General features: G+C 38.6%; 7 protein-coding genes and 1 long non-coding RNA gene across 16 annotated transcripts; 2 read left to right on the top strand and 6 right to left on the bottom strand.

The window, feature by feature from the left end:
• The first annotated feature begins 7,268 nt into the window (after positions 1-7,268).
• snx13 (sorting nexin 13) lies at positions 7,269-32,067 on the top strand. Of its 2 annotated transcripts, none has more exons than XM_023345007.1 (25): positions 7,269-7,378; positions 19,261-19,373; positions 19,480-19,582; positions 19,736-19,825; positions 21,306-21,427; positions 21,510-21,628; positions 21,991-22,095; positions 22,222-22,310; positions 22,501-22,584; positions 22,677-22,815; positions 22,933-23,021; positions 24,612-24,711; positions 25,071-25,264; positions 25,403-25,507; positions 25,592-25,762; positions 26,638-26,707; positions 27,249-27,391; positions 27,487-27,594; positions 28,056-28,166; positions 28,289-28,450; positions 28,909-28,980; positions 29,078-29,223; positions 29,316-29,384; positions 29,463-29,575; positions 29,745-32,067. In XM_023345007.1, the coding sequence occupies exons 4-25, from the start codon at positions 19,748-19,750 to the stop codon at positions 29,978-29,980; spliced, it is 2,625 nt and encodes an 874-aa protein (XP_023200775.1). In that variant the 5' UTR covers positions 7,269-7,378; positions 19,261-19,373; positions 19,480-19,582; positions 19,736-19,747; the 3' UTR covers positions 29,981-32,067. The 2 variants fall into 2 exon arrangements, with proteins under 2 accessions (XP_023200775.1, XP_023200776.1); XM_023345008.1 differs by lacking the exon at positions 7,269-7,378 and adding an exon at positions 8,926-9,090.
• Positions 32,068-33,196: 1,129 nt separating this feature from the next.
• On the bottom strand, positions 33,197-37,988 carry LOC111610529. 4 transcript variants are annotated; one of them, XR_002753690.1, is made up of 5 exons: positions 37,952-37,988; positions 37,221-37,349; positions 36,543-36,680; positions 36,296-36,413; positions 33,197-35,891 (listed from the first exon to the last, which is right to left on the bottom strand). It is a non-coding gene; the product is annotated as an uncharacterized LOC111610529 (long non-coding RNA). The 4 variants fall into 4 exon arrangements; XR_002753692.1 differs by lacking the exon at positions 37,952-37,988 and having other exon boundaries at positions 33,197-35,715; positions 35,839-35,891; positions 37,221-37,941; XR_002753689.1 differs by lacking the exon at positions 37,952-37,988 and having other exon boundaries at positions 37,221-37,941.
• Positions 37,989-38,374: 386 nt separating this feature from the next.
• dmac1 (distal membrane arm assembly complex 1) lies at positions 38,375-39,440 on the bottom strand. Its single transcript, XM_005817296.3, has 2 exons — positions 39,038-39,440; positions 38,375-38,957 (listed from the first exon to the last, which is right to left on the bottom strand). Exons 1-2 carry the CDS (start codon positions 39,231-39,233, stop codon positions 38,890-38,892), a joined length of 264 nt encoding a protein of 87 aa, XP_005817353.1. The 5' UTR covers positions 39,234-39,440; the 3' UTR covers positions 38,375-38,889.
• A 979-nt stretch (positions 39,441-40,419) lies between these two features.
• On the top strand, positions 40,420-49,148 carry btd (biotinidase). Its single transcript, XM_023345078.1, has 6 exons — positions 40,420-40,660; positions 41,258-41,407; positions 41,531-41,679; positions 41,771-41,948; positions 42,025-42,576; positions 48,770-49,148. The coding sequence occupies exons 1-6, from the start codon at positions 40,463-40,465 to the stop codon at positions 49,040-49,042; spliced, it is 1,500 nt and encodes a 499-aa protein (XP_023200846.1). The 5' UTR covers positions 40,420-40,462; the 3' UTR covers positions 49,043-49,148.
• LOC102230647 (serine/threonine-protein phosphatase 6 regulatory ankyrin repeat subunit A-like) lies at positions 49,109-71,242 on the bottom strand. 4 transcript variants are annotated; one of them, XM_023345075.1, is made up of 29 exons: positions 71,024-71,242; positions 62,680-62,763; positions 61,983-62,061; positions 60,546-60,616; positions 59,873-60,073; positions 59,043-59,130; positions 58,812-58,954; positions 58,074-58,181; positions 57,891-57,995; positions 56,759-56,837; positions 56,530-56,644; positions 56,343-56,425; positions 56,195-56,258; positions 55,974-56,042; positions 55,392-55,532; positions 55,181-55,292; positions 55,071-55,097; positions 54,910-54,984; positions 54,590-54,791; positions 54,394-54,481; positions 54,143-54,260; positions 53,085-53,298; positions 52,911-52,998; positions 52,741-52,824; positions 52,512-52,660; positions 51,836-51,918; positions 51,164-51,246; positions 51,001-51,092; positions 49,109-50,924 (listed from the first exon to the last, which is right to left on the bottom strand). In XM_023345075.1, exons 1-29 carry the CDS (start codon positions 71,048-71,050, stop codon positions 50,626-50,628), a joined length of 3,171 nt encoding a protein of 1,056 aa, XP_023200843.1. In that variant the 5' UTR covers positions 71,051-71,242; the 3' UTR covers positions 49,109-50,625. The 4 variants fall into 4 exon arrangements, with proteins under 4 accessions (XP_023200843.1, XP_023200841.1, XP_023200842.1 ...); XM_023345073.1 differs by lacking the exon at positions 71,024-71,242 and adding an exon at positions 65,145-68,900; XM_023345074.1 differs by having other exon boundaries at positions 56,195-56,425.
• Positions 71,243-72,963: 1,721 nt separating this feature from the next.
• Positions 72,964-81,063, bottom strand: LOC111610535 (zinc finger protein 267-like). 2 transcript variants are annotated; one of them, XM_023345076.1, is made up of 7 exons: positions 78,356-81,063; positions 76,532-76,696; positions 76,146-76,298; positions 75,668-75,793; positions 75,503-75,535; positions 74,610-74,756; positions 72,964-74,531 (listed from the first exon to the last, which is right to left on the bottom strand). In XM_023345076.1, the coding sequence occupies exons 1-7, from the start codon at positions 78,543-78,545 to the stop codon at positions 73,828-73,830; spliced, it is 1,518 nt and encodes a 505-aa protein (XP_023200844.1). In that variant the 5' UTR covers positions 78,546-81,063; the 3' UTR covers positions 72,964-73,827. The 2 variants fall into 2 exon arrangements, with proteins under 2 accessions (XP_023200844.1, XP_023200845.1); XM_023345077.1 differs by having other exon boundaries at positions 75,668-75,757.
• A 93-nt stretch (positions 81,064-81,156) lies between these two features.
• On the bottom strand, positions 81,157-89,031 carry LOC102217769 (granulins-like). Its single transcript, XM_023345079.1, has 9 exons — positions 88,786-89,031; positions 88,285-88,458; positions 87,756-87,887; positions 87,447-87,543; positions 82,667-82,816; positions 82,251-82,553; positions 81,923-82,096; positions 81,585-81,728; positions 81,157-81,353 (listed from the first exon to the last, which is right to left on the bottom strand). The coding sequence occupies exons 1-9, from the start codon at positions 88,842-88,844 to the stop codon at positions 81,273-81,275; spliced, it is 1,314 nt and encodes a 437-aa protein (XP_023200847.1). The 5' UTR covers positions 88,845-89,031; the 3' UTR covers positions 81,157-81,272.
• Positions 89,032-90,806: 1,775 nt separating this feature from the next.
• Positions 90,807-96,110, bottom strand: fam133b (family with sequence similarity 133 member B). Its single transcript, XM_014470122.2, has 11 exons — positions 95,980-96,110; positions 94,848-94,945; positions 93,521-93,599; positions 93,200-93,301; positions 93,082-93,114; positions 92,835-92,903; positions 92,225-92,323; positions 92,091-92,129; positions 91,917-92,006; positions 91,592-91,654; positions 90,807-91,450 (listed from the first exon to the last, which is right to left on the bottom strand). The coding sequence occupies exons 1-11, from the start codon at positions 96,001-96,003 to the stop codon at positions 91,355-91,357; spliced, it is 792 nt and encodes a 263-aa protein (XP_014325608.1). The 5' UTR covers positions 96,004-96,110; the 3' UTR covers positions 90,807-91,354.
• Between the last annotated feature and the right edge of the window lie 5,695 nt (positions 96,111-101,805).

Raw genomic sequence — 101,805 nt, 5'->3', positions numbered from 1 at the left:
TAGCTTTTCCAAAATGCTCTTTGTGTCTTTTACGTACCTTGCGCCGCTCTTGAAAAGTTTGTGCAAGCACACATAACAGGGGGAAAACCATAGCGAGACAAAGAGAACGATGTCGGGACTGTAAGAAAACAAAGTCTTGCTGATGCGGTGGTAATTGCCAGGCAGCATTTTTCTAGCCAGTTGTGCTCTGAATCAGTGTGTGGGTGTTTTCTTTCTTTCTTTTTTTCTTGGTTTTCTTTTTGACTTTGCAAAAGGTTTAATATTAGAACATGATATGTGCTGCTCTGGCTGGTGTTTTTCTGTCTGCGTGGCTCTCTAAAGGTGTTGGTTGTGTGATTTTATAGGGCCGGTGTTTGGTGTCATTTGAACCTTTCGTGTGTTTTTTCAGCTCTTGTAAAACTGGCCTAAATGCCCCATAATTCTCCTCTCCCTCTGGGTGCCTGGTTAAGATTAGTGCCAACTTCCCAAGTTTCTCATACAAACATGCACACACACTTGCACACATGTAAACAGTGATTTGAGCCGTTGTCTTGGCATTCTTACAGCAAATGTAAAGTAGAACTACCTTGTAAAAAAAAAAAAAAAAAAAAAAAAGGCAAAAGGTCCTGGGACCAAAAGAACATATTGTAAAAAAAAAAAAAAAAAAAAAAGATGCGTGGTAGAAACAGGAAACTCTTTCAAAACCAAAGTTCAGACTGAGCCTGGATTATGAACTTTTGTTGATAACAGAGTAAATGGTCCTTTTGGTCTTTGGTTCCAAGCACACATCATTCATTTTGCGTAATAAAAAGAAACTCGACTCCTTACAATATTTATACATCCATGCAAAAGTATCTAGAACTTTTTGACAATTTGACACTTTACAACAGAAAACCTTTTCTTTTTCATTGGTTTTAAGGTTAGAGAAAATTAGAATATTGGCAAATATTGATATACTGTAGACATAGAAAATTGAGTGGAAGAAAAAAAACAATTTATTTGGAAATAAATAGCTTTGAGTCTGCAGGAAGACTATAGAAGCACAGAATCCACATTGCATAAAGACCAGTATGATGTGTCCACAGTCAGTGATGATTTGGGGTGTCATGTTATCTGCTAGTCCTTGTCCACTGTATTTTCTGAAGTCCACATACAACACAGCCATCTACCAGGAACATTTGCTTCCTTCAATCTTTGATGATCTGAGCAGATGAGACATACATGTTGCAATCCTGTTATTATTTAACAGGAAAGTTTATTCTTCCTCTGTGGGCCCATAAACCTACTCTATGCCACTAAAGCTACAGGAGCACCCCTAGCGGCTGGACATGGAATAGCGCAGAAAACCTGACATAAAACTATAGGATTCATTAAGCAGGAAAAATAATGTTAGGGTGCCTATTTTCTCTCTTTGTACATTTTCGGTGTTTTAATTTGCTTCTAACTTAACTTGTTTTCCACTCTTCTAGATTTTGTTGATAGGCTTCATGGACATACTGATTTCATTTTCCAGCAGGACTTGGCACTTCTCCACACTGCTGAATGTACCAAAAAGCTGCTTGATGCAGTGATGCCAAGGAAGGCCCAACAAAGTATTAAGTATAGAAATATATAGTCAAATTTTCTGAAGCACTGAATTATGGGTTTTGTCTGTAAGCTATGATACTTAAAATTACAAAACATAAAGGCTTGGGAATGTGTGCGCTAATGGATGAATGTAGTATGGCAGTGGTTCCCAAAGTGTGGGGTGCACCCCCTAGGGGGGGCACAGTGCCATTGCAGGGGAGCCGCAGAAGCGGTATGGATGAATGAAAAAAAAAAATCAGTTACACAAAAATGTTTCACTATAAAGATGGTTTGTAGTTTGTTTTGTTGCAACCTGAAGTGTGAAATTAACTTCAGTGGAGTTTGAAAACAAAATATGTTTATGTCTGGTTTAACCGTAGGTGTGCCCAGTTGCTTTTTTTTTTTCTTTTTTGGGGGGGATTTTATTGTAATAGGGGGCCCAAAAAATCTTTGGGAACCATTGTGATATGGGGTCCTCAGGACTTGGTAAAGTACTATACAAGTACAGAGTATTTACAATGCTTTTCCAGCTAGTATTTAAACCTTCAAATGTTTATAAGGCTTTTTTTTATTTATTTAAAGTTCACACATGCATTCCGACTTCTTCAGAACCCAGATTGTATGTCTGCAAGTGTTTGTTTCTTTCTAAACAGCCTCCAGGAGTGATGGCATAGTAAAAAAGGCAGGCGCCAGGATTACATCAAGCCAAGAGAGTGTGCAGTGTGTGTTCTTGTTATAAAGGGGGAGAAAGAGAGAGAGAGAGAGAGACAGAGAGAGAGAGAGAGAGAGAGAGAGAGAGAGAGAGAGAGAGAGAGAAAACATGCATCCAAGAGAGTTATAAATAGTGGATCATCTGGAGTACATTAGAGGTACAGTTTTTTAAGTGAACAGGTCCGCTACCTGCAGCCACAGAAACCTCAGAACAGACACCACAGAGCCCCAAGCTGGACACACACACATGCACACGCTCACCCCCACACACACTCCCACCCCCACACACACGCAGACACAAAGCAATGTTCAAGAAATAAAGCATTACAAATCAAAGCAAAGCACAAAACATATGTGGACTAAAATCAGAGGAGGGAAGCTTTACTCAACATCAAAACTTCAGAACTTCATGGTTCACTTTGAAAAGATGGGAAAGCATAATGACTGAGCCAGATTCTTCCTGAACCCACATACATGATCCACACCTGCACAAATTAATGCATGAACCCCCTTTCTTTCCTCAGAAAAGTAGAAGTGCATAAATTATGTCATTCAACTTTTATGACACAGAGAACGCATGAAAGGATCCTTTAAAAGTCTCTGGCATTATTATTTTCATCTATAATGCCCCTCATGTATAGTTATTTAGTTGTTTATTTACTGTCAATACATGTTTTCAGAAATCTTTACATCCAGCTCTGTTCATTTCCCCCCCCCAACATCCTGCTTTTCTTACCTACCATAACCTTTGCACAAATCCAAGGTCCCTAAAATCATGAATTGCGGCAGGAAGTGGACCCTCTCCTCCTCCCCCCTTGTAGCAGATTACACTCACACACAGTGAAACCTGAGCTACAGGAAGTGGGCCTGCGCTGCATCATGTCAGGAGACACAAATTATTCACTGTTTCATTTTTCTCTTCCAATACATTTTCCTCCTCCCTTGTCCTTTTTCCTTCATTTATTGTTTGGATTTCAAGCCCTTAAGAGAGGAATGATTGGGAGAGATAGAATGCTTCTCTACCTGCGTTATCTCAAAAAATGAGCTGCATTTAAGCTTTAAGAAAATGAAATGAAACGAGCAGTCGCTGTGGTTGAACAGGCCCCCAAATTCCGGCAAATATTCGCTCCCAGAAGACCTGAGGTATTCCTGCTCTCAGTATCCGTGCAACACATCCATGGAATTTCCCAAACGGACATAAAGCAGGTTTATTTGAGGTATTTTTGCCATATCTCTGAATGGTTGAGTCATTTTAATGAACAGATAATGATGTAATGGGTTCCGAGAAAAGAGTTGCTTTGAGTTAGAGTTAGACAAAAAATAGGACAGAACTATTAAATTTTATTTTTATTTTTTTTGCAACAAAGTCCTGTTTATGGATGCATGCGCTGTTTGCAAAGGAGGAATGCAATAAACGACAAGATTTTTGGTTTGTGATGCGTCCATGAAATTTGCAGCTCTGTTTCTTAATATAAATTGTGACTTCTGTTAATAAAACAAATATATGAGATCAACCCCTTCAGTTATTTGGACAGTGATTTCCTCAAATGTAGATTAGTGATAGCAACATCTCCTGATACAGCTCAGTAGAGCAAAGCAGTGAACAGAGTACAATCTTACAGGTGAAGCTTCCATGTGAACTTCAGACATTTTCAAGACAAAATCCCATTTGCCCACTAAATTACATCTTTTTTTTTTACCTTTGCGTCTGAATCCTATAATACAAGTTGGGATTTATGTATGAGACCTTAGTGCACCCCTGTGATGCAATTTTTCAAGTCTTGTATCTGTGCTCGTGTTTTTTTGGTGATGTAACTGCAGATGGTATCCAAAAGCTTCGGTCTGCCAGACAGTGTTTATTGGGTGATTCAGGATACATCTTCCGTGCCCAAGCAAAATTCCTGATCAAATTCCCAACTAAATGTTGGACTTGCTAAACAACAAATCCCATAAAGATCTACTTTAAAAAGATTTTAACAAAGCCAAGTTGCTTGGGAGTAAAATACAAAGGGAATACTCAAGAACTAAGCACATTTATTAGCTGTTGTTGAAAATAAGGTGCACCATTCTAGTTCAGAGGATAAAAAATGTTGTAACTACATATCCAGACTCTAAATGGGAATATGTTTTTTTTAATGTGAAACTGTACAACTCACCTGTAAATGAAGTTAAAAAAAAAAGTATTGTTTTTCCAGTAAGTGTTGTTCTCTTGTGTCTAGTTCATGTACAATTTTGGTTTTTATCTCTTTGAAACACGCATATAACATTCCCAGATCGCTAGATTGAAGATTGATAATTAGAACACAGCTTCCAAAACATACTTAAGTAGTTTCCACTTCACTTTACTCTAAAGACATTATGCTCAATGTTAAACATAGTGGTGACAGCATCATACAGAGAAAGGAAAGTTTATTATTTCTATGGTATATTTCAGAACAAGTTACGGCAAGTAAAAATTTCACTATATAGTGTCAGAACAACAACTTGTTTGGACTCTAATTGCACCCTTTCATTTAGATTTTCTAAATTAAAACCTATTGCTCAGTTTCTACATTTGGAAAGATTCCTGCACGACATGTTCCCTCCCTCTTGGAAGCAACACCCTCAGGCCCTTCCAAGTACTTTCCAGCAATGCAACCACAATAAATCTGGTTTACAAATATCATTTCTTTGAGCTATTCATCAACCTCTGTATATGAAACACAACCTACTAGAAAAAAAAATAGGATGTACTGTTTAGCCATTTATTTACTGAACCCATTTACGCAGTATGTAGTTTCAGCTTTGTGCTTGTGTGGCAGGCACTGACAAAAGGCTGCATTGGAAATAAGAACTGATTCGTAAAAGATTACAAATTTATGTTTTTACAAATATTTAAATCCACAGTTCTTTGTGCTTACAGATAGTTTGATCCAGAATCTCTCACATGCACCATAAAAAAAAAAATTGTATGACTTTATATTTTCCACAGCTGGAGATTATGTGTCAGAAAGTGTCCTCACTTTCAATCCAGCCAGGAATGAGTGACTGTGAGGATTCAGCCCAGGTCAAATGGGTGAGGCGCTGTGTTAAACAAGGTTTGAAAGAGTAGTGACCAAGCACACTTTTTCCCTGGGGCAAGTGGTCAGAGGAAAACTAGGGGCTCTCGCACACAAGCACACTCTCATCCTCATGCACACATTCTCAAAATACACAATAGATTTCTGAAAAAAAAAAAAAAAAACATCTTCCTTGATCACACCCGTGGGCTACTTGGCTCCCTCGCCCAACCTAGTGACCCTTGTAACTGTGGTGATTAAATATTAGGAGCCCTCATCTGCAAACATTTAGCCAGTGCCACCCCTAATCTGCCTTGTGTCACCATCATGTCACAGAAGACTCAACAGGAACACACGCAACTGGGCATTCGTATGGTGCTAACTAATGTACAAATATAAAGACATAAGAAATTTTGCATGATAGAAAATGTCAATCAGAACCTGACACGTGAGGCACGTCTTTTAAATAAAAAGGCTTCTGCGAATTTCCATCTGTGTGCTAATATCAGCTTGTTGTAATGATAGATTGTCAGATGTACACACTTTGATATTTGGTTAAATATTCTGCAGCACTTCAGATCTAACGGAAAGCCCACTTGGCGTTGTGCTGCTGCAAAAATGCACTATGCTAAGTTCTCGGTATTGTTTTTTTTGTTAAGGAGTTGTCACTCCTTTTAGGTGTCCAACCCCAACCCCAAAATCTTTGGAGCTATATCATCCATTTCCTTGGTCATTAAATTAACCATTGGCCGTCACCTTCCACCTCCTGACCTCTGAACTATGACACACCGGTTCTCTTCCTCCAGGCCCAACTGTTGCCTCAGGTCACTTATAGTCTCCTAAAGCAGAGCAACAGATGATGTCACTTATTGAAAATATTCACATCTCCTAAAATTAAAAATGGACTTAAACATGTTGAGCTGTTCACATCTACTGGCAAATGTGGTGCTTGATGGTGAGTTCTGCACAAGAAAATGCATTTAGGCAGGTCAAATAGAAACCAGTGAATTCTTGCATGGAACATTGTTACATCTCAACTCAGTGCTGCACAACTGCTCCTCACTCAACTGCTGCATATTAAAATAGTTTAAAGTTTAGGAAAACAAAACAACCTTTTGGATTTTTGTTCAGAGAGGTTCTTCTGTCATCTAGAACAACAAAGAGACGTTCAGAAATAGAAAATACACTGAATTAACTACTTTTTAATCTGCAGGTTGAGTAAGGAACTGGCAAGGTAAAAGTAGTTTGACTTGCTCATCAGTGGATCAAATAAGTACATTTTCTGCATTTACAACTGTGTATGCAAGTAGTTCAAAGTCTAAACTTACATTTTTAATAAAACAAATCACTTTTTTAAAATACAGTTTGCTTTATTACGTTGAGTTTTGTGGTTGGAGTTTAGGAAAATACTGTTGCTGTTAAAAAAAAGACTGTTGCTGCATTGAAATATGTGCCGACTATGTGCTGTTTGTGGACACTGTCCCCGAGTGGTTAAAATACAGCACTGCACCTTTGGAGGGATGGGTTTCACTAGGACTTGTTTTCAGAACTGCCACAAAAACTAATTATTGAAAACTTTTGAAAATGTTTAGGAGTGTTAAATATTGAGCTGATGTATTTTTCTTTTCGTTTTTATTGATGCTGTTTCAAAAGCAAGTCTGACATAATGCATCTATAAGCTCTCAGACAGATTAATCAGAGAGTTTCTTTTCTTTTCTTTGTTCCAGCATTCTGAAAAGTCCAAATACTTGATCTAGATTTACAGAAACAAAAGCCACAACCAGCTCATCACATGCCTTTCCCCTCATAAATCATAAAACGTGGGAGTAAAGTCTACTCTTTATATCTTGGTTGTGTGTCTTATGTGAATGAGAGTTTGATTCTGTTAGGATAAAGTGAAGTAATGCAAGATCCAAGAAATATGAGAGATGAGCGACTCTTTCATTTGTGTGAATCTGGACATTAAACGAATGGACAGCTTTTTGTGTGCACTGCGCTCTATTGTCCATGCAGGAGGCAGAGGGCTTATATTTCTTCTGTTGCTGCAGTGTGGCTTGGCTCAGACTCTGTCAGCTATAAAACAGGTACAAATGCCAAAAACAACATTATTTATCTCTGTTGCAGCTATCAATATTTTTCAAAGGTCCTTTTCTTCACCTCTTTATGTCAAGTTTCTGTTCATTCTTGTATGAGAGGCAGTTTAAAGTGTAGCTCAGCTTCAAGAAGGCCCTCCAGGTCAATAGATTATGTATTAAGATCAGGTTTGTGTTGCATTCCCTGGTGAACCAAATAATCCAACTGGAAAGTTTTAGTTTGTTCTGTCAGAAGAAATATAGGAGATCTAAAGTTTTCTGTCAGTTTTGCTAAATTGTACATAAGGAGAAAAATTAGTTTTGTTTTCAGGGTTTAGTTGAATCTAAAATACTTAGGTAAAGTGGCTGAAAAACAAATCCAGAACCTCACTTCTATATCACCGTGCTGACATATGATGTTTGATGCTATGTTTGATTTTAGGTGGGATCTGCAGATCTTGTCTTTGTTGTTTTATTTCTAGAGCTAGTCCATAATCTGATGGATTTTTTGGTGCAAAAATACAAATCTATAAAAATAGGTCTTAATAGTGGCTTTCCTGTTTTAGAAATGTATCTATGTAAATAAGTAATAACCTGGGGTGTTTTTTGTGTGGCTACTTTGGGGAAAAAAAACCAAAACATTAAAAACTGCAATTGGCTAAAGTTCCAGTGAGTCCAAAACCAAATTCTGCTCAGTTTGTAAGACCATTGCCAGCTCTGAAAGCCGTCTGGTTTATAGTATTTATTATCAATTAACCTAAAGTTCCACCATAATAATTTTTAAACAAACACAAAACAATATTTTTTTCAGAATGCATAAATTATAGTTTATGAGTAATGAGAAAATCATACTTTGGGAAGTTGGCCTCATTGGATTAACGAGCCCTTCTCTATGTATTTTAAGAAAAAAGACACAACCAAACAAAAAAACCAACATAAAAACACTTATGACAATAACTTTTTACACCTAAGTCTGGGTCAAAAGTTGTTTATTTTAAAAGGTGCATTTTTGAAGTGATACAAGACAACATTTATATTATATTTACATTTCATTGTAAAATGGGGGCAGTAACAATAGGTATTTACTTTGTTCATCTTTTAATAAAAAATATACCAGTTTGAGAATTACTAGATGGTGAAATTACTTCAACATACACTATTGCAATAATGTTTTCTTCTTGTTATATGAACATTGTATACATAAACAAATTATGATGCACTAAAATTAGAGCAAAACAAATTCCTACACAAAGTAGGTGCATGTAAGCAAATATATAAGCCATAAAAAGATATCTGCGTATGAGTCAGAGGGCCGAGTGCAAATCTTAGTACAAATCCCTTAGATTGTTTCAGTTATTGTTTGACTCTATGCGTACAGAACTTGCCAAACAGTATATAGATTTGAATTATTCCTACAATGAAACAATGTATTTCTGTTATCAAGTCTAACTTCATAAGTAGTGTTGTTTTCTATTTAGGTCAGTCATGATTAGCGATGCTTTCTGCGTCATCGTCTTCTAGCCAATGGCGCAGCGACGTCCTGAGACGACGCTCCAAAGACGTAAACCTTGCCAACATGGCGACGCTCCGAAGAGAGTACAGAGGTTTGGAGTAACGACCGCTTTCTAGCTGCGAAAAATAACCTCAACGCCGGCTAATACGATGTGGTGGGGTTAGCCGGAGCCACGACGCGCACAGCTTTTTTTAAGAACATGTTTGCAGAGGTAAGCTGGCGCCGGTGAAACTAGGGCGTGTGTCGTTACGGTAGTTTGTTTTTAAGCGGTGTATATGGCTGGTTAGCTCGGAGCGGCTAGCGCCTCGGCGTCAGTCCCCCCGCAGGTAAACACAGAGCCCGGACAGACATAGAGAGGACGGCACGCTGGGCTTCCAGAGAGGCTGTCAGCTATAAGTGGTTGTCAACCACGGATTACACAAATAACACTGCGATAATACAAAAGGCTTAAGATTTCCGTCCTGTCAAAACTGCGCTGGAATTAGATGGACACAGGCATTGTCGGTAATATGCGTTTAGATTATGTTTAAGGTCCTTCTTCAGCAAATTTCTACGTTTCTACAGCTGACACAGGTGAGCTAGGCGTTAGCAGTGTTGCAGTTCTTGGGAAGCTGATAAGAAAGTCAGTTTGTTGCTGAACAAACTATAATACATATGTAGTCGGGAAATTATTGTTGTTCGTTTATCTTGGGGGGGGGGGGGGGGGGGGATGCTTGCATCATTGGAATCCATTAAAATGTATTTATTAGTCAAAAACAAATGGCCTAAAACAGAGAATGTCTTGAAATGTTTCAAGTGACTTGAGTGAGTTGTTGTTCAGTAAGTGTCGAGATTTTCTGCCTGACGTGTAATTACATGTGTTTTGCTGCAATTCTCACATGATCCGCACACGTTCTTTATCAGGGAGATACCAGGAAAAACAACACTCAGGTTATGGCATGTGCAGATATTCAAACCAATTCAGTCCTTTCTGTATCTGTATGAATAAGTTAGGTGTTAAACTTTTATCTCCAAGGCTTAGATGTTGCAGACATAGTTTTGTCAGTGGCTTTTTACAGCTGGCTAAACCTCATTAAGCCGTCTTAATCAAAAGCTTGCTCGACATTGAGGCCAGTTTGCTGTCACATCAGGCCTACTTTTCAAATGGCAGGCCTGCTTTTCTCCTAATTTAAGGTTGGGTAGCCTGCTAGACAAGCTGGACACTTCCAAGGAGGAAAAGGCCTGATCAGACCTGTTTTTATGTATTCACAAGAGTGGCTGTGCCATGCAGAAGCTAAATGTGGGTGATGTGTTTAGGCAAGGGTGAGATTTTCACGGTATAAGCGTAACAAGTAAATATTCAGACATTTAGATTAAAATGTGTAACATAATCAAATTTTTTTAGTTGCTTTTTTTTCTTGTTTGTTGTAGCTTGCCAAATAAACTTTTTAAAAGCACAATAAGACATAGTAAGTTTAATGTCAGTAATATGCGTTTTGGTTTCCCGTCCATCCAGAAATTTTTTGCAACTGAAAATCTGTTTCAGATAATCCAAATTGTCTCTCTTATATGTCAGTGAAAAAACAGTAGGCTTCTTTCAGCCAGCTGACCGGCAGCAACAAGTGGTAGAGAAATAGCTCTTTGCTCTACATTTACTTTATGTGGCCTGTCATTAGATAGACTTTAAACTACAGCAGCAAGATGATGGAAACTTTTTACAATTTTGAGACATTAACTTTTAAAACCTTAATGCCTCTTACCATATGCCAAAATAAAACTTGTCACTTGGCAAGGACAAGTCAGATAAGTGCTTACAATTTGTGTCATTATGCAATTATTTTTATCTAACACATAAAAGCTATAATTTCCCAACAGCTGCTGTAACTAATTCATTATTGCAGTTATAATAAAATTATTTGTAACATTTATTTGAACAAAGCAAAAATGTAGAATTAACAACCACTACTTTTTGTAATAATTTGCAAATAAATGTTCTTGCTGTGGAGACTGCCATCGATTTTTGAAAAACATCACGGGGACCAGATAGAACAAAATGGACATGAAATATAGTTCAGAAAATATCTCGCTTTCTGTCTGTAATGCATTTACAAGTACTGGTTTAAAAAAAACTTTCTTTCTATATAAGGAAAGAAAATGTGCATTTCTCTTATTTAATATACATTAAATAATTTAATGTACATACACACTCATAAAAGTGTACAGGCCACTTTTATGAGGTATATACAATTAATTTGTAATTGTTGATGTTTTTCAGCTCAAGTTAAGAAAAGATTGTGGATTAAGTATGGGGAATCTACCAGTTTTTATCGCTGAAATAAAAGCTTAACTGAAAATGTGTAGCTTAGACTGACACTAAAGCTTTGATGTAGACCTTAATAAGCTGTCACAGCTGACTCATTGACAGCTTCCACCTAAACCACTAAAACCACATAACTTATAACATTTAAAGCGTTGTGAAACTTTATCAAAAATCCTAACAAAATCTTTTGCATTAGTGTACTGATGGTCTGAAAGTTCTCATTTTGAGGCCCCGCGGCAAACAATGGGGTCACATAATTTATCTAAGACGTGTGTTGGTGCTACAGTGTTGTGTTTGAAGAGTTTAATGATGCTGTGAGCTTTATGAGTTTGTCTCTCCTCTGTGGTCTCTTAAAGACCCCAAACTGCCTGCTGAGGCACATAATAATAATAAAAAAACATAAATAACACCATCTTCTCTATATTTCTTTATTTACACTATACCTTGGCCTAACATATTATTCCCTTACAGAAGTGCGTAACCGGTATATCTATCATTCTTGTCTTTAGAATCTCTTCCCTCATGCAGAAAGCTGTGCCGTGGGCTTTCTTTTGGTCCAGACAGTTGTCGGTCTGTAACTGATGTTGTTCATTACATTGATTTATTGAGCTGCAGAACAAGAACCTGCTCCAACTAGTTTATGTGTTTTTATTTATTTAGTACATTTTCTTTCAGCTGCCTCCTGCTACTGATTGTCAACCAGATAAATGTTTGAATTCTTTTATGGCCATCCTTGCAGGTTGCTCATTTAGTTTTTAAAACCAAGTTCAGTGATATGTTTCAATGGCTAATGCGAATTGTTATTTTTTTTTACCTTCAAAAGAACCCATGCTTTTTAATTTTAAGTTAGAGCTGGATAGGAATATCTATTTGTTGTACTAGTTGTTAGCATGTCACATTCTTGGACTGTATTCAATCATTTCACTTTCAAAGTCGCACACATCTGTCTACCTGGATACATTTTTGGAGTAAAGCCAGTCTGAGTCCTGCTTTTCCTGAGGTTCTGTCATTTCTATTCTTATTCAGCGACTTAGTTGTGAAACATTTGAGGATCTGAAGATACATCTTTTGATGCACCTTCTGTTCGAGTGTGTGAGAACATTGTCTGCAATTGAGTGCTGAAGTTTATCCGTAGGTCTACCTCTGTTATAGCTTCTTAAAGCTGATTACAACTTCAACTGTTCTTGAAAGTCTTCTACTGCTTTTAGGAGTGTGGTGATTATTCTAGAAACCTGTTTGTGATTTAAGACACGAATGTTGGACATGAAACACTAGCTCCTTCAGTCTCTGCTTTGACTTATCGCAAAGGTGTTGTATTGGGTTGAGGTCAGGACTTTGTGCAAAGTTAGAAGCATTAAGTTGCCCTGAATGTTTTGCTATGGTGACATATTGAATTCCTTTTTCTGCACCTAGTAGGGTGAGTCCAACTCCTTAAAAACCGACCTACACCATAATCCTCTCTGCATCAAACTTTGTTCATGACATAATAGTCAGTTAAGTGCCAAATCTCGACTCATCCAATTGATTACCAGACATGCTTAATTACCCCAGTGCAGACAACTCCACCTCACTAGTGCACTGGCAACATGCTTTCCACCACTGAATCCTACACTTCAGTGATGTAAGGCTTGAATGGAGACCCATACTTGGCCATTGATGCCCATTTTATGAAGCTCTGATTGGAGCATCATGGGATGCAATGTCAAACTGGTTATTAAAAACATTGCTCTATTCACATCCAGTTAGGTAGAATCCATATCGAAATTCAGTTCATATAATTCAAATACAATTGGACCATATCATCATATTCAAATGGAAACCATAAAAATACCTTTGAGGATAAAAACCTGGCACCAGTTGCCTGAAGAGAAGCAATTCTGTGGGAGATGAAAGTGACATTCAGTGATGAATCACAGATCTACTTTTGGCGAGGAGATGAGATGAGTTAGGGACTTTTTTTGGCGCAGGATGAATAATGCACGTAAAAAAACTGGTTAAAGGAAACATTTCCAAACACACTGATGGAGATGGGTGTTTCTTCTCCAGTAATAGCAGTCGTTGCATCAGTTGCATTTGCGTGAGTGTTGAAATAATTTTAAAAGAATAGTATGTAATTATAAAAAAATAAGTACATTTTCAGGGGTCAAATCGATTTTGCCAAAGATTAGAGTTTGTTCTACAGAAAAGATGCTTCACCTAAATGACAAGACCAGTAAACAGTCTGGACATCGACCTGTTTAAAGATTTGTGGTGGAAATTGAATAGACACTACTAGTCTATGGCAATATTCTGTGTTGCGTAGCAGATATGTCAACAGCTACATGGGAGAATTGGAACCTGACTGACAAAGATTATTGTTAAATGTTTGGAAAATTCAAGGTATTGTTAAAAAACATCTTTAAGAGAAAACGAGTACTGATATTATGTCATTCATTTATTAGTTCTATACTTTTTCCTTTATTTTATTTTAAAAATACGTCACATTTTTCCAGTGTATTATATAATGAGCTGTTAAAGAACAATGTTAAGCATGTCTAGAGTTTCATATATTTTGCCTGATGCTATACTGTTTTTTGTTTTTTTTTCTGGTCACTTTCAGATGATGAAATACCCTGCTGGAGATTATTAGCTGGCCTGTACAGAAAAAAAGACTTTTAAAGCTGAAGAATTCAGTTAGATTTTATCAAAGCTGTTGCAAGTAAAAGTATTACAGCCCCACAGTTTAGTCATAAATGTGTTGTTCCTTTGCAATATGAGGAAATCATCTACTGTTCATGTTCAACTAAGTTTTTTACGTTGCAGATTGACAAGACATTTACAGCTAAATGGAACATTTTCAAAAAGAGTTAAACATTTAAAAAGTTATCAGAATATTTGTAAAACAATTTTCAGTTTTCGTGTCAGCAGGATCGTAAAACTGTCTTGTTTTCTTTAAGAAATGCACCATCATTGGTGATTTTTTTTTTCTTTTGAGACTATGAAGTGTTGTGAGGGTTGTTTTTGGGTCACACCAACATAAGTGTGACAGTCACCCTGTCACACTTCTTCCTCTTGAGCACTACCTGAAGCTTTTCCACAGGCAGAGTTTGGTGACCTAAGACAACCTTTAACCCAGTCACTGGTCAGAGTTACAGCTATTTGTAGACTCACACGAGTCGCATAAATAGAAATCCGCCATAAAATAGACAGTCTTTTACGTGTATCTATTTATGTACAAATATAAATGGATGGGTTTGAATTTACACCGCATGAATTACAAAGTAGTCCTGAGATAGTAATTAGAGCATTGGAATTCCAATAATTAGTTAATTTAAATTGTTAAATTACCACATGGTATTCATTTGCAAATGGCTGTTTTGCTTTATTCTTTTAAATTTGTAGTTATAGAAAATGACAATATTCATGACATTATTATATAAGTTAATGTAATTTTGATTTAATGATATAATGAGAATTTTTTGCAGTTATTATGAGAAACTTTGTTCATACTGCATATCTACTGCATATCTCCAATGAAATATTCTGTCGCTTTTGTGTGTGTGTGTTTTTAAACATGGGTTGCGTTAGGATTTGGCCTGATGTTGTGTTTTGTGTGTGTGTGTGTGTGTCCTGATGGGCCCTGGGTGTTAATCTCCGGAACAGGTGCTTCATGTTTAAAACCTTGTGTAAGCTTTAATGACTCAGGAGTGTCAGCTACCGTCTCTGCCGTCAGAGTCCAGCCTCCTCGCTCAGTCTCGTCTCTCAACACTTCTGACGTTTCAGTGTTGATCAAAGCCACGGAGCTGATTTCTATTTGATTTTATAATTTTAAAAAAAAGTGCAGAGGAAAACATGGCCAACATGTACTCAGTGTCAAGTCAATCATTTTAAATAGCACCTTTAGTTGCAATTTTAACAGAAAGTATTTTGGGGGTTGTCTCTATCACTTTTGTACATTTATGCCTCTTCTTTATTTTTTCTAAATAATTCAAGCACAGTCAGATATGATGGAGAGCATTTGTAATTATCAATTATCAAGCTGTGCCACAGAAATTGTATCAGTTATGTCGGGAATTTGACTGGGCCATTACAACACACGAATCTGCTTTGATTTCACACATTCTGTTATTATTTTTGTAAAACAATGCTCACATCCATATACAGAAGGAGGAAAACAGATGCTACTTTGTTGGAGAAACCCCCCAAAAATCTGGCAAACATCACCATATTTGGTCTAAGCATTTCTTTGGAATGTTGTTCACCGATAATTTGCTAGCGCTAGCTGGCTTCCTCGTGCTCTGAAAACCTTATTATTAAGGTTTTGTTAGCTTCCCACAACGCTGTGGTTCTATCTGCAAAGAATCAGTCGTCAGCTTTGCTGTTTCAGGTTAATGTGGCCAACAGTTGATTTAAAGGTCTTTTTAGGAAAAGGAACAGCAGATAATTGTGCTTTACTTTTTTGAATAACATTTTTCTGTATTATTTGAAGCAGACTCTTTGAATTTGGCTTCTGATTGGCTGTTCAGAAAAATCCATATGATCATGTATTTAAATAAGAGAAGAGTGCCACACTGACCTCCCTCCAAGATGACCTATATTACAACTGCAGTATTTCCTTTTTGTAGGTGCTCATTGACATTGTTGGAGGACAAAACCTACCTTGTCATATCAGTGTGATATATGGATTGGTTGTGGATTGTTTTCTTTATCAGCATCCCCAAAAATTGTGTCAGTCTGTGTTCATTCTTGTCAAGTTTGTTGAAAATATGCCAAAATGTTGGGCTGCTGATGGTTGTTGGAACATTATAAAGTCGTGTGAATATACGAACTAGTCAGCATCTGTCACATCTGATGACAAAGCAGCATCTTTCTGCTTCCTGCATCAATTCCGGTTTTTGCTCAAACATTCTAATACTTGAAGGTTAAAACAATCGGTCCTGTTATCTGTAGTATAAACATTATGTAGAAACAAGCACAGAATGTAGTTGACACAGGAACAAACAGTGGCGTATCGCTGAGCTGTTAACTGCCCTGGCTGTTATCCAGACATTTTGTTCACAACCGTTTCATTTAGTCTAATTATAATAAATGACGTTGAACAATAATCATTCTCAGTGGATTCCTGTTAGATTTGTAGTGATAAAGGACAGAGTTGAAGAGCTTGCTTTTAGTACCACTTCCTGTTGGCTTATGTGTCGGTTTAAAAAAAATGTCAGATTAAGATACTGAACTTTGAAAATATAGATCAGTACAGAAAGTGCTGCTAAAAATCTACTAAACGTTCATCTCACATAATACTCTGTTACAACATACCATTGTACGCTGCTCAGTCCTCTCCACCTTCTCTTTGTTGTGGCCCATACGTGTACTGCTGCACCTCCTCATGTGTTCATACGGCAGTAATAGATTTCTCTCAGTGGCTCCCGGTCTGACTTGGAGAAAATCAATGCTGTGCTTCTCCTCTTAAAGCTTTATGGCAGAAAGCCCTTTGGGTGGAAGTGTTTACAGCTGGGTTTTTTTCCCACTTTGCCTCTACCCCTGTTGGTGATCATAAGCACTTGTTTATCTATTTCCGTGTCCTTCTCAAATGTTTGTTCACTTGTTCTTAAACTAATATTCTAGCTAGCATCAAAATATTTTTCTTTGCTACAAAATAACGCAAGATATTGAAAAGAGGTTCATAGTATTTAGATGAGGCCTTTGAATGTAGAGATGTGACTTTTTTGCCCAAATAAATTGCACACATAGACATATTTGACTCTAATTTTATGGCTATTGCCTATTCAATCACTTTGACCAATGGATCCATAAAGAACAATTATGTAAAAGTGAAGTCTGAGTCAATGGTTGCTTTTGGTTTCATAGACTACTGGAGCCCTTAATGCTACATATCTCATGTCTGAAAGGCCTTTTGTTTTATAAAGGGACTTGGCATCCAGCTGAAATGTGGATTTCAGGCTTGCTTAACCTCCTTGACCACTCCCAGAAGGGAAGTATTATTGTGGATGTGCTGCTTGGACAAGAGAGAGATATTTTTATTTTATTCTTGTAGTTTTCCCTTTCCATTGAGGTTCATCTTACAAGTTCATTTGGTTTTTTTCTAAATGGCGCCAACAGTGTGGCTAACAATGTGGGGTAGCTTGCTCATGTCTTCATTTCAGGACCCTGCGCTCTGTTTAAGATGATCAAAGTTTGTTGCAAGTTATAAATGCTTCAAATAGCATTGCATTGCGTTACTTGAGACATAATTGTAATGTCTTTGGTCAGTCTTATTTCTCTTCCCAGCTTTGTTCTCTGTGACTTTATGACTTGTGATGCAGCCAGTAGTCTTAACGAGTTTAAACACAAAGTTTTGACTCATCTCATTTTTATTCCAGTCTTTTTGTACAAAACAAAACAAAATATATGTCCAGAATTGTTGAATTTCCAGTAAAATATCTTGACATCTTGACAAATATCTTGACTTGGGTGCTGTGATGGTGCTGGGGCAAAGCACGATCCACGTATTGAGTCCTTAGTCCTCGTGGCAGTGACAGGTTTGATTCCGGGCCTGGCAACATTTACTGATGTCTTCCCCCTCTCTGATTTTCCTGTTTCCTGTCAAACTACTTTCAAATAAAGGCCACCTTAGCCAACAAAACCTCTAATAAAAAAAAACAAATATCTTGACATCCAGCAGCACTCTCTTCTGTTAATTTATGTTGTGAAATTTATTATATGCCTAGTAAATACATTCCAATCCAGATCACCCTGTTTCTAAAGAAGGTAGTATTCCTTCAGGACGGAGATATTTTCAGCCATAGTGCATAGCAGCAATTTATCTGGCCCGTGGTTCTAAATGTGACACAGTTGGCAGCTTATATTATGTGTGTCATTCGACGAGCCATAGCTGACTTCCAGAACAATGGGGTCAGTGGCCTGAGGAAGCTGCGTGTACTCCTGTAGGGTCCATCAGCCTAGCTTCTTATCTAGAAAATGTAGGTCAGGTTAAGATCATCGCCACTGATCGTCATGTCGGGCAGTGACTCTGTGTGGCTTCACACTCAGACAGAGAGAGAAAGTCTTTGCAGGTTAAAATTTTGCAGGTATTTTACTTTCCGGCGAGTCAACGCCAGTCCAAGCAAGTGTCTGTCCTTTAGGTCACAGGATAAAGGATATATAACAATATCCTGTGATCACGTGTCTCCCAAGGTTAACTTAAAAAAAAAAAAAGCAGCTATGTTTACTGGTGTCAAAGTTTTGTTTCATGTGCTAGGTACTCCAACAATCCCAAGGAGTGATATCCTTGAGCAAGTGGAAAAGATATTGGTTAAAAACCAGAACTTTGTTTCCTGGAATGACAATAACAGGAAAACCATTGGAAGTCACACACCTAATCACATGTTGTTGTTGTTGTTGTTTTGTTTTTTTGTCTGCTGCTCCCTAACAGTACAAACAATACAAATTCTCATACACAGTAAATAGAAATATAAACTTTTTATCACCTTTTTCTTGATAAGTTTAAATATTTGTTGAAGTATTCAGAAAGTGTCTGCAGCTCACTTTGATCCCAATCAAACAAGAGAGGACTTGTCTGCTCGAAAACCGTCTCGTTTTAATAAACAGAACAAGGTCAGCAATCATATCATCCAGGAGATAGATTGAAATATCTTGACATCACATGTTTTGAGATTTTCCGCTAAATTAGAAAAGGTGCAAATCAATTCTAAATATTACATAGCATTTGTGTGAAACAAATGCTATGCCTAAGAAAGTATGCATGAATGAGTCATCAGTTATTGAAGGAAATTGAGTAAAAGTCACATTTTCCTTCCACAGAAAAAACAACTTAAGCAATTATGTTGGGTCATGTGATTGTTAAAGATATAACTTCAAAACTCTTCCTCTATAAGCACAATACTTCAAAACAATGTTTGGTGTCAGTCAATTCCTTCAGCGAGTCATGATTGGTTTGAATGTTCACTCTTTTATATGAAGCTGTGAAGACTGGATTAAACAGGGGTCTCCAGAATGTGATTGGAAACAGCCTGATTTGGTTTCTTGCCTATTTAAGCACAAGCAAGTGGAACGTATTAATATTTTTTGTTCCTTTCTGTCTTCTAGGCCAGTCTGTCCGTCTGGGGATGGGGGGGTCTTGGAGTTGTGCTGTTCTTTGTAACCTTTGGACCTTTTGCCATATTCTACCTGGCCTTCTATATCTTTTGCTTCATTGGAGGGTGAGTTACGTGACCTGAATTCTGCTTTTAAACTTGGCAGAAAGTCTCCCTAACATGTTTTTCTTTGTTTTTGTTTTTCTTGCCTCTGTTGATTTCTGTTTTTCAGTGGCTTTGCAGTCACTTTGCTTTATGGAAAGATAAACTCAGAGAAACACCTGGAAAAATGCGAACACTCTTATTTGCCACCCACACAAATTGGTATACCCAAGGTAAGAACATACCATAAACACACCCGCATTCATATTTTAACCTCTCCTGAACAAACACATCAATCACTCATTAATCAAATTGTTTTGCTGATAAGGCAGGCTGGCCACTTACTTCCTCTCACCTCTCTCGTTTTGGCTTGCTGACTCTTTCAGACACTGGATGACATGAAACTGGAGGTAAGGCCAATAAAGATTGACAGGAGACTGACTGGATCCAGTTTCATTGATGAGCCACTACAACAGGTGTGTTGTATTCTTTCTTTGTAATTCCAGCACCACATCCTGTTAATTTGGCACCTGTGTTTGTTTTGTTTCCTCTTTATACTTTTTCGCGATAACGGTAATGAAACCCGTAACTGTGAGAGCGACAATAGACTGAGGAGTCATACGGACGGATGATAAACGCCACAGGGCGTTGTTGGGGAAAGCTTTCACACCCGTTGTTTAAATCAAATCTGAACTTGTTTAAAGGCCTTGGGAGAAGGGGCGTGGCCATCAAACAATTGTTACGTATTGTTATTTGTCTTTCAGTAATATTTAAGCTAGTATTCTGAAGCCCTGAGGTCAACACTTGGTCAACCATTGTCTCGTCTTGATGAGCAAAGTGAGCAGTTTGTTTGAATTACCTAAGCAGGAAATGTTGCCTATCTAACTTCAAAATAAGAGTCTCAAACACGCATAAGAGGATTTCAGGATGAAATCACACTGCTTCTTATTTGTGACATAACAATCTCTTACACTTTACCAGACGAAGTCTAATTAAAGTATATGTGTAAAACTAATGATAAGAACAACAAACTAAAGTAGTTGAATTCATAACTCATAGTGATGCAGCTGCAGCCTGACGAGATAGCTTACATTAGATGAGCATTCATTTGATTTTGGGGACAAAAAGGTTTACATGAATATGCAAACTTTGCAGAAAGATCCAAAGTTGGGATTTAACTCAGGATGTTCTTGCTTTTTTTTTTAATCATTGTTAGCATCTTATTCAGTATATTAGGAAAAGAGCTGATCCTATTAAAACATGATGAAAAGGGGAAGTGGAGCATTCAGTTTTGTTTCACGAAAGCAATTAGTAACATGTGCCTCCAGCAAAAAGTAGTGACTGTTGCACTGCTGACGCATTTTCAGTCTGCTGGTGATTACCTTTGTAAATATAGCAGTGCAGATGGGAAAACTGAACTAAGCAGTTTCTTTTTGGTCATTTTCTCACTTCTTTTCGTTTTTGTATACTGTCGTGTGGTTGTAATACTTGGATTTTGGAAACAAAATTACAGCATGTTGTCCTCAGTCTGTCTCTGACAAGTGCAGACACAGCAGTTAGTGATGGTCAGATGACAATGACTGGACTATCAATGTATCGCTGGGCCCTCCTCCTCCTCGCCCCTGGGAATGCATGCCTGGCAATTTCAGCTGCATGTGAACCTTGAGTTAAATGCAGCCAACTGCATGCATGTAAATGCAGTTATCTATTTTGTGTCACTTTTTTTTTATAAAGCGCACTTTCTGTGAGAAATCCTGCCCTCTCTGTGCTTCAAAGAGTTGTTAAGTTGGCCATAATTACCAAGTTGTCTAGTCAATCTGCTTAATACCTTTTTAGTTTATGTAAGAGTCTTCTAAAGATAGCATAAACAGAATTAGTATATAAATGAATGGTATTGGTATCTGTGTGCACCTCTTGAATCCTCCATTTTTTATTTATTTTTTGTTTGTTTTGTAGGTGATCCAGTTTGCGCTGAGAGACTATATCCAGTACTGGTATTACACTCTGAGTGAAGACGAGTCCTTTTTGCTGGAGATCAGACAAACTCTACAGAATGCCCTCATCCAGTTCTCCACGCGGTATATGGCGCACGTTTGCTGTCTTTCTTAAGGCTGTATTTAAAAATGGTATTTAACATACCTGTGTGTTTTGTATCTGAAGGTCCAAAGAGGTGGACTGGCAGCCTTACTTCACCACCCGCCTGGTGGACGACTTCGCCACCCATTTACGTGTCTTTAGAAAAGCCCAGGATCGCCTCGCCGACAGAGAGGACAAGCAGAGTACGGACACACGATCATACCGACTTCCTGTTTTACTCATTTACTGTGTCTACAGTGGCCTGCCAAATGTATTCACACCCTTTTAACCTTTCCCTTTTTCAAAACTTTATACATAATTGGGAAGTAGAAAGAAAATGGGCTTTTATTTCTCAATAAATACAAATCTGAAAAGTGTTTCTTCTATTTGATGCAAGTGATCGTCAGTTTTTAAGTGAAGCTACAGATTCTCGATTTGATTTTGTTATGGACTTTGACTAGATCATTCTAATGCACCAATGCAATACATATGCAAGGCACTGTTAATATAAGAAGAATCCAAGAGGCGAATTTAGTGGTTAGTAATAAGAGGAACCTCTTCACAGGAGACATAACGGATGAGCTGGTTGACTCATTTTTTGAGGCTGAAGTGGAGATGGAAAGAAAAATTTGTAGAGACGTAGTTTGCACATCCCACCGCGATGAAGAAGGTAAGCGAACTTAAGCCAAACTCTCTCTGAAGGAGTTTTGTCACTGATTATGAATAAATTTCAGGGTTTAATGGCTTTATTTAACATTTTGTGTGTGTGTGTGTGTGTGTGTGTGTACGTTTTCAGGTTTTCTTCGAGACTTGTGTGAGTTGCTTCTGTATTTGTTACTACCTCCTGGAGATTTCCACAACAAAAGCATGAGATACTTCCTGAGGGTGAGTTTACACGTGGATGTTATCTAGTCTTAAATGCAAATTGAAGAGAAGAAAGGCAAAATTGTAGTCACAGATCGAATCAGCAACTTGTGCTGGTCATGCTGAATAAGGTGTGATTCTACAATGTCTGTGCGGTGGCATTTTTGTAGTGTAATTTCCTGATTATTCAAGAAAATCCTCTCTTATTTAGGAGGTGCTAGCATACGGAGTGCTGCTTCCTCTGATCAATCAACTGAGTGACCCGGACTATATTAACCAGTTTGTCATCTGGATGGTGAGCACACAAACCAAGACACAATCTGAAAACCAGTTTAATTTAGTGCTTCAATCGGAATAAATCCCTTGATGTAACATTTCTGCTTCTAGATTCGGGACTCAAGCTGCAACTATGAAGCCTTCATGAACATCTTGAAGTTGACAGACAAGCCGGCCGAGCTGGAAGCTGTTAAAGACAAGGTGCTGGAGGAGCTGCTGTATCTCCGCTCACTGGACACAGCTGGAGATGGTGGGTTCTCAAGAGACTCCTGATTAACTCGTCACACCAATTAAACGAACAAATGAATAAAAATAATGTTGGCTAAGTTACATCGGTTGCTTGGTTCTTCTGTTTCTTCCTCTTTAGACATCAATGTGATCAAAAACCAGATTAACAGTCTTCTGTTTGTGAAGAAGGTGTGTGAGACCAGGATCCAGAGACTACAGTCCGGAAAGGTGGGAGACTGCACCACAGATTCATCTACATCCAGTACTTTGCAAAAATGTTCACACCCCTTAAATATTTGTGCATATTTTCACATTACAACTGCAAACATCAGTGGAAAGTATGTAATTCTGAAGTGGGAGAAAAATTAACATCCATTAGTCATGCTTTCAACAAATCTGGCTGTGATAGAAGTCAGAAGATGTCAGAATTTGCAGCTTGCCACAAGCTTTGCCTGGAACACAGCAAACCTGTAGTAGAAGCTGCTTCAATCAAAGTAGACCAAAGTTGAACTTTTTACTCAAAACTACCACTACACTTCATCCTAAAGTTAGGGACGGGAATTTATTGTATTGTTTACCATTTATCGTGATAAATTTCTTGTCATGAAAAGAATTTTTATTTATGGTTGTCACCATAAATTCCAAGTAATGTTTGTATTTTCGGAGTTGTCAGTTTTACCATTTTCTCCACTGTGTGTTCAATGAAAACATCAATAAATATAAATACATTTCGTAATATGAGTATATGCAGCTAATGTGTGCAGGTTAGTGGTGCAAGTCACACTTATTCATTTGACTGGTGTCTCAATGAGGATATTACAAATGGGAATGTTTTTCAAGAGTAGTACCGTATTTTTCGGAATATAAACCGCTACTTTTTTCCCACACTTTGAACCATGCGGCTTGTGGTCCGGTGCAGCTTTTCTGTGGATTTCTGTGGATTTTCTTTAACTTAGCAGGAAGTGAATTGTTTAAGTCAAAATTAGGAATCACAAAAGAAAGCGCTAGTTTTCATTTAGAACAAGCGCATGCTAGCAGCAGGCACGACGGAGAAATGTTTTCAAACTCATACCCCCTCATCATGGAAACAACAGGAAGAAGTTCATATGATGCAGCTTTTAAGTTGAAGGCTATCGATCTGGTAGTACAGATCGATAGCCGCTGCACGTAAGCTCGGCACGAACGAATCCATGGTTCGGCGTTGGAGAGGCCGAATTAACGCCGTCCTTAATAGCAGATTTATTAAGGACCCAGCCCTCTGTGGAAAACTGAGAGTGGCGGAGATATCAGCAGTTTATAGCCCGGTGCAGTTTATATATGTACTTTTCCAGTTTTTAAAAAAAAAACTTTGTGGGTGCAGCTTATAGTGAGGTGCTCTCTATAGTCCGGAAAATACGGTATTTATGTTTGCGAGGCTACACAACAGAAATAGTTCTTATTGTCACCTTTATCGTTATCACAATAACAACAAAAATATTGTGATAAAACTTTAAGTCCAAGTCGCCCAGCCCTAACCTGAACACATACTATACCCAGAGTGAAACATGGGGAGGCAGGTTCATGGTATAGTGATGTTTTTCTTCAGCTAAATACAAGTCAATCTGCTGAAAAAGAAGCATTTTTATTCTACTTCATAGTAACACACTACTTTGTGTCTATCAAATTAAGTTTCAGTTAAAATTCATTAAGGTTTGTGGTTGTAATGTGACAATGTGAATAACTTAAGAGTATGAAGTAACGTTTTGCTGTTGTATTTTGGTCTCTATGTACTGTAGTGTGCGTCATCAGTTTTGCTCATCCTGTCTCTCTCTCATGTAGGAGGTCGATGCCTTGAAGCTGGCAGCCAGTTTTGGCAAGCTGTGCGTTATCCCACTGGATCACATCCTCGTCCACAACATAGCGCTGCAGTTCTTCATGGGTAACTGCATCACTCGGTCGCTAATGTTCACTGTGGTTAATCCAGAACACTTCTGATAATCATCCTTATAATCCTTGATTTATCCCAGTTTTTAATGTCGTAAGTCCAGCCTGCTCCCTCCTGACCTCACCACAGACGTTAAGAGCTTACACCGCTTACAGATCAGATTACGATCACATGTCCATGTGTGCAGGGAGTCGAGCCAAGTCTCATTAGATCTCGTTTGGAGCAGAGCCACAGACCAAAACACGGCAGCTTAAATGTGTTGCTGTGGTACTCATGTTCAGGCACTATTGTAATTGAAGATCAATCGCAGAACCGCGCCATTCAGACAAAGCTATACCCGTCCTTTCACGCAGACTTCATGCAGGCAGCGGGGGCTCAGGCGGAGCTGTTCTTTTGGCTCACTGTGGAGGGATACAGGGTGACGGCTCAGCAGCAGCTGGAGGTGATGCAGAGCTGGCAGAAAGATGGCAAGAAGCAGCCGGGGGCCACCAAGGGCCTGCTGAAGGCGGCTGCACTGGGGGTCTATGAGCAGTACCTTTCTGACAAGGTAGGAAGTACATGCATATTTCATGCATGTTTTCGCCACGTCAAGCATTTTCTATTGGCTTCATCTAAAAAAATAGAAAGAGGAACACATTTTGAACTCATTGTTCTGATTTTAATAAAACATAATCTGCTCCAACAGGCGTCTCCCAGGGTACAGGTGGACAAGGAGTTGGTAACAAATCTGGGAGAGAAGCTGCAGAAAGAAGACCCCACGCCTGAAATATTTGATGAAGTTCAGAGAAAAGTACTGAAGTGTTGCATCTTATTTCCACAGGCTGGCTTTTACAACCGTCTTCCACCTGCTAACATTTTGTCGACCACGCCACAGGTCTATGAATTGATGCTACGTGATGAGCGCTTCTACCCGTCCTTCAAGCAGAGTCCCCTGTACGTCCGCATGCTGGCAGAGCTGGACATGCTGAAAGAGCCAAGTTACAGAGGATCTGATGATGGTGATGGAGAGTCCTTCAACGGCTCGCCTACAGGAAGCCTAAACCTGGTAAGTAGCATGATTCCCCTTCTGTTTGGGTTTCATTTTAATTGGTAATGTTAGAGGTTAAATAAATTTTGAATTAGATAGTCCAAAAAGGAAAAAAATTAAGGAAAAATATTTGACTCTGTGCTTTTGTTTTACCCATGTGATTTTTCAGTTATGCATTCATAATCGAGATACATCAATAAGGCTGTAATTATTATCAAAACATAAATATCAATATCCTTTTCAATGGAAGATCCTGTGACAAACAAAGTGAACTGATCTGACAGCTGAGAAGGGAAATCACACTTTTATTGTACAGGTTGTCCACATTTAGTCTTAAATTTATGTATCTAAAATTAAGGGATTAAAATGTCTTCAATTAACTTAATGCAATTTGGCCTTTAATATGTTAATCACAGGTCTTAAATTTTGTCTTGACAGGAGTATTTAATCTCATATTCTATGTAATATGTTTTGCGGCACTTTTCTGTTAGGCTAAAGTTTGAGTCACACTCCGATATCTTCATTGCGTTTTTGTCTGAGACTCTAGACAGTTGAAGTAACTCAATGCTAACATACTCTTGGTAGCTAGCCAGCTTTTTTGCATCTATCCTGGGTAAGTGCAACTAGCACATTTTTGATTTAGGCTTTAAATTTAATTCATAATGGTCGTTGGAAGTCTTAAATTTGAGTTGATGAAACTTGCAGGAAACTCTATTGTATGCATCATCGCCCATTAAAAAGAGTGACAACCAAATCCAGATGTTTAATTTATTTAAGAATCACTCAATAGATGTGCTCTATTTTATTGCTGTAGTTGATAGAGATGAACATGGAGTTTTGTTTTTGTTGGTTTGTTGCTCTGGTAGTTTATAATGCCATGTGTATAATTTCAGTCACTGGATGACCTCAGCAACTCCTGCCATGATGAATTCCTGCAGCTACATGCCTTCATATCTGACACGGGTATGTCCGCTAACTTCTCATAATGCAGCTTTGTTGTTCTTGGAGTTGATGTTACTTTGTAGCAGTTTTGGAAATATGCATTTTCGACGATTGAGGAATAAAACTTGCGTGTGGATGTTTTCAGATGCATCTTATCTTTCATGCAGAATGATGTGTGACTGTCCAGTTGAATCCTCTAAGCTCCTTCTAGCTTCTCCCTGCATTTTCTCTAAACATTTCACCTCCAAGTTCTGTTCTTCTCCATGTTTATCTCACTTTATGCTGTGCCAGTATTCTTTATTTCTCTCATTCCATTACCTTCAATGGTTTTTTTTTTGTTCTTCCCCTTTTTCCTTCCTTCTCTCTCCATTACTTTTTCTCCACACATTTTTCTCTTCTTTCTTTCGCCTGCTTTCCTCTCCCACTTTTTACACCTTTTTTTTGCCCACTACTTTCTCTTCCTTTCATCAACCCTGCCTTCATCTTCCAACTCCTCTTATTTGGGATGTTTTCCCGGACGGAGTAGCTGATTCTTTTCTTCCTGGCTTCTGGGGTGCCGCAGGGGTTTGCAACGATCATGGTAAGACCTACGCACTTTACGCCATCACCGTGATAAGACGCAACCCAGACGGCAGCGAGGACTCCTGGAAGACATACCGCCGCTACTCAGACTTCCATGACTTCCATATGAGAATAACAGAGCAGGTGATTAAAATGGATCGCTGCAGTGTTTCAAATGTTCAACTGCAACCTTTAAACTTTTTTTTTTCTTTACACAAATGTGGTGAATGGTGTTTTAGTTTGAGAACCTGACGTCGATCCTCAAGCTTCCAGGAAAGAAAACCTTCAACAATATGGACAGAGACTTCTTGGAGAAGAGAAAAAAAGACCTCAATGCTTACCTTCAGGTAATTATTAGGGGTCCTGTGCTGTTTGGAAAAGTCTGGAAATAGAGGATAGTATTTTCCAGATGTGTCTAAGTATGAAAAAGAAAATAAGAGAATGAAAAAGTGTTTCTTATTCCTAATTTTAATTTTTTGTCCATAGTATTTCCTTTCCTTTTTTGTTCAATGCCTCAGTATCTTTCTTCTGTTCTACACCTGTCCTTTCCTTCCCTCTATCCTTCCCTCCTTGTATCCTATTTCTCTCATACGTCAATTTGTTCCTCATGTTCTTCCCTCCATTTTTTTCTTCTTGTGACCTCCCTTCCTTCCATATCTACTTCCTACTCATCCAACCAAATTTAGAAAAATTTGACACTTTTATTTTAAAAATATATAGGAACTCTGAATTGCGGACTATGTCAGTACTCTTTAGTTTCTATTTATATTGTTGTGTGTAAAGGGGTGTTTCTGTGTGTGTGTTTCAGTTGCTGCTAAACGCAGAGATTGTGAAGGCCTGTCCAACTTTGATTCCCTACGTCTATGACTTCCTAGAAAACAAGGCCTACAGCAAGGGCAAAGGAGAGTTTGCACGAAAGGTCTCTAGAATTTTTCACATGAAAATGATTTCTTCTGTGTTATTTAATCTCAAAAACATTGTGCATTGTCTGGCTCTCTAACACTAAATGTAAGGGTTGTGTTTTTGGTGATTCGTCTTCAGATAGACACATTTGTGAATCCTTTGCGGAGCTCCATGAGGAACATGTCCAATGCAGTGAAATCCCTGCCAGACAGCCTGGCTGAGGGAATGAATAAAGTCTCTGACAACATGGGCCGCATGTCAGAAAGACTTGGTCAGGACATCAAACAGAACATATTTAAGGTCAGTAAGATGCTTATTAAGTAAAATATATCATCTGTTCTTATTTTTTAAGTTTCCAAAGGTGTTAAATTTGTTTTAAAAAAAGGAAGGAATATAAGCAAAAGGGAGTGATTTGTTTTCTAAGACAGTAGTTAACAGACCTGTGGTGAGCCTAGTTTGCCTGTATTTTACCACTAGTGACAAAAACTATCCTTCAAAACTGGCAACTTTTGGGTATGTTTTGACTCCTGCTCCTGTTCTGACCAGTATTGTTACTGTGAAGTGTGCTTATTTTCTCTCCAAAAGTCTATTGCTAGAATGACTCCATGTTACTCGTACCTAACTGCCTTATCTGTAATCTAGCTGTAAAAAACATTATTTTGAGGACAACACCACTGAAACTCTGTAATTCCGTCCACTGTTGGTTTTCTCACAATGTCACTTAGTTTTCTAACCTTAGCCTTTTTTTCTTTTTAAAGGTGCCTCCACTTCTTCCAAAATCCGACATCGACCCAGAACACTGTCGAGTCTCTGCTCAGCTGGACGACAATGTGAGTCTACAGCTGCTCCGTTTCTATTTGACCCTGGGGTTTTTTTTTTTTTAAAGATTTCAGTTAAAACAGTAAGAGCTTTCCCCCGCCTGTCCAGGTGGACGATAACATCCCTCTGCGAGTCATGCTGCTCCTAATGGACGAGGTGTTTGATCTCAAAGAGAAAAACCAGTGGCTGCGCAGGAACATTAAGAACCTGCTGCAGCAGCTCATCAGAGCCACTTACGGCGACACGATCAACAGGTCAGAGATTCGCCCAACCTTCAAAGAAATGATAAGACATAATCAACTCCCTAAAGAGTCCAGTTGTAACACCTTTTCTTTTGTTTGTGAAGGAAAATTGTGGATCATGTCGACTATATGACCTCTCCAGAACAGGTGGCGGAATATGTGAAAAAGTTCAGGTAGCCATTTTATTCCTGATTTGTCCGATTTTCTTTAAGAGGAATTTTGGGTAACTGAGTGTTTCCCTTCCTGCTCAGGGATTCCTACTGGCCTAATGGGATTCTAGCCGAGACCCCACCGCGCCGGGACAAGTGCATCCGCATGAGGACGCGAGTCGCTGCCAAGACCAGCCTGCTTGGCATCATGCCAGGTGAACACTACAAATCAATTTTCACACTCTTCTGATTTCCTCTTCATATATAGTACCTTGTAAAAAAATATATATATATATTAACACCCTAGTGTCAAGCCTCTACCGTCTACCTTTGGGTCTCAGCCCACCGCTGACGACCACAGCGTATCTCTCTTTTTGCCCTCAGACGAGCTGAAGCACATCATCGGAGCGGACACCACCAGGAAGGGCATCCTCCGCGTCTTCGACATGTTTCAGTACCAGCCCATGAACCGGCGCCTAGTCTACGTGTTCCTGGAGGGCTTCCTGGAGACCATGTTCCCCCAGTACAAATTCCCCGAGCTGTTCGTCAAGCTGCACTCCCGTTCGCCGCGCATTCAAAGATACAGCCAGAAACTCCAGTGCTCCTCGCTGAAGAGGTGACAGGAAAGCACGGGCGGCGTCGGGACACGGGCCGGCGACAGACGCGCAGAGACTCCAGAGCCGGAAGTGGGGGTGTGTGTGCATGAGTGAGTGAGTGTGTGGTGAGGAAGGGAGGTGTTACGCGTGTGATCGCTACCCTTCACCTGCCCTCACACACTCCTATCGTGGGGGGAAAACACTCCTGATCGTTTCCGCTGACACGGAAACCGATGAATGAGCAGCTCTGAAAGACACGTTCTAACACAAATTATATCATTTGCACCAAGAGGCTGAACATGACAGTCTTCTCTTTTAGTTTCTATATCTTTTTCTTGGTTTTTGGGTTTTTGTTGTTTTTTTTTGGACTTTTTACTTTTGTTAAGCTTTACGTTAGCCAGCCAATGCTGCTTTCTTGTGGTTTAGACGAGCAGATTATAAAATACTGCGATGTTTTTAGACTACAGGACTTAATAGTGCAGACCCACACCTTGCCTTACTTTCCCGCTTCAGTCCTCTTATGTTGTGGAGCCACAGAGCTGTAATCATGCATACCACCACGCAGTCGACACATGAGCTGCAGAAGCACATATTCTTGTTTTCACTCCAACCAAGCAAATGTCAGAAGCACTGGGTTAAACGGGCACAGTCCTGCAAATGTGAGCGAACAAGAAAGAGTCGGAACGTTTTGCTCGCTTTTTTTTTTTCCCTGCCATTAGTTTTCCTTCTCTCCACGGATGGGCCACATCCCCTTTAATGCAACTGTCATAGCCTGTGACAACCAAAGCTCATGCTGTTTGTTTGCGTGTGTGTGCTCGCTTCTTACTGCTGATCATGCAAAGAAAGAAACCTTTAACAAGCTAAAAGGTGAGGGAAATGTATGTTCCGGTCGGCGTAGGTTTCTGCGTAAGTGTGTGTGTGTTGAGCTGAGAGACGCACCCGTCTTCAGTCAGAAACTGTGCCAGTGTGAGCGAGTGAACCAGCCTTAAATCCATAAATATATATATATATACACACACAGTGTATACTGACCAAGAGATGCACGGCAGAGGGAGCTCTCCATCACGTGATCGGACTTTATGAGAAAATCAAAAGGAGAGACGGAGATATTATCACTTTTATTCTGAGAGAAAAAAAAAAAAATCTTTTGATTTGGTGCAATATATTTTTGTGTAATGCATGTGCATTTTGATTCACGGTGTACTGAAAATGGTCATTCGTAATCTTTTTATTAGGAGAAATCATCAAGACGTCGTCTTAACCCCGACAACTTAACATTCCGTTGTTGTAAAATGTTTATTTTACAGACTTGTTTTATAAGTCTGAGGTTTTTGTTTTGTTTTTTAAGTGTGCAGAATATGTCCACATATCCCATGCTCGCTATCACAGAGTATCTGCCGTGGGTGTCGATAAAGTTAGTAATCGGTGATCGATCAGCTCCTGCACTACAGCTAGTTCAGAGGTGGTCTCGAACTGCTTCTTTTTAACCTCCTAAATGGTGTTTCATGCGTACAAGACTGTCATGCTGAGCGCAGAGATCTTCTGACCCGACTGCCTCCACTGCCTGTTTTGTGTGAAGCCCCTCCCGCCAACCCGCTAAAATCAGGTCCAGCAAAATCACATAAGAGACTGTGGCCAATAGAATCATTGCTAATTAGCACTCACTGTAGCAACTGTGGAAGACCGGGCAAGCCCCGGTGGACTCTGATTGGCTGGAGCAAGAAGGATGTGAGGCGTCTCTTCAAGGGAGGGGGATGTCACCTTTAGCTTTCTGCTCAACTCTCCATGCAGGAAGTGGTTTTTTTTGTTGTTTTTTTTTTTTTAACCCACAGCATATATGAATCTATGATACAGAAAATGAGTGCATATCTGTGTACATTATGTGTTAATAGTGTGCCTAAATGTACTGTCAACTCTATTTTCATATTTTTCTTTATCCAAGAAGAAAAGAAAAAATCCATCGGAACGTCATGATCATTTTACGTGACTCAAAAGCGCTTTGGGATTTTAGGGAGTGTTTTGGCATCGTACTCAAAAACTTCTCCTGGTGAGCGCTTGTGCTCAGATCAGTATAACACTAATAAAAGGTAACTCAGACTAAAGGAGCCATATTTCCTTTTGTCTTCAGTGTGTTTACTTTCATTTGTAAAATGCTGCAGACGCTGTGCATCGGGTGTGTCGCTTAGTTCTTTATGAAACATAAGAAATCCCTTGAATTAAAAGTAGTGCTTTATGGGGTATCTGAACATTTAATTAACAGATCATCTGGGGAAAAAAGCATTGAATCTTATCACCAATGCTTTATTTGAAGTAGTTTGAGCAGTTAAATGCCCACCCTCAGGAGAGACTCAGATTCCCTGCATTATACTGTAAGGAGCATGCCTTCAGATTTCAATAATAAATACATTAATAGCTGATTTAGTCTTATTTTGCTGTCCAGTTGGTGGCGCAATAAGAACAAACGGCAAACGTTCTCCCAACAGATTAGCTTTTTCTTCCCATATTAGGAACATGTTGATGTTAAATGTCCTCTTCTCAAATGAATCAGTATCTACTAATCAGTGATGCCACAATGCACAACATGTTTGGGGGTCAAAAAGTACCACATGTCATTGAAAAAACATTATACAATCAGTGAAGATTGGGAGTGGGTGTATTATGATGCGGGGCAAGTAATTGAAGGAAGGACTAATGCAGAATCGCAAGCATTTTTAAATGTTTATCCAGTGTGGAAGAAATTAGCAATCCACATGATTAGTTTTTCCATACTGAAGATGTTTTAGAGAGTTCACCACCAACAGAGGCTTTCATATCAAGCTTTAAATACATTTTAATAAGCCTTTAAAAGCACTTGTTCTCTTACATTTCATTTCGTTAGACAATTTATGGACAGCTATGGTTTGATTTCTTTGCATGGACTGAATGGATTTTTACCAACATATGGAAGTAAATATGTGCCATCAGAATTTGAATAAAAAATGCCTCTGAAATTTGAATGTTGAATATTAGTGCTTACTTTTTCAGTGTTAAAATAAATTCAGAATATATTTTTAACCTAAAAAAAAATTCAGTGTCATTATTTGTACATGATTGCAATTTTCATTTATTAAAAAGATTCACATTCCTATTTCAAAGTGATCAAATTTTCAATAAACATATTTTTCACAGTTTAAATTTTCAGTGTTAAAAAATTCAGCATATAAAAACTTTCAACTTTTCAAAATTCGAATGCAATATTTTCAGTGTCCTCCAATTCAACTTGCTCAAATTCGCTGTCTCAAATTCAGCGTCTAAAAATTCGCTGTAAAAATGGCGAGGTTACTTCAGGTCACAGACATTAGCAATGGATGTCAGATTCCAGGACCCAGCTAATCACGTGACGCAACCGTCATATTGAAGAAATACCAGCGTCACCGAGGCTGGCGACCATGGAGGCGACCGCAAACCCAACGGTGAGTTTAATGCTTTCATATTTATGTAGTATATTTTATTTTGCATATGAAGTTTGATACATTACCTTAAATCTTGATTTAAAACACGGGTTGGGCCGTTGTTAATCTTACACCATGTAGTGCTAGCATATTACTTCTCGCTACCTACTAGCCCCCCCAGCCCCTCCCCGCTGCCCCACACCCAATTTACCCCGTTTTATTTCTAGAAGAAATACCACTTGCGCCAAGTCTAGAATCTTGAAAGAGAACTGATGGGTGGCGACTTTCTGGGTTGTTTGATGTTGTCTTAGGTGAGACGGAGACAGGCAGTCTTAGTAAAGTGTAATTTTTCAGGAGATGCTACTGCTAATGTACTAAGCTAATATGGCTGCCTTGTATGCTTCAAGGAGGGGCTGTGAACACTTCCGACATTAATTATAACCACAACCGCATTCTGTTCAGCTACTGTATTGTTCAGATGACTTCATTTATGAATTAATTAAGAAATTTATTGTCAGTATAACATCATCCAAAATACTGCTTTTCTTATCTGACAAGTGTTGATATACAATATTAATTTACATTCTTTTTACTTTGTGGTATAAAACCTCGTTCTGTTACCTAGCAACACTATAAACAACTCCCTTTGTTTTTTCAATTGATTTTACCTGATTTTCAAGAAAAATATATGCTTGTAAGTACATTTGTTAACTTATTTTAGATTAAATATCATAATTTAATTTATATTACTGTGATTTCTCAATACTGACCTACTGATTTGAAAGTACTTTTTTAATTTACTGACAATTTTTTTGACATGTTTTTTTGTTTTTTCTCTTTTCAAGGAACTTTTGCTGGATCATATTTTTGATAGACTCCGTGATCATTTGGAGTATGTTCTTGAACGTATGCCCCTGGATCTGGATCTCCTGGACTTTATCTGCACTCAAGAACTAGTTTTTTCAAATCCAGAATCAGTTAGGATCACCACCACAGCTAGAGGATCGGACTGACGTTTCCTTCTGTGCAGTCCCGTTCTGTTTAGGATCCTGCTCAGAGTGTGCATGCTATTATTGGTTTCAACCACAGTGCAAAGCAGCATCCGTATCTCCGTGTTTTAGGCTAAACATGAAGGGAAACTCGACCAAGTCCTGTTAGCCACTGTACTAGCCTAGCATAATACCGCCACTTCCTGGACATAAAAATATCATGTTTATACAAGATGCATATCATGTTTTAACAGGATAACTATCACGTTTCAATAAGATACGTATGACGTTATAACGTGATAGCGCTTGATTTTTTCCCCCTGGATTATAGCAATAAGCTTCCGTACCAGTTTCAAAATTCACCATTTATGAAATGTAAAGCAAAATGCTGATCATGTTACCACAAAGGTGAATTTTAGTGTCTTTATGGTAGACATGTTTAAGAACTAAAATGTTCTAAATTTGTAATTTGATTGTTTTTTCTTTACTCAAAAGGAACCTAGTAGGTACATTTGTACATTGTTCTAGGACTTTAAATTTCTTGCATTACAAGAATCAGAAAAAAGTTTTGTTTGTCTTATGTAATTTATTTTCTAATACTTCAAGCATATATGAACTCATCTAAGTACATTCAATAAAATTTTGCATAAAAAACAATTTCAGTTTCATATTTAAAACTGCATGTACAAACAGTACTGACTCAGAGAAATGAAATACCTACTCTGAACATTGTCACTCTAGTTCCTCTAGTTTTGAATGTGACAAAACTAGAGGAACTAGAGTAACACGGTACTCTAATGAGTAATACATATGATTACTATGTATCATATGTATTACATAGTAATCATTCATTCATATGAATACATTCAATGTATTCATATGAATGAATACATTCATATGTATCGAATTCATATTCAATACATATGAATATGAATTCAATACATTCATATGTATTGAATCACATGTTCAATACATATGATTATATGTAATCATCTGACAAAATCAGAAAATTGAATTGATTCTACATTTCAACAAAACTTTCATTTTAACAAAGCTGCTTCACAAACAAAGAACTGCTACAGCTTAAATGTAGAGTTTTTTTTTTTTAATAGGTCGATCATTCAAAGCAAGCCAAAGCCAGTTTGCGTAGAGCAAATACATGCTAACAACTCATCACTGAAAGATTTGTAACTCCTGTAGTGACAAGGAATTCTTAGCGTTTCGTAGCAAGTGGCAGCTGTTGGGTATTTTCCATGAACAATCTCCACAGACAGACTTGACGGCAGATTTTCCTATCCGGTCCAGAATTTGATCATGTCTTTCAGTTCAGGTGGTGTGGCTTTGGAAGAGAACAAAGCCACAATCACATTTTCAATTCTAATTTATCATACATCCGCAACATATGGATAACTTAGTATGTTTGTAAGACTAAAGTAACTGGAAATATTCAAGACAGTTTTACTTTTTATTAAAATCCACATCAGTTCTGGAACCACATGTTGAGATAGAGCTAGACTGCACAGAGAGAACACACAAACATGCATGCAATTCAACTGTTTGAATTTTGAGCTAAGATTAAAACTGAATTGTGAGGTACCACTGCAAGCAACTAAGAAAAGAATTCTCCTACAGCAGGGGTGTCAAACTCCAGGCCTCGAGGGTCGCAGTCCTGCAGTTTTTAGATGTGCCACAGGTACAAAACACTGGAATGAAATGGCTGAATAACCTCCTCCTTGTGTAGATCAGTTTTCCAGAGCCTTAATGACCTAATTATTCTGTTCAGGTGTAGTGCAGCAGAGGCACATCTAAAAGTTGCAGGACTGCAGCCCTCGAGGACTGGAGTTTGTGACCCCTGTCCTACAGGGATGTTTCATTGAAAAGTTATCTGAAAATCTCCAATCAGACACTGGTAACATTACCATTTGCAATTAACTGTTTCAGATATCCTGAAATGTGGCATCTGGTTTCCTTTGAGCAGTCGTCATCTTCATCACTTCAGTCATCTGTTTCTGGCCAAGTGATATGCTGAAGTACCACCTAAGTTTAGTAGAAAAAACTAATTGCGTTGTGTTTAACAGAAGTTTGCAAAGAAAATGTTTTATATAAAAGGCATTTCATTAAAACAATAACAGATGCAACACCATAATTCCAGTTATTTAAATATACCTCTGGACACAGGGAGGCTTCCTCCCTTGGAAAAAGCAGCGGTACAGCAACAGGCCGCCGAGTTTCCAGTGACCATATTGGGGTTTCTTTCAAGCCTCGTCTAAGCTGCTTTATTTGTCTTGCGACGCGTCCAAGAACCTATTTTATAAAATGGTAATAGTTTATTTCTAAACAACTCATTTCATTACAGTCATTGTGCTGCTCTGGTAATCGAAACTAATAACAGGGATCAAAGCAGTATACAGTAAAACACAATGTGTATAAAAAAATGTAATTCATGTGACACTGAAGATATGACAATCTTTACAATTAACAACTAATGTAAAAAGATTAATCTTTAAAAGTGAATCACTTGAGTTTTGCAAGACCTCAGAGAAAGTATGAGACTGTTCCTCAGGATAGGAGCGTAAGCTTAAAAAGCTGTCATTTGTCTGTGAGGCAATCTAAAGAAATTGAAATAAAACAATTTGTTTGAAAGATTCTACCTCTTACCTTTGATTGTTTATAGAAAACACTTAAGATAAATTGGTGCCAGACTATTTCAAAAATGTTAAAACAATGGTAAACCTGCACAATTCTTTATCCTTCTGTGTATCAAAATTGGATTTTAAATAAAATGTCATTTAAAACATAAGTTAAAGAAAAAAATACATGCAGTAGAAATGAATGCTGACTCACTGCATGAAGTAACAGCTTCTCAAAAAGCCACTTCCTATTGTTCTCTGTGGGGCAAAGAAGGTCCCATGAATATGCCAAGCTCTGTACTCTTTCCATTTGAGTATCAGAGAGCCTGGATTCTCCTTCGAGCTGCAAAAGACATCACAAATGACTCAGAGGGGAAAAAAGCAAGAAAGAAAATAATGTAAATTAATATTGTATATCAAGAGAAGCAGTGTTTTGGATGATGTTATACTGACAATAAATTTCTTAATTAATTCATAAATGAAGTCATCTGAACAATACAGTAGCTGAACAGAATGCGGTTGTGGTTATAATTAATGTCGGAAGTGTTCACAGCCCCTCCTTGAAGCATACAAGGCAGCCATATTAGCTTAGTACGTTAGCGGTAGCATCTCCTGAAAAATTACACTTTACTAAGACTGCCTGTCTCCGTCTCACCTAAGACAACATCAAACAACCCAGAAAGTCGCCACCCATCAGTTCTCTTTCAAGATTCTAGACTTGGCGCAAGTGGTATTTCTTCTAGAAATAAAACGGGGTAAATTGGGTGTGGGGCAGCGGGGAGGGGCTGGGGGGGCTAGTAGGTAGCGAGAAGTAATATGCTAGCACTACATGGTGTAAGATTAACAACGGCCCAACCCGTGTTTTAAATCAAGATTTAAGGTAATGTATCAAACTTCATGCGCAAAATAAAATATAATACATAAATATGAAAGCATTAAACTCACCGTTGGATTTGCGGTCGCCTCCATGGTCGCCAGCCTCGGTGACGCTGGTATTTCTTCAATATGACGGTTGCGTCACGTGATTAGCTGGGAGCTGGAATCTGACATCCATTGCTAATGTCTGTGACCTGAAGTAACCTCGCCACTTTTACAGCGAATTTTTAGACGCTGAATTTGAGACAGCGAATTTGAGCAAGTTGAATTGGAGGACACTGAAAATATTGCATTCGAATTTTGAAAAGTTGAAATTTTTTATATGCTGAATTTTTTAACACTGAAAATTTAAACTGTGAAAAATATGTTTATTGAAAATTTGATCACTTTGAAATAGGAATGTGAATCTTTTTAATAAATGAAAATTGCAATCATGTACAAATAATGACACAGAATTTTTTTTAGGTTAAAAATATATTTTGAATTTATTTTAACACTGAAAACGTAAGCACTAATATACAACATTCAAATTTCAGAGGCATTTTTTATTCAAATTCTGATGGCACATATTTACTTCCATACCAACATCTATTGCGAATCCTGTCAATATTGCCTTTGGAAATACAGCTGTTTAGAGAATATTTTACGTCTAATGCTGTATTTATGTCAGTTTTAGTACAGTAAACTCTGCATTTACTTCTTGTATCACCAACTGAGATTCAAAACAGCATTATCTCGATAGAGGACAAGACCAATCATTGTTCTGGCAGTATCTTGTCTTGCTCTATTTGTTGTCGAGGTGACTACACAACTATCATCACAGCTGTATGTCGAATGCAAAGCTCCCATACAGTGACTATTTACATAGCCAAATATATATATATAAATCAATGATGGAAGACAGTCCAGTCAGCAATCTGCTTCAAGTGTCTCTCTGCTGTTGCTCGGGACCAGGCCCTTCATGACCACATGTGAGTTTTGTCCCGTTAAAATGTGCAGCTCGTCAGTCACGTGGTCTTCCTATGCGACTTTCCAACCGGGTCGGTGATGATGACTGCCCCCCAAGCAGCCAGACCTGTCAGGGCGACAGTAGAACATTTGAGGCTTTCAGATTGTATCGGGTAAAAACAACGCGGAAGCGATGCTAAGACTTACTTGCAGCGAATGTGAGCTGTGCCACCGTCCCCATGGAGGTAGGAGCTCCCTGCTTCATTACCCTCCTAGCTGCGTTGAACACATACGCCGCAGACAGAATCAGACCCCCTCCTGAGATGGCCCTGCAGCCCCAGCAGTCCTTAAAAGCCTGGAGGGACTTCGACGGAGCGGCGGTGGCCTCGGGAGCATTTGACATTGTAAATGCAGGGCAGCTTGTTCGCTAACGCTGACGGCTAAAAGCGATTAGAACCAAAACTGAAGCATCTGAATTAAGTTCGGCTTCTAGTTCCGGTTCAATTAGAACGCCACAATTAAGTATTCAATTTGTTAAGTTTGCAGGAAGCCTTCTCAGCATGGAAAGGTCGAGTCGGTCAATTGTTTCCGGGATAATAAGAGGTTGTGTTTTGCTTCCGCTCTAGTTATTTTCAAAATAAAAGCATTATTTAACTACCCGTGTAGATGTTTTTATGTAGAAAAGGGCTGCGTTAATCCAAAACTGTTGGGGAAACCCCCCCGCTATTTTGAGCTTAATTAAAAGATAAGGTCTCAGCAAAAGGATTTGGATTACTTTTCTTAAAGATGCTTAATTAAAAAAAAAAAAAAAAAAAAAAATATATATATATATATATATATATATATATATATATATATGTGTGTATCAAATTATTCAGCAATTATTCAGCATTTTCCTCTATTTACGCCGTTGTTTAGTTTGTATTAATAAACACCTGAGTGAAGTTGCCCCCCCACCTTCTTCATTCAGACAAAATTGGTGTCAAGCGTTTGTGCTATGTTTGTGCAGCAAAAATTGTTTGTGCTGCTTTGGCTTTGAAGATATTAATGAAAGGTTAAAGGTCAAAGATCAACCAGCCCCCCTACTTTTGTGAAATCAGACAAAATTGGTGTCAAACGTTTTGCACAAACCAGCACAAACGTATTCGAGTAAATTGACACCCATTTCGTCTGATTTGAGGAAGGTGGAGGGGCTGGTTGACCTTTGATGACCTCTAGAAACATTTCTTTATATCTTTAAAATGACAGAAGCACAAACGAAAATTTTTGCTGCACAAACCAGAAAGTAAGCTTGAAACTTTTGTAAAACATGAATTTATTTTATACATTTCTTAAAGTTCAACCGAAGACGATTTCGTTTTGTTTGTTTTCAAAAGAACATTTTAACGCCAAATTTGAGAGTTTAAATCACTTTTAGATAACTTTTATTTTAAAGTGACTTAAAAATAAAAAGAAACATGAAAACATAAAGCAAAATCTTTGTCAAGGTAAAAAAAAAAAACACAAAAATTGACATTCAGAATAAGCCAAGCTCTCTTTAGCAAACAAAAGTAATGTTGACTCAGCTGTGCTGACTTTGGACTACTGAACCCGAAGAAGCGCACGACGTTCATTTCTCTAGAACAAGGGAAAATGCTGGTTGTCGTTCTGCTCCTCTTTTGTCTCGGTGAGACTGAGTCCGCTGGGGACTCGTACGTGGCTGCTGTGTACGAGCACAGAGTCATCCTGAACCCGAACCCTAGGGTCCCCGTGACCCGTCGCGAAGCCCTGATCCACATGCAGAAGAACCTGGACATCTACGAAGAGCAGGCTGCTAAAGCTGCACAGCAGGTAGGCTGCTGGACTGGGAAGGCTGAAGTAGATGCCCATGATTATAGCTGTTGAATAAAGTCAACTGCTTGAAGAAAAAGAAAAATGGCATCATCAATGTTATTATCAATCATTGGCAAAATCATTCGTGTTGACCACTTCAACTTTTTATCACCTTCCGTTCAGACATTTCAATTTATTTTACTGAGATTTATGCGATAGAGACCAACACAAAGTAGTAAAAACAAAAGTATAAAGTGGAAGAATATCAAACTAAAAATATATATATCAGCAAATTAATATCTGAAAACCGTGTTATTTAATTTCATTATAAACTGTTCAATGAAGTCATCAGAGGAATAACATTTTGGAGAAATTTCAAGCTGATTTAGATTCTAAAACATTATGCCAGGCTTTGGATATCTATCTCACATCGGAAGAAAGGAAAGAAGGAAGTAGCGAAAGAAAGAGAAGATCAGTGTTCAGACTGAATTCCATCAATATTTAGGTGAAAGAAGGAGAGTTGATGCAATCCACTTCCTTTACTGGATCCATTTTTTAAAGGGATAAACTCATTGTTCTTTAGTTCACAGGTTGTTTCTTTCTCTGCTCTCTCAGGGAGTCCAGATACTTGTGTTTCCAGAAGATGGTATTCACGGTTTTAACTTCACCCGTTCATCCATTTCCGGATACTTGGAAACCATTCCTGACCCTCAGGAGGAGAGCTGGAACCCCTGCACCGAGCCTGACAAATACAACAACACTGAGGTTAAAAGATAGATATTTGTCTGACTCTTTTATAATTTTGACACTTTTGTGGTTACGTTTTTACACCAATAACTTTACTTGGACCAAAGGGGCATTTGTATCAAGTTTATGAGTTTCTTCTAGGTTCTCCAGCGACTGAGCTGCATGGCCCGTGGCAACAACCTCTACCTGGTGGCAAACATGCCTGATCTGCAACCCTGTCCCTTGAAGACAGCCCCGTCCACATGCCCCCCTGATGGACACTGGCAGTTCAACACCAATGTGGCTTTCAAGTACTGGGCAAACCTTGAATACAAAAATGATCAAGTACACAAATGCATTGTGGAAGTTAATGCAAACCTATCATTATTCCCTTCCACACAGTTCTGATGGTCTGCTGGTGGCACGGTACCATAAATATAACCTCTTTTTTGAAGAATCCTTTGACACGCCTCCAAAGCTTGAACTCATCACATTTGATACACCCTTTGCTGGAAAGTTTGGTCTCATCATCTGCTTTGACATCCTGTTCCACGATCCTACAGTAGCCCTGGTGAAAATGGTAGGAAACGTCATCCACACAGACCTGTCCAACTGAGCCAACTCTCTCTTTACTTGGCCTTTTGTTTCTTTTCCAGGGTGTGCGTCAGCTGATTTTCCCCACAGCGTGGATGAATGAGCTCCCCCTTTTGGACTCGATCCAATTTCACAGGGCCCTCAGTCTTGGGGCCAATGTTACGGTTCTGTCTTCAAACCTTCGTAAAGACCAGCTCAGAATGACAGGGAGTGGTATCTACACCCCATTTTCTGCTACCTTCCACCACGCCGTGAAGGGAGACCCAGAGGAGGGCCGACTGCTTGTGGCCACAGTCCCAGTCTTGGGTCCAGTTGGGATGAATGTGAATGAATCAATGTCACCTGTGCCTGCAGAGTCTGATTACTGCCACACAGATCGCTGTGCTGATTCCCCTTCACCTGCTTCCTCTGACCCCACCTTCATAGGAACCATGATGCATGACCCATTTAAATTTGTCCTCATAAAGGAGGCAGAAGGCAATCTCACAGTGTGTGATGGTAAATTCTGCTGCCACCTTCAGTACAAGTGGACGGCACACGACGAAAGGAAGGAACTGTATGCATTGGGAGCATTTGCAGGAACGCACACCGTTGATGGACGATACGCCTTGCAGGTAGGCATTAGAATATCACCACAATCTTGCATGTATAGCGTAGAATCACAACACAGACACCCACACACGCCCCCACACACACACTACTCACAAAAAGTCTGGGATATTTGACTTGTGGTGAAATAAGTAGAAATCTTATTAACTTTATGCTTTAACATTATATTATTTAAGCAAAAGCAAGGAATGGTGATTTCCTCATCTCAACTTATTCAATAAAATTTCTGCATCTGGGTATGTATGTCACAGCAAAAATGTTTGTCAGTAAGTTGGTGGCCATAATTTCTTAATGTGATGTACCAAGAGTTTAGTAGCATTCATCAACCAGTTCCAAAGGGCACTATTCACAAAGGTCGTCCGTGTGATGTGCCCAATGGACATACACCTGTCTGCCTTTCTGTGATTCTTCCAGTATCTCTGTTACAACTTGCTGATTACACTCGGTGACACTCTCATCTCAGTGCCCACTTATATCTGAGAGCATTCTGTTTGAAGCCTTGCATTGGCAAGGTACCGGTACTCTTGATCCGTTTTCCGGTGCCGTCTTGGTCTCATGATGTCTTAATGTGAATAGCATGATGGAGAAAACTGGTTAAACACAAATTCAGATAGAACCAGGAAAGTTATTGCTCGATTTGTGGATCTGTTGTAAATTTTGTTGTGACTGATCATTTTGAAGATTATATGGAAGTAAATTTGTGCCATCAGAATTTGAATAAAAATTGCCTCTGAAATTTGAATATTGTATATTAGTGCTTACTTTTTCAGTGTTAAAATAAATTCAAAATATATTTTTAACCTAAAAAAATTTCAGTGTCATTATTTGTACATGAAAAAAAAATTCAGTGTCATTATTTGTACATGGTTGCAATTTTCATTTATTAAAAAAATTCACATTCCTATTTCAAAGTGATCAAATTTTCAATATACATATTTTTCACAGTTTAAATTTTCAGTGTTAAAAAATTCAGCATATAAAAAAATTCAACTTTTCAAAATTCGAATGCAATATTTTCAGTGTCCTCCAATTCAACTTGCTCAAATTCGCTGTCTCAAATTCAACGTCTAAAAATTCGCTGTAAAAATGGCGAGGTTACTTCAGGTCACAGACATTACCAATGGATGTCAGATTCCAGGACCCAGCTAATCACGTGACGCAACCGTCATATTGAAGAAATACCAGCGTCACCGAGGCTGGCGACCATGGAGGCGACCGCAAACCCAACGGTGAGTTTAATGCTTTCATATTTCTGTATTATATTTTAATTTGCGCATGAAGTTTGATACATTATCTTAAATCTTGATTTAAAACACGGTTTGGGCCGTTGTTAATCTTACACCATGTAGTGCTGGCAGATTACTTCTAGCTACCTACTAGCCCCCCCAGCACCTCCCCGCTGCCCCTCACCCAATTTACCCCGTTTTATTTCAAAAAGAAATACCACTTGCGCCAAGTCTAGAATCTTGAAAGAGAACTGATGGGTGGCGACTTTCTGGGTTGTTTGATGTTGTCTTAGGTGAGACTGAGACAGGCAGTCTTAGTAAAGTGTAATTTTTCAGGAGATGCTACCGCTAATGTACTAAGCTAATATGGCTGCCTTGTGTGCTTCAAGGAGGGGCTGTGAACACTACCGACATTAATTATAACCACAACCCCATTCTGTTCAGCTACTGTATTGTTCAGGTGACTTCATTTATGAATTAATTAAGAAATTTATTGTCATTACAACATCATCCAAAATACTGCTTCTCTTATCTGACAAGTGTTGATATACAATATTAATTTACATTCTTTTTACTTTGCGGTATAAAACCTCGTTCTGTTACCTAGCAACACTATAAACAACTCCCTTTGTTTTTTCAATTGATCTTAACTCATTTTCAAGAAAAATATATGCTTGTAAGTACATCTGTTAACTTATTTTAGATTAAATATCATAATTTAATTTATATTACTGTGATTTCTCAATACTGACCTTCTGATTTCAAAAAACTTTTTTATTTTACTGACAATTTTTTTGACATGTTTTTTTTTTCTCTCTTTTCAAGGAACTTTTGCTGGATCACATTTTTGATAGACTCCGTGATCGTTTGGAGCATGTTCTTGAACGTATGCCCCTGGATCTGGATTTCCTGGACTTTATCTGCACTCAAGAACTAGTTTTTTTAAATGCCATGTCTTGTCAGATAGATGTTCCTTCAAATATTTTGGATGCGTCGGCTCATTTGCACAGACTAATTAATTTAGAAAAACAAAGTGAAGAACAACAAACAACTGTTGTGCATATTGAGCAAGGACCAGCTGGGCGACAACGGATGGTCATATCCTCAGACTACCTTTGCAGTCTTTTAGAACTCCATCTCCCTGTCTCATGCATCGCCAAACTCTTGGGTATATCTAGATGGACTGTATATCGACGGATGGCAGAATCTGGTCTTTCAGTGAGGGCATTATACACCACCATGTCAGATGATGACTTAGACCAATGTGTGAGAGACATTAAATCCAGGCAGCCTCACTCTGGGTACTGAATGGTAAAGGCCCTTCTGCAAGCCAGAGGACTGAGGAGCTACAATCGAAAGCCAACTTCAGCTTCGATCCAGAATCAGTTAGGATCGCCACCACAGCTAGAGGATCGGACTGACGTTTCCTTCTGTGCAGTCCTGTTCTGTTTAGGATCCTGCTCAGAGTGTGCCTGCTATTATTGGTTTCAACCACAGTGCAAAGCAGCATCCATATCTCCGTGTTTTAGACTAAACATGAAGGGAAACTTGACCAAGTCCTGTTAGCCACTGTACTAGCCTAGCATAATACCGCCACTTCCTGGACATAAAATGATCACGTTTGTACAAGATGTGCATCATGTTTTAACAAGATAACTCACGTTTTAATAAGATACGTATGACATTATAACGTGATAGCGCTAGATTTTTTCCCCCTGGATTATAGCAATAAGCTTCCGTACCAGTTTCAAAATTCACCATTTATGAAATGTAAAGCAAAATGCTGATCATGTTACCACAAAGGTGAATTTTAGTGTCTATATGGTAGACATGTTTAAGAACTAAAATGTTCTAAATTTGTAATTTGATTGTTTTTTCTTTACTCAAAAGGAACCTAGTAGGTACATTTGTACATTGTTGTAGGACTTTAAATTTCTTGCATTATAAGAATCAGAAAAAAGTTTTGTTTGTCTTATGTAATTTATTTTCTAATACTTCAAGCATATATGAACTCATCTAAGTACAGTACATTCAATAAAATTTTGCATAAAAAAACAATTTCAGTTTCATATTTAAAACTGCCTGTACAAACAGTACTGACTCAGAGAAATGAAATACCTACTCTGAACATTGTGTCATTCTAGTTCCTCTAGTTTTGAATGTGACAAAACTAGAGGAACTAGAGTAACACGTTACTCTAATGAGTAATATATATGATTACTATGTATCATATGTATTACATACATTCATATGTATTGAATTCATAATCAATACATATCAATAAGTTCATATGAATACGTTCATATGAATTCAATACATATGAATGTATTGAATTTATATTCAATGAATATGAATTCAATACATTCATTCATATGTATTGAATCACATGTTCAATACATTTGATATGTAATCATCTGACAAAATCAGAAAATTGAATTGATTCTACATTTCAACAAAACTTTCATTTGAACAAAGCTGCTTCACAAACAAAGAACTGCTACAGCTTAAATGTAGATTATTTTGTTTTACAGGTCGATCATTCAAAGCAAGCCAAAGCCAGTTTGCATAGAGGAAATGCATGCTAAAAACTCATCACTGAAAGATTTGTAACTCCTCTAGTGACAAGGAATTCTTAGCGTTTCGTAGCATGTGGCAGCTGTTGGGTAGTTTCCATGAACAATCTCCACAGACAGACTTGACGGCAGATTTTCCCATCCGGTCCAGAATTTCATCATGTCTTTCAGTTCAGGTGGTGTGGCTTTGGAAGAGAACAAAGCCACAATCACATTTTCAATTCTAATTTACCATACATCCGCAACATATGGATAACTTAGTATGTTTGTAAGACTAAAGTAACTGGAAATATTGAAGACAGTTTTACTTTTTATTAAAATCCACATCAGTTCTGGAACCACATGTTGAGATAGAGCTAGACTACACAGAGAGAACACACAAACATGCATGCAATTCAACTGTTTGAATTTACTGAATTGTGAGGTATCACAGCCCCTCCTTGAAGCACACAAGGCAGCCATATTAGCTTAGTACATTAGCGGTAGCATCTCCTGAAAAATTACACTTTACTAAGACTGCCTGTCTCAGTCTCACCTAAGACAACATCAAACAACCCAGAAAGTCGCCACCCATCAGTTCTCTTTCAAGATTCTAGACTTGGCGCAAGTGGTATTTCTTTTTGAAATAAAACGGGGTAAATTGGGTGAGGGGCAGCGGGGAGGTGCTGGGGGGGCTAGTAGGTAGCTAGAAGTAATCTGCCAGCACTACATGGTGTAAGATTAACAACGGCCCAAACCGTGTTTTAAATCAAGATTTAAGATAATGTATCAAACTTCATGCGCAAATTAAAATATAATACAGAAATATGAAAGCATTAAACTCACCGTTGGGTTTGCGGTCGCCTCCATGGTCGCCAGCCTCGGTGACGCTGGTATTTCTTCAATATGACGGTTGCGTCACGTGATTAGCTGGGTCCTGGAATCTGACATCCATTGGTAATGTCTGTGACCTGAAGTAACCTCGCCATTTTTACAGCGAATTTTTAGACGTTGAATTTGAGACAGCGAATTTGAGCAAGTTGAATTGGAGGACACTGAAAATATTGCATTCGAATTTTGAAAAGTTGAATTTTTTTATATGCTGAATTTTTTAACACTGAAAATTTAAACTGTGAAAAATATGTATATTGAAAATTTGATCACTTTGAAATAGGAATGTGAATTTTTTTAATAAATGAAAATTGCAACCATGTACAAATAATGACACTGAATTTTTTTTTCATGTACAAATAATGACACTGAAATTTTTTTAGGTTAAAAATATATTTTGAATTTATTTTAACACTGAAAAAGTAAGCACTAATATACAATATTCAAATTTCAGAGGCAATTTTTATTCAAATTCTGATGGCACAAATTTACTTCCATAAGATTATGTCTTATGGCTAATGAAAACCCAATTTTCATCTTCCTGAACATTTGAATATGGTCAGTATGAAATTATTTTTAATGCAGAAGCACAGGCCTACTGTTCATGTATATTGCACAGTATATACCCAGTACTTAGTCATGGCTCTGTCGGCATGGAGTCCATCTCCACATGGCTCTGCCGAGGTGTTATGGAAGCACAGGTTGCTTTGATGATGCTTTAGTTTGTCTACGTTTCTTGCTGATTCTCATCTTCATAATACTCCATAGATTCTCTGTGGGGTTTAGGGTCACGTGAGCTTGCTGGGCAATCAAGCACAATCATACCATGGTTATTAAAGTAGATATTGGTAATTTAGGCGGTGTGGACAGGTGCAAAGTCCTGCTGGAAAATTACACCAGAATCTAGAGAGAGAAGTGACTTTGAACTTGATAAAGAACAGTGGATCGGCACCATCAGATGGCATGGCTCTTCAAATTGTTATTACTGTAAAAATTGATATTAGACCTCAGGCAACACAGATCTTGTTCCTTTTGGACATTGATATTCAAATGGAATGTTAAATTTACTTTACTTTTCAACTGAAGACTTTGTACCACAGAATAACAATCCAGTATTTATTCTTATTAGTACAGGTAAGACATTTAACGTTGACTCTAGTTTAGGTGTGGCTTAACACAAGAACTGTGTTAACATAATCCTCCCAAAGGCCACACTTATCCTTGTTGTTTGACCACCTTCTCAACCACAGTTTTCCTTCCACTCAACATTCTATTGATACTCTTGGATTCAACAATCTGTCCACCTCCTCATGGAAGTTTTGGGTAACTGAAACTGAGTGGCTGTGAATCAAAATTGTGGGTTTAATTTCACTGTTGAAAACAATAATCAAGATTAACAAATCTATACTTTGGAAATATGCCACTCTGCGTAAAATTAACCCATCAAATACGAGTTACACTTATCGAGTTAAATTGCTAAATAAACAATTTCACTGAAGTCCAGCTGCATTTACCTCTCTTCCATACAGGTATGTGCAGTAGTCCGCTGTGCAGGACTGGAGGCCAGCTCATGTGGGCAGAAAGTGGAGGAGGCGGAGTCTAAGATGGACTTCCTGTTGGAGGCAACTTTCCAGACAGATTACGTGTACCCTTCAGTTCTGGTGAGCCGCATGGCGCTGGAGCAACCTGATAAGCTGGAGAAAGCAACAGGTGGGAGATTGGCCATGAAACACTCCAACCTGAGCGGAGGCCTGATCACTGCCTGTCTGTACGGACGAATGTACCAGCTGGATAACGAATGATCTGCTGTGGAATACCAGAGAGATACGTCTATTGAGTTCTGATTGAGATTATGGATGACAGACGTCTTGTGATGTACAAACTAAATAAAACAAATCTTTTTATTCATCTGTTACTTAATTCATTTTACAAACAATACACCGAACAGCATCCAACCTGTCTGAACTTTGCATATTTCTCAAAAGGCAATATTTAGTCATGTCTTTATATCTCTCTCACACACACACACCCCAACATGCATCCACACACTGTCTCCAGTACAGAATACAAACATGAAGCAGTTACATCATTGCAGGATTCAAGGGTTCGTTCAGCTCGTCGGTCAACAGACGTTCTGAATCGTGTGTACAGTAACGAGGTCTGACATCCACCTGGTGTCAGAATCAGCTCAAAGATTTAGTCTAGACTTAAAAATAAATATGAAAAAAAAAAAATAAATCAATACCAATGTCATCCTCCTGGGAAAGGTGGCTGCCCAACGCAGCATTATTAATGTTCATGAGTAACGGTCGTTAGTGTCTACCATGATACCTCAAAGAACCAAGTTAAAAAAAAACAAACAAACTGAAGTACAGTCAGCTGGTCCCATAAGGTTCTCCCTCCGTTCCCTCTGAGCTTCACTTGATGCTCATTTGGAGGAACAACCTTTCGAAAGGGTTAAAAATCCACATACAGTACAGGCTTAACTCATTAAAAAAGGAAATACTGGTGTTAAGTTTTAAAAGATACTGGTCATCTTACTGACCATACAGTGCTTTCATAGAAGTGTAGTGTTTATGCTCCAGCCCCGCATTGGTATGCACCTCAGGGAACAAAAGTACAGAGCCTTGCAAAAGTATTCATACCACTTGAGCTTTTTCACATTTTGTCATCTTACAGCGACAGACTTCTAAGCAATGCAAATGACGATTTTATGCAATTTAGCGACAAAAGGTAGTGAATAATTATAAAGTAGAAGGAAGCGCAGCAAGCATTTGACGTCAGCTACATTTATAGAAACATAGTGGAGAGGTTGAACACAAGGTTAGGTTATAAACGGTTACTCCAGTTTCTACAGGGAGGTGAACTCCACAGTTGAGATCAATATTTAACATGTTGGCAAAACATTATAGAAAACAAAGCTGTGGAAAGCCTCAATGGACTGGATGTGGGGTTTAGCACATAGCAGGAAAATGGCCCTAAACACAGTCAGAGCTGCCATTTAATGTTTTAGATCAAAGTGGATTTATTTTGAAGTTTAGATTCAAGTCAAACTGAAACTCTGTAGCAAGACTTCTAAGAATGATCTTCACAGACGCTCTCCATCCAATCTGATAGAGGTTGCATTATTTCACATAAAATCCCAATAAAATAAACTGAAGTTTGTTGCTGTAACGTGACAAGGTCTGAAAAACATCAATGGATAGGAATGCAATTGCAAGGCACTATTTGTGGTTTGTATAAAAGGCTATTTTTAAAATTATTTAAAGGAAGCTTACCCCCAAAATCACCTGCTCTACTTCCCCCATCTTTCAGTCAGTTATCTTTTAAGGCTCCTGAGTGGTTGGCTAGCCTGCCAGGATCGTGAGGCCGTCTCCAAAAGTCCTCAGTAGGTCTCAGAGTCCGAGTCATTCAGTTCGTCGTCCGCAGAAACAGAGGACAGCGGCCTCTCTGGCCTGCAGTATGAGGCGTGGTCGGGTCTCAGAGACGGCGGAGTATCGAACGCAACTCCTTTGGAGATGTGGTTTGAGGTCGGGTGGTGGTTGATCACCGTCTGGGTGAGAGACAAAGCGGGAATGGCGGCGATCGTCACCATGGGGGAGGTGGGCATCATCGAGTTGAGGATGAGGGCCAAGCAGTCGGCTACGTCGCGATTCGGAGCGCAGGCCAAAGCTGGAGTGTAACCTGGGAACATAGCGGGAGAAAGAATATTTAACACATCGCTGTTGTAGTTGGTGAACTCACTGAGATGGATGCTGACCGTTCTCATCCACCGCCAAAACGCTGGCTCCTTTTCCCAGCAGCTCCTGGACCACCACCGTTAGCCCCATCCTGGCTGCTACGTGCAGCGGCCTGTAAGAAGAAGACGGTTCAAATGTGTCCAGTTGGAGCTCAGCCGGGTTCAGCTTTTGCAAACTACATACGTCTGGAGAGCAGCATTGGTGCAGTTGATCAAGTTCCTGTCGCTGATTTTCTCGAGGATCAACAATGCACTAGTTTCATGACCCTGAGAAGAACAGAAAACAACAAAGCGCTTGTCAAAACTGATCACATCTGCAAAACAACCGAAAAGTCTCTACTGGAGTCAGATACAGCTCCCTCTTTAAGATTTAGCACGGAACCTGACTGAGTTTAGCATCTTTAAGTCAACACAGATGTGCAGCTGCAGTAACGCATGCAATCCTTCAAAAATATGCAGCGCAAACTACAAGCAGCTGTTCATGTTCTTTCTCTTGTTGTTCAGTAGCTCTACCTTTGTGTGCAGGAAAAATAAATAAATCACCACCACTAGATGGAAGCCTGAAACTGGTCCAAATAGAGGCTTTCAATCATCCTCTAACTAAATAAAATGTGTCAAGAGTTGCAAAAATCTTCATTCGCTTTTAAATAAGAAAGTACTGCATCAAATGCGTTTTGTTTGTTTTCTGGTTGAATTAAAGATCCATTTTCAGGTGTTAAAACAACAACAAAAAAAGAATCATACATGTTCCTCAATGGAATTTGTTATATTCATGGAAAGCAAGAAAAATTAAAGTCTGCATTTTGCAGGCTAGCCATAAAAACAAGAAAATGACTTTAAAGGCAAAGGCTCTTACTTTGCTACAAGCAAGATGCAGAGCAGTGTTCCTGTCTACATCCTGCAGGGACAAATCTGTTTTCCCACTGCTCACTAGAACCTCTGCAAAACACGAAAAAGGGATTATTACATGTAACCCCAACATTTCCAACATCACAGATTGGAGATAAAAACAGTACAAATGAACCAAAGAGGGCAGTTTCAAATTATTTTTTATTTGAAATGACTTATTATGGTATTAATAATGTCTTGTGATAGTACTCTAAATGGCAGGAAGTAAATTGAAATATAACAAAATGTGAATTTTTTGAGAATTTTCTCAAACATACCCGATATACCTGATTGGTCTGAAAACAAAACAAATTTAACAAAAGAAAAATCTTCCTATTTAAATAACTGATGTATAAAATATAAAACCACCTTTACTTCAATTACGCCGATCAGTTACTCATCGAGTCATTAGGAACAATAAGTATTCGTTACATTGAACAAATTGGTAAATGAGCTTTCTGCTCAAATTTAAATAATCACTTGACTTTCTGTAAGGGGTAGTGGCTCCTAAATGTATATTACAGCATTATAACAACATTGTGCAAATAAAATATCAAGCACTTTCCAAAACTTGAATACACCTCGTTGAAACTCAAGCCTTTTCAACGATTTCAAGCACCCATACAATCAGTGAACGCGCTCACCCACAGCGTTGGTCTGTCCGTTCAGAGCTGCCATCATCAGCGGTGTTTTGTGTGCGAGCGTGTCGACAGCGTTAGCCTTAGCTCCGTGGCTCAGGAGAAGAGAAATGCACTCCACGTGATCAGAAAACGCAGCAGCATGGAGGGGGGTTCTGCAACACCGGAGGTTCATATTAAAGTTTGAGTTCAATCTAAATTAATAATAAAAGGTGCACTTTCCATCATTTCCTACCTTCCCTTGGAGTCCGTGGTGTTGACGATGTTTGCACCCAGGCAGTCGATTAGCATCTCGGCCACGCCCTCGTTATCGTTCATTCTGAAACAGGAAAAGTGTCATATACCTTTAGACATCACCTCCATACACACACACACATCAGCATTTAGGAGGACAAATAGTCTTACACAGCACAGTGCAGCGGGCTGAAGGAGTTTCCCTTGATCTTCCTGAACGCCTCATGATCTAACAAAACCTCCACACATGCATCGTAACCTGCAAGACAGTAGGAACGGCAGAACATAAATGCTCTGTGGGAAGTTCACGCAGAACAGAGACCCAGGCATGTTGAATTCCTGTACCATTATAGCAGGCCCAGTGTAACGGCGTGTAGCCCTGGTTGTCTGTGAGGTGAGTGAGGGAGGGGGGCGTGGTCTGCAGGAGAGTTCCCAGGACTCCCACGTGGCCACAAGCTGAAGCCAGGTGCAGCGGGGTGCGGCCCCGGATGTCCTTCACACACACACTGGCCCCTCGCTGGAGGAGGGCCTCCACACACTCATCCTGGCCTGTGGCAGCCTGTGAAACACAGGGGGAAAAAAGGCAAAATCTTCCATTATATTACAGATATGACACTTAATACAGCTGAATAGTCAATGAGACGAGAACCGAGGCAAAAAAAAAAATTGTTACCAAGAACGGGTTTTTTGCAATTGTTTTAGTTCACTTGAAATAAGACTAAACTCACAAGTAACTTTTCAACAACAAAAAAAAACAAACATATGAGCTTGTTTTCAGTCAATAATTCTGTAATATTGATGAAAAAGTACTGGTTCCACTAGCAGATTATTTCACTTATAAGACAATTTTCCCACGGTGAAGGTGAAATAAGCTGCCAGTGCAACTTGCACGTTTTCCTCAGGATTAAGGCATTACTGACTTAAAACAAGCTCATATTTCTTCCTGAAAAGTTACTTATAAGTAAGTTTTGTCTCATTTCAAGTGTGCCAAGATATTCGAACTACAAATTAGAACAAAAATACTTGGTAAAATTTTGTGTTTTTGCAGTGAAAAATAAAATTTTAAAAAATCCATATTGAGGGGCTCAGAAGATGATTGTTAAAATTTTCCACATTTTTATGAATATATTATTTATGTTTGGTTCTACAAACAGGTTTAAACTTTAATAAAGAAAAATGCATAGCTGTAAAGTGGAAGAAAAAGTTGAAATTTCTGCTAGTACGAATAAATTTGCAACAGCCCCACCAGACATAAAGTTAACTGTTTGGACACATAATAAAGACCGCAACAAAGCTACACAAAAAAAACCATTTTGTAACAGACGTGAAATCTTTCTGCCATCTACCTCTGTCTATTAAAGCACCGTACAATTAGAGTCACAGCATTAGTTTGATCGTCTCACCCCGCGGTGCAGGGCTGTCCGACCCCAACGGTCCTGGGTCTCCACACAGGCTCCTTGATTGAGCAGAGAGTACACACACTCTGTGTGTCCGTTCAGCACTGCCAACATCAGGGGAGTCCTGTGGGGAAATAATCCGTAACTCACTCGTTTATTCTCATCTCCAGACCACATCTGTGGACAAATCAGTCTTAAAAAGATAAATAAATAAAAATCCAGCCAAAGTCATTTGTTCTCTCTGTGGACACACTCACTGTTTGTTGTTGTCTTGTGCATCCACATTGATGTGTTGATTGTTGCTACTCAGAAGCAGGTGCAGGCACTCTGGGTGGCCATTCATAGCTGCAGACAGAAACAGGCAAGTTTTATTTATTTTTCTGCAAAGAAAAACAACTTTAAAAGCTAGAAAAGTATAACCACTTCATTTGATGTAAAGATTAATGATGTTACCTGTAGCATGTAAGGCTGTCTTCTTATATATATAGTCGCGGGTCATGGGGGAGGCTCCGTGATGGAGCAGCAGGGACACGCATTCCTGGTGGCCCCTGGAGCAGGCTAAACTTAGCGGGGTGCGTCCGTCCGGGCTGCGCACGTCCACGTCCAGCAGGGATACCAGGAGAACGTCCAACGCCCCGCAGTGTCCGTGGTAAGCCTGATTAAATGAAAAGCAAACACCGACAGATCCAGTTGGCTTTGGCGCACGAAAAAGGCAACTGAAATCCTGGATGCTTAAAGTCAGAAACAAGCCTCTCTTAAATCTTCCAACTAACCGCCAGATGGAGTGGACTTAGGGGGGCCTGACTATCTGAGTCCCTCAGGATGTCGGTTCCTGAGGTCTCCATTAACTGAAACACACACACAAAAAAAACGATTTACGTATCAAAGAAGTGACATGTCATTGGCTCAATAAGCCAGTGAGCTCTCTTCTTACCACATCAAGCGGTCTCACACTTGCGATCTAAAGGAAATAAAAACAAAAACAATTATAAATATGCACCTGATCTTGAAAATATTTGCACTGACTGTGGGATCTGTGCTCACCAGTTCCAGACAGAGTGTGCGGCCGTAGGCAGAGGCGTAGTGCACTGCGTTGTAACCCTGTCTGTCCTTCACGCCTGGATCTGCATCGTTCCTCAGCAGGTACTCCACACATCTAGGAAAGCCCAAACAGTGTGTTTTTATTTTTACTTTTTGATTAAAATACTTTGAAGTATATGCGAATGGGTCGCAATAAACACAAAGACAAACTTACTTTCCCTCCGTGTCGGCAGCCGCCGCGTAGTGCAAAGGGCTGCAGCTGTTCTGATCCAGATCGTTAACACTGGCCCCAGAGCCCACCAGAGCAAACACACACTGGTAGTTACAGTTGGCTGATGAGTAGTGGAGCGGAGCCCTGCGAGGGTTGGAAAAAATTAAAAATCAACACCAGTTACAACCAGTGACAGCTTTGCAATATAGATATTACTTTTTTAGAAATGATAATGATGCTTAAATTTAGGACTGAAACAATTAATCAAATTAATCGGAATGAAAAAATCTTCAACTAATTTAGTAATGGATTAATCAGTGACTGGAGTTGTTTTTTCATATACAATGCATAGTTTGCTAGAAACATTCAAGCGTTCACTAAAGGAATGCTTGATTGTTCCATTTTAGACAAAAAAATGTTTATTGTGTTATCATTTGTTTATTTTCATCTTTTAATGCATTTCTAAAACTGTACAAAAAGGCTTAAATAAAAAATATGTAGAATATGCCAATATTTTTATCAGATTAATTGTCAGAATAATCAATGACTAAAATAATCATTAGTTGCAGCCCTACTTGAATTTACCTGCCAAAGTTGTCCTTCCTGTTGAAGTCAGCTCCTGTGTTCAACAGCAGGTTCAGACACTCCAGGTTTCTGTTTGAAAAGACGATGATTAAAACTGACAGCAGTGAACAAATGACTCCCAACGCACCAAATTCAAAGACATATAATTTTAATACACACAAAAAAAAAAAACACATGAAGAGGGAAAAAAAACCCAAAACACAGTAAGCAGGAATACTCACCCTCCGGCTGCAGCCGCATGCAGACAGGTCCTTCCAAAGTCATCGGGGGTGTCTATGACAAATCCTGTACAAAATATGCAGTCGGCATCAATTTGGATGTCAAGCAGGTGATTCCGCTGGCAGGAGACGGTGTGAGCGAGACTTGTACCTGAGGACAGCAGCTTCCTGCAGCAATCGGAGAAGCCGCTGAGAGCTGCCAGGTGTAGCGGTAACATCCCGTGAATGCCTCTCCTGAAATAAGAAAAAACAAGTCCTTGCAGGCAAACGTCGCATGTCTAAAACAAAAATCTAATTGTGGGGAAACACACAGATGGCTAAATGTCAGCATAACTGACTTGGCAGTGCTGGCTCCATCTTTGATGAGCGACGTGATGATGAGCTCATGGCCGTAGCGGGCTGCGATGTGAAGGGCAGTGTTCCTGCTTCTGTCTTCACAGTCGATCTCAGCTCCTACGAACACAGCAACAGAAAATACTCAGATATGCACAAATTACAAACCCCCCCCCCAAAAAAAACTAATATCCAGATACATTTTAATCTTTAAACAAAACAAAGCCCACTCACCATTTTGAATGAGGGCCTGGGAGCAGGAGAAGCGCCCATGTGTAGCTGCCATGTGTAGAGGAGTCTTACCATCCTTACTCTGGACAGACGAGATGTTTACAAGAACTAAGTTACTGTGACTAGTTCTTTGAACAAATATGAAGAAAACTGGATGCCTGGTAGACAACACCCACACACACACACACACACAAGGAATGCCTGGGCAGCTTTCTGCCTCGGGCAGACATTCCTCCCCTCCAACTTGCCATATGGCCGTGCATCTTGAGGCTGTTGAAACACTGGTATCAGTTTCCATCACTGCTACCAGAGTGTTAAGCAAACTGTCATTTGAGCTCTCTGCTCAACACTGAGCAGAACAGACATCATCAGCTCAGTGCCTTGCAAAAATAGGAAAACATTCTCATTTTGTCACATTACAGCAACAAACTTCAAGGGATTTTATTGGTATTTTCAGTGACAGACCAACACAAGGCAGCACATTATTCTGAAATGGATGGTTAAGGGTTTGCAACATTTGCACATGTAGGGTCAGAGATTCTTTGCACAAAAGCCTAAACTCAGTCAGATTGGACGGAGAGTTGATGTGGACAGTAATATTTAGGTCTTGCCACAGATTCTCAGTTGGCTTGACCATTTTTCCTTATGAATATGCTTCAATACAAAGCATGCCCTGGCTGTATGTTTAGCGTCACTGTCCTTGTGCACAGTCAGTCGTTCTACGGCACAAAGCGGAAACTACACAGAACGCTGCATTTTGCTTGCATGCAAACACAGCTTACTGCATGCAAGCCACAAAGCTCAGTTTAGCTTACCTTCTGGGGTGTAGGACTATTAAAAAATAAAATAAATAAAAAGCATATTTTGTAACAATTTTGCTCTACTTTGTGTTGGTCAATCACACAGATGAAAAAAATATACATTTAAGTTTGTAATTGTAAGGTGACAAAATGCACACAAGGCACTTTAAGAGCTGAAGACGCTCTTAAGAAGATACATTTGTACTTAACAGCTCACTCAAACAATATTTGCATAAACCTGCTTCAGATAAATAAGCGTAGCGTAAACACAGCGTCCCAATATAAACGTGTGTGTTTAAGCATTTGTAAGAAAGTGCATCTAAATATCGACAAACCTTCAAGTTGATGCATGCTCCGTGGGCCAGCAGCAGCTCCTGGCACAGCGCACCTTGGCGTGAAGACGAAGCGAAGTGAAGTGCAGAAAAGCCTCTCTCGTTTACCTGGAGTAATGTAGCGAAATAATTAAGGGAAACGAGCCGAACGACCCAGCAGCTTCTCTCGGAGTCGTTCGCACTCACTTGATTTACGCTCGCTCCTGCCTCGATGAGCTCGCCAACTACCACGTCCTGTCCGTTGTAGCAGGCCAAATGGAGCGGTGTGTTGCCATAGGCATTAACCTCGTTCACCTAAGCAGAGAACAATCTTGTTTTAAAAAAAACCCAAAACAACAATACTATTTTAAAGCACATGTAGTGTAAATCCTTTTTCAATTTCACTAACTTTACATAAGGGTTTATGCAGGTTTCACCAACTAAAATGTAAGGATTTTTAAGACTATTATAAGACCTAGAAATACACAAAAGAAAATTGCATATTTTATATATCAGTGGTATTAAGGTTTTTTGTTTTTTTTTGCACAGAATGCATGTGGCATCGTATTAGTTGGGAACAGAAGTGAGCCAATGGTGAAGACAAATGTCGTACAGCCAACTGCCGATAAATTTACACTTACCCATGATAGATGCAAAAAAGCTAGCTAACTAGCTAGCAAGGGTATATTAGCGGCTAGTTAGTGGTAGCCTAATGTCTGCGTGCGACTCAAACATTTGCTGACGACAAACCTCTGCGAGAAAAATTACACAGAATACAGGGGAACAAAATTTAAGACCTGTGATTAATGTATTTAAGGCCAACTTAGATTTCCTAATGGATTTATGACATTTTAAGGTTTTAATCTTAGATACATGAATTTAAAACTTTAAATATGCGCAGACAACTTGTGAATGAATGAACGACATGCAATCATGTGCACTGACATGGACACCCAGGCTCAGCAGGTAGTGCACTGTGCTGCTCATGCCACTGGAGGCGGCTGCATGAAGCGGCGTGTAAGCTTTCTTGTCCTTACAGTCGACCTCAGCTCCACTGGCCACCAGCAACTTAACAACCTCCAGGTGACCTGATAAAGACAATTAGGGCACATATGAATTGAATAAACAAAAGTCATCTGTTTCTAAATGGACCAGATGATTTTTCTATAGTCTCACCCATGTAGGCTGCCCAGTGGATGGCTCTCCTGTCCTTCTTGTCAAACGCATTAATGTTGGCTCCTCTGGAGAGCAGCAGGTTCACCATCTAACAAACATTTTTTTTTTTTCGATTTAAAAAATGTTCATGTGCAGGCCCCATTTGCGGAAAGAGAAGAAGTGTTGTACATTGCAATTGAAACAGTTTGTATATAGCGGTTCTTTAAAACAAATATGAATCCTTTTTTCCATCGGATCAATGTGTTTGTTTCTAACGAATTAAGACAAGTAGGAGGGGAAAAATATGACAATATAGTCATGGACTGCATTCTTAAAGATTTGTCAATCAGCAGCTTGATAGGCAAACACGTTTATTTGATGCTCTGGTACAGCTGGGTGTAAGAGCAGAAAGCTTTAGTTCTTTTCGCAAAAAGAGATCCAGAAATGTAATCTCAAGATGAATTATGCAGAAAGGAAGCCATATAATCAACTACAAAGGTCGTCCCAGATGGACTGAAAGACAGTAAACCCTTGTTCTGTGGTCATATGAGTCCACATGTCCATTAGTCTGTATGAGAAAAAACTGTCATGTGGTCTTCTTGCAAAACTGCCACAGTTAGAAAGAGTTTAATTTAAAAGGAAGGTTGATATAAAGCAGCAATATCTTGTGATTCACCCAACTGGTTTTATTGTTTTTGACATATAGTAAAGTGAGTGAGTCAGAAGGAACCCGATTATTTGAGCGTCGGTCAAAAAGAGGTTCAAACAACTTATTTGTTACATTTCAGAAACAAATGCAGAAAAAGAAAAAGGTTTTTGCATTCTCATCCATCTGCATCAAAGTTACCAACCTCTACATGGCCACTGAAGGCAGCGTGGTGCAGCGCAGTGCGTCCTGCACGGTCTGATACGTTGACGTTGCTCAGCAGCGGCACCAGAGCTTCGGCACAGCGAACCGCCTTGTTGCTGGCTGCTACGTGAAGCGGCGTCTGCCAGTTCTTGTCCCGAGCGTTTACGTCTGCGCTGTGCTTCAGCAGCACCGTCACCGCATCCTGCACACAATGGGAGTCACAGGTCAGGGCCGGGCAGACTGAGGGTCCGCTGGGTAACGCTCTAAGAAAATGTTTGGAGGTGGCCGTGTCACGCTTTGAAAATTCTTTGCTATTTTTAGCGGCCTTTCATGCTTAGAATAGGACAAAGAAAGTGAAAGAATACGAGAGGGATACGTTAGTGTGGGAACTCTGCCCAGGACCAAGAACAATGAGTAGAGAAATTCTTATGGTTTCTCAGTAAGCTTATGTCTAAATAGCTAGATTGAATTTAACAGCTAGTGAAAGTATCTTACATCAGTAGGGAGATGGTCACTTAAAAATGACCATCTCCCTATGGTCTCAGGTTTCTCAGGTTTTGTGGGGTTCTTCTCCATGAAAAGGTAAATTAACCACAATTCAGATGTCACTGTTTGTCACAAAATTACGTTTAACCAAAACATACATGAGAACGTGTGTCTGTGTAACATGTTACCTCGCTACAAGAAGCCACAGCTCGGTGTAGAGGAGTCAACCACTTGTTATCTTTGGCATTAACCCTGGCTCCTTAAATAAGAGAACAGATTAAAGTCAAGAAAAAAAAGAAACAAAATATTTTACTAGCCTCAAGTTTATGTTCATTTAATTAGAAAAACAAAATGACTTCAGAGAAATTGAGTCTACAAACACAGCTCACATGGCTTCTAGGCAGAGAGAACCAGCGGTACCTGGAAGGCAAAGCGTCTCAGATGATTCTTTTTGGCACAGCTTGAGGGTTAAAATAGGTCTAAAGCTGCACCTGTTGCTGGCTTTTCATATCATTGAGAAACACTCCACACACACACACACACACCAACGCTAACGCAATCACTCTATCCCTACTCCTGTGATACGCAGCCGCACCTCGTTATGTCCGACACATATCATGTGATTGATAACTACTAGCAGGAAATGTCATCTGTAGCAATAGGATAACTGGTGATGACCATGAATAAGAAAACAGGGCAAAACTTATGTGAATGAACGAGATTAAAATTGTTTAGGAAGCTGGGGGAATAAAATGACTAATTCAATTTGATAAACTACAGCTTTATGGTAATTTTTTTTTTACTTATCTAGCTTTTCAATTCAATCATTAGCACTTTACTCATTGAAGTGTGTCTTGTAAAGACAAACTCAGTATTTCCTTTAAGAATTGACTTTAGTTACCTTCACCAAAACAAGCAAACTAACTTAACTTTTCACTATACAGAATTCAGCAAATATGTGGACAATGATCTGATTAAATCAAACTAACAATTACCCTCTATACCGACAAATAAAGGGCAATTTGCGGAGAGACATCACCCACAATGAGACACAGTGGTGGCAGCATCATGTTGTAGAAATAATTTCTCTTAACAGAGACAGTGGAGATGTTTTAGAGAGGATAGCAGTGCTAAAAAGAGGCAAACCTGTCAGAGGCTACAAAACAACCTGAGTGGGGAGGAGGTTCACCTTTCAGCAGAACAATGGACAAAAGTCAGAGCTACAATTAATTATTTAGATCAAAGTCCAAACCTAAATCCAACTGAGAAATACTGCCAAGACTTCATAATTGGTGTTTACAGAGGATCTTCATCAAATCTCATTAATTTTGAACTGTTTCACAAAGAAGAATTGGCAAAAATGTTAATATTGATGAGTTAAACAAATAAACCCAAAAAAATACATGAAAGTTTGTGGTTTGTGAAAATACTTAAGAGGCATAAATACTCTTAAGCTTTCGTGCCTAGGAGTATGTAGAGACAGAAATCGTCACAAAGTGCATCAGAATGGCTACTGAAAGCACAAGGAGCTGAGACAACTGAAGAAAGACGGATACCAAACCTAAAACAATAACATCGATTATTTCATTGGCAGCTGAGAAGTTTAACATTCCTGTGATGTTTACCTGAAAGGATGAGCAGCTCAATAATCTCAGCGTCTCCGAGGTATGCTGCAGCGTGAAGAGGGGTTCGCTTCTCGTTGTCCTGGGGAGACGTTATGAGAAGAGATAAGTACCTAAAGCACAACAGCAGCATCCTGATTTTTCATATAAACATAGGTCACACATCTGAAATCTATAGACCTTACACTGTTACAGACCACAGGAAACACGAGCCTGGAGCCACCAGGAGAAAAAATATCCTCATCTTCACTTATATTCTTTACTGCGCTCTATCAAATCCCGCTCACAGCTTGCTGCATCATCATCACCCTCTCTCACTCTCCATCTCTCTTTTTCGATGCAGAGTAATCAGCAAAGTGGGGCTATAAACAAAGGTCACGTGACTGTGAGAGGTCTGGGCCGGCTGCTGCTGACTCTGGAGAGTTTGGTGTGATGACACCAGCAATATATACCCACAGATGGACAGATGTGCACCGTGCAGGAACAATGAATGGAAAACAATGGGGTATAAACTGAGAAACTGGAAAGGGAAGAGTAAAACCACAGAAAAGGTTAAGGTCATGTCCTTGTGTCCTGCAGGTCTGAGACCTCCATGACATGCGACAATGATGAAAGCGCAATTCTGAAATGCTCTTCAGAAAGTGGAGCTGATTAGTATTTAAAAAGTCTGATGGGCGTAAGGAGAAGGATTTCGACTTGCCTGAACGTTGACATCCTCTTTCTTAAAGATAAGAGAGCGAACTTCGTCTGGGTCCACGTTAAAGATGGCTCTCAGCAGAGATGGCTTCGGAGACAGAAAACGGAAACCTTTCATTTGAAACGCAGACATTTTATACCCCTTGGTCACATTTCTGAGAGTTAAGTAAGTGACAGTTGACACTCGGAGAGTATAATTTCAGCCTTGGACAAAGCCGTAGGCCTCACCGGGCTGCAGATCACCTCTTTATGACAGCTGCAGGATGCAGCGCGTGAAAAAAGAACAATCTGTCTAAAACTTTAGAGTTGTTTGAGGCCATGTGAGGAATAAAGCTGCACTCTCTTGCCTTGTAAAACCAGAAGAGCAAATTATTATGTAAATACAATGCAAAACATATGTTTAATATGAAAAAAAACAAAACATATGACAGCCACACAGAATTTACACAGGTTGTACAAACTAGAAGAAGAGGAAGTTGAAAGTGTACAAACACAGGGTAACTATCATTTACTCATATTAGTTTACGGAGCTCACTTTGAAGCACTGGCATGATTCCAGCAGCATGCTGCTGCTTCGTAAACAGCATTTCCCTGCAGTCATGAGAAACCTTCGAGAGATCCTAAAGTAAACTCAACGCAAAGACTCATTTCATTTACAAAGTTCTCATCTTAAAGACTGTAGTATAAATTCAGGGACGTTATTTTTAAAAACTCCAGTTAAAAATAAACTCAAACAACGGATTCACAACGGAAGGATGGAAGAATCAGCTTTGACATTTTCCAACATTATTAAAAATGAATTATTGAGCCTGTATTTACAGTAAAATTTGGTTCTGAAAGACATATACATTCCTTCACTTCCACGCATTTGTAGAAAACCATTTACTACTCCCATTTCACCTCACGCTGTTGGTTCATGACATAAAGTCCCCCCCCCCCCCCCAAAAAAAAATGCATGAAAGCTTAACGATGCAATTTGACCAAATGTGAACATTTCAACAGAGGTGAATAGTTTTGCAAGTATGACAATTATTTTTATTGAAATAATCATCAACTAATTTATTTGTTTACTGGAGTATACGGACTCAAAAAAAATCCATTTTCTGAAATGGATTTCAGGAAATGGAAATCCATTTTCAAGAAAAAGCACAAAACTAGATAGCCTATTACATAAATATCTCAGCAGAATGCAAGGCAGCGAGTTTGTGGGAAAGTGGTGATTCGTTTACAGTAATGCTAAAACATTTTTGACATTTAAAACATGGTTGCTGGTGAAGGTGAAGAGCTGGCTTTACAGAAAGAGAGAGGCAAGTCCCTCAGATCAATTTAGAGGAGAAAGACTGAACTTAATTTAAGACTGAGCACCCAATCAGCACACTGACTGGGTGCTGACAACCCAGTCAGAGCACTAATTAAGCCAAAAAATTTACAAATTACATGCACATTTAAGATTAATAAAACCTTATAGTTTTAGTTTTACCTGGTTCAAAGTCTCTAAAATAAATCTATTGAGCACTTCTTGCTATCCCATTGTGGCAAAATAGGTAAGTCCACAAAACAATCACTGTATTTATGTAAAGTCAAGCAGAAAAGGATGAGCTTTTCACATGTTGATCTTAGAAGTATTTTTTAGCTACAGTGCATCCTTTGCTACAAATGATCAGGCATACTAGGGAAATGCTAAGTTGTTCCATTTCAAGAAATAAAATAGTGATATTCTTATTGAAAAAAGTTATAGAATTATTTGCATCTTTTAATGTATATTCTAATATAATATTATAAAAAAACTTTAAAAACTCTGCAGAATTTACCGTTTTATGCATTTAATCACCAGAATATTTGATAAATTAATTGAAAACTAAAGAAATAATTACTTGCAGTCTAAGATGTAACTACTTTAAAACTGTTTTGAAATTTTTAAACTTTGCTCCAGCACTGTAAATCTAACACTAGCCTGTGAAACATCAAGGCTCACTAATATTTGTACTATTTACAGGTCTTTTATTTACAGAGATGATTACTATAGATGTTTCAAATTGTATTGAATACAGTTAGATACGCACAAGCACACATTGCCTACAAACCTAAACATCCAGTCATGTCAGCACAACATAAAGAGGCTCTTCTTACTTTCAGCAATAGCCTTGTCCTTTATACACAGAGAAAGAGGACTACAAAGACCAGGCGATCCCGATTAGCTATAGAAAACCAATGTTGCTCTCATGGGCCAGGAATATACTTGTGCTATTTTTGTACTGGATGACAGGTGCTGGCAGTCCATTGTAGTTTTCTGCAACAAGGCATACAAGTATTGAAGTTTTAAATTCAATACTTTAAATCAGTGAATTTAAAAGATTCACTGATCTGCCTATAAAACTGCAGACGCATCTCTAATGCTGTGAAATGTGCACCTGCAAAAAATAAATAAATAAATAAATTGGCAAACTAAATAAAACTGAGCATTCTCACCTTATCGTCCTGCGCGACAGCCCTTCCAGGGACTTGATGAGACGCTTTGGGCCGAGGAGGTGGGGATGAAGGAGAGGGCTCGTCCTCCTCCACCTCCTCCAGCACCACAATACACACACGGCTCGCCCGTTCTGACCGCATCAGGAACAGCCGCTCACACACTCACTCACACGCACACATAAATACACGGTGTTCCTTCTTACATATGTGCGCAGTCCCATAGCACAAAGATCAATGATAAATGCCATAAAAAGTACTTTCCACATAAACAAACGCGGCGCATCTTCATGTGTCAATCCAGCACAAAATCCAGCTCTGTCCTCTATCTGTCAGTGTCGCTTTGCAGTCCGTCTCCTCTCCTCTCCTCTCTCTCTCTAACCAACACTCACTCTGTCTGTGAGCAGCGGTCGAGGAGACGGCAGGGAATTCCTCTGCGTAATGGTGGCGGTAGGAGGCATGAATGCGGCAGAATGAGTCTGGGCTGCCTAGCAGCACGCAGGAAGCTCCGTATCCTCAGTGCTGAGGCGCAACCAGGAACACACACGGACCCAGCGATTAGCTCGTACAGGGCAGCAGCACCCGGTGTGCGAGTGGGAATGCATCGCTTGGTTCAGTCAGACTGCTGAAGCCAGCTCTTTCATAAGAGAGGGGAGGGGAGTGAAACAGTCAGAGAAAATAAAAGGACAGAGGGAACGTGAGGAAGACAATCGCAGGCAGGTGCTCTGCAGAACACAAAGAAATGTAAAGACAACTGGAGCGGAGGACAGTAAGGGGCAAAACCTGTTTTCTACTATTTTTTTATGTCACAACAGAAATTTCAATGTAGTTTTGAGGAAACTGAGGAAAAAACAAAAAGTATTGCATAATTAGGAAATAATAATGCTTTCAAGTCATTTTACAAATAAAACTCTGAAAAGCATGGCATTCAGCTCTCTTTCTTTTGACTTGCCTCAATAAAGTCCACTGCAACCAATTGCCTTAATTAGTCACCTAATGAGTACACACCTGCATACAATATCATCAACATAAATCCAGCTTTTCTATGAAGGCCTAAGAGGGATTTTTTAGAGAACATTAGTGGGAAAAAAAAGGCAGTTATTGGGTGAAGGATCGCCCGTCCATCACAGAACAACTTAAAGCCACTCAAGATAAACAACCACACACAAACTCATAATTAAGGGCAATTTGGAGAAACTAATTAACCCAACAATCATGATTTGGGATTGAGGGAGGAAGCTAAGATTGCTATATATGAACGCATGTTTATGTGTCACAATGGCCTAGTCAAAGTCCATTACTGATAAATTGTGTCAATACTTCAAAATAGTTCACAGGCAGTATCAATCCAATCTGACCTTTTCGTAAAGTAGCAAAACAAAAGAAAAATTCTCTTTTGACGTGCAAAGCTGGTAGAGGCATCATCCCAAAACACTGCTCTGCAAGGAGGCAAACAAACTCCACTTGTGAAATATTTAGCACCCCTTTGAGTTGGTCTATTATATAAAGTCCCATTAAAATACACTGAGGTTTGCAGTTATAATATGACAATGATCTAGGGGTATGAAAATTTGTTAACATTTACAATGCAACAATACTTTTTGTATTAAACAAGTTTTCATTTCTAAATTAAGCAACCGATATGTGTATTTTTTTTGTGTGTGTGTCCTGAGTTTTATGGATGGTCAAGCCTTTACAACCAGAAAACATGACTCATCTGACCCTTGTTTTATGGATTTAGTGACAATTCAGCGTGGATCAAATGCTCGTTATTGTACAATAAACTCAGATATGACATCTTTTCATACCTTAGCTGGAAACGCTTAAGGCATTTAGAAAGCTGTAACTTGAATTGAAATGATTGAATTTATGAACAACAATGCATACCAGTAGTAGCTCATGTTCTTCATGTATGTGTGGTTTGGCATCCTGTTTGGTGTATCAGTGGCACAGCTTCAAAAGTCCCCATTTCATTATAAAACTGGAACAAACAGGCTTCGCCAGGGAATGTGAGGGTGGTTAACAAGACCAGTCTGTGTGTGCATGACTGTGTGTGTGTATTCCAGTCTTTTCATTCAGACCAGCTCCTAAAAGGGGCAATCTTGCCAGGCCGCACAACCCCATTAACTCAGAGGGAGGAACTGCGCAAGCAGGGGCAAATGAAAGAGCGAGGTGGATTGGAGTGTTTTTTTTTTTTTTGCAGGCCTAAACTCTAACAGCCTCCCCATTTAGAAACCCTCATTTAAAAAAATAAAAAATAAATCTTCAAACTGAGAGTATAGATTCATATAAAAACTGCACCAAGCATTTAATCAGACGACACAAATGCAGTCAACTCACTAACAACTTCACGTGGAGCTTTACGTGACAGAGAGCGTGTGTAACAGAGAGTTTGATGGATACCACTGACCTCAGCTCTGACACTGCCACAGGATGCCGTACTACGTGTGTGCGTGTGTGTGTGTGTGTGTGTGTAATGCAATTGCAGAGCAGAAACACAAAAGGCAGCACGTGTCGGGCGGCGTGTGCTTGTCTGTGCTGGTGCGCATATTCTCCCAAACAAAAGCAACACAGCTGCTGGCAAACAGACAATCAAACTCTATTCCACTAACCAGCACCTCCACTCATTTAAAAAGGACCTTCTAATGTCAGCAGCATTATTTGAGAGAGCCATAGAGAAACAATGCCAAATACTGTGTTTTGGCAGAGCTTATAAGCAAACCACCAACATTTACTCCACATTCACTCTAAGCAGGACTTCTTTTTTTTTTTTTTGGTTGCACTGATTAGAAGAGCAAATTAAGGTCCCAATTAGATATGATGAAGCTCGTTATTATCCAACTCAAGGTTTTTACCCATAATTCCAAACTCTATAATTAGTGGGAATACGTTACTAACTTATTGCATATAAAACATTGTTTTTCAGGTATTAACGGCACAAAAAGAGCATTAAAATGCCAGATTATATCTCAACACTTTCATTTATTTCTTTAACTCTGTGGATACACTTGTTTTAAACCAACACTCCTGAAACTGTGATTCCTTGTTTCCATTCATGCTAGGCTTCATGTCTGAATGCGACATTTTGTTATGTTCCTAGTGTATTTTTATTTATTTTTTTTAAACTCGTGTGAATATAGCAAAACATACTCCACAATTAAAAAGACAAACAAACACCTAATCAGTAAAAGCACGCTATACAAATTCATGTTAGGTACAAATAATTTATCTGGTCAGGATTCATGTTGCAGATGAATGAACCGCATACCTACTGTCATCTGCTAAGTGGTAAATGTCTTCTTATTAAACGTCAACAACTTGTTCTCTCATTCAGACGTTGATGTTTTTAATAATAGGATGCCCTCTAGAGGCCAAAAAAAAGTCTAAATTTTTCTAAAAGTCACCAACATCTCTCGTCCAGCTCCTCTGTGTAACTATTTTGGTCCCCATTTCTGTCAACAAGCAAGAGAACAATGAAGAATAGAAAGTGGGACCTAATCACAGTCTTCCGCTCGTTGCGTGCTTCTCGATGGCTCAGGACATTGAACACAGAACGATCGGCACAAGCAGAAAGACACCAAAAAGCAGGGATCAATGTGGTATTTATTAGTGATTCACCAATCAATCAGACGGTGATTAGAATAGGTCTGTATTTTCCCAGTCGTTGTCTGGGCAAAGGCTGAAATTTCCATACTTTTATTGCAGACTTTTAAATGCAACAAAGTGAAGATGTTTTTTCTGTCCATAAACACATCGAGAACGATTTTCTTCTTAACTTTGTTCCAGATTTATTTTTAAATCTGACAAAGGTTAAAAAAAAAATGCAAAAACAAAACCAACAAAAAAAACAAATAAACAGGAAATTACACATCTTATCTTTTTCCAAAATTCAAAGCAATACAAGGAAAAAGCTCATTAACTTCAATCAAGTGTTAACCATCAACATATGAACTGTAAGTCGTGCATGTAATGGTATATAAACACCATACTGGAAAAACGAAGGTTTTCAATTTGAAAATGTTGCATTTTGACTGTAGCTAATAAAACCAAACAGAAGATTAATATGTATCAAAAAATTAAAAAATAGGCATTAAAAAAAATCAATGAATAAGTAGCTATGATATTTGTAATGTGGATAAAAACACATTTTATATTACATAAAATATATTTTTGAAAGTACCAAAGAATCGCTTTCAACATAAACAGAAATGTTTTAAAGGATTTATTTTATGATTTATTAGAATAAGTATCTTTCATGGCTTACAGGCCTTACTCTATCATTTTTTATTATAAAATTTAAGCTTAATTCTTCTTTTAATTGCTCTGGATTTTTTTTCTGATTACATTAAAGAATTTTAAAATAATTAGAAAATGTTGAGGAATGAAAATCTTCCTTAAAAAGGACTGACAAGAACTAAAAAAAACACACAAAAAAACATACAGCCCTTTGTAAAACTTTGAAACCACCCATGGTGGTACAGCATATTGTGCAACATGTGCTAAAAACAATTTGTCAAATGAACAAGTGGGTGAAAATAGTAGTATTATGACTAAAATAGGCCTATAAAAGCTATTTAAGAAATAAGCAGAAAACCAATCAATAACAGCTCTGACAGGGGACACGAGATGAATAATTTATAACTTCATTAAATGCTGCGTCTTTATCTAATCACTCTTTTGGAATCACCTTGTCAGAGATACTGAATAATTTTATTCAATATCAGTATTTTATTCAGATTATTTTATGTCTCCTAATGTCTCCTAATCTAGGAGATTGGAACACAATCTGTTGAAATGCATCCCTATAGTACCCTTCATCCTGCAAGGTAACTATGCAAACTTCTTCATAAATCTTGTCTATGACTTCAGTCATGCAAAGGCAAGCATTGGCTACATTTATGCACTCAGCCCTTCTTATTTTTAAAATAAATTAAGAAGTTTTAAGTGAGCTATAGCACAAAATATGCATCGAGTAAGCTCAAATTACCATAACTCCATCACTAAATTACTAAAATTGTTAACAGTCTTATTATATTAAGGGAATAAAGAGGAATCCACCACGTCATCTCTTCGTGAGCTAGGGAACCGTTACTTTGCAAGCAGCTGCTGACCCCATGGATTGTGCCCCAAGTGTCATGCAGCTGTAGGTTTTGGATCAACTTCACCTACTATTTCAGTCCGACAGCCTTTCTCATCAGCAGCAACAGGTCACCAACTGGCCACTTAGCTGCCCGGAGAAAAACCAAGACAGCTGACAAAGCAAACTCCTGGGAGGGCAAACAAAGGAGCCGCTTTGAATCGAGTTAGTTAGTCTCACTAACTCGGCGCTAATATCTCAAGAAACGCGTAACATAACAGGTATGTACTGTACATGCGTTTCAAAATGACAGGGTGGGCCAGGCAGGTCACCTCTTGGTCACATCCATCCAGCTGTGTTCAGAGGTGCATCGGCACCCCAAACAACAAAAATAGATACTACAAGCAAACAAAAAGATAAAATAACCCTCGATGTGCAACAACGTCCATTGAAAGAGAGGCTAATTTAAGGCAACATGTGACATGATGTTAGCATGCGTCTGAAGAGGACTGCTATTCCGCTGTTAACTTTTACCGCTAGCTATTCTGCTAACATGTCAGATATTAAAGTTAATGATAGAAGCGGCGCAACATTAGCTTAGCCCTTGGACGTTCATCTTTAAAGATACATTTTCCTGCCACTACAAACTAAAGAAAATGTGTTCCTTTGATCAAATTAAACTAGGATAATAAAAAAAATAAAGTTGATATATTGGACGTGAACAACACTGTGTAAAAATACTCGAATAAACTACCGTTTATCAGTTCCAGATGACTTCGCGTTAGCTAACCAGATGTTAGCTTACCTGGTCTTGGATCTTTAACACAGCCATGTTTCCCAGAATGAAAATGTAAGAAAAAGGAGAGGCAGTAACTAAGCCCGGGAGTTACTGTAGATTGACTTCCCGTGAGGGAGGGAACTGATAGAGAAGAGACGCCGGAGCGGAGTAGCTAACCCCCTCTTCCTGTCAGGAATAAACTCGCCACATTTTTTATGGGAGACAAATGACTGAACGCAGCCGAGAGCTGAAACGTTACGTACCAGTCAGCACAGCGCGCCGCCGTCAGCCTGCACCGTGAGACTGAAGGGGATTCATCCAACGCTGTATAACAATTTTTTATTATTATACATCTTTAACAGAAATGGTTTTTGTGGTCACCCATAACTGACTCAGTGTTTCTATGTAACCCACCACCCTCCACAAAGACTCGCGGATTAAAAAATAAATAAAATAAACTTTGTCCACACGTCAACTAAAGCAAGTATAATTAAGAAAAAGTTACTTTTGTATTTTTTTTTCTGATCCATTCTAAACCTTTGGCCGAATTTGCTGGAGCGTCCAGACCTGAAAAGAAGGGCAACCAGGGCCGCCCAAAGCCTCCATGGGGCCCTAAGCGAAATGTGGTTTTGGGGCCCTCTAGTTCTGCCAACAGTGTGGACTGGCTGCAATCAGCAGTCCGATCATTAGATGATTCACACACCTGCTATAAATTTATTCCATCTCTGGCAGTGCTGTTTTCATCATATAAAATAGAATACATTTATTGGCCAACTGATTTATCGACCAGTTGATTTCTGGGAGCCGATTTCCTTAATTTCGGGGAATTGTGATTGGCCGATACTTACACGTGAAGCCCATCTTATCCCCTAATGATCTTATCTTCGTCAGCAAAGGTTTAAAAATCAGTCTCTGTCCTCTTGTGCTCCACAGTGAGAAGTTTGACTTACAGACCAGCCCACCAGGTCAGGTCTGCACATTTACAGTTATCAATATTCACCCCCACTGTTGACAACTCAGCGACTTTCATGCTATATTTAGCGACATTTCAGACAAAAAAAATTAATATCAACCAAAATCAAAATCGGAAGGTCAGGCTCTTTAAAGATCGATAACCAGGGATCGGCCAGAAAACTGCAATCGGTGCAGCCATACACACATATTCATGACATACTTTCATTAAATAAATTTCTCTTAAGTGTTACTCCAATAGCTAAAAATGTAATTTACACCAGGTGAGTCTTTCTCCCCTGAGAATGTGGACCGGTACTGGTACTGGACTGATTCTGAGCCTTCAAATGATTTTAACAGAAGTTTCAAATAACTTAGAAGTTGATGTAAAAATAATGTTTGTTTAGCCACAAAATGATTATGCTTTAGTTAGTTTAGTAAGTTTTAACTATTATCAAACGTTACTGTTACATACATACAAACGTTACACGGTGTTTTGAAGCCAAAATGCCTCAGAAATACACAGAGCCAACCATGAGAATCAACTCATTTAAAATTTAAACTCAGTTTCACACAAACACAAAGACCCTAGCATAAATGTCTGGCTGTTGAACTGGACCGTTCCAGGTCGCTATCAACCTAATTTTCTATTAGCAGCTTTACAAATCTTTTACATTACAATACGAAGGCACATTAAAACAAACCTTTATCTTGGCTTTTTTCTATTCTCCCTCCCTGAAGGATAAGTCCTTTTTTGAGACATTGTTTTGCTTACTTAACTTCTGACCGGAGCTTTGGACGTTTGGATGCGCTCTGCACGTTGCATCTCATGATACCGGCGAAGCGTGCGGTACCTACCGCGGCCACCAGGGGCCCCCCAGGAGCAATTAATTTTTTTCTTTAAATCCAAAAATTATGATTTCTACATACATTATCAAATATATATTATTGTAAAAACAAATCACTTCATATTGAAATTGTGTGTTTTTGATATTATAATGACATAGAAATTATTACTAAAAAAAAAAAAAAAATCAGCTCCTCTGAGGGGGCCCCATAGTGGCCCTGGGGCCCTAAGCGGCTACTTAGTTTGCTTATGCCTTGGACCGGCCCTGATGGCAACTATTTGAAATGTTTTCTACTAGAGAATGACTTTTACCGTTACGTAACCCAATAACCACTTAGTTTAATAGTTAGCAACACTTGAAGCTGGTCATTAACTATATCCTACAGAATTGGCATTTTTTAACACAGTTGTATGTCTCAACCAAAAACTGATTGTCAACACAATTCTATCATTAAGGGTGTACTCAGTTTTCCACACTACATGACAGTATGAAATTCTAAGAATCTATGTAACAAATATAAATGATTTCTATATTATATATATATATATATATATATATATATGACATATATGACATTTATTTGAATGAATACTGCTGAACAAGCATTACAGTTGGGTATAGGTTCTATCACTAGAGCGCAACATATGAGAACAATGCTGCTAAAGGACAACAATCATAGAAGATTTGATTCCTGGAGAATTTCAGCCATGTTTAACAGGGTTCTTGCAGGTTTCAGTAGGATAAGCTTAAGACCTTTTAAAGACGATCATGAATTAAATCTAAGACCAACATGACATATTACCAGAAACATTCAAATTAACATTTTAACAAAAGAAAGCCTTTTTTGTTATCAATTTAAAGATTCATGTTTATCCACTGAAAATGATCAATTTAGCTCTCCATTAAATCAAAACAGCTATCTTAACCTAAGTAATCTTCTCAACAAAACACTTATCTACATACACAACCTTATAATATTTAAGCCCTTTAGCACCAATTTCAGTTTTAAGGGTTTTCAGTTGGACAAGATTTTCAAATTTTAGACTTTTTAAAGCCCTGCGTGAATCCAGGTGTGATCATATTGTAGACTTTGTATTTAGTCTTTGATTTATGAAAAGTCTTATGCTGCTGAAAGCGAGACTGGCTTGAAAACTGCTTACCACATGTCCCACAAACGTTCTTGGTGTTGTGGTTCTGCAGGTGCTGGTGTAGACTTTCACTGAGCATCAAACGTTTCCCACAAACCCCACAAATACAGATTTTGTCCCCTGCGTGTTTCTGCACGTGCATCTTTAGCTTGTGGAAGTAATGGAAGATTTCTCCACATGCCTTACAGTAATACGACCCATCACGGTTCTGAGAGGCAGATAACTCTGTTGTCGCTGTACTCAGATTTAGGTCTGCTAATTGATTTTTTGCATGCTTTTTGCTTGGTGGACTAAAGTCAACTGAACTTGAGGATGCTGATTTGGTCGGGATAGATTCCTTGGTATTGCTGCAGGATTTGCCCTTTGTTACAACACCGGTTTCATTTGGTTGCTGCATTTTGCCAGCTGAATCCAGTACTTTACCAAAGCCATTATTCTGATGACTTTCCACGACAATAACTTCCCTTCCATCTTGGATGCGAGTGTTCAAGGAGATGTTCATGCCACGGTCTTGATTTAGGTATAGACAGTGTTGCTGTGGTTGACTGCTACCAGAATGTTGGGCATCCACCACATTTAGAAGTTGGCCTGAGAAAATTGAGGACAAAAAAAAAAAGTTTTACATGGACTGTTCATGTAGCTGTACCATGACTTGTAGTTTGATACCTGCTGCTTTTTCTTTCATTTGAAGCAGAAGTGAAGTCGTTTCCTGCTGCTGTTCCATGCTGCTGAGCTCTTCCTCATCTTCCTCGGAGTCTTCGAGGCCCGAAGATTCTTCTTCAAACATGACAGTGTAAGGCAGACGATGATTCCCTGGAGAGAAAAGCATTGCTGTATTATTATTTCAACAAAAACATGGTAGGATTTTTGGCTTAGTGCCTAATAAGACAAATTTTAGCCTCCAGAAAGCAAAAATAAAGGGGAACAAATACACACTATGACAGAAACCTAGAAATCAGGCTGCTGCACCTTTGAACAATGCGAATATTCAAAATTCAATTTGTACAATCTTTCATTATTCATTATATTCAAAATAAAGATATTGTTGTTCAAATAAATTCAAATACTAAACACTGTCCTATTCATAGTAAGGAGAGCAACTTGTTTAATAATCTTTTTTTTCCTTTTTGACAAGACAAAAAAATAATTAGAATAAATAATAAAAATGATATTACCAATTTTTCTATTAGTTGGAACAATTTCAAACCCCATTTAAATGAAATACATTCTAGAAAATTTTAAGATTTGTCTGGTAAAGTCTTAAGATTTTACCAGTAAGACATGAGCTAACCAACTGTGTGTCATTTTATGCACCACCTAAATCTTACTCAAGAAAGAATTTATGAAAATTTACTGTTTGGGTACATCAGTAGAAAAAAATAATAATAATCAAAGTTAGAAAATAATCCATCAGTTATTGCTACATCTGACAACCACAATGGAATAGGCGCCTCTGGACCATAAAAAAACAACAAAAAAAACAGTAGTTAAGCAGGCAAAAAAAAAAAAAAATTAAGACATTGGTGGTCCTTTATGACATATGAAACATACATACTGACCTGACCCTTGTTTTGTCTGCAGAACAGTATAACCTGGAAGAAAAAGAGAACACTTATCTTTAAGTGAATGAAAACATTATCAAACATTACACATATAGCATTATGCATGGTTAGTTGTATTCCTAACTGATGCAAAAGTAAAAACACATCTAAAAGTAAACCTGCCATGTTGTTTTGATAGGTGGACTTTAAAGATGCATCTCCGATTAAGGACCTTCTCGCAGCACGGACAGTGCCAGTGACTTCTTTCCTGAACTTTGTCAGAACACATACATGGGATCACAAATCTTTCTGCAAACAGAGAAAAACAACCAGGTTTGCTGATTAGGGGCAAACACCTAGTTTAAAAAAAACAACAAATGGATCGTTTCACAGTCAGCTAATGAGCCATTAATTAAATCATTTATTGCCTAAAAAAAAGCATGCGAGTTACTCCATAAAAAGCAAATGTTTTCAAAATTATATGGAAATGATGCTTGATGTGAATAATATTAATGCACAGTAAAAGTATGAGTTTTTCATTATGCTGTCTTAAGTAGACATCAGACAATAAGTACTACATAAAATGTTTCAAGGACATTGGAAAAAATTATGGTATGAAATTTTATTCAACAAAGTTCTCAAACGTAATGTTTACACCTACCAATGTCATCCTGAATAAAATGGACGGCTATATCATAATGTCTTTTCATCAGGTGGTGCTTTGAGGCAGGCACTTGCTTGAAACAGAAGAAACAGTTCTCCATGGTTGAAAACCTGAGAAGGCGCTCTTTGGAGATGAAGACAGTCTGTTGCCCTGGGAGACGAAAAAAGATTTGATTGGCTCAAAGAAAGGATGAGTGCCACAAAGACATTTCTGATGCTTGAGACATTGAGTGGAATAAGCAATTCATATTTAGGGCACACCAAAAATGAATCAAAGCTATGCTTTGTAATAAAGTATTAGAAAGGTGTTAAGCGTTTGTTTATGGAGAAGAAAGTTACTTTATGATCAGCAACAATTTCTGGCAAAATAAACATGATTCTCACCAACAGTGGCGCTAAAGGTAGATGTTTGGGTCTTGCTGTTAACTCCTGAGTCTGGAGCAGATGGGCCAGAAGGAGAATTTTCTTCTTTAACAGCAGGAGCGTTACTGCAGTCAGTGACAAGCTTTGCAGCAACCTCTGTAGTTGTAGTGTTGGTTACATGACAACCTGCACAGAAGAGATGAGAAGAAAAAAAAAAACTGATGAAGAGCGCACCTCGATGTATGTTCTGGAGCAGAAGGTGTGACTCTCTTTTCAGTTAGTCACAATTAATTAACCTTTCAGGATTTTTTTTGGTGAGAGAAAACCAAAATGTCTACATGAACAACATGAAACTTAACACAGAAAGGTTTTAAGCAGCTTCTTATATTATATCTGGAGATACCATTTTATTTTGCTATTGAATCTGCATATGTCTTAGAAAAAACCCCACAAAAGTGAGTAAATAGTTTAGGTCTTGACTGGGATGTGTGTATGGGCTGCAGCGATTACTTGGAATAATTGTAATGTAAAAAGTCAGTTTGCTTAAAGAACACATGCTGAGCAGTAATGAAGTGAAAACTGCACAAAAATGTTATATTTAAAATTTTTCTGTAGACATGTGCTACCCAGAACTCCTTAAGTTGTCTAGTTTTAGTTTCACCCAATTGCATTTCTGTAAAAAATAAAACAAAATAGAGAAAAATCTCCTATTAGCACCTTTTGTTATTCAGTTATTAACAGGTTAATCCAAAAAAAGTAAACAGATAAGCCCAACAGTAGGCTAAGCTTTTCACATGATGATCTTAGAAGTATTATTTAGCTGCAGATGCTTCATTTGGTAAAAATGATTAAGTGTTTACTAAAGGAACGTGTCATTGCATTGAAGGCAACAGTTTTTTTAATTTCATTTAAAAGGTTAATTGAATTTTTTTTATTTCCATTTTTTAAAGCTTTTCCAATATTGAACACACACACACACACACATATATATATATATATATATATATATATATAAAACAGCTTACACTGTGGTCATGCCCAGGGATGGAGATGGGGAACTAGAAAATTCCTGAAGAAATGTAACCGGGGCCTGCCAAAGTGTGCGGGTCGGTTCGGACACAGCGTTCTGATGCATCAATGCTAAGCTAAAAAATTACAAAGTAGCATATGGAGAATCACAAGAATGTTGACTGAATGTTAGTCACTGCTCTCCCTATGCATTGCTATGGGCAGGCCCCAATGAGTGCACCATCCCCACCAAACTCAAGCTCTGTTGCAGTCTGTCTGTATTTTACAGTCTCCATCTTGTGGACTGTGGAATGTCTGTAAAAGATTCCACTCATGTTTTGCAGAGTTGCGTCTTGCCTTCAGCCATTTGCGCCTGCTTTCTCAGCAATACCTGCAGTGGGCCAATTTCTACTTTATTTGGATGAAGCTAAGACAGAACCTTGTCATGACTGATTTAGCACGGTGGTGCAGGTTTAGTGAACGCAAGAGGTGAGCTCATTTCAAGTGAAGACATTTAATGCTGCTTGCACCAGGATTTCTATTTTTAAAAATCCCAGATATCAATTACTAACAACTCATCAACTTTTATATTTACGCGTATTTTATAGCAAAAACCCGTCACTAAAGAAGATTAGCGCGTTACCAACATGTAAACAAGTGGGTCAAGGCGGAAATCGCACCCAAAATTCACACAAAGCCTCATGGGGGCTGGGAATAAGATGGATAGTCTGTTTGAAACTGGATGCTTGTGATTAATTAAACAGGCGGACACAACAAACCATCATTTCTGTTGAATTCATTAATCATGAGAATCAAACCAATACGGCATGGACTGACCTTGTTTCTTTGGCAACTTTTTCTTCAGGATAATCTCCAACAGAGACGAGTGGCGCTTGTTTTCCTCCTTCAGCCGGGTGACCTCTTGCTCGTACGCTTCTATAGTTTTGTCGATGACATCAAGGATTTCGGATGTAGCAGTTCGCAGTCGCCCAGCCACAAACAACTTTAGCTCCTCCAGTTGGCTCATTTTCACAGTTTTACCCACTTAAGACCTTTCGGACACACGAGAAACGCTACTCCAGTCAAAGAACATTTCCGCTCTTTGCATTCAAACAGCCGGTTTTATCTGCGGATTGCATGACCAGTTTAAAATGTCGCCCCCTCTCGCACCGGAGTATGTTGGACGCAAACATGAGCAGGCAATATTCAAGAACATATTAAGAATTTTCAGAACCATAAGTTAAAAAAAATGCAAGTGACGTTCAAAAAACGTTAGATATGCCAGTTTACTAAAAAAAACACCCAACATTAAGTTACATTTTGTGGTCTACAATACCAGGACTACTAAAGTTGGCCAAATGCTCTCCAGAAATTGTCAAAAGACAATTTTTTAATACTTCAAGTGTATTTTAGGGTAGAAGGAAAAAAAATGCAATCTCAACCACTCATAGGGAACTGTAGCTGTAGTCAGCCAACCACACATCCAGGACATGGGCAGCAACTCTTGCAATTCTTTGGCTCAACTGAGTTTATTTGATCCAAACAAGAGTTCTCAAGATTTACTCTTTTCTAAAACTGGCAGTGGCAATAGAGCATTATAAAATGTATTGAAAAATGTTGAGCAGTGATGGAAACTGTCCGTTTGGAACTTTCTGGTGATCCCAAGGGAAGATTCACTCCTCAAAGGCGTTGCTACTAGCTTCAGTCAACTTAGTCAGTGGTCTCTGCAAAGAACAATTCATTAAAGTTCATGTACTCTTAATACACATTACAAATCGTAATGCAGTACATTACTGTGTACAATTTAGCCACACAATGGAGTTAAATCACCGTGGCCAGCATATATTTTAAAGAGTCTTTTTTTGGTTCCAGTCAGGTAGCTGCCAGTTTACTGTTAGCTTAATGAAGAGCACATAATGTTGTAGGGGGACTATATTGTGGGTCTCTGTGAGGGTTTTACACAGACCAGTCACAGAGACGTTGAATGGATTCCAAAAAATATTCTTAATTTATTACAAAAAGTCCAAAAATAGTTCAAAAATGATGAATTGGGCCCAAAACTGAGGTCAACATAACAAACTACAACTCAGGTAGTAACACAAAGAACTCAAGCACAAAACTGACCTAACAAACAAGACATGAGGGGAACTTAAATAGTGGCTGATCAGACCACTGCTAACACACAAGGGGGTAATTAAGCACACAAGAATTTAAACAAATACTGGTCAACACATTACTGAATCTTTAAATTAAATAAATATTAGAACTGAACTAACTTCCAAAAAGAAGAAACATTAAAGAAATGGTCAAATTAAACTAAAGAAGACCAAATTTCCCCTTCGCCTGGCAAACAAATGGAATGACCCACTGAGGTCTTATAAAGACAGCAATTAGTTGGAGCTCTTCTGTGTGATTCCAGCAGCATCTCCAAAGGAAACTGGTAACTCAAAAGAAGAAGAAATTAATTTGTTGCATTTAGCAAAAAAAAATATAAAGAACTGACAGATAAAGTTAACTAAATGTGTGCACTGCAAATAGTTAACTATAGAGTCAGGCTAATGAAAATCATTTTAAAGATAAAATTCTAAACTATTCACTAATCAATATGTAAAATAATGTTAAGGGTGAATAGAAAACGATTACCATTCAGATCTCTGTGTGACAGTAGGGACAGCTGTCACAGTCTCATATTCAGGAGTTGGACTTGGCCCCTTAAATCTAGTAAAATGAATGCTCTTTCTTGTTCCAAGCCAGAGTGAATTTGGTGTAGTAAACTTGTCTGGTCTTTAATTAGTCCTCCAGTCAGTGTAACTGAGCAGCCTTGTGTTCTTGTTCACCGTTAGTGCCTGAATTTACAAAAGCCATGGTAAAAGAATAAATACTAAATGTGTTCATAGACTGACTTCTCAGGGTTGAAGTTGTTGTGGCTGCAAAAAGTAGGCTAATAGCATATCAGGACAGCATGTGCTTTAAAAATAGTATGTTACTAAAGTCCATGTGTAAAGGCACAACCCCAATACTTTGTGTTGTTGCTGTATCTTTTATTTTGACATTGTCCTACTCAATTATTCTGCCTACTTATTCATTTAGTATGTATGCTTGTCTGTTTGCTGCATGCTTGTAGGCATTTCTTACATGAATGCCTACATACATGCAGCAGTTGGTCGTTGAGCATTACATGTAAAACTGTCCAGGTGTTTATGTTCCGTATATTTATCCTTCCCCAGTCTTTCTATCATTCAGTTAACAACAAATATATTAAAGAAAGGTAGAGACGGTGCTCGTAAAATATGAAAACCCTGATCAACTTTTGGCAAGTGAAAAACAAACCTTTTTGATAAAGGTATATAACTTTATTTAAAAAAGAACAATCTGCAATTCTAATTGTCAACATTTGAAATGTCATAAAATATTCGTTCCTCATTTTAATTTGCAAAGCAGGTCATAATGAATAGGAGAAAACTTAGAAGCAGTTAATGAAAATAAGAAGCTGGAATAAGCTGTCATTTTTTTGCATCTCTAAATATATTTTCAATCAAAAAGCTTTGACCTGAGCAAGCCTGGAAGCAGATAGACCCTTTATATTAATCACAATAATCTCAGAAAACTGTCATCTGGAGACAACCTACATGAGGTAATAAGGCATTAAATGACTTTATTGGAAATGTTGAGCAAAACCGAGTAAAATTCTCCAAGTACAATCAAATAATGCAATTTCAGTGCTTTTGGGGTGTCCAAGTCGTCGTCCGGTGGTCTACGTTGTGCATTGGGAGGAAGAGGGGTTACATTGGTATCCATACTCACAGCAGTGCTTCCCATCCGCACAGCACACGCCCTGAAAATTATTCACAGAGTTAAAACAAAAGTAGTCACAAAGGTTTTACAATCAAGCAATATTCATTCTACATTTCTGGACAGAACAGATAGAGTTTCTGTATCCCAAATTACTTTTTACTTTATCCTTTTGCTTGTACCATTCCAACTTCTATTGTGAAGCACATAACTGTTATGTGTTAAAGTGTGTGCCAATGATTCCCAAACAACAGAACAGTTGTGTAAGTCATACCAGTGGGTAAGGACAGCAGTTCCACTTGTCTTTGGGTCCCTTGCAGCAACTTGAGCCAACTGGGCAGTAAAATTTGTCATCACAGCGAATGACTCCCTGATTGAAGGAGTTAGCACTGGCTTCTGTCAGAGCTGTCAGTGCTGTCTGCAAAATTAAGGTAGAAAAAATTAGATAAAAACTAAACATACAAGCTGACTATTCTTCTGTATCTGTTTAAATGTATTTTTAATATTCATTTTTGCCAATCTTTTTTTTTTTGGTAAAGGTGCTATCCATTTGTGGCCACTAAGGGGAGCAGAAATATAATCGGAAAGAAAAACTGCCATACTGTGGTATACCTCCTTCTTAGTGCTTTTGTTCTCAGACACTGAAAGAAGAGAAGCTGGGACTGAAGTCAGAGATTTTTTGTAGGTGAACAGATCCTCCAGTCTTTCCCTAACACACTGAGTGTAAGTGTGGTCACAGTCGTAACCGTACGGACAACAGTGGAAGCCGTCCAGGCAACATTTTGCCTACAAGACAAAAACATCTTTGACATTAGTTTTAAGAAATTGTAGAAATTAGTTAAAGAACAGCAAAACATGTTTTCAAGAACTGGATTGAAAAAACAAAAGGAATTTCTCCCAGAAAGTGATTAATTGCTCATCAGTTTGCAGGTCTACTTACAGGAGATAAGGGGCAGCAGAACCAGCCACTCTTTGGGTGTTTGCAGCAAGTCGTGCCATCAGGACATGTGGTGTAGCTGTCACAGTAAACACCTGAACTTTTTAATTGTTCTGGGGAATTGTTTTGTTTGACCTCCTCAAAAGGGGTCAGAGAGAGATCTGGGGTGTTCGACACCTCTGCAGCCACTTTCCTCACAATCGGTATGGTGATCCATGGTTGGTATTGCTTCACACACATCTGAGTGGCAAGGTCACAGAGATAACCTGAGGGACAGCAGTGGGCTAGGTCACTGCAGCAGACAGCCTTCACCCAGACAAATGCAAGGAGGGAGAATCAGTGACACAAGTATTTTTAAGCCTACTACATCACCACACCAGTGACTTAAACGTGTCAGTGTTTCAAAGAATGTGACGTACCTTTGGATACGGACAGCAGTTATATCCACGAGCAGTTTGGCAACAGGTTTCCATATCAGAGCAGGAGCTCCCATCAGGACATCTGATGGAGCAAGATGCAAAGCCCCACAGAAACACTCCTACACACAGCCACACAGTCATCCTCGACATCTAATGGAGAGAGAAAGTCCGTGTTAATTTTTCTAGTATGAGCAGCTGCAGTTTTTAGAAATTTGGTTGTTTATTTCAACAGGATAACACTGCAGTTCACAGCACCTGTCTGACAAAGGCTTCCTCCAGGACCATAATATTTGTTTTTTGGACCACCCTCCATGTTTCCCTGATCTAAATCCTATTGAAATATTGGGGATGGCTGGGAAGTAAGGTTTACAAAATGGAGATCAGTTCTAGATGACTGATGTCCCTTAAGGAACAGCATATGAAGCAATATTTCCCCCAGCGTAAACCCAGGCACTTTCATCAAGCTAATTTTTAAATGTGACCGATTTGAATTGTTACTCTGCTTCTTTCTTGTTCCTGTTTCTTCTTTTTGTATTTTGATTAACTTATGTCACAAATATGACCCAACGACACAAAAGCCAAGACCTTCTGAGTCATTTCATGTTCATGGCTTTCCTTGCTAGCATTAAAAGAGACTGAATCATTTTCCCATGACCAACAGAAACCTTCTGAAGCCAACACAGAAGTGGTTATGCTGACATTTAGTTTGTGGTGTTCAGTTCATTGTGACTCAACTGGTTTAAGTTATTCCGCATTCCTAAACAGGTCAATGATCATTGTAAATCCTGTTTTAAGCCATATTACAAAATTATGAAACATGACTCACTCAGAAATGTGGGTCATGTCTCATCACCAAATATAGAAGAACTGAGCATTTAAACAGTCACCATAAATGTTTAGTGGGGTTAAGGTCGGGGCTTTGAAAAACAAGCTTCCCAGAGTGTTGTGGATCAGTTTTCTGTTGTAACATCCAACTGTGTCCGAGGTTCAACAATTAATCCGAACTGCACCAAGCTACCACCATCAGATGGAAAATAATTCCAAAAATTAGTCATTGTCTACAGTGTAAAAGAAAGTGCAGAAAAACAGCTGCCTTAGTCTACTTTGAAGCCAGACTTAAATTACTATAAACTAAGAGGATGTGAGACAAGATAGAAACACCTGCCTGAAAGTAAACAACTTCTAGCTTCACTTCACACTCCACATCGACAAGTCAACTGTATCAGGAGAAATGTTTCATGGTCAAATGAGACAACGTTCAAACACTGTACCAAGAATTAAGCAGCCATCACCACGCTTAATAATTTTATGTGTGTTTGGGAAAATAATCCCAAACACACAAGAAGAAAACCAGCATTGAAACAGATAAAGCAGGCTGACAGGAAGCTTCTGAAGTGGTCCTAACTTCATGCCACTTATTCTAGGAATACAATTTACAGCCATTAAAGTCAAGTTTGTGGCAACCAATTCAAATTATATACCAAGATGATATATCCAGGCAGAATTGCGCCACACGCTTGCCGATGTTGACAAAATGCTTGCAGTCAAAGTGAAACTTGCTAAGAGACATTTAACCAAATATAAACCAGATGGGTGTTTGTGTGCATTTGAACCTGTATGTACACACACACACACCCGATTCTTGCTGTTTAAAAGTTAGTAGCATTGCATGTCGTGTTTCAGGTCAAGCTGATCAAAAACACAATGGTTCATATAAATCAATAAAAGTCAGAACAGAATATTCAGGCCAATGACGTTTTTAAGTAAAGCTTTCACCGTAGCTGTAAATTATGGTTAATAAAACAGTTACATCTCAAAAAATAATTCAATGAGACTTATTGAAGTATTACCTTCCGCCAATGAAGTGATTGAAAAGCTTCCTGTCACAAGGTCCCCACTTCCCTTAAATGGTATGCCACTCTCGCTCTTTATAGCAGAAAGTAGACCCTCCCTCTGCACATAGTCAAGATGTGCAGAGGGAGCTGCACGTTTTTGGCTTTACAGTGGAGGTGGGTGTTGTAATCACTATACAAGGCTACAGGCGCACGTGCAATTTTTGAGTCATAAGACCAGTCCAAAAAGTTTAAGTCTTTCCACTACATGAAGCATGTAGAAACATGCCAAAGACACTCTAGAGTTTTAGATTTTTATTTTAAAGATTACAGACATTTATTCCCTGGATTTTAACAGTTTGCAAACCTATATGCAAATGAATCCAAAGCTTAAAATTTTCATATTACAGCATTTATCTAAAAGCTGTATTTCCAAATTTCCATGTCAGAAATGGTTATATAATTAAAAGATTTGGATCAAGTTTTGAACCCCTATGTGTAAACTGTTAAGGAGTCAAGCTCCTTCATTTGTTATTTTATCATTTTATGTTGTCAGTGCAATACAATTACCTCCTTGAGAAACACACTTCACTTTGATTTTGCACTGAGGCATTATTCATTTCTGGAAAAAGGGAACTCTTAGGTTTCCTTTTTGTGGCATGTGGCATGTCTAAACCTGCTACTTGAAAAGGAAATTCAAAACGTTTGAGTATCCATTATGTCTGAAACATTTAAAAACCTATAATAAGTTTAACTAAGTATAGAAGCCCACATTTTGTTGCAGTTTTATATATGACCTTTCATTTACTGTAAGGATCTTGTGTTTGCATGGTTGTGTGGTGAAGGTTATTAACAAATTGACCTCAATCAATTTTCCCTTCTCCTCACTACTTCTCCTTTCCCTCTTGGGTTCAGTCTGTGGGAAGAATAACCGTTAAAATGACATTGCAGAAAGAAGAAGTCTTGGGTTAGCTGCACCCCAAGACAAAATAAAAAGTATGACTGCCTGGGATGTTTTACTGTTTCACAATAATAAAGTTTTTACTTTCAGGTGTAAGAGGAAGTTCTAAATCAATCACCATTAATACATTTCAGACTAAAGTTTTGTTTCCAACTGCTAAATGAGCCATGCACCCATTTTCAGTTGTAATGTCTCCTATAAAGTTAAAATAAAGGGAGGATATATATTACCAAAAAGATAATAGTTTATATTATTTTCAAATAGAAAACTATCTTTTGTTTTTTTTAATAGAGTTTTTGATAAGCAGCTCTATGGCATTAACAGGAGGAAGTATCAAAGAATCAGTTTCAATCCTTGTCCAGTTGCAGTTTATCTATTTGGCAACCAGTGTTTATTCTGGTTGTGAAAGTTTCCGTAGATTCCATAGTTGCAAAGCGTTATGAATCAGACAATCCCCACAGAATCAGGAAATCAAACAGAAGACTCGTTACTTTTTCATCTGGACAGAAGGAGGTGAGCTACCAATGCTGGTATTAGATCAGTTAGTTCAGAAAACAAAAACAGCAATGCTGGTTTACGTGCTGCATGTGTATAGTTGGAGGGTCAAACTACGGTGAACAGAATTAAAAACACAGCACTGCACTTACTGTAGAAAAGTCTAAGGACCAGCATGTACACCAACCACCATTAACAGGAATGTTTTGATACCTCATCATCTTATAATATCCTACATGCTGATGCTTGTACGGTCTGACTTTTCTGCACACCCTGTGCTGGTTGTTTGTCTCAAGCTTGCCTAGAAAAGGCCTGGAAAATATAAAATACAATGCCTATAAAAATCATTTGCCCCCTTGGATGATTTTGCCTTCTTATTGCTTTAACAAATCAGTCATGATCAACAAATCTGACATTTTGAACAATACATATATAAATAAACTCCTTTAGTAAAGAAAAAAATATTTCTACTAAATAATTACAAATTTTCAGCTCCTTCAAAGTAGACGGTAAAAACACAGCAAGATATAGTCCTGGAGAACAGTTTGTTTCCACCTGCAAGAGAACTGCAGCTTCGGTGAACATTTGTTTTCCAGCATGACAACAACCTGAAGCACCCAGCAGAAGTGGTTTGAAGAAAACTAGAAAGATGTTCTCGAGGGGCCTAGCGAAAGCCAAGACTTCAATCTAAGAGAATTTATAGCAGGACTTGAAAAGGGCTTCTGACAACCGATCACAGCGCAACCTGACAGAGCTTGAGCAGGTTAACGAGAAGAATGGCGTAAAATTGCAGTGCTCAGATGTGCACACCTGACTGAAACCTCTCCACACAGACTCAATGCTATGACTGCTGTCAAAGATGCATTTAATAAATACTGACTTGAAGGTGGTGAATATTTATGCAGTCACTTATTTTATGCTAAATTGAGTAATTTAACTTTCATTGTTTTGCAGAAATCAGTTTTCATTTTGACAGGAAGGGCTTTTGTTTTGGTAAATATTTTGGTCAAAGACTAATTTTGTTGAACAGAACCGATTTCTCAAACCAACAACAAAAAAAGGTAAAACATTGAAGTGGGTGAATACTTTTTGTAGGCACTATAAACTATAAAATATGTTGTCTTGTTTTCCACTTAGAGCCACGTTCATCTGAACGAACGTTCATCTGGCTCACCGTTCAGCCTCCTGTGCATTGAGGGTGCGATTCAAAACTTGAGCAAAGCTCATATCTGACTGAAGGCTTATATCCATGAGTAATTCATATCCTCAGAATACTACAACAATGGAGAAAGTCACACAAATTCTTTATTGTTCCTTGTTGCTAAACATTCCCCTGAAGTAACATAAAGGCAGGAAGATTATATATGACAGTCATAATAATCAGTACAAAACCTAAGTGAGACAGTGAGACACAATGAGATTTTATTGGGAATGTTTACTTATCATTAGAGAAAAAGTAGCCAAGTAAAAATGAATAATGTGATTTGAGTACTTTTGGTGTGTTCCTGTGGTCATCATCTTCTGTCTTCCGCATGTGGTGGAGAAGGAGGCTCCATAATTTTACGCTGACCATCAGAGCAGCAAAAACCCTGAAATTAGATTCAGCATTAGAGATAAATAAGGACAAATCTTTTACAGTCAACACATTAATTTCTACATATTTGGTAAAGGAAGACTTTCAATTTTCGCAATTGGCTTTTACTATTACTTGTCCCACCACATCTGGAAATGTGCAGTATGACAGGGCTAAATGTCAAAATTCAATTATTCCTAAACAACTGAACAGAACAATGACCCGTACCCGTTAGTTAGGACAGCAGTTCCACTGGGCTTTGAGTCCCTTACAGCAACGTGAACCATTTGGGCAGTAAAACTGTTCATCACAGCGAATAACTCCCTGCTCAGTGGCTTCTCTTTGAGCTGCAAAAATTGTCTGTAAAAATAAGGACAATGTCATCATTATTTCATTTTGTCTCCTAGCTACATATTTTAGCATCAGTATGTTTCATGCACAACACATTAATTCGATAGTTTTAAAAATGTTAATCCTTCAAGCACTTTAAAATGTGTTTTTGTTTTACAAAATGCAGCATATCAACATAATAGGGAAGGCCTATACACATTTTGACCACTAGGGGGAGCAGTAACAAGGAGATGAAAGGAAAAAGAGAATGATTAAAAATCACAATGCTACCACTACTATGTTTCACCATGGGGATGGTGTGTTACATCAGAGCTTTTGGTTGTAACATCATAACATGTGATGAAATTAAAGGCTCGTGAATACTTGTGCAACGGATCATGGGTGAAAACAGAGTCATAGATTTTACCTCCTGCTCGTTGTTTTGGTCTTCAGATGCTGCAAGGAAAGAGGCAGGGACTGAAGCCAGAGCTTGTTTGTAGTTGAACGGATACTCCAGGCCTTGCCTGATGCAGTGAGTGTAAGTGAAATCACAGTCATAACCGTACGGACAACAGTGGTAGCCATCCAGGCAACATCTTCCCTACAAGACAACGGATGCAGTGATATTCAAAAACGGTAGCCTTCTTGCAAAGTTGCAATAGGTGGTGAAAGAAAATACAGTAGGTAAAATTTGCATTCAGCATTTGTTTTTTTTTTTTACCCTTTACTCCATTTGTGAGCTAATCTGCTTTGATATGTTTCTAAGTGAGGAGTACTCAAGTTGTTCAGCTGTGAATTTTATGCCGATGGCCTCATTAGAAATATTTAAACTTGTGCAAACATTGACGTGCTGAATGCTTATCCTCACTATATTTTCTATCAATTCCTTTATGACAAGAGACACCTTTCAGCTCACAGATCTACTCACAGGAGAGTATGGACAGCAGAACCAGGCACCCTTCGGATGTCTACAGCAAGTCGTACCATCAGGACAATAATAAAAGTTGTCACAGTAGACAACTGAGCTCTTTGTCTGGTCAGGGACGTTGTTGTCTTCAACCTCCTCTAAGGGGGTCAGAGTCAGATCAGGTGTGCTTGGAACCTCTGCAGCCACTTTCTTCACCATCGGTATCCTGATCCATGGCTGGTATTGCTTCACACACATCTGCGTGGCAAGGTCACAGCGATATCCATAGGGACAGCAGTGGGCCTTGTCAGTACAGCACACAGCCTGTAGAAAAGTCAAAAACACTCAATAAGAATAACTGCCACCAGGTGTTTAAAGGTCATGACGGTTGAAGGCATGTGGCTTACTTTTGGATATGGACAGCAGCCATATCCATGAGCAGTCAGGCAGCATGTCGACAAATCAGGACAGGGAGTTCCATCGGGACATTTGATGTCGCAAAAAGCAGAGCCCCAGAGAAAGACTCCGACACACAGCCACAAAGCGGTGCTCAACATCTGGTGGAAAAAGGGTGAGAGTTGTTTTTGTTTTATTTTTGTGCCATAATCTTTGCATTCCAACTTTTGCCCACAGGTCAAGACAAAGTAACTGGATAGTTTATAATACATTGCATCAGAGTAAAACAAAAAGAAAAAAAAAGTTGATTTTAGGATATTTGTAATTTCTTACCTTCTGCACACGAAGTGATACAACAGCTTCTTGTCACAAGCTTGGTACTTTGCTCTTTATATACAACACTGGACACTCCCCTTGATACAAAGATACAAAGCCAGACAAGCCTTTCTTTAGGTTTGTTGATTAATTATTTCCAGGGTTGAAAACACTCCCACAAAAACCTACCTCGAGGAGCATGACATACATTATGAGGTGGTATTATTGACCTTTGGTACATCACACTGTTTCCCAGTCACAAGACTCAAACAATAATGATTCAAAACATGATGACAAACTGTAATAAACCTGGATTTCTACATCCACTGTGAACTTATCTTACATCACCCTAAGCCTGTGCAACAGTTTCAACTAGTCTGGTTTGCTTTTAAAGCAGTTCAACCTTAATGTTTTAGTCTCGTCTCATGCACAGATTTCTCTAGGTCTACATAATTTATTTTAAGGTACAAATTCCCCAAAGTCTTAATAGCTAGTCTGTTTTATTTTTAAGTGCAAGGGGTTTCATCTCTAGCAAATTTGAAGCACTCTTGAATCTTTTTTTTTGCATTTTGTTTTTGAAGACTCTTTACATTCATGTCACAGCACAATGACACAATTTCTACATGACTGTTGGGTAAATTATCTCTAAACTGTTCTTAGGTTCGAGTATGTGCTTTGTTGTTTGTCCTGCGTATTTCCGTGTTGCCCTCTGAAGGAACAACTCCTCGTCTATATAGCAACTTTGTGCCCCAAGTTCAATTTCCCTAGGCTTGCTTCTGACTTCATTTATGGTTCATGAATGACCTGATACAAGGAATGCAACATTTTAGCTCATATACAGAATTTGTCTGTACAAAGTGGTTCTGAATTCACTTCACTTCTCGTGAAGATCTACCAAATTGTTGAATGGACTTTGCTCAGCAATCATCATAAGGCCACAGTTATCCATGTTCCACATTTTCCTACCAAATGCTTTTCATCCCCTCAAATTTCTATGAATATGCTGTTTTTCGCAAGCTGTCTAAAACAGTTATATTTTTTTCCCCATTATCTGCAAGCCGCAATTACACAAATTACAATAAAGACCTGAAATATTTCAAAAGTGTAAAAAATCTACATGCCCTTTCTGAAATGACTGATGTATTATTGATTTTGTCTACAGTATGTTCAGGTTTTTAGCTCTACTTGTACACATAAAACATCTAGGAGTTAATCTTAAGTGAAACTTAAGATTGCAATGTCAAATATGTTACACAATCACACCCACACAAAAAAAGTATCACTTGTGTTACACTTGAAGTTCCAACCAGATAAAGCCAAAAAAAAAAAAGTTAAAACAACACTTTTTATTTGTTGAATTCTTGTAGTTTATACATATACACTGCAATGTAACATCTTGCTGAACAAAACAAGAATCTCTTGAGTTCACTATTACCTGCGTGGCTAACATCCTATAACAGATCCAACTTCAATATGAGGCTGGCAAGACATCAGGATCTACATGCATGACACAGGCACCGGCAGAACAGCCTTGTGTAGTGGTGGAAGATGTGAGGTATGACGTGGGGGGGGGGGGAGCATACAGACTTAGAGCCAAATGCATGGGAAAGAAACACAATAAAAATTTAAATCATCTCAATCCTCAAAATCTACAAAAAACCCCCCAAAAAAACAAAACCTTGCTGGAGAGAAAAAAAGATGTACCGGTAGTTCCCTCATCTCGACTCCAAATACAGAAGGACCCCAGCATTACATCTTATGTCCATTTTTTTTTTCAATCCTGATGACTGCAGCTGGGTGAAAAAGGTTTTCCACAATCAAAGGCAAAATGACACCGGTGAAGTGTGAGGAGAACAGGAGCACTGTAATGACACGGCTTTTAGTCAAGCTCTGAGTCCGACTGAGATGTTGCCTTCTTTTTCTTTTTTCTGCCGTGTTTTTTGTGCTTCTTTTTCCTCTTCTTCTTGGATTTTACCTAGAGCCAGAAATGTATTTTGTTCAACAAATAATTTCACGTATATACAGCACACTACATGAATTAAAGTGCCAATGTATAAAATAATAGCAAGACGACATTCATTTTTTTGGGGGGAGGATAGTAACTAAAATTGCTTACAGTGAATTTTACAGTGAATTTCTCCCTCTCCTCGCTACTTCTCTTTTTCTTCTTGGGTTCAGCCTATAAAAGTAACAAATGTTAATCAATGTTTGACTACAAAACCTCCTAAAATATTATTGCCGGTAACGTTTAATAACAGTGAGGGGAACTTTAGCAGTTTGGCCATAGAGGAACCTCTAAACCACGAAAAAGATGTCTGAATGCTTATACATGTTTTGAAATGATAATAATAAAATACTATTTACATTTTACTGAATTCTGCACGTAGAACTGAGTCAGTCAGTTCCTGTAATAATATAATAAATGCAACAATAAGTAATACCTCATCCCAATCTGAGTTAACAGTCGATTCTGATGAGGAGTCTTTGTGACTTCTCTCTGCCTTCCTTTTCCTTTTACGCTCCTTTTCATCCTGATGGAGGCAAGGTTTACTATCATTTTTGTAATGTTTCATTGACTTTAAATCTTCTATAGCTTTATGGTTCAGGCAAATTACCTTGTCTTTCTCTCCATCTTCCCTGATTCGTTTCCTTTTCTTAAGAAAGAAATAGAACAGTTTTAAGATTTTTTATTTCTTTTTTACCTAAGCGCCTTAAAAAGGGCAGAATGAATCATTCTAAAAAGAAAAACCTTGATTTCAGCATCCGAATCGTCATCCGAGATGTCCGATGGTCTCTTGGCTGAAGATCGCTTGCGTTTCCGTTTTTTCTTTATGCTTTTCTTTTCATCCTGTGTTAATACATACAATTTCGTTTCAAAAAAAGTTATTCAATTTGTGTTCAGTGGTCACAAAATGGCCGACCACCTGGTTTGCAGGATTGAAACTGGGACAAAATTGAAATCCTAGACTAGATTAATGATTACTGGCATTAATCTCGTCTACATCTACAGCTCAAAAAAAGCTGTAGCTCTTATTAGACTAGATTAATGGTAGTCCGCTTTATTTCCAATGAACTTTTGAAGAAACTGCTTCTTAATCTGTCAAACACATATTGAATTTACATAATCAAAAAGTCGACACTTTCAATTATTGACGTTGTTAAAATCCAATCTGACCAGGGTACCTGCTTATAAACAATTCTAATGTGAGATGTGTTATATGTATTTATATTGGCTAGACAGACATCACAACAAGTAAAACGTTGCAATTATAATCCCAGGGAGCAGATTAGGATTAGACTTTAAGTTGAATAGTTCAATTATACGTCTGTTTTTACTAAACATCTCAGGCATGACTTACCTCGTCTTCGGACTCTGAAGAAGAGCTGCTGGAGGAATCAGAACTCGATGAGGAGGAAGATGAAGAATGCTTGAGCAAAACACATTAAAAGCAGGGTTCATGAGATTTGAGCCAATACAATTGACTGTAGTTAAGTGGATTAAGTCAGATTTTTTAAATCCGGAAACCGCGTATATATGCGTGTGTGGGAGGGAAGAGGATTAGAGCGGTAAAGTTGCCAACCAAAATACTGGAAGTCTCTCCTCACCCTGCTAGACTTCTTCTTCTCCTTCTTCTTTTTCTGGATGCGTGTGCAAAAGCAAAGAAGAGCTTAGTTGAGTAAGCGTGATTCAATGGGATCATCAGCCAAAAATCTGATTACACACCTCTTTTTTGTCTTTCTTGTCCTCGCTATCCATCGACTTTTTGTCCCGTTCTTTGTCCCCAAGCCTTTTTTCTCGGTTTTTAGCCAGTTCTTTCCTCCATCTCTGCAAACAACATTACGAAGGTTAACAACAGACATGATTCATGCAGATCAAGGAACATTATTGCAACTTTAAAGTTATCCATTTATTAACAAGAGAAGCAAGTAAAATATTTGGTCGTGATCATTTGAAACCAGTGGATTGATGTGTCTAAACCACTGACTGCTCCTGCACACGTAGGCCTGTGGATAGGCCTCCACTGGGAGGTTACTGCAACAATACCTCATTCATTTTGTCTTCAAAGTCAGCCAGGGCCCGAGATCCCTTTTTCTTCTTCTCCAGCTGCTCCTTTAGCTCTTCCCTGTTCAACACAAGGTGAATAAGTTTCAGAATGCGACAACCTTAAATTTTCAAAGTAATGCATTCATTTTGTGGAAAAAAAGATGCAAGTGCCTTTTCATTTTTAAGATTTTTAAGCACCGAGTTCACTTCAAACCAGACATAGGCATTAACTTTGTGCAAACGTTACATTCATGTAATGGATAACACTTAAGAAATGCTCTGTATTGACTCATGTTAGAAGAATTATTTTCTAGGTTTATTTACGTATGAGTTTATTTTAAAGGTTATGTTTTCATATTATTATTCTGTTTGATGTTTACTTGATTTATCTCTTTTGTAGTACATTATTAACTGTTTTTAGGATGTTTTTGCCTGGAAGCTAGAAACGTTAACACAATCATGTGTTATCAGCTTCCTGTGAAACTGATTGGTTACGGTCAGCCTCGTGCCCTTGTAAGGCCATGTCCACAGAAGGTTCCAGAACATCCTGTAGTAAAGGTCGTTGGTCAATTCTTTGTGTGACTGTGTGAAAAAGCCCAACCTCCTTTTTTGTAATCATAATAAAAAGCAGTTGGGGACAAAGAGCCGGCGGAGTTGATCACAGACAGTGTTTGACGGCGGTTCTCCGTGTCTGGCTCTGCTCCCATCTTCTGCAGAAAAGTAATTTGTGTCTCTGGTTGATTCTTTGCAGGTTAGGAACTAAAATAGACCTAACAACTCTAGATTCAAGTCTTTCATAGGGGGGTCATGTCATGAGATGATTTTTGCAGGAGAGAAGTTTTCTGCTGACAGGCAGCAAAATCATTTTACACCTCCTGTCTTTTATTGCCATTTATGCTTGCACAAGGAAAGCTTGGGACATCTCACATTTTAGATGGACTCATAAAGGACCTAGATAACTGTGCTTGTGGTTTAAATTCACTCAATTTACAATTACAAAAGAATCCATAAACAAAGCGGTCACATGTAGCTTTTAAATAATGATATTAATAAAAAACCTTTATTTCCTCTTCTCTCTGGCAGCCCTGATATAATACTGTAGCCTATAATGCTGAGACAAAATAATGACTCAACAGTTTTCTTCAAGTACACCACAATAGCAATTTCAACAAAAATATTGTTTGGACTTCTTGTATGTTTGCTATTATATCCAAAGTGTCGGTAATTCACAGTGTGTGAATTACACACCCCGTACACACTGTAAGGTCTGTACGGTCTCATGTAAGCAAACATATTTGTTTCATCTTGGTTCCTGTTGCCAACTAACCATGTTGGTCGAGGTCTGCTTAAGTAATCCTGTATAGTTGGTCCGGAGTTCTGGACAGGCCCCTTGGCTCGAGCAGCTGCAATGGGGTTTATGTATGCCTGAAACATGACAGAAGACCATTGTTATAATGTTGTAAAGACACTATAATATTAAGAAAATAACTCTGGATGGATATCAAAAGCATTACTGAAAGAAAGAACCACGATGCCATAAATTCAACAAAACTGCTGTCCTCTAAGTAGAACACAACTGGGCAAAAACGTCTTTTGGACGATCAACTTTAGACTGTTTGTGTTTTCATATAAAAATAAAATTACCTTAAATGAACAAGTGGAAAAACAGATTTTTAGCTAACAATCTGTACACAGTTGAAAACTTAAATAAGGTGTCCTTATTTATTTTCCCGTTGGAACCAACGAAGTATTTTTGAATACGAATTGTTACATTTTTTAAAAGTATAAATAGGATACACCAGACAGCGGAGTAATTATCTTTCTTTTCTAGTCAAAAGTGAAACTTGATCATTCTAACATGAAAAAAAAAAAAAAATAAAATAAAAAAACATTAAATATTTCTAGATGTGACTGTTTAAAGATGTAATGGAAAAACATGAACCGCATGAACAAATAATTTAGGTTTTCTTTTTAAACTAGGGTAGCTATTTATGCTCCGACGGCGTCGTTCAAATGCACAAAATAAATAAAAAGCCCACAAATCGGCTTTACACTAATATCTAACACCATTAGAGCAATATTAATATAATAAACAAAACACATCAGAAGACTTATAAAGGTTTAAGCTGGAATGTGACAGCTTGGCATATTTACATCAGCCACTGTTTACGCACTGCACAAATGAAGAGCTAAAGTTAGCATTTTAGCATGAAGCTATTCATTTCAATAACACAACGCCTTATGTTAGATAAATAGACAATATGTTTAATCAACTGCACTCCCCTTTTACATTTAACCCCTAACGTGTTTATATTTAGCTTGACATATTCACTGAAAAAAAAAAATGCTTCGTTGCCACCAATGCTAATGCTAATACTGTTTTTCACCTGAGACGTTTGACAAATGATTTTGAGCAAATTATTTGTACGCTTATTTAAGCTAACTTGAGTTACACTCACCACTCGATTGTCTCTTTTGCCCATATCCAGCCAATGATGAGAAAAAACATTAGTTACTTTACTAGCATTGGATTAACCACTGCATAGAATGAAGCTAACGGCTACATGTACTCTTCTTCGGCTGTACGGTAATCACATTAATCAGTGTCGAGGCAATACTGCCGCCTTCTGGGGGTTATAGTTTTTTCTTTTTTTTTTTTTACAAACTTTGTTATGCAACAAATGAAAAATTATACGTTATAATTATACAACAGTATTACTAAATTTAACCTTTACTAGAGCAAAGTTGCTGTCAACCTCCCCCAGGCTAGCAGGCAGTCCCCCAAGAGACTTAAACCCCCAGTAATAATAATAATAATAATAATAATAATAATAATAATAATAATAATAATAATAATAATAATAATAATAATAATAATAATAATAAACTAAACACAAACTAAACTATTATACTAAATACAGTATACAACTAAAAAGTAATAATGAAAAGGGCATTATGATGATTTATTGAACCACATTCATAGACAAATCCAACAAACATTTGCAAAATTCTGCATTTTATTCAGCTGGTGCAACACCATATTATGACACCAATGCATTCATACATTATGCCAATCTGACTGATATAATGTATTTATGTATTCCATATTCCTTGTTTTGAAACTGTTAAACTGCTTTTAAACATGAACAGTTGACATGAGATTTAAATGTGTTACATGATTAGAATGATTGCGTGAACTTTGATGACCAAAACTGTCATTAGTTCAATTATAAAACACTATTTCTAAAGTAATTATAGCTTTATAATGATGCAGCTTTATTATGGAGCACTTAACATCAGAAATCTTGCTATCAAATAGAAAATGAACACAGTGTTTAGTTAAGCAGATCTGTTATGCTTGCCTTTCAGCAAATACATGTTGCTGGTAATAACAGTCTATTTCAAACAGAAACGACTACAGTAACATAATGGATAAATAGTATTAACAGTAGACTATAATCAAAAACACCATTATGAGACAGCTTGATAGGAAACCTGAAAACCTGAAGAAATCGTTATGTGGTCACGTAGTAAGCCAAGAGATGTGCAAACTGTGCCCAAGAGGTTTGGACATCCAGAAAAATCCTGAGAGAGTTGAAAAATGTGTGTGTTTGTGTGTGCTAGTAGCACTACCTGTTAGAAAAAACATAAACCAACCAGTGTTAAATTGTTACTGTTCTGCAAGAACTACAAAATACAAAAATACAGCTCTGCATAAGTTGCCTTTTCCTTGATCATTTACAAAAACAAACAAAAAAAAAACCCCATAATAAAAAAAAAAAAAAATGGAATTGCAATAAAACGGCACATTAATGTAAAAGCAAAAACTGTAAATAAAAATGTGTTTATCATCTGATCATTAACACTACTGTAAGATTCATAGCCACGACCAGTCCACAGCAAAGGAGATCCATTGATTCAACCCCACAATTTCAAGAAACAAAATGCTCTCATCATACAACTTTCCACAGACCTTTGCCTACTCAACGTACATCTAGCCACTTTTCTGACATATCTATGTGCTTTATCAACTGCTTCTGTTGTTGCACCTAGCTAAATACACTGTACAGTACCAATACCTAGTTTCTACACATTCCTTGCACAAACTCTGAGCAGAGTTGGTGCACTTGGTGTAAGAATACCGTATGCCCAGCTTATTAAGAAAAACTCTAAAAAGAAATACATAAAATCCAGTAAAAAGCATATAAGACTTGTCAATAAAATTAAAATTAAATACAGAATATTTTTCGATAACACTTTGCCAAATGGTTCATAATGAATAGTGCTGGTGGGTCTTTATCCACAGAAAGCAAGCCTGTGCATTACACTATCATTTAGATTGTAAATAAGTGAAATTTATAATGATAAAATCCCACAGTGGCGGAGAAAGAGTCATTCAAAAGTCTTAAAGTAAGTGGCAGGATCAGTTTTCATTGTCTCAGCACCGTTATGATCAGCCCATTGAGTTCTTGAAGAGCGCAGCAACCATTAGAATCCCGCTACTGGTTTGTCTGCAGTTACTCTAGGTGTCCACAAGATGGCAGCAATATTAAAGTTAACATTAGAATGACGAGGAACATGGCAGTGAAATGCTGGCTTGTGATTCCTTGTGACTTTATAGGTACATGAGCATGCTTGGTTTGAGTATTTGCAAGTGCACTCCCATTGTTCATCCTCTTATGGCACACTTCCACAGTGAGCATGAAGGCAGGTAAGATCCACGCTGTCCTCTTTGGACCCTGTCTGGCCCTCCAGACAGGAGGACAGTCTGAAAAGTCTAAACACTGGTTATAAAGAAGCTTCAGTCTCTAAATCTAGTCCGGCATCTCGACTAGGAGTCGATATAAGATGCAGGCCTGTATTTGCATTGTTAGATAACATTTCACAACCTAAAAGCAGCAATTAACATCCATTGGTTCTCGGGAGGGCAGCTTTTGTGCATGGTTCAAGGGCATGATCTGCTTTCATGCCTTCTTGCTATCTTGTTTTTTTTTTTATGATTACTTTCAGGAGTGTTATACATCGATTATAAAAAGTATTTTCCTCCCATCATTCCATTATATTTTACATTTATATGACACGTAAAACTGCAGTTAATTAAGCTTTTTGACATACAGACACACTGGCTCTCAAAACCCCTGATAAAATGTTGTTTTGTAATGTAAAATGTGAAATTTATCTTGCATAAGTCAAGTGAAAACATCAGCGGAAGAAGAGTAAAAAATAAAAAAAAATTAAAGCTGCAAGCAGCCTCGGGCGGCCCTCGCAGCAAGCGCCGCTCCGGCCTATTGGCCACCGCGGGGGTTCCGGCCACCGCAGAAGCTCTCGCGCGTTTTCCAGAGCCGCAGCCCGCTCCCCACCGCAGAAGCTCTGCCGCAGTTTCCAGCACTGCCGCCCGCTAGCCGCTGCAGAAGCTGTCGTGCATTTTCCCCAAATTACATCTCAAACCCGTTGGGCTCTTTAGAGCAGAACAAAGGTCATACATATCCAGTTTGGCGCCAATCGGATGATCTATGCGTGAATAAGAGCCAAACGTATGCATATGGCGAGGGACTGATGTTCGCCGTTTGGCCACGCCCACACGGTTCAGCCAGAAGCGAGCATTGACAGAGCTCATCATCCAAATTACCTTGATTAGGTCAAGAGAGCCATAAACAGAGCTTTCCAAGGAAAAAAACGGCACTTCCGGTTCCGAGGGGGCGGGGCTTAGATGACGTCATAATGTGATGACGTAGGATTGACGGGCAAGCCTCCAGGATCACTCAGGCCAAGTTTGATGCAGCTCGGTCAAAATATGTGGAATGTAGAGGCAAACGTATAGGAACGGCGTTGCCGCCATTGAAAACTCTTGGCACTTTAAAGCAAGCGAGACCAACTTCCTATCTGTCATCCAACACAGAATCACCTTGATTAGGTCAAGAGAGCCATAAACAGAGCTTTCCAAGGAAAAAAACGGCACTTCCGGTTCCGAGGGGGCGGGGCTTAGATGACGTCATAATGTGATGATTTAGGATTGACGGGCAAGCCTCCAGGATCACTCAGGCCAAGTTTGATGCAGCTCGGTCAAAATATGTGGAATGTAGAGGCAAACGTATACGAACGGCGTTGCCGCCATTGAAAACTCTTGGCACTTTAAAGCAAGCGAGACCAACTTCCTATCTGTCATCCAACACAGAATCACCTTGATTAGGTCAAGAGAGCCATAGATGAAAGTTTCCAAGGAAAAAAATAGCACTTCCTGTTCTGAGGGGGCGGGGCTTAGATGACGTCATAATCTGATGACATAGAATTTTCAGGTATCACACCAGCATCACTCAAGCCAAGTTTGGTTCAGCTCGGTCGAAACATGTGGAATCTAGAAGCAAACGTATGGCATCGGCGTTACAGGTCACTTCGCCATGCCGCCGCACCCAGCTGCTTCATCGCAGCCGGTCAGGGCTTGAATCCACAACACACCAACATGTCTTCTGTCTCTGGACACAGTTTCATGTTGATGAGGTCAAAGGGCTAAGATAGCGACCGTTCACAGTAAAACATGACATTTCCTGTTCTCAGGGGGCGTGGCCTAAGTGATGTCATCATTTCACCACAGGGTATTTTAGGACACCTATTGATGATCAATAACTGAAAGTTTGGTGTCTCTGTGAGTTTCTGTGCAGGATATATAAGAGTTTCGTGTTTCATGGCGAGTAGGTGAACTTTGACCCCTGGTAACCCCCCTTCAGCAATCTCAGACAGTCACCAATTTGATAACTTTAAATCAGACATGCCTTATGATCAGACTGACCGAGTTTGAAGCCGATCAATCGAAATCCCTAGGAGGAGTTCGATCAAATGCAAAGGCTGTAAACGTCAAAATCGAGGTCAAATGAACTTCAATCTAAAATGGCCGACTTCCTGTTGGGTTTCGACCATGGCTGTAATAGACTTTTTTGTACGTCCTGACAAGATACACATGTGTACCAAGTTTCGTAATTCTAGGTTAAAGCATGGCTTAGGGCTGTTCATTTAAAATACTCTAGGGGTCGCTATAGAGAAATTAGGCCACGCCCACCACATTTTGTTATGAATTCCTGTCGGTGGGTGGATAAGGATCCATCCTAGTGAGTTTGGAGCAGCTGGGCCCGAAATTGTGGAATTCAGAGCCAAACGTATGGCAACGGCGTTACAGGTCACTTCGCCACGCCGCCACGCCCACCTGCTATGTCAAAGCCGGTCAGGGTTGGAATCCACAACACACCAACATGTCTTCTGTCTCTGGACACAGTTTCATGTTGATTAGGTCAAAGGGCTAAGATAGCGACCGTTCACAGTAAAACATGACACTTCCTGTTCTCAGGGGGCGTGGCCTAAGTGATGTCATCATTTCACCATAGGGTATTGTAGGGCACCCGATGCCGATCAATCAATGAAAGTTTGGTCCCTCTATGTGTTTTTATATAGGAAATATAAGAGTTTCGTGTTTCATGGCGAGTAGGTGAACTTTGACCCCTGCTAACCCCCCTTCAACATGCTCCAAAACTCACCAATTTGATAACTTTAAATCAAACATGCCTTATGATCAGACTGACCGAGTTTGAAGTCGATCAATCGAAATCCCTAGGAGGAGTTCGATCAAATACGAAGGCTGTAAACGTCAAAATCGAGGTAAAAAATGGACGTTCAATACAAAATGGCCGACTTTCTGTGATAGTTGGCTTATAACATTAAATGTAAGTTCTGAGTCTTTTGGTGAGCTCTACAAGTGTACCAAATTTCATGTCTCTACGATGAAGTACGTTCATACCATTGTGTCAACAGAAAATTGCTAGTTGCCGCCGTTCAGCAATTTTTTTTGCGATTTTTGCGACGACCTTAAAATTCAAAATTTTTAAATTTTCTAGTTGCGACCGCCAAGTTTGGTGAGTTTTTGAATATGATAAAGCCCCCAAAAAGGCACACGAAGAGGTGGGAAGAATCGTAATAATAATAATAATAATAAACAGTACAGATACAATAGGCCTTCGCAGCGCTTTGCTGCTCGGGCCTAAAAAGCTGCAATGATCTTGTTGCATAAATGTCCTCAGCCTTAAACTGAAGGTTTGTGAAAGCATGTTTAGGTTCAATTTAAGCAGTTTTGATATTTTTCAGCATCACGGTGAATCCAAGGATACATTCAAAGAATAATAATAAAAGAAGATTTCTGTCTTCTGTTCTTTCAATGTTCTTTAAAGGATTTAGCAAGCAAAAAAGGGCAGGTACTGCCAAGTTAATTTGTGGGATACTGATGCACTCCTACCAAAGAA

This window comes from Xiphophorus maculatus, chromosome 13 (genome assembly GCF_002775205.1).
Source record: "Xiphophorus maculatus strain JP 163 A chromosome 13, X_maculatus-5.0-male, whole genome shotgun sequence".
Lineage (NCBI taxonomy): Eukaryota > Metazoa > Chordata > Actinopteri > Cyprinodontiformes > Poeciliidae > Xiphophorus > Xiphophorus maculatus.
The sequence above is the reverse complement of the archived record's forward strand: the minus strand, read 5'-3'. Positions and strand labels throughout refer to the sequence as shown.

Bases quoted from the DNA above. Each gene is read 5' to 3' on its own strand.
- LOC111610535 (XM_023345076.1), bottom strand. From the start codon at position 78,545: ATGAGCCAACTGGAGGAGCTAAAGTTGTTTGTGGCTGGGCGACTGCGA. The intron at 76,299-76,531 runs GTGAGAATCATG...TTCGTCTCCCAG, and splicing joins TACCTTTAGCGCCACTGTTG to GGCAACAGACTGTCTTCATC. The intron at 75,794-76,145 runs GTAGGTGTAAAC...CTCTGTTTGCAG, and splicing joins TTTTATTCAGGATGACATTG to AAAGATTTGTGATCCCATGT.
- LOC102217769 (XM_023345079.1), bottom strand. From the start codon at position 88,844: ATGGTACGACTTGCTGTAGACATCCGAAGGGTGCCTGGTTCTGCTGTC. The intron at 82,097-82,250 runs GTAAGTAGACCT...TTTGTCTTGTAG, and splicing joins TCTGCTGCCCCTTATCTCCT to GCAAAATGTTGCCTGGACGG. The intron at 81,354-81,584 runs GTATGACTTACA...AATAATTTTCAG, and splicing joins ACTGCTGTCCTTACCCACTG to GGCGTGTGCTGTGCGGATGG.
- btd (XM_023345078.1), top strand. From the start codon at position 40,463: ATGCTGGTTGTCGTTCTGCTCCTCTTTTGTCTCGGTGAGACTGAGTCC. The intron at 41,408-41,530 runs GTTAAAAGATAG...AGTTTCTTCTAG, and splicing joins ACAAATACAACAACACTGAG to GTTCTCCAGCGACTGAGCTG. The intron at 41,680-41,770 runs GTACTGGGCAAA...CCTTCCACACAG, and splicing joins AACACCAATGTGGCTTTCAA to TTCTGATGGTCTGCTGGTGG.
- snx13 (XM_023345008.1), top strand. The intron at 19,374-19,479 runs GTGAGTTACGTG...TCTGTTTTTCAG, and splicing joins ATCTTTTGCTTCATTGGAGG to TGGCTTTGCAGTCACTTTGC. The intron at 25,763-26,637 runs GTAAGTAGCATG...GTATAATTTCAG, and splicing joins CTACAGGAAGCCTAAACCTG to TCACTGGATGACCTCAGCAA.
- LOC102230647 (XM_023345072.1), bottom strand. From the start codon at position 65,285: ATGCGGTCAGAACGGGCGAGCCGTGTGTGTATTGTGGTGCTGGAGGAG. The intron at 58,955-59,042 runs GTGAGACTATAG...TGTCTTTATCAG, and splicing joins CCACTGGGCAGCCTACATGG to GTCACCTGGAGGTTGTTAAG. The intron at 55,533-55,973 runs GTAAATTCAAGT...CAACCCTCGCAG, and splicing joins AGGAAGGACAACTTTGGCAG to GGCTCCGCTCCACTACTCAT.
- fam133b (XM_014470122.2), bottom strand. From the start codon at position 96,003: ATGGGCAAAAGAGACAATCGAGTG. The intron at 93,600-94,847 runs GTTAGTTGGCAA...TGTGTTGAACAG, and splicing joins AGCAGACCTCGACCAACATG to GGAAGAGCTAAAGGAGCAGC. The intron at 93,302-93,520 runs GTATTGTTGCAG...TGTTGTTTGCAG, and splicing joins TTGAAGACAAAATGAATGAG to AGATGGAGGAAAGAACTGGC.
- dmac1 (XM_005817296.3), bottom strand. From the start codon at position 39,233: ATGTCAAATGCTCCCGAGGCCACCGCCGCTCCGTCGAAGTCCCTCCAG. The intron at 38,958-39,037 runs GTAAGTCTTAGC...TCGCCCTGACAG, and splicing joins ACAGCTCACATTCGCTGCAA to GTCTGGCTGCTTGGGGGGCA.